The 144,179-nt window shown below is 40.9% G+C and overlaps 2 protein-coding genes and 1 long non-coding RNA gene across 6 annotated transcripts in view; 2 read left to right on the top strand and 1 right to left on the bottom strand.

Moving 5' to 3' along the window:
* Positions 1-16,414, top strand: part of LOC147008812 (uncharacterized) — a 16,706-nt gene extending 292 nt beyond the window's left edge. Inside the window, exons 1-4 of the mRNA XM_085863482.1 lie at positions 1-21; positions 2,777-2,908; positions 13,835-13,957; positions 14,208-16,414. The exon at positions 1-21 is cut by the window's left edge and continues 292 nt beyond it. Of these exons, the coding sequence (XP_085719608.1) occupies positions 1-21; positions 2,777-2,908; positions 13,835-13,957; positions 14,208-14,294 (363 nt within the window). The 3' untranslated portion in view covers positions 14,295-16,414. The remainder of the gene's footprint in view (positions 22-2,776; positions 2,909-13,834; positions 13,958-14,207) is intronic.
* A 39,081-nt stretch (positions 16,415-55,495) lies between these two features.
* LOC147008811 (uncharacterized) lies at positions 55,496-59,421 on the bottom strand. The gene is made up of 3 exons (XR_015053253.1): positions 59,119-59,421; positions 57,261-57,405; positions 55,496-56,509 (listed from the first exon to the last, which is right to left on the bottom strand). It is a non-coding gene; the product is annotated as an uncharacterized LOC147008811 (long non-coding RNA).
* Positions 59,422-62,446: 3,025 nt separating this feature from the next.
* LOC147008810 (filamin-C-like) lies at positions 62,447-133,791 on the top strand. Of its 4 annotated transcripts, XM_085864290.1 has the most exons (51): positions 62,447-62,601; positions 63,003-63,659; positions 76,805-77,050; positions 77,345-77,442; positions 77,785-77,932; positions 78,180-78,298; positions 78,425-78,502; positions 80,194-80,359; positions 80,501-80,701; positions 81,424-81,552; positions 83,557-83,694; positions 84,319-84,445; positions 86,005-86,141; positions 89,062-89,255; positions 89,501-89,614; positions 90,133-90,276; positions 91,484-91,607; positions 91,780-91,940; positions 92,169-92,259; positions 93,427-93,596; positions 94,129-94,246; positions 94,435-94,697; positions 95,186-95,464; positions 97,619-97,937; positions 98,063-98,233; positions 98,429-98,591; positions 98,726-98,886; positions 99,324-99,491; positions 100,221-100,344; positions 101,272-101,428; positions 102,042-102,161; positions 111,467-111,656; positions 112,529-112,552; positions 113,197-113,444; positions 114,774-114,864; positions 117,862-118,002; positions 119,183-119,311; positions 119,622-119,795; positions 119,934-120,098; positions 120,664-120,867; positions 121,212-121,364; positions 121,585-121,707; positions 121,873-122,121; positions 123,045-123,311; positions 123,531-123,668; positions 123,864-123,979; positions 125,123-125,255; positions 126,049-126,225; positions 130,732-130,950; positions 131,176-131,391; positions 131,816-133,791. In XM_085864290.1, the coding sequence occupies exons 2-51, from the start codon at positions 63,245-63,247 to the stop codon at positions 132,001-132,003; spliced, it is 8,388 nt and encodes a 2,795-aa protein (XP_085720416.1). In that variant the 5' UTR covers positions 62,447-62,601; positions 63,003-63,244; the 3' UTR covers positions 132,004-133,791. The 4 variants fall into 4 exon arrangements, with proteins under 4 accessions (XP_085720416.1, XP_085720418.1, XP_085720417.1 ...); XM_085864292.1 differs by lacking the exon at positions 81,424-81,552; XM_085864291.1 differs by lacking the exon at positions 102,042-102,161.
* The last annotated feature ends 10,388 nt before the right edge of the window (positions 133,792-144,179 follow it).

Below are 144,179 nucleotides of genomic sequence, written 5' to 3'. Positions count from 1 at the left end.
GACAAGCGTCGGGGACTCGAGGTAAGCTCCAGCATTTCAGAAACAATGGGTCTTGCAACGAGTGCTGAAAATTCCAATGGACATTTTAGGCAAGGAATGATTGGTTGCACTTGATCAGTTTGTACTTCGATTGTTCACGTTGGAGTTGTAAAAATCCATATCCCAGTAACTACTCCAATCATAAATGCACAGTCTCGCTTCCAAATGGGATACTTTATGGCTTATGTGGACATCCGATAATGTAAGACCCCATTACATGCTTTGGACTCAATTGGGATTCAAAATCCCTTTTTCTTGCAAGCAGACTCGAGATTCTGGAGCCATCAACTCAGACTTGACTTGCCGGGACTTGACTGCATCATGATGAGTCAATCGGTTTAAAAAGTATGAAGATTGCAGACAAACTAGCACGTTTCATTGTGGATAAGTTTTCAGTGAAGACCTTTTTTTTTTTAGAAATATTATAACTGGCAGAGATACCCTGCATTGACCGCTGCTGTTCTCATCCTGTTGGCATTTCGAAGAAATCAATTTTTTTTTTGGTTTTTCTATTTTTTGTGGGGGCCTAAACCACTTCCCTACACCCACTAAAGAAAGGGGTCAGCAATCATTTAATATTACCTTTCACAAAGCTGCAAAGGCTGAAGCCCTATATAGAGCGAATTTTTTGTTTTTAATCTCCAAATATTCAACTTGTTTTTTTCTTAAAATATTGAAACAATTACTTTCCCTAAAACACTCCCTGGCACTCACTGATGAACCTCTGAATGTTTACCGAAGATCTCTTTGGCCATCTCTGAGAAAAATGGTGACAGACAGACAGACAAACATCTTTCCTATAGTAGGGAATATAGATTCTAATTTTTGAAAAATGCACACCTTTTTTTTTTTTGCATCATTTATCAGATGAGGTGTGTCCCACATTGAGGAGATATGTTGAATGTTTTCCTTCCATCAGAAACTACCAAGTCTCTTGATTGTTGTGAAATGCTCAACATGCCCAGTAGGTATATTCAGCCAACATGACTGATGCCCTTTTTTTTCTTTTTTTTATATGCATAGTCGAGGCTCGTGGAAGAGCTATGATTAGTAGACTCATTGGATCAAGACACAAAGGAACAGAGAGAGACAGACAGAAGACCCTTCACATAAAAGCAGGCCCTTCACATTAAACAGGTGAACCACCTGGTCAATTTGTTTGTCGTGGAGACTACTGCTCAGACATCAACCACACCATATGATAGCAAACAGTGTAACCTGGTGTCAAAGAACCTTCAGGAACACCAGATCACTTGGGACCCGCAGTTCAGACAGAAATTAATAATTTATTCAGGGTTCTGGCGATAACTCGCAACTCTTTAAAAAAGACACAGTGGGATCTTTATCGTCCACCGATTACACATATTGGTGCATGTCCCTGCTTTTGAAACATCAGGATGACAGTTTATACCTGGGTTGCATTCCAACCCAGTAGAGGCGAATGTGCGTACATCGAGGCCTTCTTCCCAGAATACAATACACGAGTTTTGAAATGATGTGTGAATGCTAATGGGGCCTTTCACACATGTGCTGTGTGTGCGTTTACAGTGACTCGGTTCTACTCTCCGGGAACTTTTAACCTGCCGTTGCAAGTGCAAAATCTGGAAGTGAAATCGTCTTTTTAACAGAAGTATACGCATTTAAACGAAGGAGTGGCAATTTCCATTTGGTTAACCATAATTGTTGCATTCCTGGATGCGAATCGGACTCACGGAAATGTAGGAAAAATGAGAAATATCTGTGGATCAGAGGTGCGAGTTCCTGTCTTTTCCTGTTAATACAAGCAATTGGGTGCAGTGGAGATTAAAAAAAACACACACACAAACACACACTTCTTCTTTTAGCAACAGATGCAAAGATCTAATATAATTTCTCTTGTGGCCCCAGAACCAAACAAACAATATATTTATAAGAGCCCTCAGTCTCTCAGCCCTCACAGCTCCCACCCCTCCCCTCCTCCTTCCAACATTATTAATAGTAAATATCATCATTTAAACTTAACCTGCACATTCACAAGCTCCAGCTATGTCCTTCCAGTCTGTGTTCAGAAGCACCCAAACCAGATACGGTGTCTTCCTTTGGGAAATCTACCTGATACATCCAGCTACCATGTAAATATAGTAGGCACAAGCTCTGTGTGATCACGTCGTGAAGATGTCCTTTGCCAAAGAATTGGTTACCATTGCTTGGTAATGATGCACAGCATTGTCTTTCCAAACGCTGATGTCCATTAAATAAATCACAAAGTCTGCAATATTCACAGGAGGCACTGCTGTAAGGTTCAAAGTCCATTCACCGGTCGCAGTTGGTCAAGGGTTTGTGTTTGTGTAGCACATGCCCATCTACTCAGGCATTGTACCGGCCCACATGGTCTGGAGTTTGCAGTATGAACAGCTGCCCGTTCAATGAGCTGCGAAAGTTATCCATGTCTTTCAATGTGAAGAGGCACAGCCCTTTCTCTCAGGTACTTTTCCAAATATTTTCGGCTTATTATAGAAGCTTTGTGAGCCATTTAAGGGAACAATCCTTATCTCGAACACACGCTATACTTTGTCGTGCCCCGAACACTGTGGTTTCTATAGCATTCTGGAGTGGATTACATCATGTCAAAAGTCGCGTATTAGCCCATACCATGTAAATACATCGTTATATGAGGTGTGGAGAACTGCAAGAGATGCAGTAAGGTGATGGTTGTTTGGTGGAATTAAACTGATAATTCTCATATCTTTGACTGCAGGAGAGACAAGAAGATAAGAAGGTCTTGTCCGGGCATTCAAGGCATCGACCCACACAAGCGGATTGCACTGCTTCATCTTCGTCCTTGAGACTCGGCCGAGCACAGCGAGCAGTGAACAAATCGTGGCAAGAGGTACTAGTGGTCCTGTCCCTGGAGTGCACCTGACAGTGTATCATGATAGAATGTTGTAGTGGAGAGCATGATCTCTACAGGCTGGTGCTGAACCACCACCATGGGTCATATGGGTTTGCAATTATTTTTTTTTTACATCAACACCAGTCTTGGGACGGTGGCTCATGAACTTTTATCCTTATTAGATATTAACTTGAAAGAGCAATCGGAGATTGCAGACCCTCACCAGGACTTGTTTTGTGTGGCAAATAAATGGAAGGATGTACTAAATGAAAGGTCATTGATTGTACATGAAAGGTCTAAATGGTGTCGTTGTAAATGTATTAAGGTCAAATACTCCAAAGGTTGAAAGGTATTGAAATGTATAATTGGGTCGCAAGGGTTGAAACGGTCTGAAGGATTTTTAAGGGTTGAAGAGGTCTAAAGGGTGTAATTTAAGGTCTAAAAGGTTGGAATTATCTAAAGCATCTTAAAACGTCTAAAATGTTCAAAATATCAAAGGGGTCTACAGGGTATTAAAAGGTCGAAAACAGTCTAAAGGGTAGAAAGGAATCTCAGGGTTATAAAGGACTGAGGAAGACCAAAAGGGCTCTAAAGGATATAACAGAGACGAAGGGGGTCTATAGGATCGACAGTATCTTCAGGTTTTAAAGTGTCTTAAGAGTCTTAAAGGGTATTGGGGTCTCAAGATACACGACATTGCCAAAAGTATGTGGACAACTGCTCGTCCAACATCTCATTCCAAAATCATGGGCATTAATATGGAGTTGGTCCCCCCTTTGCTGCTACAACAGCCTCCACTCTTCTGGGAAAGCTTTCCACGACATGTTGGAACACTGCTGCGAGGGTTTTCTTCCATTCAGCCACAGCATTAGTGAGGCCAGACACTGATGTTGGGTGATTAGGTCTGGCTCACAGTCGGCATTCCAAAGGTGTTCGATGGGGTTGTGTTCAGGGCTCTGTGCAGGCCAGTCAAGTTCTTCCACACCAATCTCGACAAACCACTTCTGTATGGACCTCCCCTTGTGCACGGGGGCATTGTCATGCTGAAACAGGAAAGGGCCTTCCCCAAACTGCCACAAAATTGGAAGCACAGAATCGTGTTGAATGTCATTGTATGCTATGGCATTAAGATTTCCCTTCACTGGAACGAAGGGGCCTAGCCCAAACCATGAAAAACAGCCCCAGACCATTATTCCTCCATCACAAACTTTACAGTTGGCACTACACATTCAGGCAGGTAGCATTCTCCTGGCATCCGCCAAACAGAGATTCATCCGTCGGACTGCCAGATGGTGGAGCATAATTCATCACTCCAGAAAACATGTTTCTACTGCTCCAGGGTCCAATGGTAGTGAGCTTTACACCACTCCAGCTGACGCTTGGCATTGCGCATGATTATCTTAGGCTTGTGAGTGGATGTTCAGCCATGGAAACCCATTTCAGGAAGCCCTCGACAAACATTGCTTGTGCTGACGTTTCTTCCAGAGTCGGTTTGGAATTCGGTAGTGAGTGTTGCAACTGACGACAGATGCTTTTTCTGTGCTTCATGCTTCAGCACTCAGTAGTCCCATTCTGTGAGCTTGTGTGGCCTACCTCTTCACGGCTGAGCTGTTGTTGCTTCTCGACGTTTCCACTTCACAATAACATCACTTACCGTTGACTGGGACATCTCTACCAGGGTAGAAATTTGATGAACTGACTTGTTGGAAAGGTGGCATCCTATGACAATGCCACATTGAAAGTTACTGAGCTCTTCAGTCCAGCCCTTTCACTGATGGGCTGGATCTGAACCAAAATCTAACCACCTCATCTTGTCGCCGAACCAACTCGTCTACCGGGATTTATTTTAACTCGTCCACAACTTTTTTGAGAGATTGTGATGTATATAGTTTTTGGCCCTATCAATCAATTTTAGAAATTAGGCCTATGTTGACCTTTTGACCTGAAAATAATTGGTGATTGAATCCATTGTCCCGATATGCAAATCCTGTTCGAATTTCAAGCCAAATGAATGAAAATTGACAATTTTAGAAAGTTGACTCATGTTGACCTTTTGATCTTTGTTGAACTGTTGGCCAATATTGACCTCAAAATTAGTAGGTGGTTGAATTCGGTGACCTAATATGCAAATGCTTTTCAAATTTCATGTCAATCGGATGAAAATTGAGGATCTTAGAAAATTAGCCTATTTTGACATTTTGGCCGATGTTGACCTCAAAGATAGTCAGTGGTTGAATTCAGTAACCTGATGTGTAAATCCTCTTCAAATTTGAAGTCATTCAGATGAAAATTGAGGATTTTAGAAATTTGAACAAGTTGTTCACATATACAGATGGAAATCTGAAATACAGATGAAATGATTTTAGAAATCACATATACCTTTGGCGTTTGATAACCTTTTGACCTCAAAAAATAAATAGGATTCTGTCAGCCCACCAACTCCACCATTTGCTGAAGTTTCGTGAAGATCGGTTTAAAATTATGAATTGTGGGTGATTAATGGTGAGTGGACAGACACACAGAAGTGGTCAACATCCTTGTCAAAAACATTGGGATTTTTTTCCAAGTAACAAATGGACCCAAATGCAATACCCTCTCCTCTGGCGAGAGTAATTATCCTGACTAGGTATAACCTTACTATAATTCACTGGCCGGTGCTTGTATGTTTGTTTGTGTGTTTGTTTGTCGGGCTACTCCTCAGTTCTGGCCCAATTACATCCTGACTTGCTACATAGGATCAGCATATCCCCAATTAGTATGTAGGGGTGTTTTTATCTTTGCAGTGGTCTTGGGGAAGGGGGTTGGAAGGGGACCGCAAATTCTCCATGTAAATGTGTATCGTGTAGCACCTCCTACAGGTGAGGAAAGGTATTATAAGTCTCCAACATTTACGGTGCAGTATTTCTGTCCCCACGTTTTCCAGTGCAGTGAGGTGTTTTGGATTATCAGCAGTCGGTATGTTTTTGCTTCATGCACATAACCAGGTTTTTTTTTTTTTTTGGGGGGGGGGTTCTGCCTATACACAGCAGTCAGTTGCAGAGAGCTGTCAGTTGCCTATACACCACCCACTTTAAGGTATGCGTCAGAAGAGCGTGGTGCATGTCTGGAACAAGATCATACATACGGGTGGTACTCTGCAAGTTATAATTAATTCAGAGATTGAGGTTATAGCGAATCTTTGGAAGCAAATGCAAACCAACATCATCAGACTCTTTTACACCACCTCTCCAAGGTCACTTGGTACCGGCCAGGGCCGTCGGCCATGTGATGTTGTGTTCATGATGAATCTGATCAGTCATGGGCGGAGCGAGTCACTCACTCGATAATTACCAGGGCCATTGCGCCCATTTCGGTGCATTGAAGCAGAAATTCGACGTCATCCTGGTGACGTCATTTCGGGACTTGACTGGAGAAGAAGGCGGAAAATGGCGGACATTCCCGACTCTGTGAAGATAAAGAGTTTCTCTCATTGCTGGCAAAATGTGTAGCTATTGGCTTCGTTCTGATCAGATGAGACTATTCAACATTAATTAAATATGTATGTATTATGAACCTTATGTAACTTAAAACGGCTTGGCCAATCTGCATCAATTTTTTGTATCCATGCTGGGGTAACCGTGAGCCAGTCCTGAGCACAACTGAAATTGACCTCTTCAATCCTGAGGGTGAGGAAGGGATGACACATTCAAGTGTTTTGCCCCATGATGCTGATTATTATTATTTTAAGGGAGGAGGGAGGAGCACAATCACCATATTTATAAGGGGGAGGGGGGGTGAAACCACAATTTGTATAAAGGGTGGAGCAACATATTATGGCCACATATTACATATTATGGCCAACATATTACAAGATATTATGGCCACAGTGCACCCCCCCCCCCACCTCCCAGCAAACCTATGCTTTTCTGAATCCCCTGGATATACTGAACACGAATATGAATGTTAACATTGAAAATTTTGGGATGCACTACCTGTTTTGACCTTTTGAATAGGGGTACCTTAAAATTGGACTTTTATCGATTTGCGTCAAATTCAATTTACGGATGGAATCAAAATGGCATGCAGAAGGCCCAAATCATAATATAACCAATATACATGTATGATGCATCAAATTGAAGATAATTGCATTGAGATCATCTGTATATGTCTAACAGTGTTGTACATTAAATCTAAATGAAATTGTATACATTTGAATATATATTCCCTATCTTTTGAATAAACACAAAATCAACACTCCGTATTCCTCAATGAATATATTTGACATTATATGGATTTTATTGCAGGTACAGACTATTCAATGATAGTGAGAAACGGTATTAATTACCTTTTCTTTTTTGAAAATATCAAGCAACTATTATGAAAATACACAACGTTGTCACACAATAAGCATCAAACGGGTATTCAGACAAATAATGTTTTCAATCAACCACATTTTGACGAAATACACATTTGTGGTCACTTTTATGGAACATTACTTGACAAACTATTACCATGATTACAGAGAATTAGTTATAATACCACACAAAATATTATTTAATAGTATAGTTTGAAAGAAACCAAAAAATCCAAGATGGCCACAATCAGCATCACCAAACTACAACATATTTCATTGCACATAAACATTTCCAGTCTATATCTCCATAATCCAGATCATGTCAGTTACCTATAATACAAGAATATTTTAGGTGCATTATTTCATTATCCTTCATATTTCTTCCCATATTCATCCATCATATTTCCAAACATACATCTACGACTTACAGTGCCAATGCAGACTGCAGAAAGCATACGTTTCAGAGTGAATATAATAGTGTTTATATTTGCATTATATCCGCATCATATTGAATACAATATTCACGGAACTAAATAACATAACCAAATCTCAAACACGGAAAGTATTTAAATACAACATATATTCTAAACAATTTAAAACAGAAGTATACTCCAATAGAAATGAATGTTCCTGTCGTTAACGTGAATTGCAACTAAGCCTACTCATTGTCAGACTCTGAGCTGTCTCCATTAAGATTGTCCGAGTCCGAGTCCGAGTCATTGATGTTCGCTGAATCGTCAACGATGTCTGCCAACTGCTGTGGCAGGACCCCTCCCTCATACCAAAGAGGCTCCAACTTCCCCTCAACTAAAATCTACCCATGTCCATCACTTGGCTCAGGGATCTCAAGATTTGCAACATGGACTCTTTTCCAAATGCCAAGTTGGAAGTTGACTCTCCGGATGTGTTGCTCCAGGCTCTTCTTGCATGGAGGGAGAGTGCCCATGTAAACTGTGCTCGAACGGGAGAGACGGTCATCATCTTTCGCATACAGCTGATTAATTTTCATGAACCGCGACTCATCGACGCTCCGAGTACGAGGTCTTCCATATAACACACAGGTGAACTCATCCAGGTCATCCATCAGGTCGTCAGGTACTTCCCACGTGTATCCTAATCTAGCTAGAACTGGGTCAAACTTGGGCAGCCTAGAAAGGGTCTTCAGTGGCTTCAGTGTCAAGGATCATTCGATGCTGATATCTACCAGATTATTGGACCATATCAAGAGAACCAAGTTCATATGCACATCTTACCGCATCGCTTGTGCCACTGTCTGCATTGTAGACTATGTAAGTTTGGAAGTTTCCTGTGCAGTGTAATCTACAGAACGCCAATGAGTCCTTGTACTTCTCATGTTTCTCTAACTTAGCTTTAAGGTTTTCCCCACGGAAGTTGGGATTGGCGAAATCCGTATGCTGTAGGCTGCCGATATAAATGCTGGAAAGTTTTGACAGTTTGATCATGTGTTTGCCTCTAATGATATCTCTTTCTATGACTTGCTGAACTTCTGCAAAGGCCTGACTGTGTGCTTGTGCCATGTTTGTTTGACTCTCCTTGTTCTCTGTGCTTGTACTCTTCCATTTCTCTGGATTCTGTGTGTAGATAACCCGGCAGGATTTGTGATTCTTTCCTTCTGTAGCAAACAAATCATGACCTCTTATCCGTGCGAGTAATTTCTCATCACATTTGTTTTCAGCTTCTTCGAGAACTGTCCGCCATCCGTCACACTCAAACTGGCTTAAGCCTTCAGTGGTGTGTGTCCCTTTGATCTTGACCTTTCGTCTCCCCTTTGAGTTACAGAAGATTCAATCAGATGAAAACAGTACCTTGTTCCCTGATGAATCCCTCCGACTAAACTCTGAGCATGATGGAGTAGTTGGATCTGAAGGAGTGGAGAGGCGACTAAGGTTCATGGTAAATCGTTGATAGCATTCTCTGTGATATCCGTGACACTCAGTAAGGGAATCTGGTATTAGGTCGCAGGTACTCGTCATATGTTGGACTGATCCATGTGGTTGCGCCAGTCTCGTGGCTCGGATCTCCTTCAACCTTGCTAGTCGGGCTGTGGAATCCTTGGTTGTGGATAATAGCACCATAGGGCCATATTGTAACCCAGGGATGTGCACAATGCATTCGAGCTCCAATTGGGACTTCGAGCCTCCATGACTATCATCTTTCCGATGCTTGGGAGGTGTGTCTTCTCGCTCCTGGCTGCCTTCTGCTGCTTGCTGGTCAGACATCAGTTGACTATGTTGTGCACAGCAAGTACGAACCTGAAAATAGAAGGAAACAGGGCTTGAAACTTCATATTTTCATTCGGTGTTAATTATTGCAATGTTGTATCACATTCTTAAATATTTCTGATTTGGACGGAATATATAACTTAATTACCTTACTTAATTAACTTAATTACCATTAATTAAAAGTTATCAGTAGTCATACCATGAGAAAGAAAATACATCTTAACTAACCTGTTATCTTCAGTTGAACATTCAACATGAATGTTTTGGAAATAAATCTTAAATAATATGTAAACAAATATCGACTGTGACGACTCGCTTTCCATTAAGGATATGGCCCATTCCAACACCGACACCATTCCTGTATGTCTCATATTTCAAGAAATTTAAGGTAATTAAAACCGTTTCTCACTATCGTTAAATAGTCTGTGCCTGTAATAAATTTCGATAAATCGATAAAATAAAAAATACAATTCCCACGAAAACGCAAATCGATAAAAGTATAATTTTAGGGTACCCCTATTCAAAAGGTCAAAACAGGTAGTGCATCCCAAAATTTTCAATGTCAACATTCATATTCGTGTTCAGTATATCCAGGGGATTCAGAAAAACATGGGTTTGCTGGAAGGTGATGGGGGGGGGGGGGTGCACGGTGGCCATATCTGGCCCATCGCCTATAGCCATGAGGTCACACCTGGAAGTCGACCTCCTTTTTTGTACTGTCTACAGGTTACATCGCAGTGTCGAAGAATTCTCAATTCCTCATGTACATTTGAGTCATTTATTAAAACAAAACGTATGCGCATATGGAGAATGAGGGGGAACGCAACAAACAACATGCTCTTCCCCCAATTTTGTAGTACCTGGAGACTTTGAATTCCTATATAATGTTCATTAAGACGATGTCTTTTCATCCTCTCGACATATTGGTGTCAAAGCTGATACTTTGGGGTTCAGGGGAGAGATCACTTATAGCCTAGTTGCAGCAGCCATTCGAAGGTAGCTCAATTTCAAAGGGCTGAGGAATATTTATGACCTGGAGGTTGATAGGAGTTCTCGACATTACCTTCACATACATTCCATTTAAGCTCGACTCCTGTTTCCAGCCAGACTTTCAGACACCAGCATATAATTATTTATATAAGAATCCCTTAATAAGCTAAATAAATTATTCTAATCTACTGAATAAAGATTAAAGATTATTTGGAAGGCTAATTTTTGGAGGGAACAAGGGATATTTTACTTATCAGACTGGTACCTTCCGATACAGTCAAGAGATATACGGTCATTTAAAATACAAATTTTTGGTATTATCAAAAAATAGATACATGTTCAAGCACATAGGTGTAATAATCATGTTTTATTTGAATACATTTCCCATTAAAGGGTGATAACAATACATTGTGCCATATGATAATTACATTTACTTTTTCAAGTTAATTATCAAGAAAGGTTAATTGGCAATATTTTTCTTTATTTTTTAATTTCTATCACCCTAAAACCCATTATGCTAATTTTGGAGAAATTTGCATCCACAGCGGTATGATTTAACTAAAATGGTGAATAATTTTCGATTTTCCACAAATGTCTAGTCGATGCATCCTTGGTTTTCCTAAGTTTGCCAGAAATTGGACGAGGTTTGTCCGAAATACCCGAGTGTGGATCGGGCCTCAAAAAAATTAGCCTTTGTGCTCAGAACATTTTACAGAGTACTGTTATAAAACAACAGAGATGGCTGGACCTTGTGGTTATATATCAAGATTGAGAGAGGATGCTATCTGCATGATTAAGCACAAGAAACAGCCGTCACGCAAAACTGCAACACCATCTCTGCAGAGCTACCAGAATATGTACATGGGCGACCATTCCCCCATCCCCCCACAATACCGACCATCCCATCATCACCCCACAATACAAACCACCACTGCACATACCCCCTCCACTGGGGCAGGACATCAACACGGTGCATCACAGCACGGACTCGATATGGACACGACACGACCACAGACACAAATGGCGTCGAGGGAATGTATGAAACGGGACGATTTTGGAACATACAAGACACCTGATCAGCCTGCGACGTACAAAGCATTGGTCACCCATTTTGTCCGCGGTGTCCAAGTCTGCCTGGGTGGTGTCCATGTCGTGCTGTGTCTGTGTCGTGTCCATGCTGTGTCATGTCGTGTTTCTGCTGGAGTTGTATAACAGATTTAACAATTAATACAAAATCCTTTCTGCAATTCACGGACCGATGTTTGTGTGTATGTGGGTTTGTTTGTCGGGCTACTCCTCTGATAATTCTGGCCCATTGCATCCAGACTTGCTGCAGAGGATCAGCATAACCCCAATTAATGTATTGGGGTGTTTTTATCTTTGTCGGTGGTCTTGGGGGTAAGGGGGAGGATGCAAATTTTCCATGTAAATGTGTATCATGTAGCGCTTCCTCCCTGTGTATTACAGTATCCCAAGTTCCACCATTTACAGTACAGTATTCCTCTCCTCGTGTTTTCCAGTGCATTGAGGTGTTTTGAATTGTAGGCAGAAGGTATGTTTTTGCTTCATGTACGTATTCCGGGTTATTTATTTTCCCTATACAGAGCTGTCACTTTCCTATACACCACCCAAATAAAGGGATGCATCAGAAGAATGTGTCGCATACTTGGGGCAAGATCACTCATAGGGCAGATACTCTGCTCATCATATATATATATATATATATATATATATATATATATATATATATATATATATATATATATATATATATATATATATATATATATATATATATATATATATATATATATATATATATATATATATATATATATATATATATGTATGTGTGTGTATGAATATGTATATATATGTATGTGTGTATGTATATGTATATATATATGTATGTGTGTGTATGTATATGTATATATATATATATATGTATGTCTGTGTATGTATATGTATATATATATATGTATGTGTGTGTATGTATAAGTATATAAATATGTATGAGTATGTATATGTATATGTATATATATATATATATATATATATATATATATATATATATATATATATATATATATATATGTATATATATATATATATATATATATGTATATATGTGTATATATATATATATATACATATATATATACATATATATATATATATATATATATATACATATATATATATACATATATATATATATATATGTATATATATGTATATATGTATGTATATATGTATATATATATATATATATATATATATATATATATATATATATATATATATATATATATATATAATATATTGTCAATCTCTTGTGAAAGACAGATTCTACCAATCTGTTGTGAACACGCGCCTGGCGTTTTCATCTTCACGAGCATCTCCATTGTCGCCATTTTCATCACTCACATAACGCTCAAAACGATATGGCTCTACAATTCCCACGAAAATGTTTCCATCACTAATTTTGTCTCCAGTTGTTTCTTCAAAATCCCACTGATCAGTTATACATACTGAGAACCTTCAGAGGTACTAATGACGGTGGAATCGGTATCCAAATCCGAGCTCAAAATACACTGTTTCTCGATGTAAAGCAGCCATTTGGATCAAGATGGGTTCCAGGTGTGACGTCACGGGGGAAAATCGAAAATCGACAATTTAGGGCTTTTTTAGGCGCTTTGTGATTGGCAGAAAAAAAAAATCAAAAAATTTCCCTTCAAAGCAAACCGTGATTAATGATTTTGAATGGTTTTCAGAAAAAAAGGTTTTTTTTGCGGTTGGGTTCTCCTTGAAAAAAATGTTGTATGTATAGAGAGACGGGTATATATGATCTGACAGGATGGTACAGAGGTAGCTCATTTACTTCTGAGCTGTGCAGTCTGGGTCCCTGGCCCAACTATAAGCTGTCAGATTGACGTTTCATTGGCAGGGTCTTGCATCGGAAAATGTGCCATCCCTTTGACGGACAGCTCAGTGTTTCATCTGCTTCGAGCATTGGCTGGTAGATGTTAAAAATTCCACGGATTCTTTCACAAAGAGTAGGCGAGTTATCGCGGTATGTTGAACAAATTACAAATTGCTGGCCTGACTACCACTGCAAAGTAAAAGGCAACCCCCCTGAACGTAGTCCCCACCATGGGCTGCTTTGGCTGCACTGAGTCTGCTTTTGGGAAGAGCAACACAGATAGAGGGAGAGCACATACATGTTTGATCTCCTGTCGTTATTGTCCTCCACTGCCAAATAACCACCATTTGAGAGCTTGCCATGTTGTCTCTGTGTTGTTAATATAGCTGCGCACAACTAAGTAAGGGTATATTTCCCATCTCTCTGTGGTGTAGCTCTGTGTGTTGCATCAGCGCGTGGCTGTGGTGCGGACATCACTCCTGTTACAGCACCTGGAGGTGCAAAACATGGCCAAAGAGATCTCTGAGATACGCTGGGAAAATGCTCAATGCCATGAGGTGCAGAACTTCACACCACCATAACTTCATATCTACAACCATGTGACTCTCTTCACTCTCTAAAGTATAAATCCATGATGTACTGTATATATATATACAGTATGCGTGTATGTATATATATGTTTATAAACATGTCAGCATGATACTTTACCAATTATTCCTCTTCTTCATTCCCTTATACGTGCATGTTATAGATATAACGCACTAACTATAGAAGTATCACCTTTTCACCCATTTCCCCCTTTTGCAGGATGTCCTGATCTACACTCCAATCATTCTCTTCCTGCTCGCTATCGCTGCCATTGTCACTATCCGGGCCTTCGTCACCAAGCTCTAGTGATGCACTATCATCATGCCTTCTTTGGACTTCTCTGGGGAAAGCTCTTTTATACACATATACATATATTTAATTTGCATCCGGTGTAAAACATGTGCCAAATCACTATGCGGATCATATGGATGATCCGCTGTGGCGACCCCTAACGGGAGCAGCCGAAAGAAGAAGAAGAAGATACATATATTTAATTTGAGTAGGGCTAGCGTAATAGCTGAGCAATATTCAGTATAGCATGTTAGCTTATCGTCAGGTTGGGAATCGAACCCTCAGAAGCTGTCGGATTGGGGTTTCACAGGCAGCACGCCACCCCTGGGATCGGATGCTAACCCAGGTGTTCCACCTGTTAACATTAGTTCGTGGACGTTAACGATCCTATGATGTATTTCGCAAAGGGTAATTGAGTCATCACCAACACCCTCAACAAATTACAAATGAATGCCCCACAAACTGCATCCATGGCTGAGTAATGTTGCCTCCTTCAAGTTTTGATCTGGGGACTTGGCTGGTGACTAGGGATGATAAGTTGCTGCACTACACAGATGATGGACCGCCAGAGGTGATCAGTCTGGTTGGGATACAGAGGAGAGAAAGAATGAATGAGAACATGTACACTTCAATGAATTGGCCAATCCGGCTCAGTTGCAGTCTTTGAACAACCCCAAAACTACCCAGTGCCTACAATGTCATGTCAGCTGCAACACTGTTGAGAGCATCAGTTAGTCTAGATGGTTTCAGAATCCTTTCTTGTATCCAGTCAAGGCTCGTTGAAGAGCTAGAACACTGAACTGATCAGGACTAAAGGAACAGTGGAGAGAGTGGAAACGCCAACAATGGGGTTGATAGATAAAATAGAGGGACACTTGGACAAATAATGTGTGGGGGGAGGATGGGGTGTAGAAGATGGATACCGAAGCAAACTCTCAGGAAGGAAAAACTGGAAGTATTGAAGGAGGTGGGCTTGAGTGTGGAGAGGGGGTTAAGATGGGTAGGAAAGATCATGGTTTTGGATGGAGGATGTCAAGTCTGGGTCAGCCTTTGGCAAATTCGTCAGCCCACTCCCTGGGGAAAGGAACCAATCCATCGATGCATTTATGGTTCCCCAGCCATCATCAGCATGGAGTGGATTCCACCCAGAAAGTGACATGTCGACTTGTGCGGAGGTTATACCACCGGCATATCTTAACTGGAATTGACACAGCTGTGGTAGGCACCCCCTGTTGGTCAGGACCCTTGCAGCAAATACTCGTGTGGGACAGGGATTTATGGGCACCGTTCCAGTTTAGAGGCACGAGTGGTATGCGTTTAGACTACACATCATTCAAGCAATCAAATGAACAGGGAACTCTTGACATGCTCATGTGTCCTGATCAAAATTATAAAATGCTGCTTCCAAAAGCTTCACAATTTGCATGTGTAAATTGAGCTGAAGAATGTATCTGAACTTCTTCTTCAATCTTTATTCATATACAGAACAATGATGCAGAGTAGCATCACTCGCTGACGATGCAGCTGCACTACTGATGTGATGCCCTCTTGTGGTTAGGGCAGGAATTTGTAATTTATTCAAGGTGCCGATGATGGCTCCCCTACTCTTCAGGAAGGACATCATGGGATCTTTAATGTCTACCAACTAATGCCAGCAGAAGAGACGCCAGTTTAACGTCCCTCCGAGGGATGACACACACACATTGATGAATGACCCTGCCTGTGAAACACTGGGATGACAGTTTATTGCTGGGTCAGGATTCAAACCCAGGATAGACAGTTCAGAGGCGAGTGTGTGTACCTCACGGCCATCCAGTCAGCCCATATCTGATCGAAAAACTCAACAAATCAAGACCCACAGCTACAGGTTTTCAGCAATAACTGAATTCTCAAAACATCTGCCATTTCTTTTAATATCATGAAGGAAGAGTTTGAGTATTTTGTTGTTAAAAACAATGGACTGTTGTTTTTAATCCAATATCATTGTGGAGAAATTCCAGAAGCTAAAAAGGATTTTTATTTCAGAGAAGGAAATTAAGATATTGATCAGTCAGATTCTTTTTATTTGTGGGAGAGTGGAGAAAGTTTTTTTTTTTCATTATAAAATTATATATATATATATATATATATATATATATATATATATATATATATATATATATATATATATATATATATATATATATATATATATATATATATATATATACTGGGCGTAGTGGTGTGCGCCTGTAATCCGGCTACTCGGAGGCTTGGGTTGGAGGATCACTTGAGGACGGGAGCTCTGCGCTGGGCCACGCTATGAGAGGGTGGAGGGCAGCCCGAAATCATGGCGAAACCAAATCCTTATCCCTGTATCGTAAGAGGCGACCAGGGTTGCGTCAGGAAGGGCATTTGGTGTAAAACCTGTGCCAAATCAGTCTGCAGATCATAACGGATGATCTGCTGTGGCGACCCCTAACAGGAGCAGCCGAAAGACGAACAACAACAACACAATATATATATATATATATATATATATATATATATATATATATATATATATATATATATATATATTCATGTACATGTATGAATTGTTTGATCCTGGATTTTGATTTTGCAATAATCAGCAAAGAAAAGTACAGATTGTTCAGAATTGGTCATGAATTTATCATGAATACACTGTACTATCCTCTTTCTCCCTTCCCCTCCATGTTAGTCGAATATAAATACACACCCTCCCTTACCCTCACTATTTTAAACTTCGTATCCATGTGATGTACAGCATTCAAAATGAGCATTTGATTCTCCGAGCTGTTTCAGTGGAGGGTTATTGTTGCACTTGCCTTTCCATATTGAAAGGTACCAATTCAACCATGTATGGTCATGACAACACAAGGACGGGCAAGATAGCTCCAGACTCACCGTTGAGTTGTCGAGGCCAAGTTTGAATCCAGACCCAGCTGTAAATTGTCACCCTCATGTTTTGGATGCCAAGCAATGTATCTATGGTCCATCAGAAGGGTGTTAAGCAAAGGACATGTCTGCCATCATCAGTGGTTGGTGAACCTGGTGGATGCACAAGGGCGACCTGAAAAGTAATCTTTTCTTTTTCTCCAAAACAGGTAAAGATGTTCGAATGAAACAAAGCGCAGTCCGCACATTAGTTCTTTCTGGCACTGGGTGCGAAGTTTCATGATTCTGACACTAGATGTCTCAGTGCTGCGTTCGAAAAAATGGCAGAGATCAGCACTACGTTTTTAGTGTTGTGAAGTATGAAATTCTTGAGAGAGTTGGGCTGACTGACTGGAATTAGGACGACTGGAGATGAGTGTTGGGACGACTGGAGATAACAGTTGGGACGACTGGAGATGACCAGAGATGAGAGTTGGGATGACTGATTGGAGATGAGAGTTGGGATGATTGGAGGAGAGATGACTGGAGATGACCAGAGATAACAGTTGGGACGACTGGAGATGACCAGAGATGAGAGTTGGGATGACTGATTGGAGATGAGAGTTGGGATGATTGGAAGTGAGATGACTGGAGATGCCAGAGATAACAGTTGGGACTGGAGATGACCAGAGATGAGAGTTGGGATGACTGATTGGAGATGAGAGTTGGGATGATTGGAGGTGAGATGACTGGAGATGACCAGAGATGAGAGTTGGGATGACTGATTGGAGATGAGATGACTGGAGATGAGAGTTGAGATGGCTATTGATGAGCGTTGGGTGCAATGTTACAAGACCGAAGGTAAGAGACGATCAATGGAGTACCCACACAAAGGATCACCAGACCCCAATTAGCTCTGTCAGATTTGTATCTCTTCCCCAAACTTAAAGAACACCTTAATGGTGGACATTTTTTCTTCCTACAATGAGGTCAATGCCACTGTGATCATTCAGCAGGACGCTCAGTTCTATCGTAACGGCATCATAAAACTACAGTCGTTGAACATCAGCAGAAATGTATGGACAGTAGTGGTGAATATGTTGAGCAATAAATATCCACCATGGTAGAATATAGATTGATGTTAGTATCTGTCTGTTTCATTCGAATATCTTTACCTGTTTTGGAGAAGGATAGGAGTCATTATTTTACAACACGCCCTCATGTCTTTCATGAAGATGAGGTAAGTTATCGCTGGCATCCCAAACAAATTCCTCCACCTTCAATCGAACGTCCAGCTTAGCTAACTGGTTTGTGAAAGACTTGGGCCATAACGTTCTCAAAGAGAGCCCAAGAAATATGTGAATTATTAGTAATTTGGGTGATTAAAGAAAAACATGTTGGCACAGCACACGCACAAAATGTTTAATGTAATCGATGTGGACATCCATGGATGGCTGGATGGCCGAGAGTTCCGCACACTCGCTACTGAGGCGTCTATCCTGGGTTCGAATCCCGACCCAGAAATAAACTGTCCTCCCGGTGTTTCACATGCAAGGTGATTCATCAATGTGTGTGCCGTCCCTGGATGGACCTTAAACTGGGTGTCCCGTCTCCGGAATTAGTTTGTGGATGTTAAAGATACCATGGTGTCCTTAGCGAACAGAAGGCGAGCTATCACCGGCATCATGGACAAATTACAAAGCCTGCCCGAGATATTTAGTCGAATGTCATGACTGGCCAGCCAGTTCGTGAAAGACTTGGGCCAAAAACCTCCCCCTGCCTACCACACAATGTCTTGGGAAAAATTGTGGTGACTAAGAAGAAGAAGAAGATTTGGACACAGCTTTGGACTACTCGTTCTTGGACTACTCGCACGTACGGGCACGTGAGAGCGAAGGAATGGCCTGTGTAGTTGTTGTTTCTGGCACGCGGTTTGAAAGTTTTTTTTTTTTTTCCACATACGGGACAAGTGGTTCCCAAGTTATGGCCATTTATTTAACAAACCAATGACAGGACACGGTGCTATGACGTCACGATTGATGTCACAATCCTTTTTTTTCTTCTTTTGCACGTGCGGCCACGCACGTACTGGCACGCACTTATGGGCACGCACCTTCGGGCCCGCACTGGTATTTCACAATTCTGTCAGGTGACTCAATTCATGTGAATCCTGACCTGAGGAAAGCTTCAAGGGACTCTCACCCATGTGTAAAGGCCAGCTGCGGATCTGACTCCTGTGCAGCAGGAGGGTGCACTTTCATCACACACAGTAACCCATTACCGCTATCTTCCACGCACTTTATCCATGATTCCACACCCTTTACTGACTATCTTACACATCCTTTATCCATTATTCCACACTATATTCCACCCTTTATCTACTATATTACACAACCTTTATCCACTATTCCACACCCTTTATCCACAATATGACATACCCTTTATCCACGAAATTACACACCTTTTATCCACTATATTCCATACCCTTTATCCACGATTCCACACACTTTACCAGCTATATTCCATACCCTTTATCCACTATTCCACACCCTTTATCCACTATATGACACACCCTTTATACACTATTCCATACACTTTACCCACTATATTACACACCCTTTATCCAATATTCCACACCCTTTACCGACGATATTCCATACCCTTTATACACTATTCCACAGCCTTTACCCACGATATGACAGACCCTTTATACACTATTCCACACACTTTAGCCGCTATATTACACACCCTTTATCCAATATTTCACACCCTTTACCGACTATATTCCATACCCTTTATCCACTATTCCACACACTTTACCAGCTATATTCCATACCCTTTATTCACTATTCCACACCATTTATCCACTATATTACACCCCCTTTATCCACTATATTACACACCTTTTATCCACGATATTACACACCTTTTATCCACTATATTACACACATTTTATCCACTATATTATACACCTTTTATCCACTATTCCACACCCCTTACCAGCTATATTCCATACCCTTTATCCACTATTCCACACCCTTTATCCACTATATTACACACCCTTTATACACTATTCCACACACTTTAGCCACTATATTACACACCCTTTATCCAATATTCCACACTCTTTATCCACTATTCTACACACTTTACCCGCTATATTACACACCCTTTATGCAATATTCCACACCCTTTGCCGACTATATTCCATACCCTTTATCCACTATTCCACACCCATTATCCACTATATGACACACACTTTATACACTATTCCACACACTTTAGCCACTATATTACACACCCTTTATCCACTATATTACACACCTTTTATCCACTATATTCCATACCCTTGATCCACTATATTCCAAACTCTATACCCACTTTGTTCCACACCCTTTATCCACTATATTCCACACCCTACACCCGCTATATTCCACCCCATTTATCCACTATTCCACACCCTTTATCCACTATATGACACACACTTTATACACTATTCCACACACTTTTGCCGTTATATTACACACCTTTTATCCACTATATTCCAAACCATATACCCGATATGTTCCACCCCCTTTATCCACTATATTCCACACCCTATACCCACTATATTCCACCCCATTTATCCACTATATTCTACATCCTTTACCCACTATATTCCTACAGCTATTATTCACTACATTTTACACCATTTATCCACTACATTCCACACCCTTCACATGCCATATTCTGTACCAATTACAAACTATTCCCCACCCTTTATTCACTGTATTCCAAACCCTTTATCCACTATCTTCCACACCCTTTATCTGCTATATTCCATACCATTTTTCCACTATATTCCACACCCTTTATCCACTATATTCCACACCCTTTACCCACCATTCCACACCATTTATCCACTATATTCCAAACCCTTGTCAACTATATTCCACACCCTTTCTCCACTATCTTCCACACCCATTATCTACGATTCCACACCCTTTATCCACAATGTGACACATTTTTTACATTATTCCAGAAACTTTACCCACTATATGACATACCCTCTTATCCACTATATTACACACCTTTTATCCACTATTCCACACCCCTTACCAGCTATATTCCACACCCTTTATCCACTATATTCCACACTCTTTATCCACTACATTCCACACTCTATACCCGCTATATTCCACACCCTATACCCACTATATTCCACACCCTATACCCGCTATATTCTACACACTATACCCGCTATGTTCCACACCCTCTCCCCACTATATTCGAAACCCTATACCCACTATATTCCACACCATTTTCCACGATATTCCACACCCTTTAGCCACTATATTCCACACCATTTATCCACTATATTCCACACCCTTTACCCACTATTCCACCCAATTTATCCACGACATTCCACACCATTTATCCACTATATTCCAAACACTTTATCCACTATACGACACACACTTTATACACTATTCCACACACTTTACCCGCTACATTACACACCCTTTATCCACTATGCCACACCCTTTACCGCTATATTACATACCCTTTATCCACTATTCCACACCCTTTATCCATGATATTCCACACCCTTTATCCCTATATTGCACACCATTTATCCAGTACATTCCAAACACTTTATCCACTATACGAAACACACTTTATGCACTATTCCAGACACTTTACCTGCTATATTATACACCCTTTATCCACTCTATTACACACCTTTTATCCACTATATTACACACCCTTTATCCACTATTCTACACACTTTAACCACTATATTCCACACCCTTTATCCACTATATTCCACACCCTTTATCCACCATACAACACACTTTAAACACTATTCCACACACTTTACCCGCTATAAGATACACACTTTATCCACTATATTACACACCTTTTATCCCCCATATTCCAAACACTTTATCCAACATACGACACACACTTTATACACTATTCCACACACTTTATCCACTATATTACACACGTTTTATCCACTATTCCACACCCTTTACTGGCTATATTCCATACCCTTTATCCACTATTACACACCCTTTATCCACTATTACACATCCTTTATCCACTATTCCACATACTTTACCCAGTATATTCCACACCCTTTATTCACTATATTCCACACCATTTATCCACTATATTCCAAACACTTTATGCACCATACGACACACACTTTATACACTATTCCACACCCTTTACTGGCTATAATCCATACCCTTTATCCACTATTCCACACCCTTTATCCACAATATTACACACCCTTTAACCACTATTCCACACACTTTACCCGCTATATTACACACTCTTTATCCACTATATTCCACACCATTTATCCTCTATATTCCACACCATTTATCCTCTATATTCCACACCATTTATCCACTATATTCCAAACCCTTTATCCACCACAAGACACACACTTTATACACTATTCCTCACACTTTACCCGCAATACCACACTATATTCCACACTCTTTATTCAAAATATCCACGATATTCTGCACCCTTTATCCACTATATTACACAATTTTTATCCACTATTCCACACCCTTTACCAGCCATATTCCATACCCTTTCTCCACTATTCCACACCATTTATCCACTATTCCACACACTTTACCCGCTATATTCCATACCCTTTATCCACTATTCCATATCCTTTACCGGCTATCTTCCATACCCTTTCTCCACTATTCCACACCATTTATCCACTATTCCACACACTTTACCTGCTATATTCCATACCCTTTATCCACTATTCCATACCCTTTATCCACTATAATACGCACCCTTTATCCACTATTCCACACCCTTTTTCCATTATATTCTACACCCTTTATCCACTATATTCCACACCATTTATGCACTATATTCCAAACCCTTTATCCACTATACGACACACTTTATACACTATTCCACACACTTTACCCGCTATATTACACACCCTTTATCAACTATATTGCACACCCTTTATCCAGGATTCCACACACTTTACCTGCTCTATTCCACACCCTTAATCCACACCCTTTACCGGCTAAATTTCACATCCTTTATCCACGATTACACACCCTTTACCCACTCTATTCAACACGCTTCATCCGCTCTATTCCACACACTTCATCCGATATATTCCACACCCTTTATGCACTATTCCACACCATTTATCCACGATATTCCACACCCTTTATCCATTATATTCCACACCCTTTATCCACTATACTCCACACCCTTTATCCACTATATTCCACACCGTTGTCCACTATTCCACACACTTTACCAGCTATATTCCATACCCTTTATTCACTATTCCAACCCTTTATCCACTATATTACACCCCCTTTATCCACTATATTACACACCTTTTATCCACGATATTACACACCTTTTATCCACTATATTACACACATTTTATCCACTATATTATACACCTTTTATCCACTATTCCACACCCCTTACCAGCTCTATTCCATACCCTTTATCCACTATATTACACACCCTTTATACACTATTCCACACACTTTAGCCGCTATATTACACACCCTTTATCCAATATTCCACACCCTTTATCCACTATTCTACACACTTTACCCGCTATATTACACACCCTTTATCCAATATTCCACACCCTTTACCGACTATATTCCATACCCTTTATCCACTATTCCACACCCGTTATCCACTATATGACACACACTTTATACACTATTCCACACACTTTAGCCACTGCATTACACACCCTTTATCCACTATATTACACACCTTTTATCCACTATATTCCACACCCTATATCCACTATATTCCAAACCCTATACCCGATATGTTCCACACCCTTTATCCACTATATTCCACACTCTATACCCACTATATTCCACCCCCTTTATCCACTATATTCCACTTCCTTTACCCACTATATTCCTACAGCTTTTATTCACTACATTTTACACCATTTATCCTCTATATTCCACACCTTTTATCCACTATATTCCAAAGCCTTTATCCACCACAAGACACACACTTTATACACTATTCCACACACTTTACCAGCTATATTACACTATATTCCACACTCTTTATACAAAATATCCATGATATTCTGCACCCTTTATACACTATATTACACAAATTTTATCCACTATTCCACACCCTTTACCAGCCATATTCCATACCCTCTCTCCACTATTCCACACCATTTATCCACTATTCCACACACTTTACCCGCTATATTCCATACCCTTTATCCACTATTCCATACCCTTTACCGGCTATATTCCATACCCTTTCTCCACTATTCCACACCATTTATCCACTATTCCACACACTTTACCCGCTATATTCCATACCCTTTATCCATTATTCCATACCCTTTATCAACTATATTACACACCCTTTATCCACTATTCCACACCCTTTTTCCACTATATTCTACACCCTTTATCCACTATATTCCACACCATTTATCCACGATATTCCAAACCCTTTATCCACTATACGACACACTTTATACACTATTCCACACACTTTACCCGCTATATTACACACCCTTTATCAACTATATTACACACCCTTTATCCACGATTCCACACACTTTACCCACTCTATTCCACACCCTTAATCCACACCCTTTACCGACTAAATTTCACATCCTTTATCCACGATTACACACCCTTTACCCACTCTATTCAACACGCTTCATCCGCTCTATTCCACACACTTCATCCGATATATTCCACACCCTTTATGCACTATTCCACACCCTTTTTCCACTATATTCCACACCCTTTATCCATTATATTCCACACCCTTTATCCACTATACTCCACACCCTTTATCCACTATATTCCACACCCTATTTCGACTATTCCACACACTTTACCAGCTATATTCCATACCTTTTATCCACGATATTACACACCTTTTATCCACTATATTACACACATTTTATCCACTATATTATACACCTTTTATCCACTATTCCACACCCCTTACCAGCTCTATTCCATACCCTTTATCCACTATATTACACACCCTTTATACACTATTCCACACACTTTAGCCGCTATATTACACACCCTTTATCCAATATTCCACACCCTTTATCCACTATTCTACACACTTTACCCGCTATATTACACACCCTTTATCCAATATTCCACACCCTTTACCGACTATATTCCATACCCTTTATCCACTATTCCACACCCGTTATCCACTATATGAAACACACTTTATACACTATTCCACACACTTTAGCCACTGTATTACACACCATTTATCCACTATATTACACACCTTTTATCCACTATATTCCATACCAGTAGGGTGAATATACTGATTCTGGCTCACTTTTCCCCATGTAAATGAATGGGGGGTTTTCAGCGATTCCTATTTTTTTTCCCTAAAAATAAACCCCCTTTTTATCCCAAGGTATATTTATTTGTCTCCCCTTTTAACCTGGAAGTTGAACCTCATTGAATTGAACACCTGGGGGTTGAACAGCTCACTCATTGAACCTATAAAGATTTGTTCATTCTCAAATTCCTTCAATAGTTTAATTTTCTTTGCACAATAATCCCCATCTAAAATATTAACAAACAAAACATTTGAATCTTTATATTTTTTTAAGATACCCCTTTTGTGCCATTATGAAATGATAAACTTCTCTTAATGCTCTCATCTGGCCACCTCCTGAGCCACATATCATTTTGAGATTATAGTAAATTGTTTTTTCATTGTTCAATTGATAACCATCAAAGTTTTCAGTCCATTCAAGGATATTCATTTTTTTCTTTACATCCTCTAACTTACTACTTTTTAAATTGATTCGCTTATTTGTTTTATTTACCTTTGTTTTAGTTATTTTTTCAATAAGACTTATTTGATATTTTTCACATTCATTATGTTTTCCATTTATATACCAAGACTGAGATTTTCTCCACTCTTTAGTTTGATTAATACTTGGTTTAACCATTTATATATTGTGAAAAAACGCGGCGGTAGCCCTTAAAAAACCCTAACCCATCTTCCCATCGTTAAAACACAATCTATTCTATTCACTCTATCATACAATATCCATATGGAACACAATCTATTCTATTCACTCTATCATACAATATCCATATGGAACACAATCTATTCCATTATCTAAAATAAATCTCTTATCATCAAAGGCTCCTAATGCCTTTTTATTTACTTCTTCACTATATATGTTATGTTTATAACTTCTTATTGTATTCATTTTCCTATATTTTTCTTTCTTATTCATCAAACAATTATAATAATTTCTAAAAGTTATTGATTTCTTTATTACATATTTCTTTATTCCCTTTAACCTCTTATCAATCTGATCACCATACTTATAAGCATATGCCTTTGCTCTCAATCCAATAAACTCACTCATTACTTTTCCACCCAACTCATCCTTAAACTTACCAATAACCTTTTCATTCTTTTTGGAAAATAACTCACTCTTCTTGCTGAAATTACTTGTATCATATACTCCAATATTTTTCTTCATATCTTCATAAACATCATCAGTTTTTATATCTAGGATAAAACTATCAGTGTCCATATACAACAATGAAACATTTTCACCATACTCTTTCTTTAAGTCATTATACAAATAATCATACATCAATATCTTTGATAAATCAAGAACTGCTGTTCCAATATAAATTGGTGTATCCATTACAATACTTTCCTTTTTCATATGAATTGCAGAAAAGTTCTCTGAAAAAACCTCTTCTCTCTCAAAACTTGATTTATTTATCAATCTCGAAGCTTCTTTCCAAGATGTTGCGAATCTAATGTTTTGCCTGTTTCTAACATTTTCCATAGTCTTTCCAAATACAGCATTATTCATTAATTTATAAAAGTCCCCTTCAAATTTTACTTTTGTATTTGCTCTCATATCTGTATTGAATTGAATATACTTTTTCACCCAAGGACTTTGTTTAAATTTTAAAACTCTATGAATTTTAGCTACTCTCAATCCTTCTCTCAAAAACTGTTTTAAGCTTCTCTGATGCAAAACATATCCCTCTTTATCATAGAATGTTGTTAATAACTTTTCTGTTGATTTACCTTTAATATTAAAACTTTTATGATAATCACTTAACCATTCTTTCTTTGGGGTTTCTTTCTCACATGCAAAAGGAAGATCTTTATGCTTATTATGAAGATCACTCGGGTACCTCAAATCAACTTCAAAATAATAACCTTCTTCTTCGTCATTCAATTCCTCTTGAGAAGAAATAACAATATTCATCAAAGCCTTTTCATAATCCTTTTCTTCCACCCACTCTAATTTACCATAAGGCAGAGATTGAGACATTGCCCATCCATACAAATTATTAGCATCAAAATACATCAAATAATTACTATCTTTTTCACTATCATAATTTGGAAGATATTTATTATTTGCTTTGGCATATCTTTTTGAACATACTTGTGATATTCCACCTCTTTTGGACTTCTCAATCATCAAAAGCATATCAAAATCACTGATTAAATCTATATCTTGTTTTGTCATTTTCAACATTGCACTCCAAGCTAAACCAGGAGCTGTGAAATAGTGGGCAGGATCTAATCCATAACAATTTTTATTATGACAGAGTGATCTAAAAGCTTCAAACACATCAGCTAACAATAAAACATCTGTTTTTAGATACAAATCATGATATTCTCCAAGGTTCTTTATCTTAAATATTTTCCAAATTTCTTGTGCGTGTTTATATTCCTTATCACTTATCTCTTCTTCATAAAGGTTATTATAGAAACTTTCTTTTGATGGAAGTTGTGTTTCTTTAAATCTCATAAATGAATCCATATAATCATAAGGATAAATTCCCTTGCTTGTAAGAATTTTCTCTTTACTTTGAATTTCATTCCTTGTTTGAATTTCCTCTCTCGTAAGAATTCCTTCTTTAATCAGAATTTCATCTTTAATCAGAATTTCCTCTTTAGTTAGAATTTCATTCATTGTTCGAATTTTCTTTATAATTAGAATTTCATCTTCAGTTAGAATTTCTTCATTAATTAGAGTTTCCTCTTTATTTTGAATTCTCTCTTTAATCTGAATTTCCTCTTTAGTGAGAATTTCCTCTTTTGGAAAGAATGAATTAAGATTTGGAAAAGAGTCCGTGGAGCTTAGATTTGATGCGAGGTATGCTAGTGGTGTTCCCATAAACTTGTAAGAATCAAGAAACCGAATACGAGTTATAGGTTTTGTGAATATCATTTTTGTAAATGAAATATACTTTTGACTTGTGTTTGTTATGGCAGAAATATTCCCTGGTGTTTTTGAAAGTTCATTTATAATTAGATGTGTATCATAGTTGGCGCTGTTGTGAAGAAAGACTGGAATAAAAGAAGGTAATTTATAATTAAGATTAAAACAGGAATGAGCGGGACCTCTATATTTACCAGTAAGATGACAATGATCCCTAACTTTAGACTCCTTAATTTCCCCCTCACAAATATGACAGATATTGTTCTTTCTAAATTCTAATTTTTCTTCTTTGGTTAATTTAATCGGTTCATTTGTTTCTTTCATTAATTTAGTGAGTCTTATACAATCCTTTTCTAATCGTTTTACAAACTCTTGTGAAGCTTTTTTTCCACGATAATGTTCAAGTTTGTTATACTTTTCTCCAGCAGATGATTTGATATAATAACAGAAACCACAAGGAATATGTTTTTGATATTTATTTGTATATGATTCTTTTGGATTAGGAGAAGCAGTATTAATCTTTTTAAGGATACACTCAAAATCAGCGTATATCACAAATGGGTGCATGATAGATTTATTATAATCTTCAAAAGAAATCTTTTCACCAGGTTTAGACATTGTAATTACAGCTGATTTATGATTACTACAATATTTTGAATGTTGTTCTAATAGTTCTTTTGTATGAAATGAATTAAGACATCGCTTACAAGGATATATTTTGTTTGCTGTTCTGAATACCTGAGAAGAGATTAATCTTGATAAATCATTGATGTATGTGTAATGTGAATTCTTTCCAACACTAAAATATAAAAGATCAATGTGTGTTTCTTCATTTTTATAGTTGTTTGAAATTTTTAATATTTGAACTTTGTTTGTATCCGTTAATCCATATACATTAATAGAAAGATTATTCTTTTTCTCAAATTTAGGAATATCTGTTAGTGGCATTGGGAATTTAAAATCTTTAATGTCCAAGGTATTCTCATATTTCATATATTGTTTTACTCTTTCTGAATTACATTTTGGTGGATGTAAGTGAGCAAGAACAGACCAGAGAAAACATTTATTATCATTGTTCTTAATATTAACAACTGCCTTCTTTAGTTTTATTTCTTTTGGTAATTCAATATAAGAAGAAGCTTTAAGAGGGTTTGATTTTAGAATGTGTACATCTAAAAAGATGATTTTTTTAACATTGAATCCACTTCCTACCACTGTATTATCAACATCCTCCTCTTGTCTTGATAGTTCTTCATAAACCCCACTATTCAAAAAATCTTGAAATGATGTTATAAAATGAAGATCTGTTCTCATATAAGGAGTTTGTTCTTCATCTTGTCTTTTCATATTCATTTTCACTCCCATATAAAACTTTAAAGTTTTGATTTCTTTTAATGTCTTTTTAATAAATTTTTCAACATCGGGTTTCACTATTTCAATTGATTCAGCTATTGATGATGGACCGGGTTCTCCAAATTGAAAAATCCTTATTTTTATATGCCCTTTAAATGCCCCATCAGTGTTTTCAATATAATAGTCTCCCTTTACTTTAAACTCATTTTTCTTGTGTTTTTGTGATTGAAGATGTTTATTATAACTACTCTTCAAAACATCCTTTGAACAGATATCACAATGTTTTCTTTCCAACTCAAGAGGAGATATTTTATGAAACAGATTAAATGTGTGTTTGTTGGTTCGGAGGTGTTTTCTATAATGTTTATATTTGTGATTACAAACATCGCAGTATGTTGTATTCACCATATTTATATAATAAATCTTTGCTCAAACTAAAATTTTCTTGATGAAAATTTCGTTTATTTTACAGGTGAATCTGTGCTTAAAACCATTTTATCCTCCAACTTTTTCACTTAATAAATACAATGTTTCAAGACACAAAAGACAAGTTTCAATCAATCTCTTCATTTGTTAAAGATACTGAGAAATATGTCAAGGTTGTAAAATTGAACAAAGATAAATATAACAACTATTGGATAAAAACTATTATGGTAAATAATATGAGTTCTTCAATTTCCTTCAGTGGAAGGGCTTTTAGTATACCTGGTAGAACATCAATTAAGGTATCTCTAACAAAAGTTTCTCCTCTCCTTCTAGTAATATATTCAAAACTAGAAAAAGCAATGAAACAAGAAAAAGTATCAAAAAACAAAAAGCTTATGGATGAAGCTTTAGAAAGAAAAGATAAGACCATCTGTAATATGCAAGGAGAAATTTGTATTTTTTTCAACAACCCTAAAGATGTAAATCCTGATGAAATAAAGGATGTTAATATATCAGGTGAAATGACATTTCGTTCAATAGTAATTAACGATCATTTTAAAATTACCTTTAATATAAAAAATGTTGTCGTTGAATCTGATAATGAAAAAAAGTATATCGATATCGATGGTAATATACAACTGAAAGTATAGATGAATTCAGTTTAAGTAAAGTTTTACTTTATAAATATGCTAGACTTTCCTGATTCTCCATATGACAAATTTGAGAATTGTCCTGCGTGTGAAAGACGGGGATTAAACACAGAGTCAAAAGCCTATAAACAATGTATATTCTGTGATTATCTTCTAATTAATGATAATCAAAAATATAAAAAGGAAAATAATTCTTTTAGATTTACACCAAAAATGAATTACTTTACAAGATTGATTAGAGAAATGAATGTAAAGTATGAGGGTGATAACACACCTTTCCTTACAAGGGAAGAAACTGAACGTATAAGAGAAATGTCCAAAGGATTGTTGTTATATATTATTCATGGATGTAATTTTCAGTGAAATATCAACACAAGATATTGTATAAATAAAATAATGGATTATCTTGAAATTAAACCTGAACTTAGGATAAAATATAGAGTTTCTAAAAAAGCCAATAATAAATTAAATAACCTGTTTTCCAAATATATAAATGAATGATTTTTTACCTATTTGGTAAAATAAGATAAAATTTAACAACCATAAAAATCTTCCAAATTCATTAAGATGTCTCATAGTTGGTTCAAGTGGATGTGGAAAAACCTGCTTACTTTTAAAAATGCTCCTCCCAACTTTTTAGATTATGATAATTTAATAATTTTCACAAAGTCGAGTTTTCAACCAGAGTATCAACTACTCTCACAAGGTTTTAATGCTGGTCTTCAAAAAGAAGATATAATCGGTTTATTTAAACGCCAAAAAAACCTAAATGATTATAACATTGAAGATATAATTCAACTATTTTGTGATACACAGAGATGTAAAAAGAAATCAAATCCTATAACTTGTATTCTTAGTGATAATACGGATGATATACCGTCTCCCCAAGATTTGGATAAATCAAAAAAGAACCTCGTTATCTTTGATGATTGTGTTAATGAGAGAAACCAAACGGTAATGGACAGCTACTACACAAGAGGGAGACATTCTTCTTGTAATTGTATTTATCTTAGTCAATCGTACTTTCAACTTCCTCGTCGTTCCATCAGAAACAATGCTAATACTTTTATTTTATTCAAGTTAAATTCAATAGATATCAATAATTTTTGGAGAGATAATTGTTCTACATTCTGTAGTAAAAAGAAATTTGAGGATTACATGAAGCACACGACTGAAAAATATAAATATATTGTTGTGAAACAAGATGAGATATTAAGGGATATATTTTTTGTTTTATAAACAATTACATATATAAATGACAACTATTATTATAAATCTTGTGGGTAAATCTGCTTCTGGAAAAAACTTTCATAAATCAAGGTTCTTGTGTAGTACAAATGAGAATATTGTAAATTTACTTAAAGAACACCCCGTGATACGCATTGTATCAACAACAACTAGAGCAATAAGACCTGGAGAAGTAAAAGGTGAAGATTATCACTATATTTCAGTGGAGGAACATATGCGATTGAGGAATGAAGGTCAAATGTTTGAGGAGGTTTCTCTTGGTACAACAAAATATTCACATTGTAAGAGTGAGTTAAGGAAACTAAAATCTGGTGGTCTTGGGATATTAGAAACTAATCCAGAAGGAACGAGACAAATTATTAAATATCTGAGCGGAGTGAAGATTTTATCATTTGGTTTTGATGTTGATGAAGAAACTCAACGCAAACGTATGAAAAGCAGAGATGCAAGTATTAGTGAAGAAGAAATTACAACTCGCATTAATGTTAATAAAGAATTTGATGAAATATTTAAAGAAAAGGATTTATTTGAACACATCTACTTGAATGATGAAGAAAAGGAAAATTTCCCTGTTGATCTTAACAATTCATTAAATTATATTTTACAATAAATAAATGGATGCAAAAGAAAGAGCAAGAAGATTTAAGGAACATCAAGAGTTGGTTTCAAAAGTTGTAAAACAGCAGGAAGACATAAATAAGAAACGCAGACAGAAACTAACGGGCGAAGAAGCATTTGAAAGAAAACAAGAGAAATTTTTTAAACCACTTTTAAAAACTTCCCAAGAAAAAATGAAAGATGTTTCCACAGTTCCCACAGTAGAATATACTCCTAAAAAACTTCAAATGTTAAAAGATTTCAGTCAAATGACGGAGGAAGAATTAGAGCATTTAGGAGAATTAGAATATGATGATGAAGGTTTATTTCAACAACTGGAAGAGATTAATCAACCCCCTGATTATATTGTGAATGCTGTTCAAAACAATGAATATTCAGCGGATTCAAAAACCAAAGCAGGACTCATTCCAACAGAACAACCAGCAATATTTCATCTTGTTCAAGAAAAGGTATTGATATTTAATGATGAATTAAGGTTCTTGGGTTCTGCTCAACCCCCTGTTAAACGAACTCCGAGATTAATGTTTCTTCTCACAAAAGATGGAAGACAAGGTTCAACTGTGAGGGATGAATCAAAGTATATTGATAAACCATTGGATATGGAAAATAATGATGATAGAGTATATATTGATCTGCTGAACACTCTAAATTATAAGGTTATTCTTTCTGGTAAAAGTAGGAAGAATGAGAAGGAGAAACACATTATTCAGGCTTTAAGTATCCTTGGTTCAGGTGTTAGTTTTCTTCCAAATGACCCATCGCAATTAGTTAATAGACTGTTGTTGTTGTTAGGCAGTAAGAAGGCTGGAAATAACAATTGTTTTAATGAAGCATCAGCCATTTTAGACCAGTTGATGAACATGAAAATAATTAATAAATCTCAATATAAAGACATTTTATCTCATATTAAATAAGATGAGAAGCACAATCCTTAGTTTCAATTTCACAACAAGCGACCACACATCTTCATTCCCATACCCACTACAACTTGACACAACAAAAGAATATGAGGCATCTTTATTGTCCATGGAAACTTATAATACCTTATTTAATATAACTGATAAAAATGACAAGTTTAGTTATAATCCCGGAAGTGGATACAAAACGATAACAGTCTCACCCGGAGCATATGAGATTTCTCAAATATCTTCCGAAATTGCTCGTCTTATGAAAGAACAGGGTGATGAACCAAAAAATATTGTTATAAACATTCAAAAACATACTTCAAAATCAACGATTAAAGTTAAAAATAACTACAAGGTTGATTTCACAATTGATAATTCATTTAGAGAGTTATTGGGTTTCTCCTCAAAAAAGATTGAAACTAATGGGACGTTTTACAGTGATAATGTCATTCAAATATCCTCAGGAATAAATTCGGTGTTAATTCACTGCGATTTGATTGATGGTGCTTATAATGATGGGAAAAAAACAAATACAATATTTTCATTCAGCGCATACTCAACCCCAATTGGTTATAAATTCAATATGGAACCCAAAAATTTGGTTTATCTACCTGTGTCAGGAAAAACCATACACAGAGTAAATTTTAGGATAACCGACCAAGATAATCGTGTGATTTCTTTTAATGGAGAAGTTATATCCATCAGAATTCACCTACGTGAAGTTTTCCAATAAATAAATACGATGGTTATTGTGAGGAAACACGAGTTGGGAAAATATAAAATAATTACAGGGGATGGGATGTTCCTTTCCCCATACTACAAGGGTGAAGGTATGTATCTTGGTAGAGGATACTATAAACCTAAGAGACAAAGGGGTGTTGGACATCAATTTAGAGGAGATGGGATAATTGATACTCTCATGGGTATTGGTTCAACTATTCTTAAACATAAAGATCTAATTGGTTCAACTGCTTCTGCTGTGGGAAATGTAGCAGGTGCTGTAAAGAGTATAAAAGATGCTCAGAAGGAATCTCATAAATTACAAGCAATAAAAGAAATTAAGAAAGGCAAAACTCAGTTGTCCCCCCAAGAACGACAGAAAATAATTCAAATACTTGGATCAGGGTTTCAAAAGTTTTAACAACTTTTTTTTCCTAAATAAATACAAGTATGGAAGCAATTGATAGTATCTATGATTTGGATGATACTGTTATTATCTCAAACTCCACTAAAAAAGAAGATTACTTCAAGGTAAATGCAATAACTGGAACAGACTGGAATACGAATGGTACAAGTTTTGAAATAAATAATCAACAAACCTATTTGAATCTCTCCGAAAGTTTCTTGTTGTGTAAATTTAAATTCACTAAGGCTGGGAATAACACAAACGCTACACTTGTAAATGATTTCTTCTGGAAAATGTTTGATAGTGTGCGTTTGTATATTGGAACACAAGAAGTTGAAGCGGTTGATTATGTCTCTGCTGTATCTGAAATGATAAAATTTACACTCTATACATTCAGTGATAGAATGGGAAAGGGGTCTGTCGAAGGTTTTATTCCTGATATGTCAACGGGAACAAACACAGACCCTGGATATAGTCAAAGGAAAGGAATGTATAATGATGATACAAAAGCAGAAAATAGTTTTACTGTGGCAGTTCCTCTTAAAGGTATATTTGGATTTTGTGATCATGATAAAGTTCTGTATGGCCTTAAAATTAGATTTCAACTACAAAGGAATGATAATGAAAATCGATTGCTTTTTGGTGTTGGTAGTGCTTTTGGTGATCAGAATAAATTTGTAATTGAGGAAATGAGTTGGTATATCAGTGAATATACTCCTAATCTTAAAACAGAAGAGATGTTGAATCAAAGACTTAACTCAAAGAAACCACTCAGTGTATCATACCTCAAAAGAAGATGTCAACACGTTAAACTCAATCAAACTACTTACACGTGGAATTTGGGTGTTCTGGAAGGAAAGCCACGATATCTGTGGATCATTTTTAAAAAGCCAGATGGTGATACTGCAACTGATAAGAATAATGCATTGAGTGATAATGCTAAGGTGAAACAACTTCGCGTTTCTCTAGATGGAACATTTTATCCACGAGATAGATTGGAAATTAATTGGGAAAAAATGATTTTGCTGAAGCATACAAGTCTTACCAAAAGGTGTGTGAAAGTAATGGAAATAAAGAACCTATTTTGGATATGACAGCATTTAAAAGTTTGTATACAATCTATGCGTTTGACCTGAGCGCTCAAAAGGAAACTATAAAGTCTAATCGAGTGGATACTTCCCTATACATTGAAAGAGGAGAGAGTGAAGAAGTTGATACATATTGTTTGCTTTTGGAAGAAACAGAATTGCAGATTAATACAGATAATGGTGTGATGATTAGTCTCACATAATTTTTTGTTAAATAAATGAGTGGCAAAGTACCAACTGGGGTATATGTTAATCAAATCAATCTTCATAAACTATCATCTTGTGTTCAAAATCAAAAGCCTTGTACGATTAACGTTAATACAATTCAGAGAAAAGGAGCAGTAAGAATTGATGTTTTGCTCACAAGAGAACAGGTTAAAATCTTGAATGACACTGGCTCACTTAAAATTAAAATGACAAAACCAATGTTGAAAAAATATTCAATAAGAGAGACGAGTGGAGGATTTCTCCCATTTCTAATTCCTTTATTTGCTGGTTTAAGTGCGGTTGGAGCATTGACGGGTGGTATTTCAACAGCGGTGAAAACTGCCAACGAAAGGAAGGCTCAACTCCAGGCTCAAAAAGAATTGGAAAGACATAACAAAGAGTTGGAGAAACAAATTAGTGGAAGTGGCGTAATTGTAGATTTTGCTGAAAAACTTGAAGGTCTGCCTGATAAAGCAAGATTGTTAGTTGGAGATATGCTTTCTTCTATTGCACAAGCAGGTGTAAAATTAACGAAAAGAGGTAATGGATTATATCTTTCTAATAAATAAATGAGCATTGATGAGTGGTTGAAAGAATTTGGAAAGAATACAACATCAAATTTACAACTTGTTAAATATTGTAAGAAATTAAAAATTCATAATGTGGTTATTTGTATGAGAGATGAATTAACAAATGTGCCGAAACATACAAAGAATATTATTATGAACTTAGAAGATAATAATGGGAACGGTTCTCATTGGGTTTGTATTTTTAATAGTCAAGACAAATATTATTTTGATAGTTTTGGTCTTCCACCACCTGTTGAAGTCATAAAATTCTTACAGAATGGTGTTTATCAAACATTTCATTTCCAAGAATTAAATTCCAAGTGTTGTGGCCAATTATGTCTATATGTGTTATTTCAACTCAACAAAAATAAAAAATTTTATGATATTATTTTTAATCTAATATAAATGACTTATTTTGGTAAAGATGGTTCTATCTTTGGTGTATCTCAAGAACTGGATATTGATTTATCAAATTATTACACAAAAGCACAGGCTCATGAAAACGGAAAAAACAGGATTATATATAATAAGTAAGGAAATACAAAATGATTTAACTATGGGAAGATGGGGAGGTGTTTCGTGCCATAATATTATTCTAACATATATTTCTAATACATAAATGACAGCAAGAAGGCTTCAAGAAAATTATCATTTCTGTGTCCAAGCATACCTTCAAGAAAAGGGTATTCGTTATTTTAATAAATATGTTCTACAACATAAGAATGAGTTATTTTCAATAAAAGATTGGCATTATGCTGATGTTGATAAACCGACAACTTTAGATTTAATTAGAATGTTAAATAATGAAAAAATTATAAAGTTAAGAAAAGGTAAGGCTCTTTTAGAAATTCAAAAGAAATTTTATTGGTTTCCTGTTGTAAAAAAATTATTTTGGATACAGGAATAACAAGAAATCCTGATGAATATATGTATAATATTCTATGGGGTGTAAGCGATTCAAGGATAGTAAGGGATGAGGAAGGAGTTGAAGAAGAGAGGGAAGAGGAGGAAAAGGAGACGGAGGAGAGGGAGAAGAAAGAGAAGGAGGAAAAGGAGAAGAGAGAGAGGGAGGAAAGAGAGAGAATAAATAAATATTATAGTATGGAAACCAGTGAGATTCAAAAAAGAATAGAGGTATTACAGAAAATAACTCAACCCACCGAGGAGGAATACAAAGAATTAACAAGTCTATTTGCAATACTTTCGACAAAACTATTGGCATCGAAAAGCTATTCATTTTAATTCAAGTTTTTTCTGAAATAAATGGAGGAGAGAGTGAAGGCATTTCTAAGGATTCTTTATGTTTTAAAAATTAAGATTCAAATGTGCATGTTGGAAACTAAAAAGGTTTTTGCACTCTGCAGGAATTTTTCTTATAAATAAATGAGTTATTGTTTCAAATGTAAAAAGAAAACTAATACTAAAAATATTTCATATATTAAAAGTAAAAATAACAGGGTTTTTTTATAAACATAAACAAAAAGTTTTTTATAAACAAAAAGGTATATGTTCGGTGTGTGGTTCAAAAAAAAAATCAATTTATCTCCAAACACAAACTCGGAGGAGATATACAAAAGTTTTTATCAGGAAGTAAATTTACAACTACTGGAATACCAGGGGAATTACATCTTCCAGGGTATTCTTTCTGTGGTCCAGGCACAAACTTGGATAAAAGATTAGATGAGGCAGACAATCCTAAATCCTGGAGTCAGCCTATCAATAGAGTTGATGAAGTGTGCATGAGACACGATATTGATTATGGGAATACCACAACGTTGGAAGAAAAGCATGAAGCCGATAGAGAAATGTTGTATAATTTGTCTCTGATACAAAATCCAACCTTGAGAGAAAAAGTTGATCGGTTCATTGTGAAGAAGATGATCAGTGCTAAATTGAAACTTGGACTTGGAAATTCAAAAAACTTATAGGCTCTAATGATGCCATTAAGACTGAAGAGCAATGAGCTGATGAATTACATAAACCAATATTCACAAAGTTTCAGAGAAGGAAAGTTTATTCCAAGGAAGTTGATTATATCTGGTCTGCTGATTTGATTGAACTCAATAATGATAAGGGGTACAAGTATGCTTTAACCGTTATTGATTTGAGGAGTAGATATGCGTGGGTTGTCCCTTTAAAAAACAAAACAGGTAAGACTCTTATGTTAGCTTTTCAACAGATATTTAATAAAAGTAAGAGAAAACCTAAAAAATTGTGGACTGATGAGGGTAGAGAGTTTTATAACAAGACATTTATGAATTTTCTAAAAAATAACAGTATTACATTATACAGTACCTTTAATGAAGGAAAGGCAGTTGTTGTTGAATGTTTTAATCGTACCTTAAAAGAGAGACTATATAAAAAATTCACACAACTCGGTTCACAACAATGGTCATCTTTTATTCTGGATATTGTGGATAAGTATAATGACACGATTCACACGTCAACAAATATGAAACCATCAGAAACATTTACAAAATTAAAATATGAAAAAGAGATTAATGTCAGAAAACCTAAGTTCAAAGTTGGTGATATCCTTAGAATATATAGGTGGAAATCTCATTTTGAAAAGGGTTTTACTGAACGATGGACGAAAGAACTTTTTTAAATTGTTGATGTAATAGATACGGTTCCTTGGACTTATAAAATATATGATTTGGAACGGGAAGAGATTTTAGGTTCATTTTATTCACAGGAATTACAAAAGACAAAACTAAGCAGATAATATCCATGGGAGCAATGGGTTGTCCCTTCACTCCCTCTGACTATACACCTTTGTGGACACTAGAGGGACAAGTCCGAGGTGTATTACAGTATATAATGTGTGTCAAGGGGGACGTTCTAAGATCTGTGAACCCCAAACACAGAATCCTCAACTGAATAGTCAAGGCTTAACTTTTGTTTGTTGGTGTGTGTGTGCGTGTGTGTGTGTGTGTGTGTGTGTGTGTGTGTGTGTGTGTGTGTGTGTGTGTGTGTGTGTGTGTGTGTGTGTGTGTCAAGGGGGACGTTCTTAGATCTGTGAACCCCAAACACAGAATCCTCAACTGAATAGTCAAGGCTTAACTTTTGTTTGTTGGTGTGTGTGTGTGTGTGTGTGTGTGTGTGTGTGTGTGTGTGTGTGTGTGTGTGTGTGTGTGTGTGTGTGTGTGTGTGTGTGTGTGTGTGTGTGTCAAGGGGGACGTTCTTAGATCTGTGAACCCCAAACACAGAATCCTCAACTGAATAGTCAAGGCTTAACTTTTTTTTCTTGGTGTGTGTGTGTGTGTGTGTCCCAACCCTCACATTCAAAATCTCAACCCCAACCCTCACATTCAAAATCTCAACCCCAACTCAATCCTCGCCCAACACAATGTCTTTTTCAAAATGAGATTTCCACCTATATATATATTTTCTCTTCTTCCAATTCTGTCTTTTAAGGCTTTCAGGTTTGATGACGTAGAAAGGGGGAGTAAGCCTGCACTTTCTTCCCAGAACGAACAATGTATATTTTTTGTTTTTTTCTCTTCTTCCAATTCTGTCTTTTAAGGCTTTCAGGTTTGATGACGTAAAAAGGGGGAGTAAGCCTGCACTTTCTTCCCAGAACTTTCTTGATCTTGCTCCCATCAAGCACCATCCGACAAAGAACTACATCGATAGGTTTAGATCCCAAAGAGTGATAGCAACTCCAAAAGTCTCCAAAATATAAATAAATAAAATAATAATAATAATAAATAAATAAATAAATAAATAAAAGCCCCCAAAAAAGTTTCAAGTGTCCAACATAACCCAACTTTCCAAGTCTTCAAGGTATAACCACATTCCCGTTGAGTTTCCAAGATATGTATCACATTGTGAGTTATCAATCCAGAACCCACATTTCAAGTATTCAAAGTAAAACCAACTTACAAAGTCTCTTAAGGATAACTCATTTACTGATTTTTCAAATTTTTTGAGTCTCCAAGGTAGGACCCATATTTAGAACCATCTTGGCAGAACCCTTTTCCTGAGTCTCCAAGGTAGTTATTTAAACCATCAAGGCAGAACTCATTTACTGATTTTTCAAAATTTGTGAGTCTCCAAGGTAGGCCCCATATTTAGAACCATCTTGGCAGAACCCTTTTCCTGAGTCTCCAAGGTAGTTATTTAAACCATCAAGGCAGAACTCATTTACTGATTTTTTCAAAATTTGTGAGTCTCCAAGGTAGGCCCCATATTTAGAACCATCTTGGCAGAACCCTTTTCCTGAGTCTCCAAGGTAGTTATTTAAACCATCAAGGCAGAACTCATTTACTGATTTTTCAAAATTTGTGAGTCTCCAAGGTAGGCCCCATATTTAGAACCATCTTGGCAGAACCCTTTTCCTGAGTCTCCAAGGTAGTTATTTAAACCATCAAGGCAGAACTCATTTACTGATTTTTTCAAAATTTGTGAGTCTCCAAGGTAGGCCCCATATTTAGAACCATCTTGGCAGAACCCTTTTCCTGAGTCTCCAAGGTAGTTATTTAAACCATCAAGGCAGAACTCATTTACTGATTTTTTCAAAATTTGTGAGTCTCCAAGGTAAAACTTGTATTCTGGCTCATCAAGGTATAACTTGTTCAGTGGGTATTGTCTTGATAACTCACAATGAGTACTATTGCTGTAAAACTCTTTTTCAGGATTTTGCTGGTCTCCAAGGTATAACTCTTTGGTTGGGTCATCAAGGACGAACTCGTTCTGTAGGTCTTGGTCGCTCATAAGGTCTTCAACCAAGCCAACAATTTCCCGCCAAGTTGTAGCAAAAGCAGTATTTTCATTTCGTATTTCAGACACAATTTCCTGTGAGAGAAAATAATAATGTATTAATTAAGTTATTTAATTATTAAACGAGTCGATGTTTAAAAGGAACTAAAAATAGGAAAATAAAATCTTACCTCAATGGATAAGAGGTTTGAATCCAGTTCATCAACTCGAAGGTTTAGTTCCATACAAGTCAGAGAGTTCCAAGGGACCCCAAAGTCATCCCACTCAAGGTCTTGCTCGTTCTGTCGGTCTTGGTCGCTCATAAGGTCTTCAACCAAGCCAACAATTTCACCCCAAGTTGTGGCAAAATCGGTATTTTCATGTTGCATTTCAGATACAATTTCCTGTGAGAGAAAATAATAATGTATTAATTAAGTTATTTAATTATTAAACGAGTCGATGTTTAAAAGGAACTAAAAATAGGAAAATAAAAATCTTACCTCAATGGATAAGAGGTTTGAATCCAGTTCATCAACTTGAAGGTTTAGTTCCATACAAGTCTGAGAGTTCCAGGCAAGCACACAGCACACCATTGCCAGCAAAAACAAATGTTTAAAATGGAGCCTGGGCATGAGGCTTTTCTGGGGAGACTGTTGGGTGTGGTTTCCTGTGGAAATTCCCTGGTGGAATTTCATAACATGCTGGAAACCATTTCATAACATGGAAACCATAGAAACTGAAACATGCTGAAATTTTCTAGTGATTTCTTTGTGAGTCAGAGATGAACTGGAAATGATGTAAGAGTAGGTGGGCGGGGCTTAGGAAAAGTGGGCGTGGCTTATAAAAATACCTCATGAAAAGTGGGCGGAGCTTAGCAAAGTGGGCGGAGCTTAGCAAAGTGGGCGTGGCTTAGAAAAAATACCTCCCGAAAAGTGGGTGGAGCTTAGCAAAAGTGGGCGGAATTAAAGAAAAGTGGGCGGGGCTTATTGAATACCTTGTGGAAAGTGGGCGGGGCTTAGCAAAAGTGGGCAGGGCTTAAAGAAAAGTGGGCGGGGCTTAAATAAAAGTGGGCGTGGCTTATTGAATACCTTGTGGAAAGTGGGCGGGGCTTAGCAAAAGTGGGCGGGGCTTAAAGAAAAGTGGGCGGGGCTTCTTGAATACCTTGTGGAAAGTGGGCGGGGCTTAGCAAAAGTGGGCGGGGCTTAAAGAAAAGTGGGCGGGGCTTGTTGGATACCTTGTGGAAAGTGGGCGGGGCTTAGCAAAAGTGGGCGGGGTTTAAAGAAAAGTGGGCGGGGCTTAACAAAAAATAACCTGTGGCTCAGGAGGTGGTCAAACAAGAGCATTAAGAGAAGTTTATCATTTCATAATGGCACAAAAGGGGTATCTTAAAAAATATAAAGATTCAAATGTTTTGTTTTTCAATATTTTAGATGGGGATTATTGTGCAAAGAAAATTAAACTATTGAAGGAATTTGAGAATGAACAAATCTTTATAGGTTCAATGAGTGAGCTGTTCAACCCCCAGGTGTTCAATTCAATGAGGTTCAACCTCCAGGTTAAAAGGGGAGACAAATAAATATACCTTGGGATAAAAAGGGGGTTTATTTTTAGGGAAAAAAAAAGGGAATCGCTGAAAATCCCCCATTCATTTACATGGGGAAAAGTGAGCCAGAACCAGTATATTCACCCTACTCATACCCTTTATCCACTATATTCCAAACCCTTTATCCACTATATTCCACATCCTTTACCCACTATATTCCTACAGCTTTTATTCACTACATTTTACACCATTTATCCACTACATTCCACACCCTTTACATGCCATATTCTGTACCAATTACAAACTATTCCACACCCTTTATTCACTATATTCCAAACCCTTTATCCACTATCTTCCACACCCTTTATCTGCTATATTCCACACCATTTTCCACTATATTCCACACCCTTTATCCACTATTTCCACACCCTTTACCCACTATTCCACACCATTAATCCACTATATTCCAAACCCTTGTCAACTATATTCCACACCCTTTCTCCACTATCTTCCACACGCTTTATCTACTATTCCACACCCTTTATCCACAATATGACACATTTTGTACATTATTCCAGAAACTTTACCCGCTATATGACATACCTTCTTATCCACTATATTACACACCTTTTATCCACTATTCCACACCCCTTACCAGCTATATTCCACACCCTTTATCCACTATATTACACACCATTTATCCACGATATTCCACACCCTTTATCCACTATATTCCACACCCTATACCCACTATATTCACCCCCTTTATCCACTATATTCCACATACTTTACCGACTATATTCCTACAGCTTTTATTCACTACATTTTACACCATGTATCCATGACATTCAACCCCCTTTACATGCCATATTCTGCACCAATTACAAACTATTCCCCACCCGTTATCCACTATATTCCAAACCCTTTATCCACTATCTTTAACACCCTTTATCTGCTATATTCCACACCCTTTATCCACTATTTCACACTCTTTATCCTCGATATTCATACCCTTTACCCATTATATTCCACACCCTTTATCCACTATTCAACCCCCTTCACCCACTATATTCCTCACCCTTAACCCACTATATTCCACACCCTTTACCCACTATAATCCATACTCTTTACCCGCTATATTCCACACCCTTTATCCACTATATTCACACCCTTAATCCACTATATTCCATAGACTTTATCCACGATATTCCACACCCTATACCCGCTACATTCCACACCCTTTATCCTCTATATTCCACACCATTTATACTCTCTATTCCACACCCTTTACCCACTATATTCCAGACCCTCGACTCGCTATAGTCCACACCAGAAACTCGCTTTATTCCACACCGTTTATCTGCTATACTCCACACCATTATCGCTCTATTCCACACACTTTACCAACTATATTCCATACCCTTTACCCATTATATTCCATACCCTATCCTCGCTAAATTCCACACACTTTATCCGCAATATTCCACACGCTTTATCCACTATATTCCATACCCATTATCCACTATTTTCCAAACCCTTTTTCCACTATATTCCATACCCATTATCCACTATATTCCAAACCCTTTATCCAATATATTGCAAACCCTATATCCACTATATTCCACACCCTATACCCGCTATATTCCGCACCCTATATCCACTATATTCCACACCCTATACCCGCTATATTCCACACCCTATATCCGCTATATTCCACAACCAATATCCGCTATATTCCACACTCTTTATCCACTACATTCCACACTCTATACCCGCTATAGTCCACACCCTATACCCACTATATTCCACACCCTATACCCACTATATTCTACACACTATACCCGCTATGTTCCACACCCTCTCCCCGCTATATTCGACACCCTATACCCGCTATATTCCACACCATTTTTCCACGATATTCCACACCCTTTATCCACTATATTCCACACCAGTTATCCACTATATTCCACACCCTTTACTCACTATTCCACCCAATTTATCCACGACATTCAACACCATTTATCCACTATATTCCAAACCCTTTATCCACTATACGACACACACTTTATACACTATTCCACACCCTTTACCGCTATATTACATACCCTTTATCCACTATTCCACACCCTTTATCCACGATATTCCACACCCTTTCTCCCTATATTGCACACCATTTATCCAGTACATTCCAAACACTTTATCCACTATAGAAAACACTTTATACACTATTCCAGACACTTTACCTGCTATATTATACACCCTTTATCCACTCGATTACACACCTTTTATCCAATATATTACACACCCTTTATCCACTATTCCACACACTTTAACCACTATATTCCACACCCTTTATCCACTATATTCCACACCCTTTATCCACCATATGACACACTTTAAACACTATTCCACACACTTTACCCACTATAAGATACACACTTTATCCACTATATTACACACCTTTTATCCACTATTCCACACCCTTTACTGGCTATATTCCATACCCTTTATCCACTATTACACACCCTTTATCCACTATTACACACACTTTACCCACTATATTCCACACCCTTTATCCACTATATTCCACACCATTTATCCACTATATTCCAAACCCTTTATCCACCATACGACACACACTTTATACACTATTCCACACCCTTTACCTGCTATATTCCATACCCTTTATCCACTATTCCACACCCTTTATCCACAATATTACACACCCTTTATCCACTATTCCACACACTTTACCTGCTATATTCCACACTCTTTATCCACTATATTCCACACCATTTATCCTCTATATTCCACACCATTTATCCACTATATTCCAAACCCTTTATCCACCACACGGCACACTTTATGCAGTATTCCACACACTTTACCCGCTATATTACACTATATTCCACACTCTTTATCCAAAAAATCCACGATATTCTGCAACCTTTATCCACTATATTACACAATTTTTATCCACTATTCCACACCCTTTACCAGCCATATTCCATACCCTTTCTCCACTATTCCACACCCTTTATCCACTATTCCACACACTTTACCCGCTATATTCCATACCCTTTATCCACTATTCCACACCCTTTTTCCACTATATTCTACACCCTTTATCCACTATATTCCACACCATTTATCCACTATATTCCACACCATTTATCCACTCTATTCCAAACCCTTTATCCACTATACGACACACTTTATACACTATTCCACACACTTTACCCGCTATATTACACACCCTTTATCAACTATATTACACACCCTTTATCCACTATTCCACACACTTTACCCGCTATATTACACATCCTTTATCAACTAAATTTCACATCCTTTATCCACGATTACACACCCTTTACCCACTCTATTCAACACGCTCCATCCGCTCTATTCCACACACTTCATCCGATATATTCCACACCCTTTACCCACTATTCCACACCATTTATCCACGATATTCCACACCCTTTATCCATTATATTCTACCCCCTTTATCCACTATACTCCACACCCTTTGTCCACTATACTCCACACCCTTTATCCACTATATTCCACACCCTTTATCCACTATATTCCACACCTTTTACCTTCCTGGTATTCCACACCCTTTACCCACTATATTCCACACCCTTTACCCACTATGTTCCACACTCTTTATTCACTATGTTCCACACCCTTGCGCACTATGTTTCACACCCCTACCGGCTATGTTCCACACCTCTACCAGCTATGTTAGATTTCATTGGTGAGTACATGCCGTGAATATCTCCTTCGATCTCCCATCAGATCTGATACTAATCCTCAGAATCTCATCCGATCTTTATGGGAATGTTTTTCATAGCGTGTGCATCCAAAGGCATAGCGAACAAAATGGTAAACTTTTCTCAATTGTTTAAGAGTTCAGTAGCCTTGGAGGTGGTGAAATATTGGGTGTAGAGGAGGGGTTAGGGATGTAAAAGAGGGGGGTAGAAGAGATAGATGAGCAAGTGTTGTGCTTGCAGGGAGTGGTGGGGGGTGCAGAGAGTGATGCGGGGGATGCAGGGAGTGGTGGGGGGGTGCAGGAACACTGTTCACTCCAATACTATTTTTGGAAACCACAGTGGGCCCTTCTCTGTGGCCCCTTCTGTCTTTATAAATCCTGAATGTTCTGCCTTCGAGCGGTCCAGACACGCAATCGTGTCTCCCAGTCTCTTCGTCTCTGCAGCCACGATATTCTGCACTAATTCGTCTTGTTTCCAATTTTAAAACTTTTTCTGCATCAGACCATCAACGAAAGGAAGTTTAAATGTTCTTGGTCATCCTGATTTCGAGAAAACAATTTATACACTTCAACTCTGTTTGGGAAAATATGCAACATCGTGTGGGTGGGCATAAGCTGTTGCAAAATTCAGGAAACTGGCGTCGTTCCTGTCCATCAGGCAAGTCTTAGGTCAGACATTTCGATTACAGAGTGGTCTTCATTCGGGATTAAGACAATGAATTGTCCTGTATGAAGACCACTGGTAGGCCGAGAGCTCGTGACAGAAGATTTCACCCCATTTTCCCTCGAAGGTTTGACCCCTCAAAGTTACTCATGCCACTTAAGTCATTCACAAAAACTTTGTCAGCTGCGTCCCAGTTGGTGGGTCTGGACCCAAGACCCCTTTGAAAAACCCCCCTTTGGGGGTTATATTCACCCCATCGAATACATGGATCAAACTTTGTAAAAAAACAAAGTATTATGATGGTAGATTACAAAAATAATAAAACTGACCAAACTTCGGGGGGGTTGGTCAGACCCCCCCAAAGTACCCTTTTCGGGTTTTGATTTACCTCATAAGTAACATGGACTAAACTTTGTCAAGGTAAAGACTTAAGATGGTATCACAAAAATAATCAAACTGACAATTTTCAAGGGGAAAGGTGTGGTCAGATCCCCCCAAATTGGTGCCGCCTTTGAACCCCCCTTTGGGGTGGTAATTTACCCCACCAGGTCCATGGACTATTTTTTGTCAAAACAAAGTAGGATGATATCAGATCACAAAAATAATAAAACTGAACAAATTTCAGAGGAAGGGAACATGTGGTCAGACCCCCACAAAGTACCCCTTTTAGGGTTTTCATTTACCCCATAAGTTACAAGGACTAACCTTTGTCATAGTAAAGATATAAGATGGTAGATCACAAAAATAATAAAACTGACTAAATTTTCAAGGGGAAAGGTGTGGTCAGATCCCCCAAAATTGATACCCCTCAGAATAATCCCCTTTGGGTGGTAATATTGTTGCGGAAATAGCCCTTAGTGTGTTATTAAATATAGGATTAGCCCGGATCCCCCCTTAAATGCATGTTTAGCCAGGTTGTTTGGTACTCGGACGTTACATGTGTGTCGGGAGGTGTAGCAGCCTGTTCAGTGTGCATACAGTGATGGTGTACCGAGAGGTGGTTTTCTTCTTCTTCCTTCCCCTCTCCGAACTTGCCCCGCCCAGCGCTCTGACAGTGTCAGTCGGCGAGATGTGTCGGCAGCCGATTGGTGGAGGCAGCTGCAATCTCGAGCGATGGACCAATCACGGGTCCTCGGGGGAGTGTCCAGAAAAGCGAGCCCCAAGAAGCAAGGGTGGAACTTCCTGAGCGTCGAGTCGGGCGATCGGCAGTAAGAGGAACTTCATGAGGGTTTTGCGATCGGCTTTCGTGGAAAGGCCGCCCCGAAAGGCAAGAGGAATGGCATGAGTTCTGTCTGCCTTCTGCTGGATGAGAGGCTGCTCGAGTCGAGTCTGCGGTCTGCTTGGTGAGGAGTGAGTTGATGGCTGTTCCTCCTCGGCGATGGACCCGGCGTGCGGATCGTCCCCGGGTTCATCCTGAATCCAACCACGCAGCTTCTGACTGTCTTTGCTCCCGGCACCGGTCGACACGTTTTTCCATCCCGTTGATCTGTCTGCAGAGCCCAACTCACCAATTTGGCCTAGTCTGGTGAGCAGGCCAGGCCTGGATTTGTATGCTGGACTTGTGAAAAGCCAGCTGCAGCACACCATGGATCTTTCGCTCTTGTGCCGTCGATCTTACGGGGGCTGGACGCGCTGAAGCTGGCGCACAAGCGGTGCCGGGAGAAGGAGTACGAGCGCCATTTTGCCACACTGCATGCTCGAGCTGGGTGCTCGAATCCGTTGACATCAGCTTGTCACGAGCCGCATTCGTGCCTTTGACACTTTTCCTCTCGTCCATGAGGCATCACCAAGTATTCTGTGCCTTGTCTGCATGTTGTCTGCATGTTGTCTAAAGTTTATCTCACTAGCGTTCCCTTCGAAAGCCGTAATCCGTAGCTCCCTAGTTAAGAGTGGGTTATAGATTAATTATAACGTTCGTGAATGTTTTGCTTGTGTTGTGTTCCCCGATGTGTCCCCAATAAATCTGGCTGATTCATATGAAAGTTTCCGCCTTGAGTTTATTTGTGCCGTGCTGAGGAACAATTCGCTCGATTTGTATTTAAAACCAAACGGGCTACGGACTGGCAGACTTCGCTCGGTCTCTGACAAATCCAGTCTGTAGCCGGGGTCTAATTCCCCAACTGGTATGGCCCAGGTGTACATTGGTATCGTGATCCGAGGCACGTGACCCGAGGCCTGTTCCGAACTAGCCGGTGTTATAACCCCTGAGACGGCATGCTGTAAAGTCACGCCGAATCTTCAACATTTGGCTGTCAAGAGTAGGGTGCGAATCCCGCCACCGCCGAATCCTTTACATTTTCCATGTTCAGGGTATCCATGGACGCCAAAGCTCCATTGACCAATTTTTAGTAGATCACAAAAATAATAAAACTGACCAAATTTCAGAGGAGGGGAAGGTATGGTCAGACCCCTGAAACAATATGTATTGTTTCGTCATCAGACACTTCCAATATTTTTACATTCTCGTATCAGGTATTCGGCAAAACAGAATGCTCCCACTTATGAAAAACCTCGGCATCAGGATTCTCGCTTTTACAGATCTGCTTTTTTAAATGCATGGTCTTATTTAGATAGACTGTGCACCCGGCGAATCTGAAATGAGACGGCGTTCATGGTGTCCGTCTGCGCACACCGGCGTAGGATTCCATCAACTCCTGGATCACGGTATTTACGAGGTTAGTCAACAGCATTATTGAAGTGGGATTTCCACGTTTTCTAACTGCATCTCCCCCGTCAAAAGTAGACTGTCAGGTGAGAATTTATTGTCATTTGATCATCGATTTGTCATTATATTTGTCCTATGGGCATTGTATTCCGCACCACCGATTTGTTGTATCCAATGTGTGGAATGTACATTCTATAGGAATACTCAATTGGTGAACTGTCACTACTAAAAATAAGTGTTTTTTAAAGTTCAAGCCTTTCATAATTGATAATATCAGTGACTGCTGAGGAGACTCAGACGTGAATAAATTACACAAGGCTTCCACTTCCAAGACTCAATTTCATTACTTTGATGCCATTTGATGATTCATTTTTGCTGCATTTGCAAATGAACTGCTCTTCCATCCAGTTTTGGCGCAGTAGCTCGCTTTCTTCTCCAGAGGATTCTTTCAGCACATGATGCTATTCACTTTGTCACGACAAATGGCTGTCTCCTTCCATCAAAGACTGCGAGAGAGATTCACGAGCTTCAACATCTGTCTCATACCAGATCATTGGTCTAGCCAGGGCCGGATTTAGGCATGGGCAAGCTGGGCAGTTGCCCAGGGGCCTCCACAACCAGGGGGCCTCCACATATTTCGTGAAAAAAAATTGTAAGGAAAAATGTATTTGTGAGTGCCTGAATGGTAGTTGGTAGTTAGTGGAACAGATATAAGATATTCATTTGTCTCATTTTCTCTTTTATATAGAAGTTCAGATTCTTTGTTCTTGAAAAATATACTTTATGGATGACTGGAAATATGTCTTGTCACCTTCTTAGTATTCTAAGGTAGGGTGGGCCTCCATTACTGAAGGCTGCCCAGGGGCCACCACATTTCTAAATCCGGGTTGGGTCCAGCTCAGAAACGACCAAGTAATTGGATTTCAGCTCTCAAAAATGCCAGTTTCAAGAAGTCATTGATTGAGTTCCTTGTGAACAGATGGGAGGATGATGGATTAGCTGATGTGTTTCAGCAAAAAAAAATCTCTATGCTAATTCTGGTGATGTATGCTACAGCTACAGAGTGGTCGATGGTACAGTAGTGAAACAGGTAGAAGCTACACTGGGCAACAATCATGAAGAAGCTGACAGTCGGATGTTTTACCATCGTGCAAACATACCAACTCCAAACAACGTCGTCGTTCGTACATCTGACATTGGCTGCCTTATTATTGCATGAGGTTGCTACCAATTATTTGATCATTGAAGATATGGATAGAAGCAGGATTGCTAACCAACAATACTCAAAGGTACATCAGTATAAATCAGATGCACGCAGCACTCGGCGAGACGTTATGCAACTCTCTCCCAGCATATCACGCTTTCACAGGTTGTGATTACACTTCCTCATTCAACAGAAAAGGCAAAATAAGGCCATTGAAGCTACTGCAGAAAAACCACGATGCACAGGCAGCTTTCAGTCATCCAGGACGTGAAACAGAAGTCAGCGAGGACACAGTTGTCAACATAGAAAAGTTTGTTTGCGAGATGCACAGCAAAAAGAAGATATCATCGGTCGATGAAGTCCGTCTGCAGATATTTTTGGACAAATACAAACCAAAGAAAGGATAGCAAAGATTCTCGTGTGTAAATAATTTTGATGGCAGTGCTCTGCCACCATGCTCACGAGTACTACTGCATAAGATAAAGCGTACTCATCTCGTTGCGAGGCGGTGGCTATCTTCTACACAATGCAACCAATGGATGTTACCGATTGAAATGGTTTGATGGTGATATTTCTCCAAAATCGTTAGATGTTGTTTGCAGCGAAGATGACATCTTCGAGGAAAGTGATGGAGGAGGTAAGAAGCAATGTCTGTCCATTACAGTTCGTTTCTAATAGCACTGAACAACAAATTTCAAATTTTTTTTTTTCCTGGAGATGTGTAAAGTGATTAAGACTAATTTGGGTACGCTGATTTCAAAAATCATAACCGTTTTGCTGTATCACGTCAGGATTTTCAGGAACAGAAACATTCCCATTGCCTAGAAGTCAGGATTTCAATGAAATTTACATATGTCTTTAACATGTCTATTTCGTACAATTGTTGTTAACTTGTGTTATATTTCTTTCTTTCAGATAAAGATGAGTAGGCGTTCCTGTACCAATCATCCTGACAACTTCTGTTATGTCTGTGGTCGGTATACCAAAAAAGATCAACAGTGAAGTATATCTACATCAGTGAAAATGAAGGCCGCCTACTTTCACTACTTCGGGTGTAAGGTGGGGGACCAAGAACAGAGCTGGGCACCACACATCTGCTGCACAAGCTGTCACACAACGTTGACTCAGTGGTTGGTGGGCAAGCGCGCGAGCATGCCATTTGCGGTGCCCATGATATGGCGTGAGCCGCAGAATCATCATGATGATTGTTATTTCTGCTGCACAAGCATCGCCGGCTTCAACAAGAAGAATAAAGGTCACATCAAGTACGCTGACTGCGTCTATGCTCGTAAACCTGTGCCTCATGATGACGAGAACCCCGTTCCAACACCTCCAGCTGATCAGAACATAGCTGTAAGCAGTGGTGAAGAGGATGGTGATGATGAACCTTTTGAACCCGACACTCAAGAATCACACCTTCTGAGCCAGGGAGACTTAAATGATCTTGTAAGAGATCTCTCGCTGTCAAAGGCGAAGGCAGAGCTGCTTGGATCAAGGCTGCAGCAGTGGAATCTACTTGAACCTAACACCAAGATATCCTTGTTCAGAGCACGTCACAGAGACATGGCTGAGTTCTTTGAGATGGAAGACACGATGACATTCTGCAGTGACATCAACGGTCTGTTGAAAGAACTTGGGTGTGATCACGATCCTGCAGACTGGCGCGCCTCTTCATCGACTCAGGGAAGAACAGCTTGAAGGCTGTTTTGCTCCACAATGGCAACGAGAAACCATCAGTCCCACTGGCTCACGCGTTCGGCATGACAGAGACCTATGAGACTATGCGGCAGCTGCTTGATTCCATCAAGTACAATGACTTCAACTGGCACATCTGCGGAGACTTGAAAGTGGTGGCGCTGTTGTTAGGGCTGCAGTCAGGCTACACGAAATACATGTGCTTCCTTTGTCTCTGGGATAGCAGAGACGACAAGAATCACTGGACGAAGAAAGATTGGGAAGAGCGAAAAGAGCATGTACCTGGTCGACACAACGTGAAGCATGTCGCCCTTGTCGACCCAGCCAAGGTTTTCCTTCCACCACTCCACATAAAGCTCGGCTTGATGAAAAGTTTTGTACGGGCAATGGATCTGAATGGGCGTGGGTTTTTATACCTCAAGGAAAAGTTTGGCAACACCTTGTCGGAGGCCAAGATCAAGGCTGGTGTCTTTGTTGGACCGCAAATCCGACAGATTATGAAGGACGAAACTTTTCCGACAACTCTAAACCCCAAAGAGCTGGCAGCGTGGAGGAGCTTCAAAGCTGTGACGGACAACTTCTTGGGGAACGAGCACGCAGACAACTATGAAGAAATAGTGCAGCAGCTGCTGGAGTCCTTCAGGAAACTTGGCTCCAGGATGTCCCTGAAAATCCATTTCCTACACCAGCACCTGAACTTCTTCCCTGACAACTTGGGAGCAGTCTCGGACGAGCACGGTGAGCGATTCCACCAAGAGATTTCACTCATGGAGACGCGTTACCAAGGGCCGCACAACCCGAACATGATGGGCGATTTCTGCTGGTTCCTGCATCGTGAAACTGACACAGAGCAGCACAAACGCAAAGCCAAATGCCTAAAGCATTTTTAATTACATTCTAGTGGAGTTTTTCTGTAATTTCTATAATTTTGAAGCATTCATGATGAAATAAATGAATAAATGAATTTTTGTAAATTTCATTGAAATCCTGACTTCTAGGCAATGGGAATATTTCTGTTACTGAAAATCCTGACGTGATACAGCAAAACGGTTATGATTTTTGAAATCAGCGTACCCAAATTAGTCTAAATCACTTTACACATCTCCAGTAAAAAATTTTTGTTGTTCAGTGTAATGCATTTAAGAAAATGGTCGACAGAAAAAGGTAAATTTGGATTTTCCCCAAAATATGAAAGCTTTTTTGGGCATAAAATACTTCTTTTGTTACAGCAGGGAACGTGGATGACTGTGAAAACGAAGACGAAGAAAGTGGCAGCGATGGTTGGAAGCAGCGACAGTGAAATCTGTGACGACGATGTGTAACCACATCGTAAATAAATTTAACCTCCTCGTAAATAAAAAGTAAATACGTTTAGTCATTTTTTTTTCGTAATCTATCATCATACGTCTTTATTTTAACGAAGTTTAGTCCATGTAACTTGTGGGGTAAATGAAAACCCTAAAAGGGGTACTTTGTGGGGGTCTGACCATCCCTTCCCCTCCTCTGAAATTTGTTCAGTTTTATTATTTTTGTGATCTAATATCATACTTATTTGTTTTGACAAAAAATGGTCCATGGACCTCATGGGGTAAATTACCACCCCAAATGGGGTTTCAAAGGCGGCACCAATTTGGGGGGATCTGACCACACCTTTCCCCTTGAAGATTTAGTCAGTTTTATTATTTTTGTGATCTACCATCTTACATCTTTACTTTGACAAAGTTTAGTCCATGTAACTTATGAGGTAAAATCAAATCCCGAAAAGAGGTACTTTGGGGGGATGGGGAGGCTGACCAAACCTCCCCCAACTCCTGAAGTTTGGTCAGTTTTATTATTTTTGTAATCGACCATCATAGTACTTTGCTTTTACAAAGTTTGATCCATGTATTCGATGGGGTGAATATCACCCCCAAAGGGGGTTTTTCAAGGGGGTCTTGGGTCCAGACCCACCGACTGGGACGCAGCTGACAAAGTTTTTGTGAATGATTTAAGTGGCATGAGTAACTTTGAGGGGCCAAACCTTCGAGGGAAAATGGGGTGAAATCTTCTGTCACGAGATCCCAGACTATGTGTGGTCAAAACGTCAGACCTGAACCTTGCCTTGTTTGCAAAGTTGTGCTTTAGCTTGGTGGTCTTCAGTTTAGAATTTGAATCTTCCCAAACTACTGCGATTAGTTTTTTCTGTGAATATCCACATTGGTTGGACTGGTCATTGTTCCTATCTGAACACTTAGTTCCTGATGTTCATGCGGTCCCCAATTTAAATTCTAACTACAGTGTTTGATATGTTCAAGGTCTACCGATGTCCTTATCGTTGTCCTAAATGTACACTGGCATCTCTTCATGCCTTTGTACCACACGTGATTAATTTAAAACTTCTCCAAAAAGCCTTTCTTCACTGTTTTAATAAGTTAATAATTCACACCAACAATAGCAAATTGCACAAATTTATACAAATATTGTAATTATGGAGAGCCACCTTGTATCACCTCCTCGGTCCTGAGTCTCTGTTCAGAATCCAGAACGTCAGCACAAGAGGGGTCTCTGGCTGGTGGTCTAGGAGCAAGTAATTTGCAATGAACAATGTTCAGTGTACTGAACAAAATGACCGATTATGATGTGTACACATGACAGAAGTAAATAGACACGATGATTTTTCGAAATTTATTTATTGAACATTTGATAGAAGAACATTTGATCCATTTTAATACAAACACTAGTATTTGGTGGACTTGCCATTTGCAGATTTCAATGATTTTACTCTTTCAGACATAGAACTAACGAGTTCTGAATTTTTTTCTTGTGGGATTTCTGCCCAGGCGTCACGCAAAAGGCTTCGCAATTCTGCCCGTGATGTTGGTTTCCTGGACTTTTTTCCACACAGCTCGATCCAATATGGCCCAGAGGTGTTCAATGGGATTCATGTCAGGAGACGGACTTGGCCATGGACGTCGCTTGAACCCATTTCTGTCCTGGCATTCGTTGGTGTTTTTTGCAGTGTCGCATGGAGCTCCATCCTCCATGAACAGTGTGTTATTGTTGACCATCTAACCAGTGGAGAAGACAGGGAGACGTCCATCCTCAAGGATAGAAAAGTATATCGTAGAGTTGATGTTGCCAACACACTCCACAAGCTCTGACCGAACAGTGCTCCAGATTGCTCCCCACGCCATCACTGAAAAACCACAATGTTTGACAGTTGGCTGCAATCGGTTCAAAGAGAACTCTTGACTGGGAAGTCTCCAGACCCATAGCATCCACTGTCAGAAAATTGAGCAAATAGGGACTCGTCTGAAAAAATTACAGTTTGCCAAAACTCCAAGGTTCTGTTGACCATCTCGTCAGCCCACTTCTTTCTCCTTTGAATGTTGGCTGGTCTCAGAAGAAGTTTTCTCTGAGCTGCTCTCCTGTAGTAGCCCAGTTGATGAAGGTACCACACAGCAGTTCTTGAGCTAACTTGGACCTCCTCTGCAACATCTGCTGCCTTGCAACGGGGAGTTCCTCGGGGGGAGCACAATCACCCGAGTGACCGTAGAAAGCGGAATGCCAAGGATCTGAGCTGTCTGTCGCTGGCTGACCCCACCTTCCGATTGGCCAACAATTCGTCCTCTTCATGTGCTCCCTGGATTCGAGACATAGTTAAATGTCGTACAAAACCCAGGAACTCTTTTCTGTGAAGAAATTGTCGAATATTAGTCCAAATCACTGAGTAAAACTGTTATACAGATGAAATGAAGAAAATTACAGTGTCTCTACTTCTGTCAAGTCTCTGTATACAGGGGGCAGCAAAAATAGGTATACAGTAATGAAAAACAAAACGTGCGCACAAAACGTATTTTATTGATTATACAAGCATATCAATAATAACATATCAATAATAAACATATTAAGCCCGAAATGTTCAAACTGTTTCCCCCCGGCATTCACATTCACACTATTATAATACTGGTAATACTGGTATAATCCATACTGCATACCTATTTTTGCAGCCCCCTGTATAGTGAGAGTGGACATCTTGTTTTAGCACAATGGGAATGAAACAAAGTACTGTAAGAAAAGCACACAATTTGAATGAAGCAAACTATTGTAAGAAAAGCACACAATGGGAATGAAACAAACTACTGTAAGAAAAGCACACAATTTGAATGAAGCAAACTACTGTAAGAAAAGCACACAATGGGAATGAAACAAACTACTGTAAGAAAAGCACACATTAGTGGTTAGGTTAGGTAGAAAAGCACACACATTAGTGGCGCAGTGGTTAGGGCAGCGGCTTGGGATCCAAAAGGTCCTGAGTTCAAGCCCCGTTGGGCCACTGAATTAATACACCAGGGGGTTGACTCAGCCTGTCATCCTTCCGAGGTCGGCGAAGTGAGTACCAGTGTACTGGGCCGGTGTATACCCCGGTTAAAATAGGTGTACCTTATCCCTGTGTCGTAAGAGGCGACCAGGGTTGCGTCAGGAAGGGCATCCGGCGTAAAACATGTGCCAAATCACTATGCGGATCATACGGATGATCCGCTGTGGCAACCCCCTAACGGGAGCAGCCGAAGGAAGAAGAAGAAGACTGTAAGAAAAGCACACAATTGGAATGAAGCAAACTACTGTAAGAAAAGCACACAATTGGAATGAAACAAAGTACTGTAAGAAAAGCACACAATGGGAATGAAACAAACTACTGTAAGAAAAGCACACAATGGGAATGAAACAAACTACTGTAAGAAAAGCACACAATGGGAATGAAACAAACTACTGTAAGAAAAGCACACAATGGGAATGAAACAAACTACTGTAAGAATAGCACACAATGGGAATGAAACAAACTACTGTAAGAAAAGCACACAATTGGAATGAAACAAACTACTGTAAGAAAAGCACACAATGGGAATGAAACAAACTACTGTAAGAAAAGCACACGATTGGAATGAAGCAAACTACTGTAAGAAAAGCACACAATTGGAATGAAGCAAACTATTGTAAGAAAAGCACACAATGGGAATGAAACAAACTACTGTAAGAAAAGCACACAATTTGAATGAAGCAAACTACTGTAAGAAAAGCACACAATGGGAATGAAACAAACTACTGTAAGAAAAGCACACAATGGGAATGAAACAAACTACTGTAAGAAAAGCACACAATGGGAATGAAACAAACTACTGTAAGAAAAGCACACAATGGGAATGAAACAAACTACTGTAAGAATAGCACACAATGGGAATGAACCAAATTACTGTAAGAAAAGCACACAATTGGAATGAAGCAAACTACTGTAAGAAAAGCACACAATTGGAATGAAGCAAACTACTGTAAGAAAAGCACACAATGGGAATGAAACAAACTACTGTAAGAAAAGCACACAATGGGAATGAAACAAACTACTGTAAGAAAAGCACACAATGGGAATGAAACAAACTACTGTAAGAAAATCACACAATGGGAATGAAACAAACTACTGTAAGAAAAGCACACAATGGGAATGAAACAAACTACTGTAAGAAAAGCACACAATTGGAATGAAACAAACTACTGTAAGAAAAGCACACAATTGGAATGAAACAAACTACTGTAAGAAAAGCACACAATGGGAATGAAACAAACTACTGTAAGAAAAGCACACAATGGGAATGAAACAAACTACTGTAAGAAAAGCACACAATGGGAATGAAACAAACTACTGTAAGAAAAGCACACAATGGGAATGAAACAAACTACTGTAAGAAAAGCACACAATTGGAATGAAACAAACTACTGTAAGAAAAGCACACAATTGGAATGAAACAAACTACTGTAAGAAAAGCACACAATTGGAATGAAACAAACTACTGTAAGAAAAGCACACAATTGGAATGAAACAAACTACTGTAAGAAAAGCACACAATTGGAATGAAACAAACTACTGTAAGAAAAGCACACAATTGGAATGAAACAAACTACTGTAAGAAAAGCACACAATTGGAATGAAACAAACTACTGTAAGAAAAGCACACAATTGGAATGAAGCAAACTGAGAGGAATGGCAAAGTTGGCAAATGTCCAGACTATATCGCAGGAATTAAAATACACGCTAACACAACAGTAACTCAGTCTATGCACTTTTATGATGTCTGCTCAGACTAATTTACAACGCCAACCTTTGGCAAAATCGAGCATGGCCTTCAACAGCTCTGCTTCGACACGAAAACACAACTTGAGGACAACCACTCCTAATATACCAAAAGGCCACTTTGACTCCTTACATCTACCACCCGAGGAGTTTCCGTGGTGGTTCTAAACATACCAGCATCAAAAGTGAGCCAAACTTGCCATCATTAGTGTTACAAAGGCGATCAAGAATTGATTGTCCGATTGAAGGAATTTTTCAAATCGATTGTTTCACACTTTCCTCTCGCTAAGTTATTTGTCCACGTTCTTCAGGTTTTCCCCACATCGAGAACCTTCCTTGCATCCCTCAAGCTCGTGGGCAGCTTTTTGGCTGTAGGCCCATCTCGGTGTGATTGAAGGGTCCACCTGTGGCCGCCTGGTCCACTCATTTGCCAAGAATAGCCGTACTGTCAGTCTTCACGCTTCGCTCGTCACTGGCTCAATATATCCACGTGCCAAAAAGGATTTTTGTACCTCGGTGGTACACCGTGGTGATTAGAAAAATAAGAACTTTTTCAGGGGGCATGATCTCAAATAATTGGTCAGGAACACAATTACAACATTCCAGACATGATTGGAAGGATCGTTGGGAAAAATAAGAAGCGTGATTAAAATTTTGAAGAAAAAAATGTCTCATTCTTCCTTGAACTGAATGGTTTATTAGGACATGGTGTGTTCTTGGGACATGGTGGTTCATTTGGGCATGGTGGTCGATTTTACAATCCAATTATATAGGGCACATTGATTTACTGGGCAAGGTGATTTATTCGGGTACAATGATTTAATATGGCAGTTATTTATTATGGCAAGGTGATTTATTAGAGTACATTGATTTATTAGGGCCAGGTGGTTTAATAGGGCATGGTTATTTATTATGGCTCGGTGATTTATTAGAGCACATTGTTTTATTTGGGCATCGTGATTTATTAGGGCAAGGTGATTTATTCTGGAACAATGGTTTATTATGAAACAATGATTATGCCTCCACTGGCGAAGTTTCTAGAGGCATTATGTTTTTGGGTTGTCCTTCTGTCTGTGCGTCCATCCTTCTGTCCGTGCGTCTATCTGTCCGGGATAGGTTTTTGATACAGTAATAACTTAAGGAAGGTTGAACGGATGTTAAGTTAAACTTGGAACCAGTATGTACAATGATGAAAAGATAAACTGATTAGATTATGGGGGCAAGAGGTCAAAGGTCATAGATTCCATTAGGTAAAAATTCTGTCGCTGCATTAACTTGTGAAACAGTGATGGGATTTTGACCAAACTTGGTATAAGTTTATATTATGATGCAAAATGAAGATTAGATGTCAGCATCAAAAGATCAAAATTTAGAGTCTGTGATGGGTTTTCGTTTCCTCAATAACGTAAGAGTGGCTGAAGGGTTCTAAATCGAACTTGGTACAAGTATGGATATGATGTGTACAAAAACTGATTAGATTGTGGGGTCAAGAGGTCAAATGTCAGAGGTCATGTTAGGTAAAAATTCTGTTACTGTGCTAACTTGTGAACCAGTGATGGGATTTTGACCAAACTTGATGTAAGTATATATTATTATTATGATGCAAAAGATGAACTGATTGTATTTCGGCATCAAGAGGTCAGAGGTCATGTCAAGTAAAAATGTGATACTTAAGAACAGCTGAAGGGATTTAAATCAAACTTGCTATAATGATGTGATAATGTTGGCGGAGGCATATTGGTTGATGTGACGACATTGAAGAGTGCTGTTGTGGTTTATTATGGAACAATGATTCATTATGGAACAATGTTTTATTTTGGAATAATGATTTATTATGAAACAATGATTTATCATGGAACACTGATTCATTATGGAACAATGATTTATTATGGAACAATGATTCATTATGGAACAATGATTCATAATGGAACAATGATTTATTCTGGATCAATGATTTATTCTTGAACAATGACTTATTCTTGAACAATGATTTATTATGGAACACTGATTTATTATGGAACAATGATTCATTATGGAATAATGATTTATTATGGAATAATGATTCATTATGGAACAATGATTTATTATGGAACAATGATTTATTATGGAACAATGATTCTTTATTGAACAATGATTTATTATGGAACACTGATTTATTGGGGCACAATGATTTAGTAAGGACAAGGTGAATTATTCGGGCAAGGTGATTTATAATGGCAAGGCATTTCATTAGGGCACAATGATTTATTTGAGCAAGGTGATTAATTTGGGCAAAATGGTTTATTTGCGCAAGGTGATTTATTTGGGAACGATGATTTATTTGGGCATAATGATTTAATATGGAAAGGTGATTTATTAAGGCAAGGTGATTTATTAAGGCAAGGTTATTTATTAGGGCACAATGATTTATTCGGCAAGGTGATGTATTTGGGCGAAATGATTTATTAGGGCAAGGTGATTTATTAGGCCAAGGTGATATATTAGGGCAAGATGATTTATTAGGGCAAGGTTATTTATTTGGGCAAAATGATTTATTAGGCAAGGTGATGTATTTGGGCGAAATGATTTATTAGGGCAAGGTGATTTATTAGGCCAAGGTTATTTATTAGGGCACAATGATTTATTAGGCAAGGTAATTTATTTGGGCAAAATAATTTATTAGAGCAAGATGATTTATCAGAGTAAGTTGATTCATTATAGCAAAATTATTTATTTGGGCAAGGTGATTAAATCGGGAAAGATGATTTATTGTGGAAAGACGATATATTTGAGAAAGATCATTTATTAGGGCAAGGAAATTTATTAGGGCATGGTGATTTAATAGAGAGTGCTGATTTATGAAGGCACAGTGATGTTTTTTTAGGGCACAATCTTGATAAATGGAGTCCTTTAATAGTCATAATAATAAATGGGTTAGCACGATATCTAGGATAACTTATTAGAACATTGTGATTTATTCAGGCAATGAGATTTATTATAACATGAATTATAACATTTATTTTTCAAGAACTTTAAACCTTCATTAATCCTTGTCATTATTGCTCTGTTAACCCCACACCCTCCTTTCCTCTCACCTTCCAATGACACAGTTCATGTAAATGGTGTAAATTTGATTTATTTAACGCACTTTTTTTCACCCAAGAGCTTTAGTTTGTGTAGCGAAAACATGTTGTTTGCCTAACGGACCCTTACAGTCATCGTCACCTTCTACATATTACACTAACCAAATTACGATTCGAGTTTAATGTACTGCATCATAACCTCGGTATAGAAAGAAAACACATGTTTGAATCATGAAGAGCTGTGCATGACGTGAGGGTTAATTAAGTTTGTGACGTTTCACGTTTCATTTTGTTCACAGATTGATTCGTCGGTGCGACCAAACGGGGAACGTGTACACATTTGAATGTCTATCGCGATGATACGTCTCCTATTATTTCTCGCCTCGAGTACACTTGAGGGGGACCAATGAGCTGCAGTACCCAGCGTGTCGACCAATCGCAAGCCGACGTGATTTGGACATTTGACATGTGCTCGGATTGACTTGGGGGGTTCCTATAAAGGAGCTGACCTTGGAGGCAACTCGCCATCCGCGCTCAGTGCGCAACAACTATATCACTAGGCGGTGCTCGACTGATTCTCTCTTTACTTACAAAGGTGAAGATTTTCCAGGGATTTGTGATTGAAACCGTGCAACATTAATGGAATCCTTCCCTCCCGTCCCTGATATTTATCTGCTTGTAAACTTTAATAATCAATATTTGAATATTTAGTATTCTCTCTTGATATCATATTCTCTCTTGATATCGTACATTCAACATTTTTTTATGTCAAGTTTTTATGGTGTTTGTTTGAAAATCTTAACTTTGTAATATCTGTTAAATTAATCGATGCTGTTGAACAATTTTGGTTGATTTATTTCTATCTCCAACTTTAGCTATCATCTCCTAAATTTGTTCACAAAATAAATGTCCTAATTCATGGCCAATTTCTGCTGTCATGACAGGACCCCATGTTGATTGTTTAACGATTTCTCGTGTCTTTTGTTTTTTTTCCAGGTCTCTCTGTCCCAAAAGCAATCCACGGCTCACTGCTGGTCCCACTAATAATAGCATCCAAGGAGGCTCAGCGTTCCGTGCTCACCAGGCAGAAGATAGCACGTGTCGGCACGACTGTCTGCATCACTTTCGGTCCATAAAAGTGCAAAAACCCCTGTTTATGCACAAGGTAGCTCAGGAGACACATTGTGGTCACACAAGCAATTATATTGGTAAAAGTGCACGACCAACCAGGAGGAACCATGAACACCCACTTGACAGCACACTCGGAGGGTGATACCGTGCCTCCGGGTGAAATGTACATACCACAGTACGTGCCTCCAGGCGGCAGCTCGGATGATGAGAACTACGCAGAGGAAGACGAGATGCCGGCCACAGAGAAAGAGCTGGCGGAAGACGCGCCATGGAAGAAGATCCAGCAGAACACGTTCACGCGCTGGTGCAACGAACACCTGAAATGTGTCAACAAAGGGATCATGGACTTGCAGAAGGATCTTGCAGATGGACTGCGCCTCGTTGCTCTGCTGGAGGTGTTGAGCCAGAAGAAGATGTACCGAAAGTTCCATGCACGGCCCAACTTCCGCCAAATGAAGCTCGAAAATGTTTCGGTAGCTCTGGAGTTCCTTGATCGTGAGCACATCAAGCTTGTGTCCATAGGTGAGTAACTGGTCAAACTGTTGTCGGATTTCACCCTTCTGGTGGACGACACAAATTATTGGGCACTGGTTGTTAACTGGTTGTGTCCCATTGATGCATCTCATAACTGATCTTTGCTGTTCCTTTAAACACGAAATATTTGCTTTGGAGTCTATATAATAATTTGACCAGAGATGAACCATGTGCATACAGCATTCAGTACTTCAACTAGAAATGAATACTTGTTCAATGTATTTTATACCAAATTGTTTTTGTATACGTATATATATATATATATATATATATATATATATATATATATATATATATATATATATATATATATATATATATATATATATATATATATACATACATACATACATACATACATACATACATACATCTACACCATTTTACACCAAGTACAACCATACTTGAGTTTCTGCATGATATCTATAGTGATTGTGGTATAAGTCTTCTTTATTCATATACAACACAAGACTGTGAGGTAGCATCCTCTGCATAGCAGGTTCGGGCAGGAATTTCTAATTTGTTCAAGATGCCGGTGACTGCTCGCCAACTCTTCACAAAGGCCACCATTGGATCTTTAACGTCCACAAACGAATGCTGGCAGACGGGACACCCAGTTTAACGTCCATCCGAGGGACGGCACACACATGGATGAATCACTCTGCCTGTGAAACACCGGGATGACAGTTTATATCTGGGTCGGGATTCAAACCCAGGCTAGACAGCTCAGAGGCGAGTGTGAGTGGTACAACGACTTGCAGATTCACAATGAGTTGGAAAGTTTACATGAAGGTTCAAAAGAAAATCTTCGACAGCTGTCGAAGTCGACGTGGTGGTAAAAAATTGTTTTTGCACCGAGTGTACGGATGGTGGTGGCTCGTGGTATATAAGAGGTGGTATAAAATGACCAACTATGAGGTAAGGCTCAATACATGAGAATTCAGTCAGTATCTGTGTTAAGCCCTGTGGACTCCCACTCCCTTTTGGTGCCAGTGTGGATGGATATCATGACATTCTGGGAATGCCGCACTCGCTGGCACCCACACCACCCTCTTACGTGTGTTGCCATTTTGCCTCCACGTTCGGATGGTTTATTGGCCTTGTGCGACGAGACGGTGTCGGGTTTGCTGTCCTGTATAGTGATGAGAGATCATAGACTGCACCATGGTAACTCGATACTTGTAGAGTATTGAGTCACACATGCTATGGTTTCATTTTGAGGGCCCTCTGGAAAGGTTATGGACTTTTACTCACACCTGTGCTATTACCAGCTGTGATCTTTCAGCCAACCGTGCTCTTTGTCACTAAGTGCTGTATTACCAACGGTAAATGGAGTCCACTAATGTCACACTCCGTGCTGGATCAATGTCATGCATGTTCAACAACATTGCTATTTGCCTGGTACTCCATTTTCAGTCGGGGAGATGCTAGACGATTGTGTGTGTGTGTGTGTGTGTGTGTGTGTGTGTGTGTGTGTGTGTGTGTGTGTGTGTGTGTGTGTGTATGTGTGTGTGTGTGTGTGTGTGTGTGTGTGTGTGTGTGTGTGTGTGTGTGTGTGTGTGTGTGTGTGTGTGCGTGCGTGCGCATCTATATATTTTTTTCTTAAAAAATGTTTTCTCTGCAACCACTTGTCCAATCGATGCAAAACTTTAAACATAGGAGGGAGTCCCCATGGAGACTATTTCAATGATAAATCTAATGTCATGGGTCACATGGTATGGCAGCCATTTTGTATGAAAGGAAAAAAATTGAACATCTTTTTCTCTGAAAATGCTCAACATCAAAAAATTGAAACTTGGCCGATGCCATCAACTCCCGATGGGGTATATAGGGTGATAACGATGATGTCATCGGTGAAGTGGTTTTCCAGCCATAATTGGTTGAATCGAAATCCTTATGCGAAAAATCTGAAAGTTTAAATATCTAATGTACGACCCAATGTGAGTGAAAAATTAAAATTATGACATCATCGATCATGTGGTCTGGTGGCCATATTGGATTTAAAGTAACAATCTTCTTCTTATTCGCTTCGTCTGTAAAAAAAATCTTCTTCTCCAGAACCACTTGACAGATAAATGCAAAACTTCATACATATGATCGACTAGCCGTGAGAAATATAGTTTGAATGTTTTTTCCATATTCATCTTCGTTGGTGTAATTTAGCCTGAACATGCACAAACATTGTCATAAAATATCCTAATAACCAAAAAGCTACAGATAATGGCAATGTATGTTAACTATAAGGTGTGTGGACGATACGGTTATTTTAGCCATAATCGTGGCGTGTTCAGTTGATGATGGTATTTTTGTTCAGAATGAGCATGCGAGGTGAGACTATGTGCTCTCTGGAGTATCTTTGTCGTTTTCTTCTGTTTTTTTTTTTTTTTTTTGAACAAGCCAGACACATTTTTACAAACTGTCTTCCATGTTCATCAATAAACTAGACACCATCCTGCAAGTCTTTCCGCCATATTCCATGAATCATTTCAACCAATCTCAATTGTAGATTTTTTTCAATCAAACTTATGTGGAAAACGTGGTTTTCAAAACTACTTATGAATGCTAAATGAGGCCTTTTACACATGTGCTGTTTTTGTGTTTACGGTGACTTGGTTTGGCTCGCCGGGCACTTTTGACCTACCGCTGCTGGCGTGAAATCTTTGATTCAAATTGTCTTTTTAAACATAATTTTTGGCATTTAGACGAAAGAATGGAAATTTCAAGATGGTTAATCATATTTGAAGACCTGAGTGGAATAAGTACTTAAGACACAAAAAGTATTGAAGCAAAATTATTTCAGATATGGATTGTCACCATACTGTAGATGGGGTTCTTGCTTCAAACTCACTTTACCCAAAAATGTGACGTAAGTACTTCTTCCACTCAGGTCTCCAATTGTTCTGTTCCTGAATGCAAATCGGACTCACAGAAATATAGGAATATGAGAAATATCCTTGATTGAGAGGTGATGGGTTCATCCCATTTGCTGTTAGTACATTCTCGCATCAGCAGTGGATATAACACACACATACACACACACATGGACGGACGGTTCAACTTTTACCAATAGATGCAAAAATCTGGAATAATTTCACTTGTGGCCCCAAAACCAAAGAAACAATATATTTATTACGGCCCTTGCAGCTCCTGTAGCTCTCCCCCTCTCCCAACACGATTAATAGTAAATAAACTTACCCTGTACATGCACAAACTCCAGACATTTCCTTCCCATTGGTGTTCAAAAGAACCGAATCCAGATAAACAGTCCATTCACTGGTAGCAATCCATCGAGGGATTGTGTAACACATGTCCCTCCACTCCACTTCAATCGGCCCACATCATCCGGAGTTTGTACTACGAGCAGGTGCCCGTTCGGTGAGCTGAGAAAGTTCTTTCAGTCTTTCATTGTACAGAGGCACAGCTCCTTCTCTCCGCTACTTTTCCAAGTATCTTTCAGAAGCTTGGTGAGCCATTCCAAGTAACAATCCTTATCCTGGATCCATAATACATTTTGTTTTACCCCAAACTCTTCAGCTTCCTGGGGTTTCTGCGTGTATGCACCGAGCATTTTGTGGGTGGATTACGTCATTTCAAAAATGCCAAATTTCAATGGGCATGTGTCTTATAGGGGATAATTTAGTTACCATTTAACATTATACATATTGGTCAACCGATTATGGAGGCTCCCGATGGAGATGTGTTTAGGTCTATCATCTGCAGCGGTCTCATGTGTTTAGATCTATCATCGACCAAATTGTCATGCAATTTCAACTTCACAACTCCTTTCTTCAAAATGAATTGGTCCTTAGTAGAACAAACAATGTTGCTCTATAAGCAAGAAATCGAAAACACAATGATAAAAATAATTGTGAAAATTTCAAATTTAAGAGATGATCATTTGCGAAACATCAAATTCTTTGCAAAAATGATTCCGCCACTTTTGGCTGCAAAATAATTAGATGATCTTTCCTGGTGGTAACATGGCCTGCACAATCAAACTATCATCCAGGTATGTGGTCTGCACAACCACACTGTCATGATGATATGTTGTCTGTACAACCACAGTGTCATGATATGGTGGCTGTGCAATCACACCATCATGGTGATATGTTGTCTGTACAACCACAGTGTCATGATGATATGTTATCTGTACAACCACACTGTCATGATGATATGCTGTCTGTACAACCACAATGTCATCCAGGTATGTGGTCTGCACAACCACAGTGTCATGATGATATGTTGTCTGTGCAACCACAGGGTCATGATGATATGTTGTCTGTGCAATCACACCATCATGGTGATATGTTGTCTGTACAACCACAGTGTCATGATGATATGTTGTCTGTACAACCACAGTGTCATGATGATATGTTGTCTGTACAACCACAGTGTCATGATGATATGTTGTCTGTGCAACCACAGTGTCATGATGATATGTTGTCTGTGCAATCACACCATCATGGTGATATGTTGTCTGTGCAACCACAGTGTCATGATGATATGTTGTCTGTGCAACCACAGTGTCATGATGATATGTTGTCTGCACAACCACAGTGGCATGATGATATGTTGTCTGCACAACCACAGTGGCATGATGATATGATGTCTGTACAACCACAGTGTCATGATGATATGTTGTCTGTACAACCACAGTGTCATGATGATATGTTGTCTGTACAACCACAGTGTCATGATGATATGTTGTCTGTACAACCACAGTGTCATGATGATATGTTGTCTGTACAACCACACTGTCATGATGATATGTTTTCTGTACAATCACAGTGTCATGATGATATGTTGTCTGCACAACCACACTGTCATGATGATATGTTGTCTGTACAACCACAGTGTCATGATATGGTGGCTGTGCAATCACACCATCATGGTGATATGTTGTCTGTACAACCACAGTGTCATGATGGTATGTTATCTGTACAACCACACTGTCATGATGATATGCTGTCTGTACAACCACAATGTCATCCAGGTATGTGGTCTGCACAACCACAGTGTCATGATGATATGTTGTCTGTGCAACCACAGGGTCATGATGATATGTTGTCTGTGCAATCACAGTGTCATGATGATATGTTGTCTGCACAACCACACTGTCATGATGATATGTTGTCTGTACAACCACAGTGTCATGATATGGTGGCTGTGCAATCACACCATCATGGTGATATGTTGTCTGTACAACCACAGTGTCATGATGATATGTTGTCTGTACAACCACAGTGTCATGATGATATGTTGTCTGTACAACCACAGTGTCATGATGATATGTTGTCTGTGCAACCACAGTGTCTTGATGATATGTTGTCTGTGCAATCACACCATCATGGTGATATGTTGTCTGTGCAACCACAGTGTCATGATGATATGTTGTCTGTGCAACCACAGTGTCATGATGATATGTTGTCTGCACAACCACAGTGGCATGATGATATGTTGTCTGCACAACCACAGTGGCATGATGATATGATGTCTGTACAACCACAGTGTCATGATGATATGTTGTCTGTACAACCACAGTGTCATGATGATATGTTGTCTGTACAGCCACAGTGTCATGATGATATGTTGTCTGTACAATCACAGTGTCATGATGATATGTTGTCTGTGCAACCACAGAGTCATGATGATATGTTTTCTGTGCAATCACACCATCATGATGATATGTTGTCTTCACAAACACACATTTATGGTGGCATGTAATCTCCACACACTGTCATGGTAGTATGTGGTCTGCACAACCACACTGAATAGTTGGTATGTTTCCTGTTACTTGCATTGTAAAATGCTGAGCTATTTCAAGCAGGCAAATGAAGTAACTACGCTGTGCATATCTCATCGATAACTGGCCGATAGTGACACAGACGTATGATTCGTTGCATGTTTGCCTGTAAATGTGTTAAAATATCATCTTGAAGGTACTCCTTCAAACAAAATCCTTTAAACATGAGCCATTGACATTAAAAGCTACCATACAAGGGAGCAGAGTTTGTGGAGAATGAAAGAGGAGACTTTGCTGACTGCAAAGTCACAGATAAGTGAAGCGAGTTTGCATCTAAAGTGTTACATTTTATACCATTTAATTGATATTCCCCTGAGATTGGCATTGTGCTGAATTTATTAACATCCTTATAATTTGTTGCATTTGCAACTAGAACGGTACTCGTGAGAGCGCATACCTCCGCCAGGTTGAACAGTTTACGTTTTGGACCTCACGAATGGGCCGGTTCTGGATCGGCGGAAACTTTGTTAACCAAAATATAATCAGCTTGTTCTTGTCATCAATCCAACCAACTCATACACCAAGTTTCATCCGAATTCATCCACAACTTTTTGAAATATGCTACTATGTATCATTTTTGGCACTATTTGTCAATGGGGAAGAATCACTTGAAATTTTTTTTATAATATCCAGAACCGGATCTTCACCAAAATCGAATCATTTCTTCCTGGTCACACACCCAAACTGTCCACCAAATTTCATCGAAATCCGTCCATAACTTTGAGATTTTCTGTTCACAGACAGACAGACAAACACACAAAAGGGGTGAAAAGATAACCTCTATCTACCCTCGGTGGTGGAGGTAACTACACATTGTTTCAGTTGTGGGGGTAAATGGAAGGATTTAATAGGGAGTTTAGCATTGTGTAGAGTTGCTTGGTCCGTGCACGAGTAGAAAGCAACTTGATGTAACTAAGTTAGGGAATCTGTGAGCTTAAGTGGTACGTGTCACCACTCGAGGGGTGGTGAGGTGTTAATTAGCTGAGGGAGTAAAAAAATAAGTTCCCCAACATGTAATTGGCCTCTGTGATTTTTCCCTATGTTTTTATATTTCAAGCCAAGCAGTAAAGCTGGGAAACATGTCCCTGAAACCACAACAAAAGGCCAGAAATCCCCACCTTCCCAGGTTTGGGAAGAGCAGGCCACACCCCGGAGGCGGAGCACAAAGAGTGTAGAGGGGAGAGAGCACGTAGGAGAGGCTTGTGCATTACAAGGGAGGTTCCTACTGCATAGGACGAGAAATCGGTGTGATCGAGGTCGAGGGCAGGCAGGTTTGGGCACGTGTGGATTGTGGAATGCTTCCATCTGGATAGGATGGTACGTTTTGAGCCTTCGTATGGAAAGCTGCTCGCAGATTGCCTGGCGTACGTCTGCCCAGCTACGAGTGAGGGCGCCATTTTGTGTGCGTGTGCACGTGCTGGTGGAAGCACTCCCCATTCCAAGTTCGACTCGGACCAGCTCTGGGCCAAGCTGAAATCTCAGTCGATCAACGTGTCTGCTTTCTCTTAATAATGACTGCTCGGCCGTCCCAGGTCAGGGGGTTAACATTTTGGGTCGGGGGTTAACCTGGGCCGGCCACCCTCACGACAATATTACATGCCAAAATGGTAAATTTGCGGTTCAAGGACTAGTTCAGGAAACTCACCAATGCTTGTACTGTGCATAAATATTCTTAAAATAAAATATCGAAGCTCATGAAAGAGGAGGAGACACAGGGTAAAAAGGCAACATACTGACCATGGGGCAGTGTGCCATAAACTAAGAGAACTTGCAGGAGGATTGAACAAACAGGAAAAAGAGAGAGAGAGAGAGAGAGAGAGAGAGAGAGAGAGAGAGAGAGAGAGAGAGAGAGAGAGAGAGAGAGAGAGAGAGAGAGAGAGAGAGAGAGAGAGAGAGAGAGAGAGAGAGAGAGAGAGACAGAGACAGACAGACAGACAATGACTGGATAATTGGTGGGTTAGGCTAAGTTGGGTCATTGGGGGGTATAAAGCATCACGGGTAGGGATAGGAAATGACAGGACATTGTGGAGCATCGCTCGCTTGAAGCCCTCGAGAGAAGAATGCGATTGAATTGATGAGTTTCTGTGACATCACATCTGGGGGGCAAACACTCACAAGGAAATGACGGCGTTGGAAAGTCATCCATAATCTCATGAAGCAGTTCCCCAAATGGGAGAAAAACAATAAAGGAGTTGAAGTGGTCAGTAAGCCTAAATTTTGAAAAGTTTAACCAGGAGAGGGTTACTGGAAGAATGCGTGCATCGTGGAGACGTTGTGGATGAGGGGGTGGGTGGTTTGAGAAACGTCAGAGGGCTGAGTGAACAGAGGAAGCTCATCCATAGGTGAGGTGATTAAAAAGAAACAGAGGCCACCAACTTTCCTGCAATGTGAGAGCAATGGGCCTTGTGCTTAGGCCTCATTGTGGGAGATGTCAATGTTGAGAGCTTTAAATTACACAGATTGCAGGAGAGGGATGTGATGCTGGATGCTGGCCCATCGGGGAGAGCAGTATTTCATTGACCTACAAATAATTACTCACTGATTAGTGCTCATTAAGGAACTTGCGTGTGTGTGTGTGTGTGTGTGTGTGTGTGTGTGTGTGTGTGTGTGTGTGTGTGTGTGTGTGTGTGTGTGTGTGTGTGTGTGTGTGTGTGTGTGTGTGTGTGTGTGTGTGTGTGTGTGTGTGTGTGTGTGTGTGTACCAAAAGCATAGTCCGTCCGGGAAGCCGTGAAGCCGTGAAGCCGTGAAGCCATGCAAAACTTTTTACATGTGATCGAATAGCCCTGAGGAATATAGTTTAAAATTTTTATTTCATATTCTCCTTCATTGATGCAATTTAGCTTAATGTGCAGAAGTCCTTGTTAATTATCCACATAACCAATCAATAAAACTCCAGATAATGGCAATGTATGTGACATAATGGGGTGCATGGATGACACGGGTATGTGGGCCATAATAGTGACATGTTCAGTTAACGATGTGTTCAGAATGAACTCGCGAGGTGAGACTGTGCTCTACAAGTGCGTTTCTGGTTTTGTTTGGAAACGACTTTGCAACTTCTTTTTGACGATTTCCGATTGCTTGTGACGTTCATATCATTGGCGACAACTTCCTAATCGCAAATGTAACTACGAGTTGGTAGATATTAACTATTTTTGTGACTTCTATGCATTGCGACCACGACAAAATGTCGTTATTATTTCATTATCATTTCCTTTAATTTCTGTAAAACACACACACACACGCAAACACACACACACACACACACAAACACACAAACACACAAACACACACACACAAACACACAAACACACACACACACACACACAAACACACAAACACACAAACACACACACAAACATATTCTATCTTTTTAGTATAGTAGATATGCTTAGTGACTTTTGGGGGGGGCTTAAAAGATTGTTTATGGGATGATTAATTGATTAATTTTGTTTTTTGGCCTTTCTTTCTTTGTGTTCCCCTTTTGATAAGAGCATTTTACTTGCTGCCTCTCAACTCAACTCTTTGCGATAACTTTATTTGGGGCCCTTTTATGGCTGAATTTGATAAGTAAGAAGTGCTTGCAGGTGAATCTCCCTCGTTGTCTCCAGGAATGCAACCCATCTCCCTCCCCTGAAAAGCCAATACACACACACATGCACACAAACATGTAAAAACACACACAGACATGATGTACATATATGTGTGTGTGTTTTTTTTTTTTTTTTTTTTTATGTGTTTTCTAATGAAAAACAAAAAACAAAGACCCACTTAACTTGGTAGCCTTTCATGTCTATTTTATGCAGCTTCTTCAGTTCGAAGAGCATGGGAGGGGTCAATTTATTTATATAATCCTAGCCATATGGGTTTCATTAATTAGGTGAGAGCTAATTGGTTATTCCCTCCATTCACCGGTGAGAAGCGATATATATATATATATATATATATATATATATATATATATATATATATATATATATATATATATATATATATATATATATATATATATATATATATATTAACCCCTTCCATGCTCCTCCAGCCAAATTAGCTGCATAAAGCAATCCTAGAAGACTTACGCAAGGTAAGTGCTAAATGCTGTTTCGAACCCTTCCCAGAGTTCCTCAATAACTCTAAAAGACGTTCACACATAGTACACACATGACAATCCCAATGCAATACACTCCCCTCAGCTATCGGACCGTTTCATCACTTATTGGCGAATCATCAATGATAGCGTAGACAGCAAGGCATACCAATGAGGCTCCACACACACACATACATACATTCATACATACATACATACATTCATACACACCAGTATTGTCCTATTTAAAGGGGGGAAATGGTTGTCATGAAATTATGCAAAGTGGTCCCACAAACTGCATCACCTTCCAATTTCTCCACGACCTTCTTGAACGTTTTACTTACCTGGGCCCAATTTGGGCAGCTATGCTGTTGTGATAATGGAATAAATCATAGATATGTTTCTGATGTTGTGTAAGGATCATTGAGTAGGTGGCTGGTGGAGAAACATTCAACAAAATACGACAATATAATAAAGCACGTCCTCTGTTCATTGGGATTATGTTTGGAGATCTCATCCTCGAGCAGCTATTATTGTTCACACAATTGTACCAGACTTTGATAAACCTTCGTTTTATCTCTATTGTGTGAAACGTCTCATTTGTCACAAAGACATGGAGATTAACTTTGGGGAGGTTCAGCTGTTGTGTCGTGATGAACAGCTGAGAACAAACTTGAAGGGAAGTGAAGAGAGAATGATTTTGTTAGGGTGGGGTGGGAGGGTAGGGAAGGGAGGTGGGGGGGATGCATTGGAATACAGTAGTTCCACAAACTCAATCTTCCCATTTCTCCTCTGCCATTTCAGACACTTTGGCTTCCAGTGCCCAATTTGGGCAGGTGTGCTGATAGACGATGTAGTTCACATGATATGCTTGTTGAATACATGTGCAATGCCAATCTATGGGTATTCTGCTCTCCCCTTCACCATATCATACTTCAGAAGCTATCGTGATGGGGATTGGGAGGGGGTGGAGGGGTTAATGCATTCCTGGAGCAGCTGGTTTTTCTCAGCCCAGCATTTCTTCGGGTGCCCAGAATAAACTATTACCACCATGCCAGCCAGAAATGGCAAAAGGGGAGGGGTTGGGCAGGAGTGGGGGAGGAGGGGTCATGAAGGCACTACTCCACGTATCACAGTATGAATAGACATGAGGAGGCAGTCTCCAATTATCAAGGGGTAGCCAGGAAAGCTATCAAAACTTTCCTAAAGCTAAGCTTAACTATTCACACTTTTGTTTTTAAACTATGGTACATTGAAAACATTTTTAGAAGATGATTAACCATACATTGTATGACCCTTTAAACATGGCCTTAAATATATATATATATATATATATATATATATATATATATATATTTTTTTTTTTAATGTGTTTTCTTATGAAAAACAAAAAACAAAGACCCACTTACCTTGGTAGCCTTTCATGGCTGCTTTATGCAGCTTCTTCAGTTCGAAGAGCATGGGAGGGGTCAATTTATTTATATAATCCCAGCCATCTGGGTTTCATTGATTAGGTGAGAGCTAATTGGTTATTCCCTCCATTCACCGGTCAGAGATGTGAGTGGGTCTTCATTTTTCATTTATATGTTTCTTGCTTTTGACATTTACTAATGGTACATGCTTGAGAGCCTCATTGGTGCTTGTTTCTGTCTACGCTTTCGCTGATGATTCACCAATAAGCGATAAAACTAGTCTGGCAGCTGAGGGAGTGTGTGGCATTGGGATTCTCATGTGTGTACTATTTGTGAATGTCTTTTCAGCTGTGGAGGAACTCTGGGAAGGGTTTGAAACAGCAAAGCACTTTCCTTGTGTAGTCAACCACACAAGATGATGGGAATAATTAGGGCCTTTGAAGTGTGCAAGTTGCTGTTGTTCACTGCTATTTCCACATGTTGGTGGGTTTCAGGAGGTGGAATGGAGACCTACCTGTTTTCTAATTATCCACCTCCGTGTGTGTGTGTGTGTGTGTGTGTGTGTGTGTGTGTGTGTGTGTGTGTGTGTGTGTGTGTGTGTGTGTGTGTGTGTGTGTGTGTGTGTGTGTGTGTGTGTAGGTATATTCACTCTCTAAATGTTTGTAAGCAGAAACGCGTTCACAGTTGGATTGGTCCTCCTCTCTGCCCTGGGTGCTGATGTAAACCCAATCATTTGACTCTGCGCAGATCCATCTATTAGTGGAGGCAGTGCATGAAGTTCGTCCATTTGTTAACACGAATACAACACATGACTGCGAAACCAAATGGCCTTTTCCTTTGTCAGCATTCATGGTGTTAGTCTCAAGTAGACATGTCCATATGGACATATACTGGGAAGGAAAAGTTATCTGCTACTTGGGTCTTTTGCCAAAGTGGAATGGTTTGTAATCTGATCATAAAAAATGGAAACTGCTCAGAACAGCAAGATCAGCAATGAGACCATGAAGGAGTTACAGAAGCAAACCATTGGTCCCTGTCACACACCAAAATCTAATCGGCTTGGTCTTGTCACCTACCCAACCCATCCACCAAGTTTTGTCCCAATCTGTCAACAACTTTTCGAAATATCATGCTATATGTTGTTTATGGCCCATCTTTAAAAAATAATAAATTCTCGTATCCAGATTCAGATTCGAATCTTCACCAAAATCGAAACAATTTGTCCTTGTCACACACCCAACCTGTCCATCAAGTTTCGTCTAAACCCGTCAAAAAAATTTTGAGATATTCTGCTCACAGACAGACAGACAAACAAACAAACAGACAGACAGGGGTAAAAACGTAACCTCCTTCCACCTTCGGAGTCGAAGGTAACAATTTGAATGTAAATGTTTCCTTCGATAAGTATTGTCAAGGATAATTATCAAAGAATGAATATGAAGAGGACCGGATGCTGCTGAGTGCAGTTTAAAGATGATTACAGCGTGTTGAGATGATTCAACAAAAGACCATAGCTCTCCGGATTTGATCAGATCCGATTCCACGCACTATCCTCCTGATAGGCCGGAGCATGTTTGTGTCTGGGTTTACCATTACCTCGCCGTCGGCATTCAGGATAGAAATAATACATGGGGAGGGAATAAAAATCAAGGTAAACACTGCTTCGTAATTTAGACTCAGGACATTTTAAGGGAGAAACAAGGTGAGAAGCTCCAAAGCAAGTGCTTTGTAAATTGTGACTCATTTGGTCAAAGAAGGGGTATGTCATCATAATGCGGTTCTTTGGTTTTAATGTGTGACACATTATGATTTCCCTGTACACATCCAGACAGCAAAGCGATTGTGGATGGAAACCTGAAGCTTATCTTGGGCCTGGTATGGACCCTGATTCTCCACTACTCCATCTCGATGCCCATGTGGGACGAGGATGACGAGGACGCCAAGAAACAAACTCCAAAACAGCGCCTCCTCGGCTGGATCCAAAATAAAGTTCCTCAGCTGCCCATCACCAATTTCAACCGTGATTGGAAGGATGGAAAGGCCCTCGGAGCACTGGTGGACAACTGTGCCCCTGGTGGGTTGGTTGGATAGGATGATGGGTATCAGCAGCTGTGTGTTGTCAATGTGAACCGATGGGGCTAGTTCGTTCAAGGCTTAAATACCATAGGTTATGACCCATAATCAGTACCTCGCCTGTTCTTAGGAACCAGAACGTGCTGCTGCTTGAAGCTACACGATTTTCTAATTTTGTTTATAATAAAGAAATCCTGAAATACACGTGTATGCAACAATGCCTTGGAGAAGATCTTCACGGGCTATTGCTCTTTTGAGAACAGGTGTTGTCCTTGATGGTCTTGCCTCCCTATAGGCCTGTGCCCTGATTGGGAGGATTGGGACCCCAATATGCCGGTGGACAATGCGCGGGAGGCAATGCAACAAGCGGACGATTGGCTGGGAGTGCCTCAGGTCGGCCCATGGAGGCTGCATGTGATATGAGATGTGTACATGCCAGCTGTGGTCTTCTCCATGCGATGCATGCATGTTTACTTGAAATAACACATGGTAGCAAGATGCATCTGTTGGAAACTAAACATTGTTGAATCTAAACATATGACAAATGGTGCTGAAAGTTATTTGTAATTCTTGATGAATTGCTCAGTTTGATGCAGGTTCCAAATGATATCCTGATTGCACAGCTTTGGGGCTTTTGGTGCTTCAACTTCCACAATGGGAATCAAACTAGGTCTTGGGAAAGGATTACATGACTGAATCTCCCCCACCCCTTCTCTCCCCCATTCTCCAATGCAGGTCATTGCCCCAGAAGAGATTGTCGACCCCAACGTGGATGAACATTCTGTGATGACATACCTTTCTCAGTTCCCAAAAGCCAAGCTTAAGCCCGGTGCACCTGTCCGACCCAAAATTGACTCCAAAAGGGTTCGAGCTTACGGACCTGGTACGCTTAATACAACGATTTTTAAAAACTTATTGTTGTTATATTTGCTTTGATTATTTAAAACCCATTTTTTGGGGAGGGTTTTAAACAACCTTGAAGCAGGTTTTGAAAAAAAATAATACCTTTATTGAAAAACTGAGATTCTATTAGTTATACGAGTATATACCAACTTTCTGATTTCCCCATCATTTGCTTTTTTTCTTCAAAGTTTTTTTCTGGAAATCTGAACTTGAGTTCTTCTTCATAGGTATTGAGCGCACCGGCAACGTTGTTCTTAAACCGGGCTGCTTCACAGTGGAGACGGCAGATGCGGGTCTTGGAGAGGTCCTTGTCTATGTGGAGGACCCAGAGGGACACACCGAGGAGGTCTGTTGGACGTTTGATTAATTGCATAGCTGAGGTGCTTGATATGGAAGTATGATGGACATCTTGTAAGGATTTGGATCTGACCATATCGTACAGAGTTAATCCGCTTATCTTTTCCACCTCCAGGCCAAAGTGGTTGCAAACAATGACAAGCAGCGTTCTCACTCTGTTGTTTACCATCCCAAGGTGGTTGGAATGCACAAGGTGAGATATGTTATATTATGATTCGACTCAAAATATTGCCTTCACAATCGATGGCTTTTTGCTGCGATAAGTATTGTCGCATCATTGGTCCAGCGAACACAGATGCTCTGCATCTGCTAATGACTGACACTTCTGCTAAAGACCTCCGTGAATGACAAAAATGAGGTTTAATTTACACTATGATGTACTGCATTCAATATTTGCTATATAATTTACCAATTTACAATTTCCGAAGGATTGTTCAAATAAAGCTGAGACATATACAGAGAATTTCATGAAAGACATAAAAAGCAAAATCTATGGATTGATTAATCAAAGATGTTCCAAACTACAAGAAGGACGAAGATTATTTTGTATCAGTTACAGGAGGTCAATGTACAGCTTCGTGGTATTTCACGTTCTGGACACACACACACACACACACACACACACACACACACACACACACACACACACACACACACACACACACACACACACACACACACACAGTCAGTAAGTTTCATGGTGTGTGATAACCTTTTTCACACTGGAGCCATGATAAGGGTTGGCAAGGTAGCCTAGAGGTATGCACACTCGCTTCTGAGCTGTCTCGTCTTGGTTTGAATCTCGTTTCAGCTATAAACTGCCATGCTGCTGTTTCACAGGCAGAGTGATTCTTCAATTTGTGGGCCATCAATTTGATGGGTGTTAAACTGGGTGTCCCATCCACCGGCATTAGTTGGTGGACGTTAAAAGTCCCACGGTGTCCTTCACTAACAGTGGGTGAGCTATCATTGGCACCCTGGACAAATTCTAAATTCCTGTTTCAAACAAAGCTATAGATCAGTCGCTGGGCATAGCGGCATGTGCTTGTAATCCAGCAACTCAGAGACTGGGGTTGGGGGATTACTTGAGGATGGGAGCCATGTGTTGTGTTGTGCTAATAGATGGTACAAAGCAGCCTCGGTGATATGGTGACACCCAACCTTGATTTTCAGGTCAGTCCAGATCAGATCTGTGACTTGATATGGGTATCATGCAAAACCCGTACTAACCTGTTCTTGGTCGAGTGTTGGTGACTAAACTAACTGTTGGTGACTAAACAGGTCCCCATGGTGTGGAGGGTGTAAGGACATGAACACCCAGCAGGATTCAATACAAAACCTGTCAAAGAGTGAAGGAACTCCTTGTGGTGTTAACTGCATTTGTGGATGTCCTCCTGCAGTTGGTTATCTTCCCTAGGAGGTTGGTGGCAGGATTTGCACTCCAGCCACCACAAAACACTTCACTCTGCAAAATGCACTGTAGTGTGTGTCGGCGTCTTGCTGAGGTGTCATCCACCAGACGGCGGTCTCCTTGGGTTAACCTGATGGTGTCCCTTTGGGTGGGTGCCTGGATGTCCTATCCCTAAGAGATGGGGATGGGCCGGGCATCTGACTGGGGAATGGCCAAATGGAGGCCCCATGGAGTGTTGGTGGAAAGTGGATGCAGTGATGTTCTGTAAAAGGGCATGCTCCCAATGTATGTATGTATGTATGTATGTATGCGTTCATTGATCAGTGCAGTTGTAGACCAATAAATGTGTTGTGTTGTGTGGTTCATCCTACACTGCGCCCATGCAAGGATTTTAACATATGCCGATGACAATGATAACAACAATACATGACAATGGTGCATGTTCTTTTTACTACCTGGCAATTGGCATGCAGGTGACCGTCTTGTTTGCGGGACAACACGTGCAAGGTAGTCCCTTCGAAGTGGATGTGGCCGGTGGCTTGGTGGGTAATGCCAACAAAGTCAGTGCCAGAGGACCTGGCCTGGAGCCCACAGGAATCGTGGCACACAAACCTACACATTTTGACATCTACACGGCCGGTGCGTCACGGTCTCTCAGGGTTGAGGTTTTTCCCTTGATCCAGCTCTCTGAACTATCGTACCAGTGAAACCTAACAGTTAGGGCATTCCATCACATGCACACTGTAAGATCTCCTCGATTCATTTCCTCACCTTCCACAGGTGCCGGTGTTGGGGATGTGGTCGTGGTGATCGTTGATCCTCAGGGAGCACGAGATACCGTGCATGTGACGCTGGAAGACCGAGGGAACAACGTGTTCCGCTGCACATACCAGCCCATTAGTGAAGGGCAACACACCATTCATATCTCCTTCGGTGGAACGGCAATTCCCAACAGCCCCTACCGCGTCCATGTCTCACACGGTACCCACTAACTGAAACCGATGGGTCACTGAAGTGTATATTATCCGATGCGAGGTGCATCTGTAGACGAGGTGCGCTTTTGTAAAGATCATGCCATAGATCATCAGGAGGATGTGCTTTAATATGCTGATGTGCCAGGGTTTCATTGATGTGACATATTACCATGTAATCTATTACCCATTTCATACCACGTAGTATGCACTGCTCACAACCTAAGGGATAATAATAACAATGAGGAAATTATACGCAGAAGGAGGCCATTCGGCTCATCATGCCTGCTCAACAGCATTGTAATTGTGTTATCATAATGCGCTTTATTCCATCACTCTCGATCCTATCGTGAGGATTTCTCTGCACACAGTCAAAACTTCCCACAAATAATTATCAAAGATTGAGGAAACAAATATCTGTGTCACTTGGAATGTGCACATCAAATGCTGATCTGATCTGATCTGATCATGTTATTAACTCAACTCTAATTACGACAACACCAGTCATTGCAGAGGTGTGTGCTGTCATAGCTGGAATACAGAGAAATTATTATCCCGAAACGGCAGAGCAGTGTATTCTGCATCCTTAACACGAACATGTGTTTATGTTACCTGCTCCCTAACTAGTTCCAGTGTCATATTAACCTTGTTTATCTACCTGATTTCCCATTCCTCAACCCAAATGCTCTCCCAATTCCTGTCCCTAACTCACCCCTTACCCGCCACCCACAGGAAAGCCAGAGTCATCTCAGGCACCACGACCCCAACTCCATCTCCTGCCCCCAACATCAGTGTGCACCCCACCCCCGCAGGAGAAGCCTAAAGTTCCTCCCCAAACCCCCCCAAAACCCAAAAAGCCGAGTTAGTACTTACCATTCTTCCTCCTTTGCAACCTCTGTCCTTGCACCAATGCACCACCACTACCCACTCACCCATAACATCCATCTTCCCCTCCTCATATCCCCTCCACACCTTCCAATTCATATCCTGCAACCTCCTTCATTTGACTCTTAACATATACCTCCCAATCACCCACACCATCCATCATTCATCCACATATCACACTTTATTTATCGTATTCCTTTAAATTCCATCACGTTTATCTAAGTGTCTGTTTAATTTGCCAATTGATATTTTAAAATTATCAGCATAACCACTCCCTATGGAAGTGACAGGAAAGGTCCATGTTGTTTATCCTCTCTGGTGTATATCGATTACAGTATATCTAGTCTCGAGTCCGCTCTTCTATGGTGGACACAATGAGCAGAGAATGCCTTTAGGGATGTCGAGATTCCTCCAGATTTCTTTCATTTTAGTGTTAAACAGCAGTCATGATTATCATTAGCGTTGCCATTAGTGTTTGTAATCAGAAGCGGCCTTTGGAAAAATTACACGATTAGCTATCTTAACAGAGATATACACCTTAACACGGAATTCACCATAGGCAGAAAAACACCTTGGGGAGTGGAGCAAATTTTGTCACTTCAACCTCCATCATGAGACCCTTAGTCCTTCTGTCAAGTTTGGTTGAGATTGGATAAGTAACGACCGAATGTATCGCGGTTTAAAAAACAGGCAGACAGACAGACACCAAATTGCATATTTTAGTCAGATTTATTTTGTTCCATTACACAGTTACAAAATTATAATTGTTTCTTTAATCCCATTTTCCATGAATGATTGTACTGTGGGTATATATTTTATTAAAATTGATCAACTCTTAATTATTGCCCCACACACACAAAGCAAAAAAAAAGGGGGGGGTGGTTAAGCAATTGGTTCTCTTCTGTTTGTCTGTCAGTCCTTTCTTCAGTTTTGATCGAGGAGCAACTTAATTTCAATCGAATGTTATATTTTGAACATGATTCCTAAAATGAACCTGCAGTTTAGCAGGACATTGGCTCTGAATTTGTTCCGATCACACAAGCGCATCAAGGAGTGAGATTTTTTTGTTTGTTTTTTTCACTCTGTCTGCCAGTCAAACAAAATTGAAAATTATTACAAACAGGAAAATTACTATTTTTAAGGATGTCGTAAAGGACACAAACAACAGGTACGACTAACTAATGTAACATGTTAAATAAGGTCGTATAAAAGATGCCACATCAATGGCAATAAACTTCTGGATTATATTTTTTTTCTACAGCATTTAAAATATTTATTTATTTAGATTGAATGATATACTTGGATCGCCTTTTTAGCATTTTCAAAACACTTCTGCTTGGCAGTACTTGGACAAAATATGATGGCAATTTACATCATCATGACCAATCAAATTTGCCGCTCGTCGACCCCGTCTATAATTTTGTTTCTCAAGACAGCACAGGCGAAGGTGTTCTATGAACTCTCTAGTTTTCGCTGGTTTTGTTTGTTTGCTTGTTTAGGTACTTATTTATTTGCAGTTCACGTTTGTGAAGATTCATTGAAAACTATTCACATCATGCGTGGAACATGAACATATTGTTTAGAATTTTAACTCAAATTTGCAACAATTGTACTTTTCCCATCGATTCACCAGTTTTTTTTCAGTTTGCGAGTTGTATCAGCGAGCTTTGTCGTCATAGCAATATAATACTTCCTCCTTTTTGGAAATAGCATTTAATTTTGGGAAAACAGCGATGTGTCAAAAGGTGCTCGTCTTTTGGTCCTTAGTTGAGTCTTCGGTTTGCAGTTCAGCTAATGGTTGGTCAGCAGTATCTGTAATTCTTATCTTTTAGTTCCTTAAACCTGAGAAAAGAATAAGGATCTTAAATGAGAATGGATTAAGGATGGATGCTTTTGTCTGCTCATGTGCACCTATATACCCTTTTGTGTGTCTCACTGTGCTTACCCTGTGTGCCTTACCTTCATCTCATCTGACAATAGCTTCTCAAGCTGGAATGTGCCGTGCTTGGGGTCGAGGTCTGCAGGCCAAGGGCCTGCGGGTGCATGAAACTGCATCCTTCCGTGTGCACACCAAGGGAGCAGGCACCGGCGAGCTTGTTGTGGTTCTTCGAATACCCGGTAAGTTTAATATCATAAATAATTATTCTTTTTTTTATGTGTTTGATCATTTGCACTTATTAAGACCCACTCTGGTTTTTATCTGCAACTGTCGCCTCATGAGGCTCCTTTAGCAGAGCAAGACCTGCCCTGGCCTTTGCATAACAAAACCCAACAACATCTTGATCCTTTAAAACCCACTGAAACTCCCAAAGTGAAATCCCCATGGAATGACCCTTGCTATTACAGCTGAATTACCGAAAGGAAGCTTCTTCATCAATTTATCAATGTGTAGCCTTCAGAGGATTCAATCAACAGGTCTTTTGACCCTCATCAGACTCAGTTGTAACATGGTTAGAGGGTCCGCTTTGAGTCTGGGAGGTGAGCAGTTCGAACCCTGGCCGAGTCATTCCAAATACTTAAAAAATTGTATGTGCTGCTTCCTTGTTTGACATTCAGCATCTAAAAAGGAGAGAACATGATCAAAGAACCATAGGTTGGCAATTGTAATGCAGGCTTGATGGGCTTAATGGCTTCCTCCCACGTTGAAGTTCCTCATAAGGGAAATCATGTTACGAAAATGTCGACATTATCATTCAAAATGACTGAGTTTGCACTTTTAACCTGGTTCTTGTAATATGTCAGGAGGTGCAGAGGAGACCTTGAAAAAGCAGGACGCAGGTGATGGGGTGTTTGAGTTTGAGTATCGACCTAACATCCCTGGAAAATACACAGTGTCCATCACGTGGGCAGGACAACATATACCGCGCAGGTAGGTATTGCATCATTCAGTTTGCAACTGCTATCGGGATTGTCAGATAATAATCTGACAAATCCAGAGCAATACTGGTGGCAAGAAGGTCTACAGTTAACACATAACTTTCAAGATGACGTATGAATGCTAATGAGGCCCTTTGCCCATGCACTGTGTGTGTTTACAGTGACCCAGGTCTGCTTGGCGGGCACTTTTAACCTGCCGTTGCTCGCATGAAATCTGAAGTTCAAATCGTCCTTTACACATAATCTTCAGCATTTAAACGAAAGAGTGGCAATTTCAGAGTGATTAACCGTAATTGTTCTGTTCCTCAATGAAAATAGGGCTCACGGAAATATAGGAATACGAGAAATATCCGTGGATCAGAGGTGTCAGGTTGATATTATTTACTGTTAGTACATTCTAGCATCAGCCATGAATAACACGCACACACACACACACACACACACACACACACACACACACACACACACACACACACACACACACACACACACACACACATACACACACACAAACACACACACACACACACACACACATATTGATGCAAAAATCTAGTATAATTTGTCTTGTGGCCCCAAAACCAAACAAACAATATATTTATTACAGCCCTCACAACTTCCATAGCTCCTACCTCCGAACATGATTCTTAGAAGATACCATTATTTTAAACTCACCCTGTACATGCACAAGCTCCAGATATGTCCTTCCCATCAGTGTTCAGAAGCACCTAATCCAGATACAGCGACCCCATGGTTGGGAGATTGCAATACGAGCACCTGCCCGTTCAGCGAGCTGAGAAAGTTCTCAAAGTCTTTCGTTGTGCAGAGGAACAGCCCTTTTTTTCTCAGAGGCACAGCCCTTTCACAAGACCTGACCATGTATTAAAAAGAAAAAAACTGAAATGCTTTCCCATATATTTTTGGCTTCTTTGTAGATGTTTGAGCCATTTCAGGTAACAATCCTTATCCCAGACACACAATGGATTTTATTTCACCCCAAACTCTGCAGTTGCCTGGGGTTTCTGCACATGCATAACAATGCATTTTGGGGTGGATTACATCATTTCGAAAGTTGCGTATTGTTGCCGTTTAAATATTCTACAGTTAATGTCTGGAGTTTATTTTGTATCCTCGGGTATTTGTCAAAACAAACAGGAACTTTACTGAGAGTATACGAGCTATCGCCGGCACAATGGACAAATTCCAAATTCCTGCCCGAACCAGTAGAGGGCATTGCATCAGCGAAACAACCTGAGCACACTCAACGAATGATGCTACCCTGCAGCCTTGTGCTGCATACGAAAGAAGAAGTCTGAGAGTTGTTGCACCTTTCAATAGAAAAAAATGTAATGTAAGAATTATTGAAAGCATATTGATGATTTCATTTGCTTGAGCTTCTTCGGTAATCACCACCAAAATGTGGGGTCACCATGGGAATGGATTCTGAACTGAATGTTTGCCTGGCCATATAATGTAAGAATAATTAACTTCCTGGTTGGTGAGTCTGTGAAATGTGGATATAAGATAACTTTAAAATGTTCTCTCCCACAGCCCCTTTGAGGTTGAGGTAAGCTCCTCACCTGGTCAGCAGAAGGTGCGCGCCTGGGGCCCTGGGCTTAAGACCGGAGTTGTAGGCAAGTCTGCGGATTTTATCGTGGAAGCAATTGGCACAGAGGTTGGCACACTGGGTAAGTAATGATGAGTTGCTGTTGCGCACCAGCTTTATGGGATTTTTTTTTTTTACCTCTTTCATTGAAGGAGGGTGGAAACTGTGTTTTCACCCCCTGTTTGTCTGTCTGTCTGTTTGTCCGTTTGTCTGTGAGCATGATATCTCAAAAAGTTAAGGATGGATTTGGATGAAACTTTGTGGACAGCTTAGGTGTGTGTCAAGGACAAATTGATTTGATTTTTGGTAAAGATCTGAATCTGGATCCGGATACTTGATTTTTTTTTCAAGTGATTCTTCACCATTGAGAGAGGGGGGCAAAAAATGTATGGACAGATTCTGACAAACCTTGGTGGATACGTTGGGTTTGTGCCAAGAACAAGGCAATTAGATTTTGGTAAAGTTCCGGATTCAGATCCGACCTATCGGTGTGAAACAAAATGTAAACTCTTCAGCCTGGTGGAGGTATGCGCTCGACCGAGCACCTTTCCAGTTTTTGTTTTTTTTGTATTTCTTCCAATGGTAGCAAGGTTCTGGTGATAATGGTTGGAGTGGTGTTCGAAAAGTTCTAAACTTATCGTCATAAAATATTTGATGCTCCTCTTTGAACTCCCTACTCCACTTTTGATCCCCGATGGGGTAAATGGAACTAAAAACTTCCATTCTAATGCAGTACCAATAGGGGGTCTTGAACTTCTGAACGCTCCCTCCCCCCTCCCCTTCTGCACATTTAGGTTTGAGATGCTAGAGTGTTTCTGGTATATTTGGATTTCAGGGCTCGGCCATTGTGTGATGGGCTGCTGATGAAATCCCCCCCCCCTCGGAGTTTGATGTGTGAGAGTGTATATATGATACTGGAATGATTGGCAAAAGATCCTACTGCTGAATCTAAGCTTCTTTAAACAGTGCAGGAAGAGCAGGCGATCCTCTCGCAACACAAACATATGATGTGTTCACCAACAGACCTCATAATTCTCTGTCTTTGAAAACTGAGTTTAGTTTCCCTTTTATATCTTTCAGTTCCCATATTTGGTAAAACACATTTTTCTTTTTCAAAATAAATACATCTTCAAAACAATGAACCCTTTTCATTTGGAAATCCCAATATCGTGAGCAAAGGTGATGGATCACAATTCCTCATCCATCATATCAGCGATTCCATCCACGATTTGAAGGTCCGTGTGTCGGACATCCAGATGGGTGGTTGGCTTCATCGATGTCTTTGTTCTACTTGAATTTATTACAGTTTTGTATAATGGAGGCACTTCTTGTATCTCCTCCTCAACCTCAGCTTGGATGTGTGCCCTAAATCCTGTTAGGTGTTTCTGATTCACAGGTGTATGTATTAACATTATTGTCTATATTTTCTGATACAACTGAAACACATCTTACCTTGTCTCCATTCGTGCGTTCATGCTCATTCACGCTTTCCCTGCAACATCCCCATGCACTGGATTTTGCTCAGCAAACCGCTGTGGGATTTTAAAATCCAACCTCGGAAAGTCTCTTTGGCCATGGGCCACCATTCGCACAAAGTGTGACCTCGATGAATACTTCTGCGCAACCACATCATACCATTAACGAACCATTGCTCTCATATTGTATGTTCATTCGTTCATTCGTCATCTCATGCTTTCATTCATCCATCGTGTGGTTAAGTAATTAATTAATTCATATGGGAGCAGCAAGAGGTCCTCATTGTCTGCCATTACAGATGCATCACACACACATAGACCCACCCACAGAAACAGTGCAATGACCTGCATCGCTTTGGGTGATGGGTAGTGATAATCCACACACAACGATCAAAGCAGACTCAAACACCGGATCTGGGGTTTAACCATGACAACCTGCTAATGGTAGAGTTGGGGAAATATGATTGAAATTTTGTGCATAGCATTTTCTTATGACCGTTTTCCATGCTGAATCCGAATCCGATCGAATTTTTTTTTTTTTTACCTCCGATGACCTTTGACCCCCAGAACCTTAATTTCCTCAAAATGGCAGCCAGAAATTGACCTTTTTCATGTTTTCCTTCTCTAATGTGACTAATAAGGCTTGTAATATATCATTTCATATGTTTTTCAGGTCAAGGAATACGCTAATCACATTTTCAAATTGATTGGATGTTGCATAGGACCGAAATCAAGTAATTTAGGAAAAAGGAAGACTTGAAGAAAAAGAAAAATACTAGGCTATTGAATACTATACAAACTTGCAAAAAGCACAAAAGGACCTTTGACCCCAGACAGTCTATATTTACTGAGTACACTATCGGAGAAAGAACTTCTAGTGGAAGTGACATATTTACGCTTAACTGTAGCCCCCGACATACGCCAACAAAGACATGTGAAGGATGGGGCAGGGAAATTCTGCGCTCAAATATTCAGTTTGACCGAGCTACACAACTCTATAAAGAATGCTATCAAACCCGATGAATCCGTGCAGGATAACATTAATGAACTTTTGTTGGCGGCACCGGTGTGATCTCTGTCTTATGTTGATCTGAGAATGACAAAAAAACAGTTCAATTTTAGCAAAATATTGTGCGGTTTTCAAAAGTAGTGTTTTAAAAATCATCAAATCGTTGGATAAGTGTCATTTTCGTATTTCCTGATCGAAAAACCTATAGATTGATATATTACAAGCCTTATTTTCTCTCATTTGGTCAGAACTTCATAAAAATATCATTTTTTGTCACCATTTTGAATAAATTAAAGTTCCGTGGGCCAAAAGTCATCGGAGGTTAAAAAAATTCAAACGTTTTCAGATTCAGCATCGAAAATGGCCATAGAAAATGCTATGCGAAGACACTTAACCGAAAAAAAACTTCACTATTTACCCAACCCTACTAATGGAGATGAGGTATTGCATCCCTGTTCTTGAATACTCTCTGTGTCCCAGAATCCTGCTCACATCTTTTCATTGTGCAATTTCAATAGGTTTCTCAATCGAGGGCCCATCGCAGGCACGCATTGAGTGTGACGACCGTGGAGATGGTTCTTGCGATGTTCGTTACTGGCCGACAGAGCCAGGAGAGTATGCTGTCCACGTCCTTTGTGATGATGATGACATCACACATAGCCCTTTCATGGCACACATCCATCCGGCACCACAGAACTCTTTTCCTGAAAAGGTATGTCTTATACAAGTTGGACAAATTGCCAATCAAGCCACTACATTAGTTGCCACTTCAGCTCTTGCTGTCTCACGTACTTTTATTCATTAAGTTATTGTGTTCTCAACAATATGTTGACCTCATTATTATTTGTGTTTTCTAGTTTGCTGGACTCACCTTGGCCTCACATTTCCCCCATTGTAGTTATTTATTTATTTTACACACGGTGCCTCATCATGTGGACTGTGGTGTGCATTTTCCAGGTGAAGGCCTATGGTCCAGGCCTCTCCCCTTCAGGTTGCATCGTTGAACAAGCCACCGAGTTTACCGTTGATGCAAGGGCAGCAGGCAATGGTCCTCTTAAAATATATGCACAGGTAAGCTGAGGCCGAGATCAGGCATCACTTTTTCCTCTTCGTTCGTATGCAGCACAAGGCTACAGGGTAGCATCACTGGCTGATGCTGTGGCAGTGCCGCTGATCCAATGCCCTCTGCTGGTTAGGGTAGGAATCTGGAATTTGACCTTGGTGCCGGTGATAGCTTGCCTACTGTTCGTGAAGGACACTGTGGGATCTGCAACGTCCACCAACGGACGCTGGCAGATGGGATGCCCGTTTGACATCCATCTGAGGAATGGCGCACACATCGATGAATCACCCTGACCAGGCATCACTACCACCTGTTTATGACATCGGGTGTAGGTTCTCAGGCTAAAATCTTTGGAGACTTAAATCCAGGAGCATTTCCCTCTGAATGCTAGATTTGAGCACCTTTATACATACAATCATTCAGATGGATTTCAATACACGATTATTCCATCTAAAGATTACTATGAAGGGCCTCATAAGCATGATTTCCATGGTATCCGTGACTATGCTTGTCCATTTTTCTGCAGGATGCCGAGGGCAAGAAGATTGAGGTGTCTGTGAATCAGGCAAAAGATGGCACATTCCATTGTGTGTACACACCACACAAAGCCATCAAGCACACCTTCATCATCACCTGGGGAGAAGTGAACGTACCGCACAGCCCTTTTCGTGTAAGCCATGAGACATTTGTCCTTATCATTACCCAATCGCGAGGTGGGGACATGCTTATCACTTAGGCTTAGGTTTGTGTCTGACTCGAGCCCATTCTCTAAGTTCCTTGAGGTTCTTCACCAAATATTTTTGCTTTTGTGCTTTTTGTGAAGCTACTTAGCTTCATAATCTTACTACATGGTATTAATTATGGTACATTGAAGACATGTAAAGTTTATTCCACAATGGCCAGCTTATGAATGTGCATCGTGTTGAGCACAACACCATAGCGAAAAACGTGTGTAGAGTGACCCGAGCTCCTGCTATTCAGGAATGTCTCGTACATGTATGTTTCGAGACAATTCACAATGAGAACATTCATTTTTAAAATTCCTTAACTGACACTGGGTGTGATAACCTCATACATAACCCCTCCAATCCCCTTCCCCACCCACACTGACCTTCAAGTTAAACCAAACTTGGTGGTGCAATGGTTGGAACATCCCCTCTGAGTCTGTGGGGTTGGAGGTTTGAACCTCGACATAGTCATTCCAAAGACTATCCAAAAAGGTGGAAGGTTCGAACCTCGACCGAGACATACCAAATACATGCTGCTTCCTTTATTGACATTCAGATGTTATACAGGATAGAGCACAAACAAGCAAGCATAAGTTGACAACCACAGTGCAAGCTTGAAGGGCCTAATGGCCTCCTTCATTGAATTTCGTTAAAAGAAACTCATATAACTGTGTCAGTCTGTGTGTCCGTCTGTCTCCCATTTACGGCGGCCGCTTCCCATGCTGCGTTTGAAAAGATGCTGATTGATTATTTTTAATTTTCATTTCACTTTTCACACATTGCTAAATCACCCTGCCTGGGAAACACTGGGATGGCAGTTCATAACTGAGTCGGGAGTCAAACCCAGGCTAAGGAGCTTCGAGGCGAGTGTGCGTTCCTCTATGCCATCCTGGCAGCCTGGATCTTTAAATCCTTATATTGTGAAACTTTACAGCCTCTCATAAAGGAATGTGGGGTTCGGCAGAGGAACCCAGAAACCATATTTACAAGGAGTCATTTGTAACCTTTCCAAAGCGTGACTTGTTCTTCCTGACTGCATCACCATTGCAACTACTTTTCCTTATACATGATCGTCGTGATGATTTTGACTACAAGTGTATTGTTGTGAGGTATTATGATTAAAAATGGAGATCATTTTGTGTTGGGCAGGTCTTTGTGGGGGAAGGAAGCCACCCCGAACTTGTTAAGGTGTATGGGCCTGGTGTGGAAAAGACTGGGATCAAAGCGAACGAGCCGACTTACTTCACTGTCGATTGCAGTGAGGCCGGTCAAGGTATGTTATGTAAGAGCACAACAGGCTGGTTAATGAATAAAAAAAACACAAACTCTCTGTAAGACCTTATCTTAAGCCTTCAATATAAACTTGGCTGGAAAATAATCCACAAGGGAATGGCATAACCCCTATCTATTCCAACATATCTCCTGCACAACATTTGCTTATCCAGGTGACGTGAGCATCGGCATCAAATGTTCACCTGGCGTGGTTGGAACAGGCGAGGCCGACATCGACTTTGACATCATAAAGAATGATAATGATACATTCACTGTGAAGTACATGCCCCCGGGTCCTGGTCATTACACCATCATGGTGTTGTTTGCAGACAAGGTAAGCATGTGCTTTTGCGTGCACTACACCACACTGCACTCTGTTTATCACATCTTGTCATTACCCTGTAAGATAATCCAGGATAATCGGATAACCAGGTGCTATCACTCCGACCGAGCAACCTCACTTTCAAATGCAGAAGAGGTGCAAATTGTTCCAGGTGTTGAAAATCTTGGTGCCTCGGTAACCAAAATAAGCATCTGTTGTCATGTCTGCATCGGAATGCAGGAGATTGTAAACAGCCCATTCAGAGTGAAAGTGGACCCATCACACGATGCCTCCAAGGTGAAGGCAGAAGGTCCCGGATTGAGACCCACAGGTAAGAAGGTGTCTGCAGTGTACTGTACTGAAATGGGAGATGCTTAGCAGGCAGACACGAGCGGAAGGACAGTCGAGCCGAGCTGTGTTGTACAAATGCGAGCGCGGGCGTACTCTGCCCGGCGGCTCCCCTTTATTCCGTATTCGGCACACTCACGAGCCGGGCGACTCCAGTATTACTACGACGCCTCAGACGGCGCGCACACCCTATATCCCTTGCAGATACGATAACCACCACGACCACTCCTCCAATCATCACGCCCATTATGCATCACCATCATGCCCCTCCCTGTAGGCCCGCAGACTACACCACATGCAGAACCAAACAAAAGACCTGTTGCTGCCTGCCTTTTCAAATGATGCATTACCTTCCAAACCTCATTACCCCGCATGCATGAAGCGAAAAGTCAAGTTAAGGTTAAGCAGTTCGTTCACTTTGTGTTTCTGTCTGTCTGTCTGTCTGCAGACATCAGTTTATGATCTAGGAAGTACTTCATTCCAATTGAATGTTACATTTTGAACATTTGAAATGGGAACACGAATGTTTAGTTTAGCATAACTTTGGCTCTGAATTCAGCAAATTGTATGGAATCTCCTCCCGATTGCGCATGCGAACAGAAGAGCAAGATAATAGTTTTAAGCCTGCCTGTCTGGCAGTCAAACAAAATTTAAAATAATTCCAAACAGAAAATTACTGTTTTTAAGAACGTCATAAAGGACACAAACAACAGGCACGAATAACTCGTGTAACGTGTTAAATCAGGTGGTGTAAAAGACGCTGCATCAACGGCGGTAAACTTCCAAAGTTGTTTTTTTTTTACAACTGTTAAAACTTTATTTTATTTCAATTGAATTATATACTTGAACATTGTAGAACACAAATCACATTGTTGGCATTTTCAAATGCCTTCCATTTGGCAGTATTTGGAGGACAAAATATTCCTGCATTTTAGTCATCTCGGCCGATCAAATTTTCCGCTCACTCTTTCAGGATTGGCTGTCTTCCCATGTCCTTGTTTCTCAAGACTGTGTGGGGTGGGGTGTTCTTTTAACTCTCTAGTTTGCTCAAGAAACTGTGTACACTGAGTCCTAAACCACAGATCCAGAGTGAAATGTGCACAGTGAAGTATATTCATCGCCATTATTTCTGCCCTTTATTGGTGTGCAGGTGTACAGGTTGGAGAACCCACACATTTCACCGTGTTCACCAAGGGAGCGGGAAAGGCGGCTCTGGATGTTCGCTTCACAGGAGCAGGTCATGGTGATGTAGTGCGAGACTTTGAGATTATCGACAACCATGACTACACGCACACCGTGCGTTACACCGCCATACAAAAGGTACATGCTATGAACACACCTGTTGACGTCTCAGGCTTTGCTCTCTGTGACTTCCACCTTGTAACCTTTTAAATAATTTAATTATCATCCTTACCTGGCTCCTCCCTTACAAAATCTTCCTCTGATTTCTCATGATCTTGTCATCAGATCTCATAAGAAATTATTCTTAATGGTTGTGGTCTGCCTTTTGTCAAAGTCGGCCTTCTGTTTGTAGACTTTCTTGAATATATCTTCTTGTGAAATGCTTATATGTCCAATCGAATGTGTAATGTCTGTGTCCTCCATCTTCTTCCTGTCATTCCCTTGATCTTATAAGTTCCTAAACCTCACACTCTTGCTTATTGTTTGTTCCCCTCTCCACCCATCAAGTTTTACTCATTTATTTTCGCAAATGTTTCTCCTGTTCTTCCATCATCTTCCCCATCTTTTCTCTTATCCTTTTTCTTCCACTTTATTTCATTAAATCCAATTTTTCTGTCATCACGAATCTTCATCCTCCACAATCCTTTCTTCGTCTTTTCTTTCCCCAAAGGGTTCATTGACCATCGTCATTACGTATGGAGGAGAGCCCGTTCCAAAAAGTCCATTCAATGTCGCTGTGGCACCAGCTCTGGATCTATCCAAAGTCAAAGTGACTGGTCTTCAGAGTCGTAAGTCTCCATTGCTTTTGAGCACATGACCTGTCTTTTCCTACTCCCTCGGTGAAATTGTTAAATTAATGTTTAGCATTTCCTTTTATGAATATTGAACAATTGCATTAATAAAACTTCAGAGATCAAAACATCTATTTTGGGGTGAGCGATTTCATGAGAGATGCTAAGCATCCCCTCCCCCACAGGAGTGGATGTTTCTCGTGAGACGACATTTACAGTGTGCACACGGGATGCCGGTGGCCAAGGGAAGCTGGATGTTCGGGTCCTCGGACCCGGACTTAAGCCAACTCCTTGCCGCGTGGATGGCACCAGCGCTGAAGCGGTGCAGAAGATACATTACACGCCTAAGGAAGAAGGGTCCTACAAAGTAGAAATTTCCTACGATGGTCACCCGATCCCTGGAAGCCCATTCTCAGTGGAAGCTTTTGTACCTGCAGACCCAACCAAGGTAATCATGTCTTCATATAAAAGCTAAACCTACCATACTGTGTCAATTGCCCCACAACTTTTTACTAAATTGAGGACTCTCTAGTAAAGCATTACTCTTGTTATTTATTCCATAAAATATTATTTATGAAATTACTTCCTGGGACCATAAGGAATCCCTGTTTCATGAAAAATATAATAGCAAACCTTGATCCATAGGCCAAGTACATACACCTTAGGGTCAGTATAATAAATTCAAGAGGAAATGGGTGTTAAAAAATTGGTCAAAAGATGATGTAGATATGCGAAGTGGTTTGAGTAGACATTTAAGTGAGTAAGTTGATGAACTGATAGAAAGAACAGGATATCTATTAGACTGAACCATCTGCAAGGAGGAAATAGAAGAGAAGGAAGAATGTTTGTGAGCGAGTATTTAAAATGTTATAATGGGTTTCAGGATTATCACTATCAAAATCAATCTCACTTCTCTTTTTTCCCCCTTCCATTTAGGTCCGAGCCTATGGACCAGGTCTAAAGGGCGGAGAGGTTGCTCGACCAGCTCTTTTCACCATCGACACAAAAGGCGCGGGCACTGGGGGCTTGGGCCTCACTGTGGAGGGTCCGTGTGAGGCCAAGATTGAATGCCGGGACAATGGAGATGGATCGTGCTCAGTGAGCTACCTGCCTACAGAGGCCGGTGATTACCTGGTGAACATCTTGTTTGCTGACAAGCACATCCCTGGTTCTCCATTCCATGTTCACGTCCACCCAGCCTTTGATCCCAGCAAGGTGAGAGGAGTGAGGTTTGTCATAAGAGTGTGTTGGTTGTGGAATATGCCTAACTAGCAGCTCTTTACTATTTTTACCCCGCGCACGTGAAAGAAAAGCATGGTTAATCAATTGGTACAAGTCTGTCCGTCCATCCGTCCGTCTGTCTTATCAGTTGATGATCATCAGTTTATCTTCGAGGAACAACTTCCGTAATTTCAATCGAACGTTACATTTTGAACACAAATCGGAACATGAGTAGGAAGACAAGTCTGTGGTTCTACCGTACCTTGGCTCAGGATTCCTCCCAATCACATATACGCAGAGAGGAGTGAGATAATTTTTTTTAGTCTTTCTGCCTGCCTGGCAGTCAAACAAAAATTGAAAATCATTCAAAACAGGAAACCTACTGTTTTTAAGGATGCCATAATGAACACAAACAACAAGCACGAATAACTAATGTAACGTGTTAAATAAAGGTGATTTAAAAGACGCTGGGGAAAATGGTGGTAAAATCCGGGATTTTTTGTTATTTCTTTGCCTTTAAACCTCTCTAAACCTTCATTTAAGTTGAATTACATGCTTGAAGGCTGTAGAACACAAATTGTGTTGTTAATACTTCCAAAACCATGCAATATATTGATATATAGCATTACAAAGTGTGGCATGTGTATCGGGGTGAAGCAGAGGTTGTCAATATGGCTATGTACGATGCTAATGCTTCAGTCACATTTGGCTCGGCGGCCGTAGGGTCTAAAAATTCTACGGCCACAAGCAATTATAGGGTGGCCGCAGTATTTCCACGGTCACACAATGTAACAGTCATATATGTTTTTATTTTTCAGGTAGCCGCACGGGGTATTTACAAATTGTGGAGACCGAAAACGTGGGGGTGCCATACGGTCTTTGATTTTATGTCGCACGGTGACCTTAGGACGTCCCTGCGGCGGCCATAGAATTTTCAAGGCAGATGCAAGGTAGCCTCAAGGTGCCCGCAAGGCGACCGCAGGGGGGCCCTAAGGCAAACGTGGAAATAGTGTGGCCGCCGTAATTTTTTGGGGGAAGGGAAAATTCATTTTTCATTGATAAGAGCACACGGAAAACGCACGAATAACGCAAGCCCACCGTACGCCCTACGTACGGTCGACGTGGAACACATCTACATCATGGCTACGGCTTGTCGAATTGCTACGGCCAACCGAGAAATGAAAAAAGTTATAACTCCGGGCATAAATTCCACAGATTCCCTTACGGCCTGTAAAAGATAGCCATACGGCGTAGGGCCACCCTGAGGCCACCTCAGAAACTCTGCGGCCGCCGCACTTTTCTGTCAATTCAGGGGGGGGGGAGTACGGCCGCCGTATCCTAGCCGTAGAGCAAATGTGACATGCTTAAGTGACACTGCATTCTATGGTGATCAATAAAGCCTCCGTCCCCTAAATTGTGACAACCTCAGCTTATTACAGTGTATGAAGGTGGTTTGTGTTTAGACTGCTTTGCTAGCGCTAAACGTACGGATTTTTTTAAAACGATCTTTAAAATCATTATTTTATTAAAATTGAAATACAGGACGGCTTTGTCGTTCGTGGGTTTCCCTTCGCTGATTCACTCGATCGCAATGAATTATAATTTGAGCTCACGTTTGCAGATTGCGGTCAATGCGCTCGAATAATCCCTGGTTGGCAAACTATTTTCCACATTTATTCACCTAATTAACGTGGGCCGTCAACACGATAACCACCCTCAAACACACCAACATCACCATCGCATCATTTATCATCATTTTTATTAAAGGTAAGTTTCATGATCTTAATAACTCAAGAAAATTAACTTTATTTTTTGTTCATAATATAGGAAAAGAATGCTTGAATTTATGTTCTTAATAACCCTTTTATTGATTTATTCATGAAAATAAATATCACAAAAACAATGCACAAACATGTTAATTAAAGGTACAATTTGGACAAATTTTGAAGTTGAAGTCCCTAACCCTATTTTCCCCATTACCCCCTAAGTTTGCGTATTTGAGTTCATTTTTTTTTTTTCATTCAGGGATTTTTAAGAATCTAACCGCCATGAATGGCAAGACCCTCCTGTATATATTTGAACACTGTGCAGGGTATCGTGTTCTATGAACTCTCTAGTTATTAGCTGTAACATCTTTCTGGACCTCAGGTGACAGCAAGAGGACCTGGCCTTGAACGTGGAAAGGCTGATGAGGCATGCATCTTTACGTTGGACTGCTCACGTGCTGGTCATGCTGATATCGAGATTGAGATCACGGCAGCAGATGGAACACGTGCTGAAGTACGGGTACATGACAATGGGGATGGAACATATGACATTACCTATACACCACCATGCCCTGGAAACTACATAATCACAGTTCGATATGGTGGACAACCTGTGCCTGCTTTCCCCATGAGTGTCCACATAGAGCCGAAAGTGGACACGAGCGGCGTGAAGGTCTTTGGAGCTGGCGTGGAATCACGAGGTGAGTCATTCGTGACTGAAATTGAGATCTCTGATACCTTTCTGGATATTTATCTTTCTATTTTTATTGTTGTCCAATACTGTCAATGGCATTTGCATATTTTTTCCACTCCTTGCATGTGTCAGGTGTACTACGGGAGGTGGCCACAGAGTTCAGGGTGGACACGCGTTCTGTACGCCCAGCTGGAACTAAACCCCGAGCCAGACTTGTTTCACCTTCTGGTGCAAAAACAGACATTCCACTCTTTGATGCTGGTGATGGCACATACCGGGCAGAGTATACCAGTTATGAAGAAGGTGAGTGTCCTCGTTGCATCATATTTGTAATGCCAAGAGAGATTTCATTTGCACCGAACTCATGGTAAATAATTTTTCACCCTCTGTTCCTCACAGAGAGTATTGCAAGATGATCCAAGCATTCGAGTACATTTTTTTAATTTTGTTTTTTTTATATCAGCTTCAAGCGTGACACACTGTATTGTGCATACATAGGAACATACATGGTGGAGGTGACCTGTGGAGATGTCCCCGTGCCACGAAGTCCATTCCGTGTAGAGGTCGTTGAAGGTTGCTTACCTGCCAATGTACGAGCTTACGGCCCAGGCCTCGAGTCTGGCTTCACTAATCGGCCTAACCGCTTCACCGTAGAAACTAGGTGAGAGAAACCGAGCAGTGATGTCTTGCTTTACATCTCCAAAATAGACACACACAAAAACGAGCTATTTGAGAGCTTATCTGTGTGCAAATGAAGTATATGTGGTAACCCTGTGATGGCAACATTGACCACAGGGGTGCTGGAACTGGAGGACTTGGCCTAGCAGTTGAAGGCCCATCTGAAGCCAAAATGTCATGTAAAGACAACAAGGATGGCAGCTGCAATGTGGAATATGTGCCCTTCATTCCAGGGAGCTATGACATAAATATCACCTTTGGTGGTCACCCCATTCCTGGTAAGTGAAAGCAATGAAAACAATTTCCCCATAATTCTGGTAGCACAATACTCATCTTCCTCCTTCTCACTTCCTCAAAATATCTTGACGTACCTCAAGCATCATGTTCCATAACGACAAATGTGTGCCTCCAACGATGATGCCAATTTTCTACCATGCTTCGCCAACGAACATTGTCTTCTCACTTTACTTTCTGTGTACGGTCTCTTGTGACTTCAAATGCTACTACGTTTACTCGAGGTCATATCAATGACCACTAACCATTATTCAATGACCAAGACTTAATCGGTTTGGCTGAGGTTGCCCGAGGCCTAAACTTAAAATGAAAAGGCGATAATTCCTCAAACCTGATACTGCACTTCTCAATTGTAGTTGAAAGGAAGATAACTTTCTAACTGCACTAAGCCTGATGGTTCTGTCCAATGTCACAACCACAGGAAGTCCATTTCATGTACTGGTCAAGGATCCTGTGGATGTAAGCAAAGTGAAATGCTTTGGGCCAGGTCTTGGTGGGATGGTACGTGCAGGTATCCCACAGACCTTCACAGTGGATGTGAGCAAGGCAGGCCTTGCCCAGCTGGAAATCGTTGTCCTGGATTCTCGAGGTAAGACTTATCACGATCTTGCCCTCTTCCATTATACAAGAGTTGATAAGTTGTAGTATTCTATGACATGTTTTCTATATAAAGTAAATGTGAAAATGTTTGTTTTATTGGAGTTTAGGTACTCATCAATGTTTGATTGAGCATTGCTTGGTGTCACATGGAGGTTTAATTTGTCAGTTGTGTCCTCACCAACTTCATTATATGACATCATATAAAGTTGGTTCCTCTTCTGGTGAAACTCCCAAAATCCAGGATCACTGCTCACCTCCACTCATTTCTTCCTATTTTTTCCTCCCTGTGGAACCAACTTCCACATTCTCTTCAATCTCATTCTTCCCTCCATGTCTTCAAGATGGCTGTTCATCACCATCCCAGATCGTCCTCCATTCAAAACCATGATCTTTTGTAACCCCTCTAAATCGCCACTCTTCCCTACCCCCAAGCCCTCCTCCTTCCAAATTTCTAGTTTTTCCTTCCTAAAAGACACCCAGTGTTTTGTCCAAGTCGCACTCTACTTTGGCCTTCAACACAGCTGTTGGTGTCCCCATCCCCTCTCTGTGTTGCTCCTTTTGTCCTGTTATGTCCTGATGCTTTCAGTGTAACAGCCTTGACTCTGTATACGAAAAAATAATGTTTTTGAGAAAAACACCATTCATTGCTTTTGAAAGTGATCCAGCAATTTATATTTATAAGGTTATAATGCATGTCTCTGCTCCTTTCTTTCTGTAGGCCTTGCAGAAGCCCTTGAGGTGGTTGACAATGGAGACGGGACTCATACAGTACATTACATGCCGAGCCAGGAAGGGCCATACACCATCACTGTAAAATATGCAGACCAGGAAGTTCCCCGCAGGTACTCGCTTCCATCACTATCTTGTCACAATATAACAGAATTTGTATCCAATTTCTGTCCCTTGTGTTGTGGAGAGAATTGGAGAGGTTATTTCGCAAATTTTTCCCCGGTGCTTGACAATGACATGAAAATCTACAATTGATTGTTTAATCGCTCCGTATACCGATTGTAAACCAAAGGCCTCATTCTGGTTTTCTCATTCTTGCCTGTCTGGTTTGCAATTCATTAAATAATTCCCATAGCATGTAAATTTCCAAATGTCTTCTTTTGGATTGTGGAATGTTTCACCCCAGGTTTGATCTCCTTACCAGATAATGTGGTGGAGGTAAACTGTGCAGACATGATGTGTATGCAAGTGTTTTCTTCCAAGAACCATTTACTGTGTTTCTAAACATGAGCACTGCACACTGCACTAAAAGTGAATTTGAAATCGATGATTTTGGTTTCCAGAAGTTTGACCATCACCTCCCTGCCCATTGTCTCTGTCTCTCTCTCTCTCTCTCTCTCTCTCTCTCTCTCTCTCTCTCTCTCTCTCTCTCTCTCTCTCTCTCTCTCTCTCTCTCTCTCTCTCTCTCTCTCTCTCTCTCTCTCTCTCTCTCTCTCTCTCTCTCTCTCTCTCTCTCTCTCTCTCTCTCTCTCTCTCTCTTTCTCTCTCTCTCTCTCTCTCTCTCTCTCTTTCTCTCTTTCTCTCTTTCTCTCTTTCTCTCTTTCTCTCTTTCTCTCTTTCTCTCTTTCTCTCTTTCTCTCTTTCTCTCTTTCTCTCTTTCTCTCTTTCTCTCTTTCTCTCTTTCTCTCTTTCTCTCTTTCTCTCTTTCTCTCTTTCTCTCTTTCTCTCTTTCTCTCTTTCTCTCTTTCTCTCTTTCTCTCTTTCTCTCTTTCTCTCTTTCTCTCTTTCTCTCTTTCTCTCTTTTTCTCTCTCTCTCACAGCCCCTTCAAGGTGAAAGTCCTCCCTACCCACGATGCGAGCAAAGTGCGTGCCAGCGGACCAGGCCTGGCGGCGGCTGGGGTGGCAGCCAGCCTCCCTGTTGAATTCACAATCGATGCACGAGATGCTGGAGAGGGTTTGCTCACAGTACAGATAACGGTATCAGCACTTTTGTTTGTCGTCTTTTATTGCTGTTAAAAATCATTGTCACTTGTCGTTATTCTTATTCCTATTAGATTTATTTATTATTTGCTGTTCAGAGGGATGTTAGGATAGATATCGATGGTGCACTGATTTGTGTGGGACGGATTAGGAGTAGGGATTGAGGGTTTGCAGTTGTCCTATTTCAACCACATTTATTTACTTCCTATTCCTTTTCCTTTTCCTCATATTTGTTGAGCTCCATATATTTACAATCATTGGAGTTTTGTTTGTGCAGAAATTTTTCTGTGCAAAGGTTTGCGAGAAGGACTGAGTTTTGAGATAAAAATGTGTTGGAAGTCACCTGACCACACAATGTTGACTTTCTCTCGTGATGGCATCATTGGAGCCGTTAATGTTTGGGTAGCTCAATATCTTGCTCATTTCAATGTGACAAATTTCTACCTGTATTAACACCTGAGATGATGATTTGAACAAAATCAGTTCTGAAAAATGGATTTTGGGCTGTGATTCATTATGCCCTTTACCACAATGACCCTTTGTGAACCCGTGTCTGCGCCCACCCACATGCCAACCAACCAACCCACATACCCACCCATCCCATTGTTAGGATTCCAGTGGGCATGTCTCAGAGGCTACGGTGTTTGTGGGTGATCAGAGCGGCCAGGATTGGGGTGTGGGGGTCACGTCACCAAAAGCGCCCATGCCTCCCACCTGTACACGATTCTCTGTAAGCCCCCGAGGCATTCCCGCTGCAGCTGCCTTGCTCTGCCTATCACAAATGCTTTGCTCGGCTTTGATTGTATGGAGGGCCTGGGTATAGGCGAGCTGTCTCGTGACCCGCGCACGTGTGTTTACATTCTGCTTGGCCCGTGTGCCGTTTCGGCTGAGTTCAGGCCTTTGCTGTTAACCAGCAGATGATCTTGCTTATGAGGTGTGATGGCTTGTCATAAAAGTTTAATTTTGAACAAACTTTGACTTTTCACCCAGGCCTTAAATCTTTGCTCATTGTGGCTTGATCACATCCAATCCAAGTGGCTGGTTCTCCAAAAAGTTGATCAAAACGTCCAAAAATCATCATGCTTTCTTTCTTGGAAATCTGTGTGAGAATGTTTGTTAAACTCTGAAAAACTTGTGTATAAGAAGCAGTCGGTATCTGGAAGAACTCTTTCTACTTTCAGATGAGAAAAGAAAACAAGATATCAGATAAGACAGGACAAGCACCTTTATGTTTTGGCATTTTTGCATTTAATGATACGTATTTATGGATATATTTAAATTAAATAGACTGATATATAATTTACGAGCAGGAGTACCCAGCGTTGCCCGGTCTATTTTTTTTTTGTGGGGGCCTAAAACACTTTCACCGTTTCAGGTAGCTACAAAGGCTTAGATGCTATAGGGGGATTTAAAAATGGCTCGTCATGGTCACCTGTCCAACTCACAATCCCATGAGATTTGTCTAAAACCCATGGAATTGCAACTGTCAAATGACCATGAGACCCGAAACCAAGAGATCACAAAATCGACTTCGCACATAGAGAAATGTACTGTACCCCACAGGGTGATTAAAAGTCCCGTTACTCCCCTCCACCCCATCATCATCTACTCTGGTAAATTATATAAATACTTATGATGATGACAATAAAAGTTTCGTATGTTCATAGTTTACATGTATTCCTCTTGTGTGTTCATTATGTTCATTTATCAGGTTCTGTGGAGGGGGTAACGGGACTTTGTGAACTCCCTGTAGATTGTTGGCTGAAAGGCATTGTAAAAGTGTTCCCTCAGAAGTTGAATTAGATGTTATTCATCAAATGGTTAAGTTTGCCCCCGATATCTAAATATGGTGCCGTTCAGGAAGTATAAGTATATACTTCAGGAAGTATAGAATATGTATCCGCAACTTCGACCAGTTCCGCAAGAGGTTTACATGTATTTCAATGTCTGGTAATTCTTTTGTATTTATTTATACATCTGTGTACTTCAGTATAACTATCATTCATCAAAAAGGCTCTGGCACTTTAGAGCAATTAAAAAAGTAAATCCCAAAAAATCGAACTTTTTTTTTTCCAAACTTTTCCAATGTCCATATACAGGGGGCTGAAAAAGTAGGTATGCAGTAATGAAAAACAAAACGTGCGCACGTTTATTTTATTGATTATACAAGCATATCAATAAAAACATATCAATAATAAACATATTAATCCCTCAATTATCCTAGCACCACTATTATAATACTGGTATAATCCTGACTGTATACCTACTTTTGCAGCCCCCCCTGTGTGTGTGTGTGTGTGTATATATATATATATATATATATATTTATATATATATATATATCTCCTCCCATTTTTGAGTGCTTTCAACCAGCACAACAAAAAAATGCTTTCTTTTTGTTTTTTTCTGTTGTTTTTGTCGTATTTTTACCACGGGATTCTGCTCATTGTCATTATGAATCAAAGTCGTTCAACTATAATCAAAGGGATCCAGACATTTTGAGTCTCAATGTTTCATTTGACCAGACGGACCCTTTTGTAGCTAATTTGTCTGTATACCCAAACACTAAGCACAGTGTACTGTGAAAGGTAATGTCGCTCTGATTCTGAAATTATCTTGATACACATCCCAAGTGCTCTTGCTGGGAAACAAGTGATTAAAGAATGAGAATTTTAAACAGTAGGTGGTCCATATTGACCTGTTGTGCCAGAGGTCAATGACCCAGGCGAAGTTTGGCAGGATGTCCATGGACATGAGAAGTTTGTGAGATGCTTGTAAACGCAGTACTCTTCGGAGTACAGCTTTGTTTTCAACATACAAGTGAGGATATGTTTTCTATGAGGAGCACATGGATGAGTGCACACGCTCCTCCGAGCTGTCTCATCTGGGTTCGAATCTCGCCACAGCTCCAAAATGTCACCCTGGTGTTTTGCATACAGAGCGATTCATTGATGCGTTCACCTTCCTTTGGATGGACGTTAAGCCAGAATACCAGTCTACAAGCGCTGGTTGTTGTTGGCCATTAAAGATCCCTCGGTGTTTCTCACGAGGAATGCGCGAGTTATCGCCAAAACCCTGAAGAAATTACAAATGGATGCCCAAAATCACCTTCACTCGAACGTCAACCCTGGCAAGCAAGGTCGTGAAAGGCTTGGGCCCAAAATGTTTCCCAGTCGACCCCACAAGAAGGTGGAATCATTGGCATTTGTTAAAGAAGTATAACTAAAGTACTGTGTACCTTTGAGTCTGTAATGTGTCTACGTTGAAGGCACTTTGATAAACTTTTACAAGTTTTCGGTTACATCTTTTTATGCGACACATGGGGTTATAATTAACACTCCAACACTTCATGGAAATGAATCCACTTGTACTTTTCTGTATTTATTATAATAACATAAAGGATTTGTTGTGAACCACATTTCAAACCCATGGGTAAGGGCCACTTTAACAGAAAAGATCACGTGTTACATGTAGTACTTCATGATCATACTCCTTGCAAAGAGGCAGAAACTTAAGCCAAGGTTAATTTTATTGAATTGTTTGGTTAGATGACAATAATAAAGTTAAACAGAGTAGACAAGCATTATCTTTCAATCATTGCAAATCAGATATTGTGTGGCTTTGGATAAATAACACAAATTAGTGCTCATTGATGCAAAACAAGCTTGTATATTACAATTACCAATCCTATTTCAATATCATAACAACAACAACAATGATGAGCCAAAAGGAAACACATAGAGGAGAGCATGGAATTATGGAACCCTGATGGGGGAAACATGGCAATAAGGACCCTGTATAGGGAGAACATGGTAATATGGACCCAGTGTAGGGAGAACATGGTAATATGCAACCCTTATTGAGAGAACAGGGCAATATGGACCCTGTATAGGGAGAACATGGCAATATGGACCCTGTATAGGGAGAACATGGCAATATGGACCCAGTGTGAGGAGAACATGGTAATATGGAACTCTTATGGGGAGAACATGGTAATATGGACCCTGTATGGGGAGAACATGGTAATATGGACCCTGTATAGGGAGAACATGGCAATATGGACCCTGTATAGGGAGAACATGGCAATATGGACCCAGTGTGAGGAGAACATGGTAATATGGAACTCTTATGGGGAGAACATGGTAATATGGACCCTGTATGGGGAGAACATGGTAATATGCAACCCTTATTGAGAGAACAAGGCAATATGGAACCTGTATGGGGAGAACAGTAATATGGACACTGTATGGGGAGAACTTGGGAATACGGACCCTGTACAGGAGAACATGGTAATATGGACCCGGTGTAGGGAGAACATGGTAATATGGACCCTGTATATGGAGAACAAGGTAATATGGACCCTGTATAGGGAGAACATGGTAATATGGACACTGTATGGGGAGAACATGGGAATATGCATCCTGTATGGGAAGAACATGGGAATATTGACACTGTATGGTGATAGCATGGTAATATGGACCCTATATAGGGAGTACATAGTAATATGGACACTGTATGGGGAGAACATGGTAATATGGACCCTGTATATGGAGAACAAGGTAATATGGACCCTGTATAGGGAGAAGATGGCAATATGGACCCTGTATATGACCCTGTATGGGGATATGGACCTTGTATGGGGAGAGCATGGCAATATGGACCAGTTAAGGGAAGAGCATAGTCACATATAGAGCTCTTAAGGGGAGAGCATGACAATATGGACCCTTTAATACAACAGGCATTTTAAAGGCTATTTCCCTGTGAGAGTAGGGGTTAGCTTTGTGGGCCCATAACAATCTTCTCCACTTTGCCCTATTTTCTCAACACATGACCCAACCATCTCAACCTGTTTCTCTTCACAACATCCATCACAGGCTCTATTCCCATCATCTTCTGCGATTCATCATTTGTCTCTCTCTCTCTCTCTCTCTCTCTCTCTCTCTCTCTCTCTCTCTCTCTCTCTCTCTCTCTCTCTCTCTCTCTCTCTCTCTCTCTCTCTCTCTCTCTCTCTCTCTCTCTCTCTCTCTCTCTCTCTCTCTCTCTCTCTCTCTCTCTCTCTCTCTCTCTCTCTCTCTCTCTCTCTCTCTCTCTCTCTCTCTCTCTCTCTCTCTCTCTCTCTCTCTCTCTTCTCTTTCTCTTTCTCTCTCTCTTTCTCTCTCTCTCTCTCTCTCTCTCTCTTTCTCTTTCTCTCTCTCTTTCTCTCTCTCTCTCTCTTCTTTTCTCTTTTTTTCTCTTTCTCTCTCTTTCTCTCTCTTTCTCTCTCTTTCTCTCTCTTTCTCTCTCTTTCTTTCTCTTTCTCTCTCTTTCTCTCTCTCTCTCTTTCTCTTTCTCTTTCTCTTTCTCTTTCTCTTTCTCCCTCTTTCTCCCTCTTTCTCCCTCTTTCTCTTTCTCTCTCTTTCTCTCTCTTTCTCTCTCTTTCTCTCTGTTTCTCTCTCTTTCTCTCTCTTTCTCTCTCTTTCTCTCTCTTTCTCTCTCTTTCTCTCTCTTTCTCTCTCTTTCTCTCTCTTTCTCTCTCTTTCTCTCTCTTTCTCTCTCTTTCTGTCTCTTTCTGTCTCTCTGTCTCTCTCTTTCTGTCTCTCTGTCTCTCTCTCTTTCCACACATCCATTCACATTTCCACCCTTTCCAACCTTCGTTGCTGCTCTACGTTCATTACCCATGTGTTGCCCCCATAAATCATAGCACTTCTCAAACATGTAGCATACACCTTTTCCTTCAACTTCAACGACACTCCCCTCCTTGTCAGCACGCCATTCAGTTCCCGAAACTTCTTCCATGCACATCTCACTCCAGCAACTGTCGCCGAGTCTGCTCCACCTTCTCAATTCAGCATGTCTCCTCATGATCCTCTCACACCACAACATTTTCGATGAACCCATTCAGTGCACATTGTACATTGAATGGAGTTCACTCCGACACCCTTCCTGCGCACAGCACACGGCCACTTCCCAGTTATTTCAACCTCACCACATGTTTTACCACTTACCATCACCTTCATCTTTCCGATATTCACCTTCAAACCTTTGCCTCCATACATTTCTTCCACTTATTCATCTTCTCCTTCAGTCCATCCATACTCTCTGCAATCAACACCAAATCATCTACACACAACAACTACCATGGTAGACCCTCCTTTGTGCTCCAAGCCAGCACCTCCATCACAACGACAAATAATAGTGGACTTAGTGCCAATCCCTGATGCACTCCCACCCTCACCTCAAACTCACCACTGTTCCCATCCTTCATCCTTACAGCTGTGCACACTATCTCGTACATGGCCATCACTACTCCGATCAACCTTTCCTCCACTCCTAACTTCTTCAATGCCCACGTCATTACTTCATGTGGAACCCTCTCCAAATCAACCAACCCAAGAAACAACTTCTTCCTCTTCTCCATGTACTTTTCCTGCAACTGCCTTATTATAAAAATCACATCTGTCGTTCCTCTTCCTGGAATAAATCCAAACTGCATTTCGTCAATCTTTACCTTCTTCCTTATCCTCTTCTCCAACACCCTTTCCAATACCTTCATTCCATGCTCCAATAACTTTATTGCTCTATAGGAGCCACAGTCCAGAGGGTCACCTTTCCCCTTGTACAGAGGGACGAGGGTACTCGGTTCCCAATCCACTGGAATGCGGCCTTCTTTCACCACCAAATTACAGATCTCTGCCATTCTCTTCACACCCCAACTTCCTGCTGCCTTCAACATATCTTCCACAACTCCAATCAGCCCTCCCGCTTTTCTACTCTTCATTGCTCTTATCACTTCCTCAACTTCATTCTCAGGTATCTTCTCTGCTGGTCCTAAAATTGGGTTACTCTCGATGTTGCTATCCCATTCATTCTCTACATTCATCATCCTTTCCATATATCTCTTCCATCTTCCTTTAATTCCATCTGAGTCCACAACGATTTGTCCCACTTCATCGTTCAAGCAACTCACCCATCACATCACACCTCTCTTTTTCTATCTGCTTTGCAATCCTCAATACCGCTCTCTGACCCTCCTCGGAATCCAAGCGTTCTCCGAACATGTTCCTATGGGCTTCCTGTGCCTTTGCAACCTCTTTCTTTGCAGCCTTCTTGGCTTCCTTATAACTTTCATGTACTGCCTCTTCTACCACCATACCCTTCGCCTTTTGCATTCCTTGAACTTCTTCCTCTTCTCTTCAATCCTCTTTCCAACTTCATCATCCCACCACCATGTTTCCGAGTGCCTCGGTGGTCCTTTTGTCCTTCCACATACCTCACCAACGACTCCCAACAGACTATCTTTCATTGACATCCAACCACTTTCAAGCTCAACCACATCATCCTCCACCATAGTCAACCTCTCTCTTAATGCTTCCTTTACTGTCACATCTTTGAACCTCCACACCTTCATCTTCGGTTGGTACTTCACCCTTCAAGTTTGCTGAAATCGGTTGTTCAAGTTGGTTGGAACAGAAAGGCCAAACTCTCCTCGCACCTTTCATCCTTATGTCTCAGACAACCAAGTGGTGCGGTGAAACAGCCTCCTCCCACGGGATCAGCTTTGTGTCCCAGAGGTTCCCCCTATCTTGCCTACACACCATCATCCATCCATCCATCGGTGCTATACTCTGTGTAGAGCGTTGCTGCTGCCTCAGCAGTCTCCTTAGCTATTGGGCACAATCCTGGACGGGTCGCCACTCCGACACAGGATACCAGCAAGCTGGCACTCATTTTCCGACCTCGGAAGGATGACAGGCAGAGTCAACCCCACCTGGTATTAATTCAACATCTGAGTGGGATTTCAACTCAGGATCTTTGGATCCCAAGCCAACCGCCCGAACCATTAAACCAACACCAGGCATCTACACACCATCAAGTAGTCAACAATTGTTGTTGACCCACCTGACATGTTTGTAACAAGCTTTTTAATCTGTTTTCTGGAATTGAGTGTTACAAATCAACAAATCAGCACCATCAGCAAACTCCAAAATCCTTTCACCTTCTCCATTCCTCACACCATATCCGTAACCTCCGCGAACTCCCTCAAAACCATCTGTACTCCTTCCGACATGTCCATTCAAGTCTCCTCCGACCACATCTTCCTCATCTTTCACGTTTTACATCAACTTCTCTTTCACACACCAGAACATGTTCTTCTCTTCATCGCTTCGACCGACCTGCGGGGCATATCCTGAGATGACTTTCACGAAAAGCTTTCCGATCACCCTTTACACCATCATCAACCTTTCACTCACTCTCGTCACACTCACCACACTCTCTACAAACTCCTCAGAAAACATGACACCAACACCATGCACAACTTCTGGGCACCCTTGCCACACAAACTTGTACTTCTGTCCCTGCCTCCCCTTCACCCTTCTCACACCACTTCCCTTCCACCTCATCTCCTGTACACAACATATGTCCACTCTTCTTCTGACCAATACTTCCACCACTTCTCATGATCTCCCTGTCATTGTCCCTACATCCCATGTCGCAAACCTCAGAAACCGATCTCCACATGGGGCATTAGACATTTGGTCGTCATGAATGGAGTAATTTCCTCCTTTGCTTCGATCGGGTTCCACACCTTGATTTTTGACGAGAGGGAGTGAGGACCCCCACTGGGTCCTTCTGGCTGTACCCTGCCCATATATAATTGTACTCATCATGGCTCCCTTTTTGAGGCAATGTTTTATGGCCAGATGCCATTCCTGACACCAACCCTTTTAGTGACCTCTTACGACACGCAGGGATATGGTGTACCTATTCTAAACCGGACCCTTAATGGAAAAGCTTTTTAATATATGAACCTTTTATGGGGAGAACATGATAATATGCAGCCCTTAAGGGAAGAGCATGGTAATATGGACCTCTTATGGGGAGAACATGGCAATTGGATTGGGACCATACTCTGTACAGAGCGTTGTTGCTGCCTAAGCAGTCTCCTTGGCTATTGGGCACAATCCTGGACGGGTCGCCACTCCGACACAGGATACCAATATGCTGGCACTCATTTTGCCGACCTCGGAAGGATGACAGGCCGAGTTAACCCCACCTGGTATTAATTCAACAGTGAGTGGGATTTGAACTCAGGACCCTAGGATCCAAAGTCCACCACCCTAACCATTATGTCAACATGGCAATGTGAACCTTCATAACATGGCAATGTGAACCCCTTAATGGAAGTAGAGGGCAATATGAACCCCTTAATGGAAATACATGGTAATATGGACCCCTTAATGGAAGTAGAGGGCAATATGGACCCCTTAATGGAAATACATGGTAATATGGACCCCTTAATGGAAATACATGGCAATATGGACCCCTTAATGGAAATACATGGTAATATGGACCCCTTAATGGAAGTAGAGGGCAATATGGACCCCTTAATGGAAATACATGGTAATATGGACCCCTTAATGGAAATACATGGCAATATGGACCCCTTAAAGGAAGAACATGGTAATATGGACCCCTTAAAGGAAGAACATGGTAATATGGACCCCTTAAGGGAAGAACATGACAAGGTCTGTGAATGTCAATTTCTGTATGGTTATCACCATGATTTACTCGATTCAGAATGAAACATCACGAAAGTACCCAAAGATGGTACATTCGAGTATTTTGAAAGGGTATTAATCTGTTGAGATGTATATAACCCAGTTCTCCCATAACAACGAGAAAGTTATTTCATTTGTCACAAACAGATGAAAATTTGTTAATTTTTAAATTCATTTTCTGTTTTCCTGTGTTTTGCAAACATCATAACAAGCAATATGTTCAATGTCAAAGGATTCATTTTGGAGATATCACTTTTCTCTTTCTGTAACTGTTTTGCTCGATTGAAGAAGTATTAGCTCTCAATCATCTTCAAATCGACCCAAATAGATGCAACTCCAGAATAACAATGTCAGAGAGAGAATTCCTGTGAATGTCACAGACTTGGGAGTTGAACCAATATGTCCATTTTGAATTGATTTCTCCGAAATAAAGAGATAAACGCTGTGTATTCATGATTTTCGAAATATTGTTTCACAAATCTGCTCGTTTTCACAGGATCCTGATGGGCGACCGAAGAAAGCCAACATCAGGGACAACCACGACGGCACATACACCGTCTCGTATGTACCAGACATGACTGGTCGATATACCATTACCATCAAGTATGGAGGAGATGAGATCCCGTCCTCTCCTTTTCTCATCCGTGCAATGCCGACTGGAGACGCCAGCAAATGCACGGTCACCGGTCAGACTAGACCCCACCTTGGTTCCACGCACCTTGTTTCATCTTACATTAGTGTCCCATTTAGGATTTTTATTGAAATCAAAGACTGTACCAACCCTTTTACCCTCTTAACCACATTATTCGTTCCAAACTCCACCTTCTTACTCACCTCCCTCCCCACACCCCACCATCCTACTGGTAGTTCATCTCCCCCACCACCTTTCTTCTTCCTCTCTCTCTCTCTCTCTCTCTCTCTCTCTGTCTCTCTCTCTCTCACTCTCTCTCTCTCTCTCTCTCACTGTCTCACTCTCTCTCTCTCTCTCTCTCTCTCTCTCTCTCACTGTCTCACTCTCTCTCTCTCACTGTCTGTCTCTCTCTCTCTCTCTCTATATATATATATATCTCTATATCTCTATATCTCTATATCTCTATATCTCTATATCTCTATATCTCTATATCTCTCTCTCTCTCTCTCTCTCTCTCTCTCTCTCTCTCTCTCTCCTCTCTCTCTCTCTCTCTCTCTCTCTCTCTCTCTCTCTCTCTCTCTCTATATATATATATATATATCTCTATATCTCTATATCTCTATATCTCTATATCTCTATATCTCTCTCTCTATCCCATGAGCCACGATCTTGCCAAGGGGGGAAAAAGTTGATTGACATGTCATTTAAGTTATGAAGTTTTGAAAACTATCAATGGATATGACAACATTGTTAGAAACAGATGAAATGGTTTGAGCAGGTCAGAAAGCAGGGGTTCCAAAGTACAAATTAAGAGTTTCCTTATTATGTCCATCCTTGAACTTTTAAGAATGCTTTGTTCAAACAGACAACTTTGAGTGACGTTTCTCTCATTGTTTGTGTTTGTGTGTGTGTGTGTTGTTCTTTCAGTCTCCATTGGAGGACATGGCTTGGGTAAGTAAACTTTGTTCTCCCCAAAAGCCTCTTTGGATTCTAATTTTTTTTCATACAAAGTTTCAGGATCATGCAAAAGCTGATGACGTAGGATGGGAGGTCACCGTACTGATGATGATGATGATGGGTGGGAAAGAAAACGTGTGGATGAGGGACAAACTATGGGTTTAAATTAATTATTTTAATTGCATCAAGTCCTCATGTTCATCACAACTCGTTAATTGGCCATCTTCTTGCAATGCCAATGCATGGGCTGATTGAGATGATCTCTCATCATCGTTTGATCATCTGATAATGCATAACAATCACACAACATCTCATTGTTATCATCATCGGTTACTTGCTTCGTGGCAGGACCAAGTACCATTCTCTCAGGACGATAAATGTTTCCCATTGCAGCTTCTTGAGCAGAGAAACACACTGATTGGCATTTAAAAATCAGTGAATCCGACACTTCTGCAGTGTCGGATATGGCATTCAAAAACGCTAGGCCAGTTGAACCAGCCCAGAAACTACTCAGACAGCAACTAACACTACATTGTGTTGATCTGTTTATAATCTTGAAATATAAATAATTATCTGTCATAGTTCATATGTTTGACACTAATGGGTAATAGTCGAAGCTGTCACCTTCCCTACCTCAGGCTCAGGTGTCGGTCCAACAATTCAGATCGGAGAGCAGACAGTTATCACCGTGGATGCCAAGTCTGCTGGAAAGGGGAAAGCCACATGTTCGGTGTGCACACCCGATGGTGCTGAGCTCGATGTTGACGTGGTTGAAAACCACGACGGGACTTTTGACATTTATTACACTGCACCGGAACCGGGGAATTACATCATCACCGTGCGCTTCGGTGGGGAACACATCCCAGACAGCCCCTTCCATGTCCAGGTACGTGGAACCATGACCTGTAAATGCCCGTTCAGAACTCACCGTATTATCGATGCACCTCGTGTACTGTTCTTGGCCTCCATTACCATCAGCCATTTAAAATCTAATAGCATCAGCATTCACAGAGGGGTGGGATTATTTCCCCTTTCTACTTCCTTTTTAAACGATTTTCATATGACGTGCCAAATAACGAGATCTTGTAGGTTTTTTTTTTTCACTCCATTCAGTTGTTGCAGCTGAATCACCTGGAAAACCTTGTCAAGAACTCATCCATCTTGTAACCGTTGTCTGACGAACAAACTATAAAGTACAGTGATTGGTTGCGATGTTTCCAGCCAACCCTTTGCTTACCTTGTAAGATAATCGTGGGTGTGGGTGGGGAATGGAGGGGGTGTTCAACCTTGATCTGGACATTTTTTTTTATCCTCGTAACTAAGAGAGTATTACAAAAATGGTGGACCATTGCTTGGATGGATATTAAGCCAGAGTACTCATCTGGCAGCACCGGTCGTTGGTAGATGTCAAAAAATATTCTATGGTGTCATTCGTGAAGAGTAGACGATGCATTGCCAGCACCAACAAATTCCAAATTCCTGCTCTAACCTCCAAGAGGCACTTCATCAACGGCACAGCTATGCCCCCTAAGCTAATGATGCTACCCACAGCTATTTTGTGCATACAAAAGAAAAATAACTTGTTATCTTGCCGCCATCTTGATTTTCAGTACGTCCATCAAAGCAGGAAACACGTGATTAATTGCAATGGTGTTATGTATCCAAAAGACCTGGAGGTTCGAGGTGCACTCAATGTCTTTAATTCACATATCAAGCAAGGTGAACATCCTTCTGGTCCAGCTGCTTTGAAATACCTGAACCGTATTTTGGGGGTATCTGATATCAGTTAACAAAACTATTGGACACGAATTCTCTCACCAAGAGTAATTCACATATATTCCTCTGCATTTTTCAAATCTCCAGATCAATTAAAACTCCAGATCAAATTTGAACCACCCTCATAATATTCCTTGGCGTGATGGTTAGAGCATCTGCTCTGAGTCTGGGAGGTCGGTGGTTCAAACTCTAACTAAGTCATACCAAAGACTTATAGAAAATGGTACGTACTGCTTCCTTACTTGACGCTCAGCATTTAAAAAGGACAGAGCATGAACAAACAACACTAGGAAAACAACGGCAACCCACCCAGGATAACCCTTGCGGAGAAACTGCTTCGGCCGCACGAACGCTCTATAAGAGTGTATGGTACATCAACATCAACATATACCCCAGACCATATATGCTAGTGTTCAAAGCTTCCTTTCTACACCCTCAGGCCACAGAGACGACCGTGGACCTGCTGGCTGGAGCTCTTCGTCCCTTCAAGGTGGTCATTCCATTCACAATGGAGCAAGGGGAAGTTACAGGTTCGTGACAGTGTCTCTCATATTTACTCAGATCGAATTACCAGCGTGGTGATGTCACGCCAAGCTGTCAATATTAGCTCGACAATCGAAACAGCACTGTGAATGGGATTCTCAGTGAGCTGTGATTTGTTTCTATGCAGTAGGTGCCGCATAATGGTGTCGTAGATGAGACGAGAGTGGCTTGTTCCAACATCTGTGGGATTGGGAAAGAGACAACAAGGGTTTTCAGTCCCTCGAGATCCCTTGCAGTGCCATTAGTTTGTTCAGGTCACATTACCTGGACATTAAACGCTTTTATTCCCCAGTTTAAATGATGGTAAAATGTAATGCTGTAGATAAGAAAATTAAACAAATAACAAATTAACGGTATTTCTCATTTTACCTTTATTTCCCTGATTTGCTCGAGGGGATGAGAAAATTGATTTCCATTGTAGTATTAGTATAAAATAAAAAAATGACCGTTTTTACAGCCATTTTTCCCTGCTGTGCAGGGGTTTGGCTTTTTCTTGAGGCAATGTTTTTATGGCCGGATGCCCTTCCTGACACCAACCCTGGTCGCCTCTTACACACAGGGATATGGTACACCTATTCTAACCGGGGCATACACCAGGACCAGTACACTGGCACTCATTTCACCGACCTCGGAAGGATGACAGGCTGAGTCAACCCCCTGGTGTTAATTCAGCAGCCAACGGGGCTTGAACTCAGGACCCTGGGATCCCAAGCCGCCACCCTAACCACTAAGCCAACACCAGGCTTTTTATTGTAGTATTAGTATAATATATATTATAGGATGCAGGTTTGACTCCCATGTCCTTTGCAGCTTCAGCCATTGTCTCGTGATGCCCTTGTCTCTCATATATTACTAGAAGAAGCCCGTGGCTAAAATACCACAATATCAACAGACAAAAAAAGAAGCCTTTTATTGTTGTGCTCGTTCAGAGAGCTCAAAAATGGGAAGTTATATGTAGTGCGCATAGAAAGTCGACACCCCCTTTCAAATTTTTCACCTTTTGTGGCCTTATAGCCTGGAATTAAACTGCAATAAATCAGACTTTTTCCACCTTTATTTACACATTGTAACCCACAACATCCAAGTGAAAAACAAATTCTACAAATTTCAGAAAATTAATTAAGAATACAAAACTAGAATGTCTTGGTTGGATAAGTGTTCACCCACCTGAGTTACTACATGGTGGAAGCACCTTTAACAGCAATTACAGCTGTGAGTCTGTTTGGGTAGGTCTCTACCAACATTGCACACCTTGATTGGGCAATATCTGCCCATTCTTCTGTACAAAACTGTTCAAGTTCAGTGAAGTTGCGTGGGGAGCGTTGATGGACAGCAATCTTCAAGTCATGCCACAAATTTTCCATTGCATATAGGTCGGCGCTCTGAATGGCCCATTCAAGGACATTTATCTTTTTGTTCGTTGGCCACTCCAATGTAGTTTGCTTCAGGTCATTATCATGCTGAAAGATGAACTTCCGTCCCAATTTCAGCTTTCTTGCAGAGGGCAGCAGCTTTTCCTCTAGGATTTTTCTGTATTTTGGTTCATCCATTTCCCTTCTATCCTGACAAGTGCCCCATTCCCTGCTGATGAGAAACATCCCCATAACATGGATGCTGCCACCACAATGCATCACAGTAGGGATGGTGTTCTTTGGGTGACATAACATTTTGCATTTAGGCCAAATAGTTCCATATTGGTTTCGTCATACAACAAAACTTTTCACCACATGGCTTCAGAATCTCCGGAGTGGTTTTTTTTGCATACCTCAATCAGGACTCAAGGTGGGCTTTTTTGAGAAATGGCTTCTTTCTATCCACCCTGCTGTACAGGCCAGACTTGTGGAGTGCTTGGGAAATTGTTGTCACTTGCACACAGTGACCAGTCTTTCCCATAAAGGCCTGCAGCTCTTTCAAAGTTGCCATTGGCCTCTTGTTGGCCTCTCTGATCAGTCTCCTCTTTGCTTGGTCATCCAGTTTGGATGGACGGCCTGATCTCGGCAGGGTCTTGGTAGTACCATATGCCTTACACTTATTTATGATTGTTTTGGCTGTGCTCCAAGGGATATTCAAGACCTTTGAAATATTTTTATGCCCATCCCATGATCTGTGCCTTTCCACAACTTTATCCTGGAAGTCTTTTGAAAACTCCTTTGGCACTCGTGGTTGAGTCTTTGCTGTGAAATGCACTACCCAGCAGAGGAAACCTACAGGAACAGCTGATTTTATTCTGAAATAATCAGAATCACCACAATTTAATACAGGTGGAGGCCATTTAACTTGTGTGTGATTTTGAAGGTGATTGGTTACACCTGAACTAATTCATAATTGCTATTATATGGGGGATGGACACTTATCCAACCAAGAAATTCTAGTTCTGTATTTTTAATTAATTTTCTGAAATTTGTAGAATTTGTTTTTCACTTGTTTTTCACTTCTCCTCATGTCTTTGTTCCCCACTGTTTTTTCCTTCCCTCCCCCACCCCTCTTGTCTCCTGCTCCCCTTATTGTACATTTTGTGCGTTCACTCTCATATGAGCCTCAACAGTTTATGCAATATATACTTGAAGTTGTGGGTTGCGATATGTAAATAAAGGTGGGAAAAGTCTGATTTAATGGAATTTAATTCCAGGCTACAAGGCAGCAAAAGTTGTAAATTTTGAAAGGGGGTGTAGACTTTCTATCGGCACTGTTGATATTAACAGCAAAGACAAAAACAAGTTTTGGGAGTGATCAAGTCAGCAGTCCATTGCCGACACACCCCCCAGGTTCAATTTATTTTGTCTGATTGAAAAATTATAATTTTCCCATAGGTTTGGATTAATTTGAAGCAACTTTTCCTTAAAAAAAAATTTTCTTTCTCTCTGAGGAGCACTTCCGTGCTTCAGGTTGGGACAGAAAGACAGACAGCATTCACCTAATACAAATATATAGATATTGTTTATCCTTTGAAATTGACGTGAGGCTGTTCTTTTGTGTTCATGCAGGACAAGTGTTCATGCCATCTGGCAAGACTGCCAAGCCAGAAATCAAGGATAACAAAGACGGTACGGTGACGGTGAGATATACACCAGTTGAGAAGGGCCTCCACAAGATGGACATCAAGTACAATGGCTCTCATCTCTCAGGTATGTACTGCAAGCAGCCTGTGCACAGATGTGGTAAGGTAAAGTGTCCTTTGGAATATTAGTTCCTTTAAAATGTGCAACTTCTAGAGTTTAGTTTCACCCAGAGTAACACTTTGGAACGATTTGGTGGCAGGCAGTGCAATACAGTGGTAACATAGCAGTGGTAACTTGTACATTATACAGTGGTAACTTGGTGGATTCTGCCTGTGTGCACTAAATAATGAGGAAATCGGTCTTCAGGACTTTCTATGACCCTGACATCATAGGAAATGTCAGAAAACCTGGTGATAACGAGATACTTGTCATTTTGTTAAAATGTAACAAAAACAAACAAACAAAAAAACAACAACGTGAATCCAATGGAAAGACTGATGCACACCATTGTAGTTGCCTTCCACAGCCAAGACAGCCATTTGCATATAACACACGAACAACCTGTGCACGTAAATTTGTTTATAGTGTTGGTGCTGCTGGACCAGACAACAACCACAATCTGGGATAGTAAGCAGTGTTATGTGGTGTCATTGAGTGTCTAAGTAGGCAAGACCACTTGCAACCCGCAGTCCAGATGGGAATTTTGAATTTGTTCTTGGTGCCGAATATAACTTGCCGACTGTTCGCGAAGGACATCATGGGATCTTTATCAGCCACCAGGCAATGCTAGTAGATGAGATGCCCAATTTCACGTCCATCCGATAGAGGGCACACACATTGATGAATCACCTTGTTTGTGAAACACTGGGACGACAGTTTACAGCCGAGTCAGGATTCAAGCCCAGGCGAGTGCGCTCTGAGATGAGTGCGTGTACTTCTGGGATATCCTTCCAGACCCGGTATACACAATTGTAGCATGGCAGCAACATCTATATGGATCTATACATTGGCAGCAACAGGGTACTTTGATTGCTTTCCACAAATAAGAAAACTGGAAAAGAGCACCTTTCCAAAATGGAACTTCGCAGATGAATCTAATTCAATTATGGATCAAACTTGGTGGTAATAAGTCTAACTCTGAGCTATTTGAACATCCCACACATCTATTGACTCTTGCTGTTGATTGACCAACTCTTTGTTGCTCCACAGTCAGAGACGAGCTTTCCACACCTACTATCAATCTCTTCTTGTTGTCACTGCTGCTGTTGTTGGTGTTGTCATTGTGACTAAACCCTTTTGCTTACAGGGAGCCCGCTGCAATTCTATGCCAATGCTGTTAGCAGCCGTCAGGTATCGGCATATGGTGCAGGCCTGTCACACGGAATCGTCAATAAACCCGCAACGTTCAACATTGTCACAAAGGACGCAGGTGAAGGTACGGATGGATATTACAGCAGGAAACATGCACTCTGTGTAAAATTTTCACCTATTCAAAAATGTAACCCTAAATCATCGGAACACTTATCATGAATGGTACTGTGAACTTTTAGAGTTTGGAAATTTTTGGTTTGTTGACAAAATGAGAACTTTTGAAAAAAAAAATTTTTGCAACTTATACAATTCGTTCCATGCTTCATGATTGTTATGACTTGGGAACAATATGGAAGTTTCAGTGATGAGACTTGCCAATATAGATTAAAGGAAAATCACTTCTGACATATCTGATGCTTGTGCTGGTGCTGCAGGGGGATTGTCTTTGGCAGTCGAAGGTCCATCAAAAGCGGAGATCTCGTGCAAGGACAACAAAGACGGAACGTGCACCGTGTCTTATCTTCCTACAGCTCCAGGACCTTACAGCATAATCGTCAAATTTGATGACAAACACATTTCTGGAAGCCCCTTCACAGCCAACATTGTTGGTATGGTTTGCCAATTCACACCTGTACATACCAGAGGGTCTTAAAATTGTTGGCAAAGTTTAGATAGGGTGTTGCAATTGAGCGAAAACAAGTTGGTGTGTAACCTGTATCATTCTGATGTCTCAAACTCGTCTACAGCAGGCAGCAGCGTGTTACGTACATCCCGGCTGGCCGTGGGCACAGCCTCAGATGTTTCCTTGAAGATCGTCGAGACCGATCTGAGCAAGCTTTCCGCCAGCATTCAGGCACCCTCGGGCAAGGAGGAACCATGCCTGCTCAAACGCCTCCCGAATGGACACATAGGTCAGTACTTAATGCTTATCCATAGATATGTAATGCTCGTACTCTTTGAGTCCCTTCTTTTACGACACAAGAACATACATGGGAAGTCAAGCAGCCATTTTTTTTGGATCCTTTCCCTTAATTGCAGCTTTCGTTAAGAAATTGGAAAATACAATCTTGTGCTTTATCTTTTGAACATAATTCGATGCAATTTTAGTATTCGTTGCTTCTCTATCCATCCATAAATAATGGTGGCATGGGAGTTCTCTGTTTACAAGGTAAAATCACTCGGCCCTATGCCCACTTCAACAGACCCTTGCCTAATGTTGACCTAACAGTTAAGGTGGCCGGCTTAAAATTTTCAGGTCTTGAGTTTGAACCACTGTCGTTCCATTAAATAACACCAGGTGGGTTGACCGCCTGTCATTTTTCCATGGTCGTCAAAATGAGTACCAGCTTACTGGAAACAGGTAGAACTGCCACAGCGGCACAGCAGCGCTCCCAGCAATGATGCAACCAGCAGACGCAGGCTGCATATGACAACAAACATATTGTGTGATGTCACATGTGAACACTTCTCCAACAGGAATATCCTTCACACCTCGTGAGGCGGGTGAGCATGTGGTGAGCGTGAGAAAGGGAGAGCGGAATGTCGTTGACAGTCCTTTTCGCATCACTGTCGGCCCTGGCGAGATCGCCGATGCAACTCGTGTTCAGGCAACGGGCCGTGGTCTACGAGAGGCCCACACATCTGAAGTCACCGAGTTCATTGTGGACACTCGGACAGCAGGTGAGGAAGTTACAATTTCAGATAATAACCGGTGGCAATATGGGCCGGGATCTGGTTCTAGTTTAAAATTGCCAGATTATTGCTCTGATCCTGGACAAATTTTCATCGGATCGGTCCATCGGTTCAGTTTTATGCTTCATCGTCTCAACCCCTTTTACTTAAACCGTACCCATTATTTAATCTGATGTAAGCTACCCATCTGACTCACTGTACTGAGTTTTGACTACCTCTATTTGAATTTCCCTTCAAGGCTTAAATAATCATCTGTTTGTAATCACAACATGGCCCCAGCGAGATAAATGAGATGTATATTTTCATAATCCTTTGTTTGGTACATTATTCAGGTTACGGAGGACTTGGACTCTCTATCGAGGGCCCAAGCAAGGTGGATATTAACTGCGAGGACCAGGAGGATGGGACATGCCGCGTTACCTACTGCCCGACGGAACCCGGAAATTACGTCGTCAATATCAAGTTTTCGGAGAAACACATCCCAGGTATAACATGATCCCATTACTGTGTGTTAACACACCTTCTCATGTGTCAAACTTTTTTATGGTGTGCCGTTATGCTTATGTGTTTTTTTTTTCTTTCCGGCATTGTTTGACTGATGTGTGGCAACCTTCCTGCTTAATGGAATGCTGCAACCATTATCCAAAAATAAATGGTTAATAAATATGAGAGCCAATGTTACACGACTCGATGTACATTCCCCAGGAAGTCCATTTGCGGTGAAGGTGACTGGTGAAGGGCGCATGAAGGAAAGCATCACGCGCTCTCGCCAAGCACCCTCCATTGCTACTGTAGGAAGCACTTGTGATCTGAATCTCAAAATCCCAGGTGATTCCATTAACCCCTTTCTACACAAACTTTTTTTTTTCCAACATTGTCTTATTTCTGCTATATTTTGTTTACGAAAGTTGCAAATCTTACTCTTCACCTAATCTTTTAACATTTACCTAAACGCTCAACCGTCTCAAAAATTTGGCACTTTTTCACGAACAGGAAACTGGTTCCAGATGATCACGGCCCAGGATCGACTCACGCGGACCTTCACACGCAGCAGTCATACCTACACCCGCACCGAGCGCACCGAGATCAGCAAGACGCATGGCGGAGAGACAAAGCGTGAAGTGCGTGTTGAAGAGTCAACCCGGGTCGGGGGTGGGCGTGATCCACCCTTCGCTTCTACCATCTTCAAAGATTTTGCTGTCGGAGGTTCTCGTGACACACGCTCACCTTTCCGCCCCGAGGGTGAGAAAATGGTTGATTTCATAATCTACCCCCACCCCCATGTAATTCGAGTACAATATGGATATGCAGCACTGGATCAGTGCTAACTGGGTTAGTAGCAGCATGGGCAGTACTTTCATTTCAAAACAGTTGACCCTTAACCTTCTGCATTATATTGTATTGGTAAAATGCTTGGACTCATGTTTTGAACTGCTTTTCGAAAGTTCAGTATGTATTGTTTTGCTCTGAATATTGCACAGGTCATTAATTTTCCTTTATGGCAGGAAAACTTTTTGGATACAAGACTTGACAATCACTCTAGCAGGGAAATAATGAATTTGTACTTTGTCTCATAATGCTCTTGTCCATTGTATCCCAATGTTCTTGGAATTTATGATAAAGCACACTGATGTCTCCAAGCGACCTCGTCTTATTCCATGAGTCGTAGACAGTGTATAAAACTACAACCGCACTCATTAGAGCGCATACTTCTGCCAGGCTGAACAATTTACGTTTTGGATCCCACTGATAGGCAGGATCTGCATCTGGACCTGAAACAATATCTAATCAGCTTGTTCTTATCACCTACCCAACTCATCCACAAATTTTGTCATAATGCGTCCACAACTTCTTGAAATATCATGCGACATATCGATTTTGGCCCCTTCTCTCAATGGTGAAGAATCCCTCAAAAAATTCTCATATCTGGGTCCGGATGTTCACCAAAATCGAATCGATTCGTCCTTGTCACACACCGAACCTGTCCACCAAGTTTCGTCCGAATCCGTCAATAACCTTTTGAGATACCCTGCTCACAGAGAGACAAACAGACAGACAGGGGTGAAAACATCATCTCCGTCCATCTTCGGTGGTGGAGGTAATAATATATTGTAACCGTATCCCTTGCCTATTCATTCCCTGACTGTACTTCTGCTTTTCTGCAGATTCAACACGACCAGACATGTCGGCACAAGTGACTAGTCCACTCGGTAAGACCCAGGAAGCCGAGATAGTCGAAGGGGAGAATGGCTCCTACAGTATTCGTTTTGTACCTCACGAGACAGGCCCACACTCTGTAAGCGTCAAGTACCGTGGACAGCACGTACCTGGAAGTCCCTTCCAGTTCACTGTGGGGCCTCTCGGAGAAGGAGGTCCACACAAAGTACGAGCTGGAGGTCCTGGACTTGAGCGAGGAGAAGCTGGAGTGCCTGGTGAGACATGATTGAGTCTGGCCTTGGGGAAAAGTTTCCATCTTGCTTTTTCTTTGTCTACATACTTCAACTGCCCTATGTATTTGTTGAGGTATAATCATTAATGCAGCATGGCTGAGGGTCAAGGTGTGGGGCTGGGATATAATTTATTTTAACGTTTTCTCTTGCCGCACACTTTGTGACCACATCACCCTAACCACTCCTTCACTACCCCTAAAGCCGAATTCAGCATCTGGACACGTGAAGCGGGTGCAGGAGGCCTTTCCATTGCCATTGAAGGCCCAAGCAAAGCTGAAATTTCTTTTGAGGATCGCAAAGATGGCTCTTGTGGCGTGTCATACGTTGTCCAGGAACCAGGTAGGTGCTTAGGTTCCAGACATCAGGTAAACGAGTTTTCTTCCATTGTATGTACTGCGCAGCTTGTGACACCTCCCACGTCCAGGAAATATTTTTCTCTCAAAGTCAAAAATTGCTTTTGTCCTTGATGTCTGCACATTCTCCACAAACCTTATTTTCTTTTTGTTTGCTCAACCCTCTCTGATACTACCATAGGTGATTATGAGGTATCGATTCGTTTTAATGAGGAGCACATCCCGGATAGTCCTTTCTTGGTTACCGTATGTGTGCGCTCAGACGATGCTCGCAGACTCACCGTTACCAGCCTTCAGGTAAGTTTCTCACCGACTAGTTAAGAGTTCTGACATTCACCGAACAAAGTCAATAAAGGTGCAGAAGATCGAGTGTCTGTCAACGTGCATGAAAATCTCTTATAAAATTGGTAAATTTCAAATAGTGTTGAAATGTCGTGGACAGGTGTGCCCGAGAGTTCAATAATTCCAGTCTTCCATCATCACACGAGTACTTACCTTTAAATTATTTCACCCGGTGTTCAAATCCCGGATACTGTGTGCATTTTTTTCCATTGTTTAGTCATTTCTCTAGTTACCATCTTGTTGACCCAATTCATCTCCATATGCCTGAATGTTGTCCTGGTTTGTTTCATTATCAGTTTGTATCTCTCCACATTTCTGATCTTGTATTCAAATTAGGGTCACTGAGATGGCACTGTTCCTTCTGTATTATTGTGTTGCCTCGACCATCAAAATGTGCTTTTTCAGATCACATGAACAATAACACGATGAACATTTGTCCTCAACTCGAGAGATAATTGGAATTGCATAATGATAATTGTAATAATAATACTAATAATAACTAGAACGACACTCGATAGAATGCATACCTCCACCAGGCTGAACAGTTTACATTTTGTATCCTGATAGGCTGGATCTGGATTCGAACCTCAATCAAAATCTAATCGGCTTGTTCTTGTCACCTACCCAACTCATCCACATATTTTTGTCATAACCGGTCCAAAAGTTTTTGAAATATCAAAATATCGTACTATCTATCGTTTTTGGCCCCATCTCTCAATGGTGAAGAATCGTTATAAAACAATAATAAAATTCTTGTATCTGGATTCGGATTTTCAACAAAATCTAATCGATTCATCCAAAACCATCCATAACGTTTTGAGACATCCTGTTTACAGCAGAGATGATATAGCGGAGCTGCGGAGGTAATAATTATCGTTATGACACATTGTACTTTCATTGACCTAACGAGTAGCCCTTATACTTAGACTACAGGTTAGGGTTTATAATATCATTAACTCAGGTTATCTCACATTAGGACATTTCCATTCATGGCCTGCTGTGATGATTAATTGGGTTAAAAACATTCTGACATTGTTTAAATTTATAAAAATGACCACAGTGTGGAGCATCACAATGACGACCACCTTTTATTTCTAGGAATCCGGACTTAAAGCAAATCACCCAGCATCCTTTGCAGTCCAGATGCATGGGACGCGTGGCTTCCTGGAAGCAAAGCTACATTCTGCTTCTGGTGCTCTCGAGGACTGCTACATCTCAGATGTAGAACAAGGTAAATAATCTTTAAAATATATTGTGGAACGAGACAGACTGTAACGTCTGACTAACAAGAGAGAGAGAGACAGCACCAACCTCCGGACTATGAATGAATAGTGCAATCGGAATACTCAGATTTTCATTCTTTGATGGAGAATCCAAAGAAAGGATGAGGTGGGGGGGGGGTAATGGGGCAGATAACAGCAATTTTTGAGAGGAATCCTGCAAATGATGATACAAGCATCAAATTTGGCACATTTGTTCTCCAGGGGATTATAATCAAATCTGCCTGATTGGTTATTTGAAAATCCAAATTTTGAAAAATTTGAAAAAAAAAAAAAATTCAAAAAAGTCAAGATCACGAATCAATGTTGGATGCTGGCTGAGATTGGTGAATGTTTCAGAAACTTCATCAAAGACGTTCCAAGTCTGCCATGCAGTTTTCTTCCCTTTACCGCGGAAGGCAGACACGACGTCACATCCAGTGAACGCATGGAAGTATGGGATCTCTCTTGCTTTCTCAGGCCCTATTGCAGAAACTATCTCATGGACTTGTATCCATCGTGCCTTTGCTCCTTGGCCAAAGGCAAACCGCATGTTCTCAAGACCTAGTTCCTGTAAGGATGGCAGTACAGATATTGCTATGACTCGTACGTCCGTGTCATTAGCCTTAATGATAATGGACTTGCTACCATCCGTCGTTGCATCCCTGGCGTGTACAAATATTCGAGTGTCAGCTTCTTCATGACAACATAGAGACACATTATATTAACGAGCACACCGTTGTACCCCTACTTTGATCCTTGCAGATCGCCGTACAGTGCGTTTCGTTCCACGAGAGAATGGAACACACTTCATCGAGGTTCTATTCAATGGAAGCCACATCACAGGGAGTCCATTCCGTGTGAGAATCGGTGACTCGGTCCAAGGTGGAGATCCGGGCAAGGTGTCTGCCAATGGTGCCGGATTGGAGAGAGGCACCACTGGTACGTATTGGTCTTATGGAGAAATCAACATTTCAGGGAAAATATGTTTAATGAAGGAGCAACCGACTTAAAGGCCCAGTCACACCTTGACGTTTTAGCCAGCAATGGCAACGTATCAAAATGTATGTAAAACGCTGGCTTACGCTGAACTTTTGATGTTTTTTTTTAAGATTCGGACGTATTCATAACGTGTTGGTCGTATGCATAACATATTAGTAACGGACACAGAATGCTTCGTTGTCTAATAGATAACTTATACCAACGAATGCTTAGCCTGTTATTGGCGATCACAACCTATGCCCAACGATAGTCTAACTTATGCATAGCGCGCTGCACGTATCGCCGACGATCACGTGGCGTAGCCTATTAAAAGGCTGCCACACAACGATTCAAATCATAACCGCCAGAGAAATGGAAGTGTCAACATCGCAGTCACACCTTGGCGATCTTGCCAGCGTATGGCGACCTCTGCAAAATGTGTCTAAAACCCTGGCGCACGTCGAATACGGTATGGGTAATTTTTGTATACGTGAATAGAACACTAAAGTACGCTATCATACGTCGTAGTAAGTGGAGTACGACTTGAAATTTTAAACGTGTTAAAAATTTTATGACGTACTTGCCGTATGCCTCACACGTTCCGCATGCGATGGGAATAAGTTGTACGCACGATATGCGATCGTTGGCACACGTCGACACACGTTGCTTGTAAGTTACTCATAAGTCGAAACACGTCAATGTAATGGTTAGCGTCAGTGATCCAGACTCCCTGGTTTTTTATTTTTATTTTTTGGTTTTTTTCTTCTTCGGTATGACGGTGATGTTGACACTTCGATTTCTAGTGCGGTTATAATATAATGTAATTAATAGGCTGCCGCTCAACGATTTAAGGCCCGGTCACACCTTGACGTTTTAGCCAGCGATGGCAACGTATTAAAATGTATGTAAAACGCTGGCTTACGTTGAACTTTTGATGTTTTTTTTTAAAGATTCGGACGTATTCATAGCGACTTGGTCTTATGTATAACGCATTGGTAACGGACACAGAACGTTTCGTTGTGTTATAGATAACTTATACCAACGAATGCTGAACCTGTTGTCGGCCTACACAACCGATGCCCAACGATAGTCTAACTTAGGCATAGCGCATTGCACGCATCGCCGACGATGTCGTGACGTAGCCTATTAAAAGGCTGACGCACAACGATTTGAATCATAACTGCCATAGAAATGGAAGTGTCAACATCGCGGTCACACCTTGGCGATCTTGCCAGCGTATGCCGACCTAAGAAAAATGTGTCTAAAACGTTGGGGCACGTCAAATACGGTATGAGTAAGTTTGGTATACGTGAGTACAACGCTAAAGTACGCTATCATACGCCGTAGTAAGTAGAGTACGTCAAGAAATTTTAAACATGTTCAAAATTTTACGACGTACTCGGCGTATGACACACGTTCCGCATGCGATGGGGATAAGTTTTACACACGATATGTGGACGCTTACACACGTCCACAAAGGCTACTTATAAGCTACTCATAAGTCTAAACACGTCGCGGTAATGTCTTTTTTACGCGAAACTTATTTCTAACTTATGTTTGACGTGCTTTGAACCAATTCTTTACGTAGCCCCAACACACATCGACGTATGTAGACGTATCCCAATGACGTCTTACGGTCGACAAAAAAAATAAATTAACGTATTTCTAGCTTACAACTGCCATATAAAGACGTGTTCCCAGCGGTTTTGGGAATTGGTATATAAAAATGGTGTTCATAAAAGGGGAACCCAACAGTGTTTTCGAGTCCTTTTTGAGTCGATGTCCATGTCAGCAGGAACAGTATCAGTATCAGTATCAGTATCAGTATCAGTATTAGTATTAGTATTAGTATTAGTTGTAGTTTGTTCATGTTGGCAGTAGTAGGTGAGTGTGAGGGGGAGGGTGTGGGTTATGATGGATCCTCCTTGCGTTTAACGATTTAACGATTTAAATGATAAACTCAACGATTTAAATGGCTGCATCTCCACTATTGAAAGTAGACGCTTGCGCTCAACAATTGGATTTTTTTTTACACTCAACGACTTTTAAACGGTACCACTCAGCTATTTTCATTGTTTACAATGAACGATTTAAATTGCTGTCACTCGCCTTTGTTTTTTGACGCTGGGGTTTTGAAATTTGAAGCGTTTCTTCTGAACTGTTAAAACGCTCAAACTCGACTATTTTAAATAGACGCTGCCGATGGACAATTGGAATCATAGCCAAGCTAGACATCGAAGTGTGAACATCCTCGTCATGCCGAAGAAAAGTTTGAAGAATGCTGCAAATAAGTGTCCTGGCCGTGGCCGTGGATGCTGACGCAAGGACGATCCATTATACCGACGTCTTTCAGCCTATGAGTAACTTAAAAGTAACGTCTGTCGATGTGTGGCAACGATCGTGTAACGTGCCAACAACACGTTAATCATAGGTTAGAAATAAGTTTCGGGTACGCTAAACATTACCTCGGCGTGTCTCAACTTATGATTAACTTACAAGTAGCATGTGTTGACGTCTGTCAACGATCGCAGACCGTGCATACAACCTGTGGCCAGCGTAGCGGAACGTGTGAGTCATACACCGGCATACGTCGTGAAATTTCAAGCATGAAAAATTTGAGGAAACCAAAAAGTACAACGTTTAAAGCCAACGTACAACGACTTATGGCAACGTACTACGACGTATGCCAGCGTGCTCTCAATGTTATCAAAACTTACCCATAACGTATTCAACGTTTGCCAGCGTTTTAGAAAAAAAATTCAAAAATCGGCATACGTTGGCTAAAACGTCAAGGTGTGACCGGGCCTTTAAATCATAACCGCACTAGAAATCGAAGTGTCTACATCACTGTCATACCGAAGAAAAAAAAAAAAACAGGGAGTCTGGAACACTGATGCTAACCATTACATTGACGTGTTTCGACTTATGAGTACCTTACAAGTAATGTGTGTGGACATGTGTCAACGATCGCGTAACATGCCTACAACACGTTACTCATAGGTTAGAAATAAGTTTTGGGTACGCTAAACATTACCTCGACGTGTTTCGACTTATGATTAACTTACAAGTAACGTGTGTTGACGTGTGTCAACGATCGCATATTGTGCCTACAACTTATGGCCAGCGTAGCGGAACGTGTGAGTCATATGCTGGCATAAGTCTTCAAATTCAAGCATGCTAAAATTTGAGGACAACCGCAAAGTATAACGATGAAAGCCAGCGTACTACGACATATGGCAGTTTTTTCAGCGTGCTCTCAACGTTTCCAAAACTTACCCATAACGTATTCGACGTGTGCCAGCGTTTTAGACAAATTTTTCAAAAATTGGCATAAGCTGGCTGAAACGTCAAGGTGTGACTGGGCCTTAACCACTGTCAGTTGGACCGTAGGGCACCCCTTCTGACCGTTTGGTGGCTTTCTCACCTGCAGTTGCGTGTACATCAAAACATCTACGGTGTCTTTCATGCTAAAGGAGAGCGATGGATGTTCAGCATGTATATGATATGCAAGGATATACTAGGAACTTTGATGCAGGAAGAGGCCATTTTACCCATTAAGCCTGCACCAAAAACTCTCATTTTATCAACTTCATTTCATTGAAGGATAGGGGGGAGGCTCGGGAGGAATAGGAGTGGGGAGGGGAATGATGGGATAAGCACAGGTGTTGTTTTTTTCCCCCATTTATTTATTTGAGGATTGTTTTTTTAATGGGGGTGGGGTGGGGGGTAAATACAGTTGTAGGCTAAGGGATGAATAAACACTGACAGCACATTGACGTTTTGATGAGACCCTCTCACAGACATCACAATCATAACACCTGTACTGTATACAATCACTGATCCACACCTCAGCTACCTACTCCTCCTGCCAATATGCATGTACGGGGAATACTACTACTACTACTTTAATGGCATCGATTACTTCTTGTGGTGTCGACCGTAAATCGTTGTTGGCCCAAGTCTTTCACGAACCGGCTGGCCAGGCTGGTCATTTGACTGAATATGACAGGAGCTGGTAATTTTGTAAGGGTGGAGCAAAATCTTGCTTCCTCTTCCGGAAGAACACTATCAAATTTGAACACAAAAGTAAGTAGTATATGATTCAAGAAAACTCTTCCCCAGCCCCTAGTGGATTCTCTCAGCCACTGGAAATTGCCCTGGCTGTTCTTACATTGATATTAATGCAAATTAACTAAATAAGCATGCAATCTCATGAACCAATAAACTCATGCTCTCCCTGAATGGTCCACTCTTTTATTAATGTGCTCTTTATCCGTAGTTCTTTTTTTTGATGCCTTGCTATTATGTTAAATAGTTCAGAGATGGTCTGTCTTCATTTTGCCCTTCCTTATTTGTAACTGCTTTGCATTGTTGGCTTGACAGACTAATTTGGCTTCCACAATGACACATATGGGAAATGGAAAATGATGATGACCTCACATTTTGTCCTTGCCCTTATATCTTCAGGTGCACCAGCAGAGTTTGTGGTGAAGACATCAGCAGCTGGGCCAGGTGCCCTTTCTGTGACGGTCGACGGCCCATCCAAGGTTCAGCTTGATTGTAGCGAGACAACCGAGGGTTACCACGTGCACTACGTACCCACAGCCCCCGGAAGCTACCTGATCTCCATTAAATATGCAGGACCCTACCACATCGTGGGCAGTCCCTTCAAGGCAAACATCACTGGTAAATTTGCTGCAAGAATTCTCGATAGTGTAGTAATTGGATCACTTTTACATGATGTAAATTGAAATGTTTGTAAAATCTGTGGTTGTCAAAATTGTTGAGACAAGGCGATGTGGCTCTTTCACTTTGTAACAGTGGTATTTAAAGGTCTTGCATGAGCCCAACCTAAGTGGGAACACAGACGAGGCACATATTTCACACCTTCAAACCCATTAATTCTCGCAGGTCCACGCTTCTCTGGGGGGCACAGCTTGCACGAGACATCAACCGTCCTGGTGGAGAAGATGTCAAAACAAACGTCGTATGTCGGCAGCAGCGCACAGAGCACGAGCTCAACACACTTTGCTGCAGATGCTTCCAAAGTGACGTCATGGGGGGCAGGTCTCAGTAAGGCCTTTGTTGGCCAGAAGAACACATTCACAGTGGATTGCAGCAAGGCAGGTGTGTGAATAGGACGTGTTGGGAGAAACTAACTGAAAACTCCAAAACAAAAATTTCAGTTTATGAGCCAAACTTATGTATAGGTAAACAAATATATTGGTTGGGTAATATGCTCAGGAGGGATGATGGAATGTGGTTAGGCAAGTCTTTAATAGGAATGTAGTTTGGCAGAAGGAGAAGTGGCAGACTAAAATTGAGGTGGAACGATGTACATGAAAGACATTGGGAGTGCAGGTAGAGGATGCTCAAGGTGGAGAGGTCAAACTCGTGTGGCTGACCTCACAAGAATGTGGGAATAATTGAGGCCATAAAGTAGTTGTAGATCCAGATGATGATAGATGAACTATGCAATACCATATATTGGGTTATAATGAGTAATTAAAAGTTCTTGTATTACTGTATGGCTGTTATTTTTATCATCCAGGCTCCAGCATGCTGATGGTTGGTGTCCATGGGCCAAAAGCCCCATGTGAAGAAGTTCATGTGCGACATGTAGGGAACAGGGTGTACAACGTGACTTATACAGTACGAGAAAAAGGCGACTACAACCTCATGGTAAAATGGGGTGAAGACAATATTCCCAACAGCCCCTTCAATATTGTTGTACCTTGAACAAGATGAAAGAAAGCCATTTTTGTGAGGAAGTAAATCGATGCGAGGGGTGGGGTTTGGTAATGCTAAAATGCGCAAGTTGAAAAAGTTAAAAATTAAATAAGACATTTACATTTGACGTGCCTTAGAATGAGCCTCCAATGTGCTGCTCATCAGTGCAGTGAATGTGAGAGAGCTGAGGTTGAACAGGATGTGCAGTAAATTTGTGAACTCATCATTTACCCGAAAGTCAGTAATGTGTGTGTACCATCATGGTAATGTTTTGCAAGAATTGGGTAGGAGTGTGAAAGTCTGCAGAAAAACAAGAACAAAGTAAATGAGAAGAGCATAGGGGGTGAAAGCTAAGAAAACAAAGGAAAAACGAACAAACAAAAAAACAGCTCATCAACCCTCAACAAGAGCAGCCATCTTGAGACACACTATACATGAGAGTAACCGTCTCATTACACACTGTACATGAGAGTAGCCGTCTCGTTACACACTGTACATGAGAGTAGCCGTCTCGTTACACACTGTACATGAAAGTAGCCAAAAGGTTGCACACTGTACATGAGAGCAAACATCTCGTTAACACTGTACACCAGAGCAACCATCTTGTTAACACTGTACATGAGAGCAACCATCTTGTTAACACTGTACACGAGAGAAACCATCTTGTTAACACTGCACACGAGAGCAACCATCTTGTTAACACTGTATACGAGAGCAACCATCTTGTTAACATTGTACGCAAGGGCGACCATCTTGTTAACAATGTACATGAGAGCGACCATCTTGTTTACACTGTACATGAGAGCAACCTATCTTGTTAACACTGTACATGAGAGTAGCCATTTCGTTGCACACTGTGCACAAGAGCAACCATCTTGTTAACACTGTACACGAGAGAGACCATCTTGTTAACACTGTACACGAGAGCAACCATCTTGTTAACACTGTACACAAGAGCAACCTTCTTGTTAACACTGTACACAAGAGCAACCATCTTGTTAACACTGTACACAAGAGCAACCATCTTGTTAACACTGTACACAAGAGCAACCATCTTGTTAACACTGCACACGAGAGCGACCATCTTGTTAACACTGTACACGAGAGCGACCATCTTGTTAACACTGTACACGAGAGTGACCATCTTGTTAACACTGTACACGAGAGCGACCATCTTGTTTACACTGTACACGAGAGCAACCATCTTGTTAACACTGCACACGAGAGCGACCATCTTGTTAACACTGTACACGAGAGCGACCATCTTGTTAACACTGTACACGAGAGTGACCATCTTGTTAACACTGTACACGAGAGCGACCATCTTGTTTACACTGTACACGAGAGCAACCATATTGTTAACACTGTACACAAGAGCGACAATCTTGTTAACACTGTGCACGAGAGCAACCATCTTGTTAATCCATGAACAAATAACTGATCAATCTTCTCCAGTTGATCCTTCCTTTCTAAATTAAGCTGCGATACTACAGTGCATGATGCAATTAGGATTTATCGATAAAATGAATCTTTGTTGTTCAGTTCTCTCTTTTTTTTTATATGACAAAGTTGATATTGATTGTGATGATAATAATAATATAATGTTCTTCAACACTTGCAGCTCAATGCAAGCTCCCTGTACTTTTTTTTCTGGATTCTTATTTTTATAAACGTCAAATCCATAAGCACAAAGTTCACCATTTGTAATGTAATACATGATACGATAAAGCTATTGTGTGTTAGTATGTGGAACTCCCAGTTTTTGTGAGATGAAACAATAAAAGTTTGGCCCATCAAGCTCTGATTAATCATTTGCTTTCGATAACACAACTCATCTCACTGGAATAGTTAAGCCTCCCCGTTATGGAGGCTTATACCTGTTGTAGGATTTGAGTGTACAATTAGGGGCCCCCAATTTTCAGAGTTTTAGACCCCTCGGAGTACTAAGCCATTACTTAGCCCCCCCCCCCCCATTTTCTGCCAATTTCCGAGCTGTATCTCAATAAGGGGAATACAAAGTATGTAGGGTTGACATAATTTTCTGTGTGGCTGCGTGCGTCTGAAGCCTTCTGGTCAAAACCCATTGGTTGGACAAGTGGCATATGACTCCACCAACAATATCAACTTGGAAAATCATACATCCACCATTTTGGTTCTGTCGGCCACAGTACGTGTAGGCCACACAGGCCTTAGGCTTCAGACCTCTCATGTCGGCCTATGGGTTAGTGCAATTGGAATCTATCCAAGCTATATAACCACAATGGATTATCTCTGCACATTATGTACGTAACCCCAGTTATTTTATTTATATTTTTGGGAGCAGTCTGTTGTATATACAGTGCTCAAAGAAAGGGAGGGTTGTTATGTACATTTGAAGATGGCATAATGCATTGTCTATCGTTAAAGAAAGGTAGGTTTTGATTACAACCCATGCAGAAGAAAGAAAATAGTCATGAAGGTAATGCATATTGGGGCCATTCAAAATTGACTTAACACTTGGAGGGGTGGTGGTGGGGAGGTCTGTCCAAACGTTATGGAGTGTTACAGGGGAGTGGGGTTTTTTCAGTGCATTACCTAATGTTATCATTATCAAGCAATGAGCCTGGTGTTGGCTTAAAGTCTTAGGGTCTTGAGTTCAAGCCCCTTTTCCATTGAAATAACACCAGGTGGGTTGACTCAGCCTGTCATCCTTCGAAGGTCGGGATAATGAGTACCAGCTTGTTGGTAACAGGGACACTGCATCAGCGGTATAGGTGTGCTTCCAGAAAATGATGCAACCAGCAGCCACAGGCTGCACACAAAACAACATCAAGCAATGATTACTTTGTTTCATGCACCCTTTAACGATGCAAGTATTTAATGATACAACTGTGGAAAAAGAGGTTTTCCATATCAGCGAATACCTGACACCAGGAGTACTTAATTGTTGTCAACCCACCACCTCTGGGGTGGGCAGCCTTCAAGCTTTATATAACATCTTAGCGGGTGTGTGTTGAAGTGTTATGGGGGTGGGGTATCACATTTTATCAAGAATAGTGCTAGGTAATTTTTGAACTGCCCCATTGATACTACAAGGTATTAAAAAAAAAAATTGGGGGATGTGGGGTGGGGGCTTGGGGTTTGGTTAGGAAGGAATGGAGGACATCAAGAAAGGGGAAGGAGAGAACAGAGTTGGGGTTGGGAGGTGTGTTATGGACTGGTGTTTGGGTGGTGGGGGGGTGGAGGAATTGAGGACATGAAGAAAGGGGGAGAGTTGATGACTTGAGGAAGAAAAATGGAGGCAAGGCCAAAATTGGGGAGGGGGCAGAGAGTTTGGAGAGGGCTTGAGGCTTTGGTGGGGGAGGGGGTGGGAAGGGGTTGAAGACAAAAGAGGGAGGGGAGGACAGAGTTGGGGTGGGTAGGGGAGGGGAGCAGAGAGTGGACAGAGTTGGTAGAGGGGAGTTGAGGTTTTGGGGAAGGATTCAGGGCTTGAAATCACATTTTACATGACACGGAATTCCCATGGGTCCCTACTTCTTGCAAGCAATTTAGGCAAGTGTACATGTGAAAACTCAACAACGCGTCATCCATCATTGAAGAAAAGTACGTTTTGATTACAACCTATGCAGAAAAAAAGAAAATAGTCAGAATTAATATTTGAAGTCTTTAATTAAAAAAAAAAACTCCAACCCATCATTTTGATGATCTTTTATGAAAAAATGGAAGGTTGGTGAACGAAATTTCAGATTCTGCCTGAGTTTTCGAGGCTGAATAGTGTGCAAATGCAGATTTTATAAGCAAACTATTTCACATGTGCATGGACATGTATTCACATATGTAAGGTCAATAAATTGTTTCATTTACATCATTTCTGGATCTGCAGAATTGCCAGTACCCATTTTGGTAAACTATATGTGCGTCATCCAACTTAAGACATCCAAATGTAATACATGTCTATGCCCGTGGATTTTCCACATGTGCTGGCCTCTTTGTATAAAATAATGTACAATGTACTGTATCTATACTACAAAAAGCTGTGTGTGTGTGTGTGTGTGTGTGTGTGTGTGTGTGTGTGTGTGTGTGTGTGTGTGTGTGTGTGTGTGTGTGTGTGTGTGTGTAAAAACTTACATGTGAGTATGTATTAAGTATCTGCTATTTGAACATGACTTCGATCATGCCTACATCTGTTAATGCCATTACATACTGTCGCGGATCCGGGGTTCGAGGCTTTCCATGAGGGGAAGCACTTGGGTCCCTCCTGAACGGTCGGTCCTGAGGCCGCCGGGCACAGATAACTCCGCACACCGGCAGGTTGCTAAGCAATCGAACGCCGATTGGCACGGCCAACCTGGGCAGGGTTACATTACTTAGCGTGATACCTTACCTGTGGACGGCCGGCTAATCAGGATCACTGCCCTCAGTGCACACTCTGATTACGGCTGAGCATTACAGTGAGTGTCTGCTGGCTGACAAAACAAATTATTGGGGTAGAATGTCCTGTCTAACCTTGTGCTCTGCATTGGACCAATAAAGGAAAAGACAACCGAGACAGATTGGAAAAAGCAACAAACAATTATTTATTACAAACACACAAGCAAGCAATCATTTAAAAACAAATATTTACAAGCATGGAAGCAAAAAGGTACAAAAGAGCAGATTTAACCATAAAACGTAGGCTTCTTCAATCTTACTTAAACAAAAGGCTTGGCCATCATTCACTCAGAGGCAAAGAATAAAACAAGGACTTGAAAATAAAATAAAAGTAATGAATGGAGAAAAGGAAAACAGTCTTTCCTTCTCTCCCCCACTTCACACAAATATACAGGAGAATGCGGAGGAAAATGGATGAGGAAGATGGGCAGGGGTGATGTGAAGCGATGGGGACAAGCATCCGCGTGCGAGGTGCCCGGTCCCAGTAGGCGAGTCCTCTCTGGCATCCCAGATATGTGAGTTAGATGTGCGACTCACCTTCCTCTGCCTCAGATTCTTCTTCCTCAGACCCCCGTTGACGTTGGTACCGCCATTCACCCTCCTCGTCCTTTGTGGCTGACAGGATGGAGAGGGCAGGATGATGCTCGTGGAAGGAATGTTTTTTTTCCACAGAAGCTCGACACCAATTTCTCGTGAAACCTTCCTGTCTTTACCCTCACACGTTTTTGTTCCTTCTCTCATGAGCCATCTCAGTCTTTTAATCTTCTGCTCAGGTGAGCTTGTCACGAGTCCTTCACTGACTTTCTGCTTCTTCTTCACATCCACTTTCTTCCTCTCCCCCACAAGCATTCTTTCCCTTCCCATTGGTCTGCAGCCGATGGGGGTGGGTGCAGGACATCACTTGTGGAAATTGTCACGCCATTCTGAGAACTTTCAGCGAAGCCCCCGCCCCGCCCATCACACGCCCAAAGCCGCAACGAGAGCCCCCAGCCCCCCTCCTTCGTGCGGAAAATGCCCATTCACACTGTTTTGCACTGTACCACACCCACGAGAAGCGCCGTGCCTCGCAGGCCATGACGATCACCAAGCGCCATGAGCATGCATGTGAGAGCACCAGATGTGTTACCAAGCAATGCGTGGATGGAGGGAACACAGAAAGGAACCCCGCACAACCGAGGGATGACCGAACAGCCGCGGGATTGAAGGTAAGACCGACAGGGCGAAGGAGGGACTGTTGAAAGGATATTTGATGGAGGGGAGATTATTGGTAGACCATTGAAACGGCCCGATGGAGTAATGGAGGGATGATTGAAAGTAACAGAGGGATTGAACAGAACGATGGTGTGAAGGAAGAAAGATTGAAAGAGAGGAGGTGGAGGGAAGAAATTACACGGGACAAATACAGCCTAACCAACGCATGCTCCCACCCAACAGCCCTTTGACAAGGGACCAAGGACGATCTATACAAAGACTAATGAAATAATTGATCCTCGGGTCACCTACGTGTCCACGTATGCTCTCCCACTGGGGTAAGTTTTCCAAAACCATAACAATATTATTGGAATGTAACCTTTTGACTTCAAGACACCGTCGACCCTTTAAACCACTTACACTCCTTTAGACCCCCATTTACACTCATTTTATACCCCTTACACCTGACGTGGATTTCTATCCTCGAACCCAGCGTCGTGATCGAAAGGATTCTTTAGATTGTTGAGGGATCTTGTCCTCCTCGAGGATTCAACGTCTCGCCGACTCAGTGTTGCATGTATCGGGATAAAATAAAACCACAGAAGTCCAGTAATAATCAATGTCCACAAGGAGTTCTTTCTTCTGTACCATTTATTTGCTGTCTCTCACATGTTCCTCCCCTCCCCATATATCCATTCCATTTTATAAGCAGAGAGGGCTTTTGATCGCAAGAACAGAATGCACAGCTTATCAGCCCGGTCACCTTGTACTTGCAGAAAACCCAAGCAATGTCCAAAGTGTCAAAGAAAGACAAGATTATAAGTAGGTGGTAGGCCTTAACAACTAAATAGTAGAACAGTAGATGAAAAACACAAACTCTTTGACCTACTCAGACTGAGGCAAAGGTTTCTTGTCGAGAGAGTAATAATTTCCCCAACACTCCCCCCTTGTTGCCTAAAAAGGCAACACTAGTTAAGTTTAACGATATATATTTTCTCTTCACTTGGAAATACATTCTCTCTTGCGTTTGAGTGTGCCCATTTTCTTGGGTAGTCACATCCCCCCTTTTCCCCATCGTAGAGCTCAGTCCCTTAGCCTTTCCTGTCCCGCAAGCCAGGTGGCTTCATGTGGTTGTACAGCTTCGGACCTGGTTGAGGTTCCGGTAGGCCCCTAGGCCGATAGAAGATAAGGCTACCCGTTGGGCTGCACAGCTGATTTTCAACAACCTATTTCGGGAACAGAGCAGATGAGCAAGAGTGGATTGACAATTCCTGTGAATATTGAACACATTCATTTGCGCTACTTATGGATTTCCAAGTTCAGGTTCTATCTCAAAAGAGTCGTAGGACTTAGTCTCAAAACCAGGGTATGAGGGTGGTGCTTGGGCCACCATCACCTTTTTAGCAGTATTCCTCTTTAGACAAGAAACAATCAATGCCGGCATTGTAATTGTTGCACATCTAACAAGCACCACTGCAATGATGATCCACAATAACCCAACGGAAATCCAATGCAATAGGGTAGTTCCCCAGCCTCCAAAAATCCCTTCAAACCAGGAATAAAGCCCATCTTTCGTAAAATAATTGTGATACTTGGCTCCTTCTTGCTTAATCTTGTCAGCTATGTTTGTGATTTTCTCCGAGTTATCAGGGATATAAGTACAACACTCAGAGTTAATTACAGCACACGTTCCTCCTTGAGCCGCGAGAATGAGGTCGAGCGCAACTCGGTTTTGCATTGAAACTGCACGTAGGGCGACGACCTCCGAGTTGATATCAACCATGCCTAGAGCAGTTTTATTTGCCAATAATTCAAGCGAAGCAGCTAACTCTGCCAATCCCACAGACGTTTGTCCAACACCGTAGTGAGGGATTAAAATCATGAAGAACAGTTCAGTTGACGTGAAACCCCGTTTACCCCGTTTCAAATGCTCAAAAGGTGACTTAGATAACAGGCGCATATGTGGCAAAATGAATGACAAGAAACAAGATCCACTCCAATTAACTGGAAGCCATGGGTATGCTCAATTTCCACACACGAAATAGGTATTATTTAAAGCGACTTGTGGTCCCATCGTGTGATTTTCATAAACATAATGACTGCATTCAGAATTCCCTAATCTTCTTTCTCCCCATGCCTCTTGTACCAATCATAGTTCGGGTTTTTCTGTTGCCCATTCAACCATAAAATGTGGAGGCATTTTACTTAAATTAAAATTTGGCCAAAACCAGTTACTGAAATTTCGTTGTCGGAGGCAATTTCCATTTCCATTAGTAACGATGTGGTAGTCAAGGTTATTATCTTGTTTATCCCAGTTTCTTTCCTTTGCCCAGTACCCACACCATTCACTCAGATTAAATGGTATAGCCAGAAGCAGTATCCCAGTAACTGCTGAATGAGGTATCTTAGTACAAACCCAGCAATTGGTTTTATTAAAAGCTTTCGCGTGTTTACGAGAAAGAGCCAGATAAGTGTTTATTCCATGTGGTGAACCCACTTTGCTCGTTAAGCTTCTTCGGTCTCTGAATGCCCTAGGCTTAGTTTGGTGGGTAGTCTGATAGGCCCATCTCCAAAGAACATGCAAATAACGTTGATCACAGACAGTACTTATCGGTTTAACAGACCAAGTACACATTGTACAACTTGCATTTAGTAGTACAAATAATCCTGCAATGGAAAGAATCATTAAAGTTATCAGGAAGCAATGTTCTCCTCGGGTTCTTTTCTGCCGTGTGCCAGTTTGCAGTGTGTGGCATGGATCCATGTTGCTCTTCCTTTACACTTCATAGCTGTATGGGTAGTTAGCAGTATTTGAAACGGCCCACACCAACGTGCCTGAAGAGAGTTCTTCCGTTTGTAAATTTTCACATAAACAAAGTCTCCGGGTTTGAAGTTGTGATGATCAGATGTGGCTGGTTCTGGCAGAGCTTGTTTCACCTGTGCATAAAAAGTTCTTACAGCATGATTCAGAGAGACACAGAACGTAAGCAAGGTGTCGTCCATTTGCTGCACATTCATGTCTTTTATAGTCAAAGGAGGTGAGTTCGGTAATCTCATTGGTCTTCCCATCAGAATCTCATGCGGAGATAAGCCAGTGTTTCGATTTGCGGTAGATCTCATAGTCATGAGAGCAATTGGCAGAGCATATGGCCATTTTAATCCAGTTTGTTCACAAATCTTGGCCAGTTTATTCTTTAGGAATCCATTTTGCCTCTCTACTGCCCCCGCAGATTGCGGACGATGCTTGATTTGCCGAAATGTTGCTTGATTTGCAATACGCGACATAATTCTTTCACCACTTCAGCTGTGGAATGAGCACCTTGGTCACTGGAGATCCTACAAGGTATTCCAAACCTACAGATGAAATCCTTCATCAACAGTTTAACCACAGTAATGGCATCTGCTTTCCGACAAGGGTAAGCCTCAACCCATTTGGTGAACAAATCGACGATGACTAACGCAAATTCAAAACCGCAGCATTTTGGTAACTGAACAAAATCCATCTGGATATGAACAAAAGGTCCGAATGGAATTGGATGACCTCCTGGGGCCATCTCCACCCCCCTTGCTGGGTTATGTTTTTGGCAAATATGACATGTCTTACAATACTGTTCTGCAATTGGACTAAACCCCGGGGCAAACCACTGTCTCCCAATTGAAGCACTCATGCCCCCTTTGCTAGTATGCCCGGCCCCATGTGCCAATCGGGCGAGCCAAGGTAATAGAGCTCTTGGTGCCACCACACGACCATCAGATGATCTCCATAATTTGGATTCATTTTCGAATTCACATCCAGCCAGTATCCACAAATCTCGTTCTTTAGCACTGACAGCTGTCTGCAAAGTGTTTATATCGTCAATGGTCGGCGTTGCCTCTTGTCTCAATACACATTGTCATAGTAAAAGAGCTCTGGTGTGGGCAGCAGATTTTGCAGCTGCATCTGCCCTGGCATTTCCCCATGAGACGTCATCAGATCTCCCAGTGTGGGCGTCACATTTTACCACTGCAATTTGGTGAGGCAGAAGTATTGCTTCCAGCAGATTCGCAATCCATGCTCCATTCCTCACCTGCGCACCTGATGATGTTATAAAACCCCTTTCGTGCCAGAGTGCTCCGAATTCGTGTACAGCACCAAAGGCATAGCCGGAGTCAGTGTAGATTGTCACTATTTGGCCTTTGGCTAAATGGCATGCACGAGTGAGGGCGAACAGTTCTGCCTGCTGCGCGGAACAGCTCTCAGCCAATCTCCCGCTTTCGATTACTTCGTGATCAGAGCAAACGGCGTAGCCTGTTAATAAATATCCATCAGGTGCACATGATGATGAGCCGTCGACATATAGAACCAATTCAGAATTTTGGATTGGTGTCTCTCTCAAGTCAGGACAGGGTTGACACGTGTGGGCGATTATCTCTTCACAATTGTGAGGATCACCATCTTGTACTCCTGGCAACAAACTAGCAGGATTCAGCGGTGTGCATCTCCTAATCGTAATGTTCGTGGGTGCTGTGAGTGAGAGTTCGTATGTCGTTGCTCTTGAAGCCGACAAATGCTGTGTTTTCGTTTTTAACAGTACAGCTGTGACTGCATGCGGTACCAGGAGAATCAAAGTGTTTCCCGCGACGAGCGCTTCTGTCGCCTGCACCGCGAGTGAAGCGGCTGCTACTGCCTTGAGACAAGGGGGGAATCCTTGCGCTACCGGATCCAATTTAGTACTGTAATATGCAACAGGCCGTAATTTATTTCCGTGCTTCTGTGTCAGCACAGATTGTGTGAACCCCTGTCTCTCACATGCGTACAAATGAAAAGGTTTTTCATAGTTTGGTAAACCCAGAGCGGGAGCCGAAGAAAGAGCTTGCTTTAACGTTACAAAAGCCTTGTCTGCATTTTGTGTCCATGCAAGTGGGCTGGGTGCGTTTGCCGAACCATTGTCCACCAGGGGGCGCACTAAGGCCGCATGATCTGGTATCCACTGTCTGCAATAGCCGGTCACTCCGAGGAAAGACCTCATCTGTTTAGCAGTAGTTGGCTTGGGCAGGTTTAATATTGCTGCTATACGTTCAGGGGAGATGCGTCTTGTATCTCCCTTCAGAATATGCCCCAAATATTTCACTTCTTCTTGGCAAAATTGCAATTTAGCTCTCGATGCTTTGTGTCCTTTCCTGGCTAAGGCCCTCAACAATGTCAATGTATCTCGTTCGCATGCGTCTTTTGACGCTGAACAGATCAGCAGGTCGTCAACATATTGAATCAGTGTGGATCCACAAGGGAAAACTACATCATCCAAGTCGTCTTTGAGGGCCCTCGAGAATAATGTTGGACTTTCACAATACCCCTGGGGCAATACAGTCCAAGTGTATTGCTTTCCCTGGTAGGTGAATGCAAACAGAAACTGTACTTCTTGGGCTATTGGTATACTAAAAAAGCTGAACAAAGATCCACAACACTAAAATAGGTAGTGTTACTTGGGATGCTTGATAGAATGGTAGTTGGATTTGCAATTACAGGAAAAGCTGGAATTACCGCATCATTCACTGCCCTCAAATCCTGTACGAATCTCCACGTTGGCTTTCCAGGTTTTCTCACAGGTAAGATCGGTGTATTACATTGACTAACAGTGGGAATAATTATCCCTTGTTTCAATAGCGCTTCCACTACGGGAGCAATTCCTACCTCTGCTTCTGGAGACAAAGGGTATTGCGGTTTTCGAGGCAGTTTTTTTTTTTGGATCTATAGTGATCTTGATTGGATTCATACTTTTAATTTGGCCGACATCGTTGGCATGTGTTGCCCACAGACAAGTCGGGACTTGTTCGAGTATTTCAGGTAATTTTCCTGACCCATTTAATTCTGAGAGATCGACCACCTCGAACACAGCTTTTGCTGATCCTTGACATTCTGTCCAACAGAATCCCTGTTCCCCGATCTTCCAAAGTCCGTTTACTTGGCTCGATTCCATCAAAGTCGCTTGTGATGCTTTTTTCAAAGAGGTTACCATGTGACCAATGTCCGTTTCTTGGTAACCTTCTGCAATCGCTAAAGTAACATGTGGTGTAACACTGGACAGTTGGTTCCACAATTTTAATTGTTCCTGCGTGAGATCCACCTCCAGGCCAATCCCTTGCTTCCCAATTCAAATTGTTCCCAACACTAAGTCAAAGGTCTGGTGTAATTTCGAGAGTGTTTCACTCGCATAGACGTTATCTTTTCCCTTGATGTTGCAATCTGCAATGCAATGTAGTCGAGTCTGTAAGTACCGTCTGTCCATGCCGTGTTTACTCACCCAATCGAGCACCTCGGGTACGTTTCTCTCCAAATGTGATAAATATTCCTGCAAATGGTTAAATGCTTCACAATTAATCACAGTCCATTGATATATAAGATTTTCTGTATTTTCCTGTAATAAATTCATCATAGTTATGTGTGATTCGTGAGGTATTTCTAAATATACACCATCAGGGGTACACTTAATTGAACAATTCAGCTTGCATAACAGATCTCTCCCCAACAGATTAATTGGTGTATCAGTTGCCATCAAAAATGCATGGTTTGCAGACAATGGTCCAATTTCCACCCGGAGCTGCTC

This window comes from Eptatretus burgeri, chromosome 18 (genome assembly GCF_056783735.1).
Source record: "Eptatretus burgeri isolate ZD-2024b chromosome 18, Ebu_testis_v1, whole genome shotgun sequence".
Lineage (NCBI taxonomy): Eukaryota > Metazoa > Chordata > Myxini > Myxiniformes > Myxinidae > Eptatretus > Eptatretus burgeri.
The sequence above is the reverse complement of the archived record's forward strand: the minus strand, read 5'-3'. Positions and strand labels throughout refer to the sequence as shown.

What these genes read in the sequence shown, in the direction of transcription:
- LOC147008810 (XM_085864290.1), top strand. Translation starts at nt 63,245, where the DNA reads ATGAACACCCACTTGACAGCACACTCGGAGGGTGATACCGTGCCTCCG. An exon ending in CCACCTGTACACGATTCTCT is followed by an intron (nt 102,162 to 111,466) that starts GTAAGCCCCCGA and finishes TCGTTTTCACAG; the next exon opens with GATCCTGATGGGCGACCGAA. An exon ending in CATCTCAGATGTAGAACAAG is followed by an intron (nt 125,256 to 126,048) that starts GTAAATAATCTT and finishes TGATCCTTGCAG; the next exon opens with ATCGCCGTACAGTGCGTTTC.